The sequence below is a fragment of the Solea solea genome, chromosome 17, assembly GCF_958295425.1.
Source record: "Solea solea chromosome 17, fSolSol10.1, whole genome shotgun sequence".
Taxonomy (NCBI): domain Eukaryota; kingdom Metazoa; phylum Chordata; class Actinopteri; order Pleuronectiformes; family Soleidae; genus Solea; species Solea solea.
In genome coordinates, this window is record NC_081150.1 from 9706548 (window position 1) to 9827949 (window position 121402).

General features: G+C 41.2%; 6 protein-coding genes and 1 long non-coding RNA gene across 17 annotated transcripts; 4 read left to right on the forward strand and 3 right to left on the reverse strand.

Moving 5' to 3' along the window:
* Positions 1–2219: 2219 nt before the first annotated feature.
* ppp1r14c (protein phosphatase 1, regulatory (inhibitor) subunit 14C) lies at positions 2220–18137 on the forward strand. The gene is made up of 4 exons (XM_058612571.1): positions 2220–2560; positions 14273–14356; positions 15261–15293; positions 16756–18137. The coding sequence occupies exons 1-4, from the start codon at positions 2324–2326 to the stop codon at positions 16828–16830; spliced, it is 429 nt and encodes a 142-aa protein (XP_058468554.1). The 5' UTR covers positions 2220–2323; the 3' UTR covers positions 16831–18137.
* A 7223-nt stretch (positions 18138–25360) lies between these two features.
* On the forward strand, positions 25361–47777 carry map7b (microtubule-associated protein 7b). Of its 8 annotated transcripts, none has more exons than XM_058613384.1 (20): positions 25361–25474; positions 36056–36220; positions 36347–36424; positions 37361–37524; positions 37965–38082; positions 38463–38564; positions 38994–39104; positions 39703–39798; positions 41180–41299; positions 42376–42551; positions 43453–43586; positions 43778–44016; positions 44100–44250; positions 44348–44507; positions 44606–44710; positions 44820–44870; positions 44964–44997; positions 45117–45240; positions 45354–45535; positions 46252–47777. In XM_058613384.1, the coding sequence occupies exons 1-20, from the start codon at positions 25429–25431 to the stop codon at positions 46260–46262; spliced, it is 2367 nt and encodes a 788-aa protein (XP_058469367.1). In that variant the 5' UTR covers positions 25361–25428; the 3' UTR covers positions 46263–47777. The 8 variants fall into 8 exon arrangements, with proteins under 8 accessions (XP_058469367.1, XP_058469362.1, XP_058469364.1 ...); XM_058613379.1 differs by lacking the exon at positions 25361–25474 and adding an exon at positions 30152–30749; XM_058613380.1 differs by lacking the exon at positions 25361–25474 and adding an exon at positions 30156–30749 and having other exon boundaries at positions 42400–42551.
* Positions 47778–47880: 103 nt separating this feature from the next.
* Positions 47881–50821, reverse strand: armc1l (armadillo repeat containing 1, like). Its single transcript, XM_058613390.1, has 7 exons — positions 50690–50821; positions 50248–50402; positions 49668–49759; positions 49332–49515; positions 49112–49228; positions 48606–48680; positions 47881–48373 (listed from the first exon to the last, which is right to left on the reverse strand). The coding sequence occupies exons 2-7, from the start codon at positions 50398–50400 to the stop codon at positions 48179–48181; spliced, it is 816 nt and encodes a 271-aa protein (XP_058469373.1). The 5' UTR covers positions 50401–50402; positions 50690–50821; the 3' UTR covers positions 47881–48178.
* A 53-nt stretch (positions 50822–50874) lies between these two features.
* Positions 50875–55722, forward strand: mtfr2 (mitochondrial fission regulator 2). Of its 2 annotated transcripts, none has more exons than XM_058613389.1 (8): positions 50875–51029; positions 52053–52235; positions 52682–52786; positions 52868–52992; positions 53075–53283; positions 53392–53719; positions 54158–54341; positions 54980–55722. In XM_058613389.1, the coding sequence occupies exons 2-8, from the start codon at positions 52164–52166 to the stop codon at positions 55031–55033; spliced, it is 1077 nt and encodes a 358-aa protein (XP_058469372.1). In that variant the 5' UTR covers positions 50875–51029; positions 52053–52163; the 3' UTR covers positions 55034–55722. The 2 variants fall into 2 exon arrangements, with proteins under 2 accessions (XP_058469372.1, XP_058469371.1); XM_058613388.1 differs by having other exon boundaries at positions 50876–51029; positions 53383–53719.
* Positions 55723–55927: 205 nt separating this feature from the next.
* LOC131443613 (uncharacterized) lies at positions 55928–58037 on the reverse strand. Its single transcript, XR_009233656.1, has 5 exons — positions 57774–58037; positions 56992–57093; positions 56824–56858; positions 56649–56744; positions 55928–56435 (listed from the first exon to the last, which is right to left on the reverse strand). It is a non-coding gene; the product is annotated as an uncharacterized LOC131443613 (long non-coding RNA).
* A 1739-nt stretch (positions 58038–59776) lies between these two features.
* LOC131443880 (cAMP-specific 3',5'-cyclic phosphodiesterase 7B-like) lies at positions 59777–81363 on the forward strand. Of its 2 annotated transcripts, XM_058613938.1 has the most exons (13): positions 59777–60142; positions 64029–64089; positions 74223–74315; positions 75298–75461; positions 75560–75623; positions 75750–75845; positions 76949–77049; positions 77443–77574; positions 77665–77756; positions 77873–78017; positions 78448–78544; positions 79434–79514; positions 79621–81363. In XM_058613938.1, the coding sequence occupies exons 1-13, from the start codon at positions 60122–60124 to the stop codon at positions 79803–79805; spliced, it is 1332 nt and encodes a 443-aa protein (XP_058469921.1). In that variant the 5' UTR covers positions 59777–60121; the 3' UTR covers positions 79806–81363. The 2 variants fall into 2 exon arrangements, with proteins under 2 accessions (XP_058469921.1, XP_058469920.1); XM_058613937.1 differs by lacking the exons at positions 59777–60142; positions 64029–64089 and adding an exon at positions 67934–68851.
* A 29409-nt stretch (positions 81364–110772) lies between these two features.
* Positions 110773–118779, reverse strand: myb (v-myb avian myeloblastosis viral oncogene homolog). 2 transcript variants are annotated; one of them, XM_058614342.1, is made up of 15 exons: positions 118622–118779; positions 116675–116792; positions 116450–116521; positions 116159–116251; positions 115129–115349; positions 114797–115025; positions 114624–114692; positions 114397–114501; positions 113734–114006; positions 113076–113188; positions 112857–112971; positions 112663–112758; positions 112452–112550; positions 112263–112346; positions 110773–112130 (listed from the first exon to the last, which is right to left on the reverse strand). In XM_058614342.1, the coding sequence occupies exons 1-15, from the start codon at positions 118642–118644 to the stop codon at positions 112017–112019; spliced, it is 1824 nt and encodes a 607-aa protein (XP_058470325.1). In that variant the 5' UTR covers positions 118645–118779; the 3' UTR covers positions 110773–112016. The 2 variants fall into 2 exon arrangements, with proteins under 2 accessions (XP_058470325.1, XP_058470324.1); XM_058614341.1 differs by having other exon boundaries at positions 110773–112127; positions 118622–118659.
* Between the last annotated feature and the right edge of the window lie 2623 nt (positions 118780–121402).

Genomic DNA, 121402 nt, shown 5'->3' on the forward strand with positions numbered 1-121402 from the left:
TATTTTCCCAAAAGTCTTGAACACTGACCTTAACTGAGGCAAGTGAGGCCTGCAGTTCTTTAGATGTTGTTCTCGGTTCTTTTGTGATCTCTTAGAAGAGTCGTTGCTAGTGGGGTAATTCTGGTCGGCTGGCCACTCATGCGAAGGTTGCCCACTGTTCCATGTGCATTGCAACAACGATAACAACAACAACAATAAGGTAAAGCATCTACCCTCATCAATTGTTGACAACTAGCCCACATTATGGAAACATCAGGTTTCTTTTTCTGTAGCCTCTTCACTTGGGCTACAGGACAATTCTATTGCACAGTAAAAAAAACATTTCTCTCGGTGCTGCGCCTGCCAGCTGACCCGTATTATATCTACGAGTAGCCCTACGCTCACTTCCACTATTTCTCTACTTTTCATGTCCAGATAGGCAGCAGGCAGCCTGTGGAGATGATCTCCCCAGATACCCCAGTGTACTGTATGAGTGAGTGACAAATAAACACTCTCAAATCTAAAATCCTTTCTCCAGTATCCTTCTTAAGAGCAAGTACAGTAAGCAACACACTGTATTTATCATTTATTTATTCAAGGCTCCAGAATATAAAGGGATATTGCTCAGTATAGTGGTGTTATTAAGAGCTTGCATGTTTGTATGTACATCAACGAGTTGGCACAGTATCTATGCGCGGATTATAGTGGGCCAGTCTGATTGTCCTGAACAGAATATAGCTTCCATAAAGGCACAACAGCTCAACTACAGAGAAAAGTACATTAACACTAGAGAGGATGGGGGGGAAAAAACTATGCATCTTTAAGGACCTTCGGATCGCTCAGAGGTGGCCACTACCGTATTTTCACTACTATAGCAGCAGCAGCAGCAGAAATCCAACTTGCCTGCACTTTACCACGTGCAGGCGAATAACGGCTCACTTGAGCATTTAAGTGCTGGATATGCTTGCAGGAGAAAGTGTGTTGTCATAACACCAGGGTCAAAACCATGACACAGCATTAGATAAGAGCGTTTGTCTAACAAAACATTGTACTATGTCATTAAAAAAAACAAAAAACAGAGCTTATTACAAGTGGAATACTCCCTATAACCAACAGGGGGCGCGAGGGTGCTGGTTTCATATTAAAAACATGACCAGGTGAGCAGATCCATCAATTTAATATCAGCCTGTACTCATAGACACAAGATTTATGGACACAAACAGACTGGAATTTGGAAATAATAAAATTATTATTCAGGGCTGCATCTATTAATCGATTACGAAATCAATAGTCAACTATTTTGATTATCGATTCAGGTTTCTTATCATTTATAATTAAGCTTCTTAAATGTGAATATTTTCTGGTTTCTTTGCTTCACATAACAAAGAAATTGTGGACAAAACAAGATATTTGAGAGCATCATCATCAACGATCAACATATTTCATATTTTATGGACTAAACAATTAATAGATGAATCGAGGAAAGAGTCTACACATTAATTGATTATGAACATAATCAATAGTTGCAGCCCTTTTATTATTATAAACTATTAGAAATAGTTATGTACACTACATTATTATTGCATTATTAGAAACAGATTCCGATTTATGAGTATATCCTCCTAAAACACTGGGCCTAATCTTAATCTGATTAGAAAGTTGTGAGTTGGGGCAGCCAATGATTTAGTGGAAAGGGAACTTGCCTTGTACCTCTGAGCAAGGTATCCAATCCCCACTGTTCCACCATTGATTGGGTTAAATGTTCACTCTAAAGCAGAGGTGTCAAACTCGTGGTCCATGGGTCACATGCGACCCTCCAATTGATTTCAAGCAGCCTGCTACTTAATATCAGTGTTATTTCTGTATGGTTTTCTATTAATATTAATTTTGCATCATAAATGCATAGTTCTGGATCAGCAAAAGTGTTTTTATTTTGAAACGTTGCTTTTTCCCATCATTTCATTTGACTGGTCTCCTAAAGTCCAGACTAGATGCTCAGTGGCCCTCAGGCAATTTGAGTGTGAGACCCCTGCTCTAAAGCCACGATGGGGCCTCATCCGTGTACTTTAAATGGGAGGATTGCGCCAGGAAGAACATCTATATGCGGATCACTGAAATATATTCATTTTTGGGGAAACATTGACTGTAATTTGTCTGTTGGAGGCGCTGATGCCCATTTCTTGCAGCGTTAACTCCGCCTTCTGTCTCCGGCGCTGCGCTTTAAATAGCAGCTGTTTAAAAGCAGCTCTCCACTCTCTTGTCTGCAGCCGTACAGAGCGCACCATCTCTGAACGCTGCAGTCCACGCTCATTCATCTACACGTAACAAGAAATCACGTCCCGCAATGTCGGCCGCCAGCACCGAGACTAGTGCCCCTCTGTCCACAGCCGGCAGCCGCGTCTTCTTCCAAGGTGCGCCCGGGGTGGGCTGCGTGGGCTCCGGCCCCATCACCACCGCGGACGACCCGGTCCAGAAGAGGCAGGGCAAGGTGACGGTCAAGTATGACAGGAAAGAGCTGCGGAAAAGACTCGTCCTGGAGGAGTGGATCATCGAGCAGCTCAGCGAGTTGTACGACTGCGAGGTGAGTGGAACTGTCACAGACACATTTAAGACCTTGGAGACAGGTGGGGGAAAAAAACTGGTGCTGATTCCTTTGTTTTCTGCCAGTACCTGAATCAGGACTGCAGCGTGGCTTTAATGGACCACAGCCTCCTCCGCTGCAATAACATGTGTTCTTTGGTTTATTGGCGTGTCTTTGTCCTGCATGTGCAGCACCGACTGTCTGTTTGCTGCTTTGCTGAATGTAGCAGAGGAGTCTGAAGCGACACAAAGCAGTCTGGTCGCTCTTTGGACTCAGATGCACTGTGTCCTCTCCTGCCTTGAAGGCAGAGAGAGACAGAGAGAGACACAGAGAGAGAGACACACAGAGAGAGAGAGAGAGAGAGAGATGGTGAAGATGAATGGCTGGTTCAATGAGGTCGAGAGAAACCGCATGTTTGCGCGCTTTTACGCACCAACCTTTTACGTAAAATACAAGACTGAGCTCGGGAGAAACCGCATGTCTGCGCGCTTTTACGCACCAACACTACGAAACATACAGGACTGAGGCCGAGAGAAACCGCGTGTCTGCGCGCTTTTACGCGTTTTTACGCACCGACATTGTACGAAAAATACGGGATGTGAAAACATTTAACCTTATTAATTTAAATACTGCGTCATTGTCCTCGCCACTAAAAGGTTTATTAAACCTTTAGCGCATGACAGTATTGGAATTGGCTAATCGTTTCTTTGGCGGATTTATGACCTTATTAAAGGAGGATCTGTCGCCAGACAATATTGACAGCCTAATTATTTTTACGCTCTCACGTTCACAGATCGTATTCTTTAACATTTACAGAAGGGGAGAAAGAGGTAGTGTGTGTGTGTGTGTGTGTGTGTGTGTGTGTGCATAGGCAGCATGCATAGGCAATATGCTGCCAGAGCCAAGTGGGGGGAGGTGTTGGACTGGAGGACAGAGAGGAAAGAAGGGCAGTGGGTTAAGGATGTGCTGATGCTGTGTGACTCTCTGCACCAGCCAATCATCTCCTCTGGCTCTGACCCGCTTCCTTGCAGCAGAGGGTCTGCACAAACACTCACATATGTGCACTTACACACACACATACATTACTACAGTGTATGTATGCATCCACATGTGCATAAACCCATCAGACTATGCTGAGTTGACGGTTATGCTTGCAGGGATATTCATGTGAATGTACACTGGAGAGAGTCTCAGCCTCAACATACACACTAGTGTTCATGTGGTTATTTATTTATGTGAGATACTGCATTTCTAAACCACTGCAGTGAGCGTGTGTGTATGCAGAGGGGAATCACCTGCACAAATCACAGCAGGACACTGCATGTCAACATTGATTGGAGGGCACATTAGTGTCTCAGTAGTTTGTCTCTTTAAAGCTTTAAACGCACATTTCCATAAACACACTTTTCAAACCAAGCCTACTGGAACACCATCACCAGGCGTTTAACCCTCAGCTGTTGTTTTTGCATCGTCCTTTCTTTCTCCCTCCTCCTTACTTTATGGTCCTGCGGCTGTGGCTCTCACTCAAGTTGAAAAGAGCTGTATAGCCTGTCTGAGAGTATGAGAGTGGACTGGTTTACATTTCAAAGCTGACTGGGCTCTTGGCCGTATATTGGTCTGTTGTCAGCAGGTGTGCTTGATCTACAAGTCGACCCCCCCCCACACACACACACGGTTTGGACTGTTCTGTTTGATGTTTCAAAGAGAGCTCTGGAGTGCACCAGCCCAATGTTGATTTCAGACGGTCACATCCCCAACCGTGCAACATTAGCTTTTCTCTCTCAGTGGATGAATGGTTTGATACAGCCGGAGGTGATTTTACCGAATTAAATTAACATTGATATTTAATAACTAAAATCACAAGATTCTTACCGCGCGGTGGTTTCAAGATTCACAAAAATCAATCTCTTGATGTCACTTTAGTAACATTTCTGATCGGCGGACTCCCCTGTAGTGATGGGAATTCTGGCGTACATACTTCGGTATTGATATTCCCAGCAGCCAGATGCCTCCTCATGTCGTGTCTTTTACACGACATATTGGATAATATTACATGTAAAAACCCTTTCCTCTGTGGTGTTGTTATCAGTCTCAGGGATGATCTGATATCCTGCTGGATGCTGAAAGTGGCACAGCGCTGTTTGACAGTAGGAAGACAGGATGGTAATGAAACAAGTACATTGTTAGTTTGAAACCTCGCTGCTGTGGTGGATTGTTGAAGATTTTCTTTTATCTGTGCAATGCCTCCATCATGATGTTTGGTCACGTGATGCGGAAATCACAGCCACTTCATGTCCACTAACACCTCTATGTTTAGACTGTGTCATATCTGCCAAACAGCAGCTGAATATCATCAACCCGAAAAAGCAAGCATGGCCTTAAACACACATCCATTCACATCCATAGACACATACATGAACACACACACACACACACACTATAGGCCTGAGGGCAGTGCACGCTGTCTCAGTGAGTGGGGCTCCATCAAAGCGGAGGCATCGGAAAGTAGGGCATACCGTGTCTCTCTCCCCTTATTCTGCATTTCCACCCCAACAGCACACAGAAAGCCGTGGAGTTAGTGAGGCGACATCAGATTTACCACTCCATCCATCGCTGCCACTCTAGTTCTCTCTCTGATACACACACACACACACACCCACAGCAGCCTACATCGATTGCGTTGTGCTGCGCTCTCAGACAGACAGACTTATCAACGCGCTGACACATTCTGCCTTTTAATCAGCTGGACTTGACCTCAGCTTTAAAAGCAGTCGTTTACAGTCTGATCCAGACTCTCACACTGGGAGAGGGAGAGTGGTTTTTAGTCGCTTTTCAGTCCCAGAACTCCCACAAAGCAGTGAGAAGTGAGGGACGTGCTTCAGCTAAGTGACAGACTAAAGGTACATTTACATGCCAATATTCCCACGCTAGCTTTTAGAAGTAAAGTGAAAAATGGAGGAGATAAAGTAAAGCCAAGAAGAAGAGACAATAAGATCAGATTTTTCCTATTCTTTACTTGTCTAAGAGCTGTGCTGGGAGCACTTGGGTGCTTGGTAATCACTCTTCTTCCCCCTTTATCTCGCTCTCTCTTTCTCTTCCTGAGCCGAATCCCTCTCGCTGTGTTCTTAAAAGCAAAATGAACAAGAGACATTTCCCAGGAGAGCAGAGGGGCATCCATCTCTGACACACCTCACCTTCTGCTATCCTATAGCTGAGAGAGAGACAGAGAGGTTGCTCCGAGTTTCTGAGTTAGAAATCCAAGTTCCGTCTACAAATGAAACGCACCATCAATCTCATTTGCCCCTCCCACTTAGCCCTACCTCTCATATGTGTGCTTAGGCTGTCCCAGTACGTGTGGAAGTAAAGACGTAGGATGAAGTGTAAGTGGCCCTTTAAAGACACATTTAACGGAGGGCTAAGAAGATATTTCCCAGAATGAAACAAATTCATGGAAACTAATGTTACATAACTGAAAGAAGCAGAAGGAAAATGGACTGAGGGCGATCTGGTCCTGCTACTGTTGGACTAGTAAAGTTAAATGTTTGCTCTGTGTCAGGCCGTGTTATTGAAGCATCTCGTAATGTTCTCTGGTATCAGGTTTTCTCATGAAACAGATACAGAGACTGGCTTCAAAGACAGGCAAGCACAACACAGTCAGCGTGCGTAGCTGGAGCAAACGGAAGTGGTGATCATCACGACCATCTTCTCGTGCATAATCCTCCTTGAGTTGATCACATGTTATGATATTAATCCGAGTTTGCGGATTGGTAGACCTCGGCATGCTACCAACTACACACTTGGTTCAATAAATCGATCCCCCCCCCACAAGTGCATGTACACAGGGACAAGAGCAGTGGTTCAAGTGGACGCCACAATCCTGCTACAACCATAGTTCAAGATAGTGAGTGTGTGTGTTGTGGACAAAGGGTGCTGAATTCTCCTAAGTAGGAAACAAAAATGGGCATCTTCATCTCTTTTTTCTTTCCTATATCTCCCCCACCCCCCATTCTCACTCTCTCTCTCTCTCTCTCTCTCTCTAGCTCTCCTGCGCCCTTGTCAATAACCTCTCCCCTTGCTCGCCTTTCATGTTTCTTCTTGCTGGGAAAGACAATGGAGATGTATCATGTGAACCTCATTGGGTAGCAGAGGACGAGCAAACAGTGCAATTCAAGCCAAGTCATTAGCAAACGTTCAATAGGTTTAGAAATAGCATGCACAGTGACACGCACAAGGCAGATGCCTAATGTTACCATTGAGGTTACTGGATATACTGTACAGTTATGTGCATATACTGCAGACACACAGGTGAAAGCAGCCGATGCTTAATGATGTGCTAATGTTGCAGGTAAATGGGAGTTGTCATGTGCATCTATCACCGCTGACAGTTGATGGATGTGATCAGTCGAACAAATCTCACATTGATTGATGCCAGGAAGTAGGGTAAGCTTGATTACGCCATCCATTTTAAGATGCACTCTGAAATAGATAAATAAAAAAAAGGATTCAGAATGACGACCATTATCTAGGCATTGGAATATTTCAACCCTGCTGTGTTTACGGAGCTGGTGGCGACGGAGGTCATTGCAGTTTGTTGCGTGTGCTTTGGAAGGCATTTTATCTAACCCGCCATTTAAATTGCGGCGACAGAAATAGTGACTTGCTTCGACGTCCGGGCACGTGTTGACACATTTCATGTCGCACCTGCAGACACATGCGCGTGCTGCTAAACAAATCCGAGGTGTTGACAAGACAGCCTCTTAGTGAGCGGATACCCAGCAGCTGCTGAAACAGACATCTATAAAGAAACAAACAGTGGAAAGGTGTCGCATGTCTCTCTTTTAAATAAACAAAACCAAGGACACAAAGTTGCAATGTTGTTCATTCCCCCTGTTTGTCGTCTCCTTCAGTATTGCCGTCATTCGCTGCTCTTTTCCTCCTCTCCCTTGTCTCAGCTTCAGCCTCTTCAAGACACCCACTCTCCTGCTCCTTATCCTCCGCCGCCGCTCTCATTGTAATTTCCCCTCCAGCATCAGACGTCGTTTGTCTGTTGTTGACGGTGCTAATCAAACGTGACGAGTGGCTATTTGGGCTGTGAGACATTAACCAAACGTGTCCATCAGTCAATATCAATTATTATCATAAGGGTCAAACGGTTCACTGTGCTTGTTATTATGTCGATATATACACATTGAATTCCTGCTATTTTTGCTAAGGAGGAAAAGTATTTTGTGGTGATTTTTTGTTATGGTTTTATCAACTACTGAAAAAAAATGACATATTATAAAAATGCCATATATTTCCCGGTCCATCCAAAAACACGATAGTACCGGAGTAACCAGGAGTGAGGTGAATCATAACTGTAAAAGACCATAATCGCAAGACCACATTTGGACAATCCACATTCTCCATTGCCAACCAAAATCAAATTAATATCAGACATAAAACTGTTTACAACGAAGGTTAAGTGCTGGCTAAAAGAAAAACAGACCTATAAGTGTAGATATTAGCAAGTTGTATCATACTTTATTGTAGTGATTTATGTTTATTTAAGTGTTATTGTGTGTACTGTAGTTTAGCTTGTTGTTATGTGTATGCATTTATATTTTAATGTGTTATGTAATTTTAGCCTGTAACTCTGTGTTTGAGTGTAGTTTTAACGTGTTTGATCATGTATATGTTATTATACTGCTCATGTAAAAGCCCAACTAGGGACAAGAGTTGCATTATTTGTAATGGAACTATGTTAACTGTATTGTCTCTGTTCTATTCTATTCTGTTCTATTCTATTCTATCATATTATATCATATTCTATTCTATATCAGTCAGCCCTAATTCTAATATATCCATTACATTTCTACATGGATAATGTGACAGACAATTGATCAACATTTTCTGAAATGAAATGAACACTTTCCGCTTTTATCTCTCGCTTCTTGACTCTTCCTGTCTTCTCTTAGACCTTTGTGGTTTCCCACTCTATTAACCCTGCATGCTGTGTTTATGGGCTTAGCTGGACTGGTGTAATGCTTGTCATAGTGGTTGTAGATATTACTGCCAACCCTGGGGAGGCTTATGGGTCTGCCTGCTGCCAATTGGATAAAGCAAAAGCAAAAAAAAAACATGATATAATGGTATTATGTACTGTAGTTCCCTTTTTGTACTTTATTTCATGTGGAATGTCAGCTACAAAGTTCAAAGATTGATAGAAAGAAAACAGTCCAAGAACCAGCTGCACAGTGTGTAACCACAGCTGCAGAAGCCACCGAGCCTGTGAAAGAGGAGATGTTGACGTTTCACACTCGCACACTGATTTTCTTGTCTTCCTATGACATCTCTCCCCATCCTGAGAGGAACCAGTTAATCACTGGTTTCACTGTCACAGTCCATAAACTGGCTGTGCACAAAACACTGACTCACTCTCTGTGGCTGGTCACTGTGAAAAGATGTAAAAACACAGTCTGCATTCACACGTGTCTGAGAGAAAGAGAGAGAGAGAGAGAGAGAGGAGATGAGAGAAAGACGGACAGAGAGAGAGAGAGAGAGAGAGGTAAAATGATTGTTTTGACTTTCAAAGAGAGGGGTGTGTTCAGGTCAGGGTGTGTTGTTTAATAGTGAGCAACCTCTTTGCTTGCGTTGAGTGACTCTGCACATTGTGGAATTGATCTATTAATGTCTTGAACCAGTTGTCATGTTTGCCGAGTGACTGAGAGACCAGATTGGCTCGAGCTGTGGCTTGGCAGAGGGCGAAGGTCAACATGGTCGCCAGCTATCAATACATCAGCCTGAGGCGGACACTGTCTGGTAAATAAACAGTGAGAATCTGTTTATCCAAAGACGAATGAGACAATTTCAACTTATCTGTATAGTGGCATCCATATTCTTGTATTCCACTGTACAATATACAATATACCACGATACAATAAACCGCAGTGCAACCACACTGCGTAGCTCCAGGTTTCAGGTCAGTGCCACAAAGCAGAAACATAAGATGCAAAGATTTGCCATTTTTATATTATGAACTGGGTCGTGATGGTTTGATAGCATTTTTAAAACTGCTCTAGAATGCAGCTGAATCAGCGTGGGAACGACCTTGCTGCCGCAGCTAACTGTAGAGAAGCCACTGCATCAGTGTTGTATGGTTTCAGCAAACTGCATTGCTGGAGGGCCAATGGGGAGGAGCTGGGAGATGAAGGAGGTCGGGGTAAAGAGCTCATGAAACACATTTATTTAAAGAAAAAAAAAACATTCTTTGCCCTCTTGGTCGTTGTAATCCTTTGAGCCTCCCATCGTTTGGGTTGTCTTGTCCCATCCCCATCATTATTTGTCATGTGTCACTTTCACACCCTCACCCGACTCCTAAGAGGAATTCATCCAACCTTGAGCTCCTCTGTGCTTTGATGGGACACAGCATTGGTGGTGCAGAGAGAGAGAGAGGTAGAAAGTTGAGCTGTGAGGATGTGCTGCTTTTGCACAATCCTCCTCTTCCTTCCTCTCTGCCTCATCATCACAGTGACACACGTACCAGTGCGCTCCCCATCTCCCTTTATCTCTATGTTCTCCTCTTACGTCGTCCAATTGCGGCTCTCTTTGTTTCTTTTCACTCCCACTTCCTCTTACCTTCCCCATTTATCTCATATCTCCTTTGATATCCCATTCTTTGACTGAGTAAATCTTTCCCACTTTTTGTTTACAGTAGCTTCCTTTCTTTCAAAATTCCCCCCTCACATTATCTCTGTTATGGGTGGGATCCGTCAATGTCAGCTACATTTCTGTCCGTACGCTGAGATACAGTCCGCTCGACTCAACGTTCCTGCTCGCGTGAATTAAACGCGTGCATGCGCAGAATGACCGGAGAGAAAATGACATCTGACTGACAGCAGTATCATTGGCTACACCTTGACACTTGACGGCTGCCATGATCCTCCTGACAAAACCATTTATCTACAGTAGCTCACACACACACACACAGCTACAGAATCAGGGGGGTGGCGCATGGCCTAGTGGAAAGGGAACTTGGCTTTTAACTGGAGGGTTGCAGTTCGAATCCCGACAGGTTAAGGGCTAGTACAATTGTGGCTGTTTGTCCGAATAGACTGCGGGCGTTGAAGAAACACTGGTTGCAAGGCAGTGATGCTTTTCTGTCTCCTAATCAGCTGACTATCATGGGTCAAGCTCCACCCATACCGGTACCGTACCATTACTCTGGTACCCTAAGGGAAGGTTGAGGCCGGTTATCTTGGTACTATTCCTAATGGAAATGCTTATACAGTAACAAACCTTTCTACTTGGGTGGAAACATGCCATAAGATACCTCCGAGCAAGGAACCCAATCCCCATTGCTCCCCAATGATTGAATGTACGCCAGCATACTCCAGTATACTTCAGTATAAATGTGAAGGTTGCATGAGGAAGAGCATGTGGCATAAAAATCTCCTCCAAATCATGTATGTGGATGGATTGCTGAAAAAGCAGGTGATTTGCTGTGGCGCCCTCTAGAGAAGAAGAACAAAACGGTAGAATCACACTGAAATAATAGTATAATTTCTTACAGTATAACCAGTGTAATTCCAAGTTCCAAGTGGTTCCAAGTGGTGGACATGTAGAACTTTATGCTACAAAAGAAAGCGGTTGCTGATCTAAGAGTCTTGTTATAACTGGTATTTCTGGTCATATAGAGTATAAATAGTAATAATAAATCACCGAGCCAAGTGAAACCGTTGCCTGTCACGAGGGGATTGCCTCTTTGTTTCAGTTGAGTGTTTGAGTACAGTTTGTGGTGAGTCACAGGGTCAGGGCTGTTTTTACATTCGCTTTCATTCACCTCGTCCGATGAACCAGACTGAAAACGCTGCCGGCTCCTCAACTGTCGGTGAAAACAAGTCTAACACACACACACACACACACACACTTTCTCTGCACACAACAGACACACTGGATGACTCTCTTTTTGCTTGTAGACATGGTCTAAAAACAAAGTCACTTTCATTGCAACAAACACACAGCTCCTTGTTATCTCTCGTGCACACATTATCCTCTACACATAACACACACACACACACACACACTATCTCTTTTCCTGTTTTCATCACTATGTCTTTCTTCTGCGTATAAACACACACACACACACATTTGCCTTTCAACTGCAGCTTCTAGGCTTCAAACACACAAACACTCATTGCTTCCCACTCTCACACTACATCCACGTAAACTAAACACTAATTTTGATAGATTTCAACTTCCATTAGCATACAAATACAACAATATTTTATTATTTTATACTTTCTGCATTTGAGTAGCGTCTTTATTTCACCGTAGACTAATGTGCCACTACATCCGCCTTGAAAAAAGTATTGTTTATCCTAAAGGTACCATTTTTAAGAAAATATAATGTTATTGCACTATAAATTCACCAAAACACAGGTGACATTTAAAAGTAGTTAGCAGTTTCTTTATATCTGTCTGGATTACACAGTTTTTTTCTGTATGCTGCCTCTGTAACGTTAAAACAACTATGTTTTTAGGATGTGGTATGTGTATGATTTGTATCTGTAACTGTCTAAAGAGACCGGTTTCAGGGTAAGGTAGTTAAAATGTGATAAATATGACATTTAAGAGGGGTAAATATTGATAAACATGTGTGTTAGTGTTAAGTTAAGATGGATTGCATTATGTTTGGTTTTGTTTTTTCTCAACATACACATTTAATGTTTCAACCAATGTCAAAAAAGTTAAATAGCATGTAAAATTCATTGTGTGTTATACTCATCATTTCCTTCCCTTAACCCTTTTTTTTTCTCATTTCTCTTTTCATCTCTTCACCCATTTATCCCTCTTTTCTTTGGTTTCCCCTGTGATGTTTCTCATTTGCATATATGCAAATGTCAGTCCTCAGGACGCACACACACACACACACTACTAATACTAATAGTTGACAGGCTCTGATTTGTCCTGTCACGTTCCCCCTCTTCTCTCAACCTTTTGGTTTGTGATTCCTTAATGCGCTGTGATTTCAGAGCAGAGACCCCTTCACTAAGACACAGAACAAGTGGTGGAAGGGGACGCTAGACTTGTCTGCAGAGACACCGAGACGCTTTAAATGCCAGTCGTGTAAATGCCACTTAAAAAGGCTCAGGAATGTGATGTGTGCGTGTGTGTGAGTGATTAAATGCAGAAGAGATGATGCAGGTTTCACTGATGTCAAAGTTGAAAAAGGTTTGGTCTCATGATTGGACTTTTTACGCTTTATTTTTATTCTCATTGTTAATGATTTGCATGAGAAACTTTATTTACACTCGGTATAGTTCTGTAGTCTCTTCACTAAACGTGTAATACAGCATCTTTTTTGGGGTTGGTATAGCCCATATGGGTAATGACCATTTAATGTTCCAGTATTAGATACCATACAGTTTAAATGTATATGAAATAATTGCAAAAGCACATGAACAGCTTTTGCTGTTTAGCTGAATTCATGTGTTTCTTTCTCAACACTGTTGAGTAATTCTAAAGTCGATTGGTCGTCACTCTCACTGATGCTCGTGTTTGTGTGTCTACGCAAACCATACTGGGCACAATTCGATTCTTATCTTCTCTTTTAAAAAATGGGGAAAAACAGAAGTCGTGATCTTTTTTCCTTGGATATCTTGAGATTTATTGTAAGTTTCAAATGAATTTGGGAAAGGCAGCTTTACAGTCTAATCTTAGACGAGGAGAGGAATGAGTTTCAAACTTTGGCGTGTTCGTCATGTGCAAGTTTTAATGTTATTAATTGTTAGAATTTTACTTGATCTTAGTGGGACTAAACTGGTTAAATAAAGGCTTATAAATAAATGAATGAATAATTAAATAAATAAACATTTCACACATTCTCTCAATGCTGTGATCAGTGAGTTTGTTCTTTGGCAAATAGAAACATTTTTGGGAGGGAAAAATCACTATAAAGTTGTAGAAAATTGCTTGCAAATGAACACTGGCTGCAGTACTCCTGTTAATAAAACAACAGACGTCAATTACAGGCCTGAAGCAATCTGTGGTTTGCTGCATTAAAGTGTGATACAGGGATACCACCCACTTCCCCCGACTTTCACACCATATGTTGGCGTTGGACTTAAATTTTGACGCACACTATCATCCAACGTGCAGGTTTGCGAGTTGAACTTGAGCAGTATGGTGTAGTTAAGCTGTTGGTCACCACTCGTTCACAGAAGCTGCACTTGCACGGGAATGCTATGGCTTCACTTCCTAGAAAAGAAGAGTATGGAAGATCCGCAGTAGCTGGGAGGGAAGGCTTGATCCTCCCTGCATGCCTCTTCTGCACACGCCTGTGGTGGAATAGAAGGAACCAAGGAAGCACAGGACCTTTGAAGTGGTTTTGAGCTGAAAACAGCCTCGAACCACTGAGCCACTAAGTGGCCCTGCCCTGGCGCAATGACATTTCCATATGATGCCTGCATCTAATAGGCAAATATATGTTTGGGCACTTTGGGAGCTTTGAGTGCAGCGATTTGAGAACGGCGTTTTTAATACAGACTTGTGCTGAGATGTGTAATTGGATTTGGAAGGGGGTTGGTGTCACATTAAAGAAAAAAAAAAAAGGATTATTATAATATGTGCCAATGTTTAATAAACCTATTGTCACCAAAAGAAAGTGCTCTTGCCGTCTTTGTGTGCCTCTGTTTTAGCAACTCACTAACCAAGAGCATCTTTATGTTCCAGGAGGAGGAGATGCCAGAGGTGGAGATAGACATAGACGACCTGTTGGAGGTCACCAGTGATGACGAGAGAGCCAGCAAATTACAGGTACTGTACACCCCTGTGACTGTGTCTGTCTTCATACCTCATACTTCATGTCTTTTATTTGGAGGAGCCACTACAATATAGAAGTGTTAATGTATTTATTGGTGAGAGGAAGGAGTTATAGTTTAATTCACCAAGCCGTAATGTTTGCTGTTCATAGACTGTATGTGAAAATGGACGGACCACAAACTCCTGCTCCTGAAATTTGCAATTTCTGTATCGGTTTTTGACGTTCACAGGTGACTATGTCCATTTGTATCTACAGTCTATCGTGCCACTAAGAAGAGGACGATATGATTGAGTGAAGCCTCCCCTGTAGTTTTACATTTATTTCCAGAATATTAACTTCCAGCAAACAGTTGTTACAATAAAAGGTTACAATAAACGGTTATAAAAGTGTGCTCAGACAAAACATGAAGCAGTACATTTTGTGTTTATTGGCACCAACATCTAACGACTAAAAACTGCACAGATGTCAATCAACTCCTGTCTTCTAATCGACTTTGCACATGCGGTATCTGGATTGTGCTTCTTGTTTTGCCTCAACACACCTTAAGAGCAGCAGGTTTTCCAGACATGCATGGTGAGTCAGTGAAAGAACTGGTAGCACTGGTATCAAATTCTGTAACGCTTGTTGTTTTGATTCCATTACCAAAGTCTGGCACAAATCAGGAGTCAGACAAGTTAAACATTGACTTTCCTTGTGCTGTACTGGACAATAACGTGGAACATTTATTTGCCATTCAAAGTGGCTTTCCAATTGTAATTGAAAGCTGTTGGTAAAAATGTAAAAATGGCGATTTTTACATAAACTACTAACAAAAAAGAAAGTCCTGCTGCTGCAGTGACAAGCGTGAACATGTCTAATCCCCTCAACAACAACTTTCTGTTTCTCCTCTTTGCACAGGAATCGTTAATAGACTGCTACAAACCAACAGAGGTTAGTATGTTTCATGTCTGTCATCCATACTTTCAGTATCAATGACCTAAACATTATTGATGGACTGCATGTTGATCCACCGTGACCCAGATGACACACACTCTGATCACAATGTGTAAGACTGAAACCTAAACACACAGTCATGATTGACGTATGGTGTAAACACACCGTCTGTTTTCCCGTTAAAGGACTTGAGTATTGTTCATTGTGAGTGTGTGAACGGGTGTGTTTTGCATGTGTGTGTGTGTGTGTGTGTAAAAGTGTTAAGTGTTTGTATTGTGTTGAGGTGAGGTGATTAAAGGTGACACACACACAAATCACATTACCTCCACATACGGCAATGTTGTCCAGCCTGGACTCCCCCCATCTGTCCTCTGCGTGCGTGCGTGTGTGGCATTAGGTCAACCTGTTACATTACCATTACAAGGTCATTCAAAGTGTCCAGCCAGGTTGACAACCGCTGATAGCTGTCACAACTACACAACTACACACACACACACACACACACGTACTGTGATCCCCTGATTATGGAGCAACGCAGACTCCATGTTGAGCTTTTGTCCACAAAGTCGGCATCAGCTGGGGGATAAACAGTGAAAGACAGACACCACGGAGAGAAAAGATGAAGGTGGCGAAAGACGAGGCATAACGAGAGCCATGAATGAAAACTGTACACTTCAATGGGTGCTGATGGGAGTTATGTTGGATATAGAAGCCATTACAGAGAGATGGGAGAGAGGGATTCATATATATATATTTATATATAAAAGGACTAGAACTAGATGGAGAATGACAGACCATAGTAACGGAGGCTGTCTATCAGTAATTGGGTCATGATGAGCAGTGTCCCTGCAGTGTAATGAGTGGGATATTTTCCAGCACATTCTCCACCACACAGTCACTAGACTCATTTGTCCTCATTCGTACCGTCATGTTATTTGCTTGTTGCTGTATGTGTTTATTTTCCTGCTCTTCCAGCGTCACTTTTGGCTGTTTTTGTACATGCACGCAGCACAAAGTGGATGTTTCTGAGTAAAGACTGCCCCCTCCCATAATTCCCTGCAGTAGCAGCAATGCCAAAACATCTCTCTTTTTTTTGGCCGGATGAAGAATGAATTAGGAGCTGTTTTGTAATGGGTTATTTTTGGACTTGTCTGGCTTTAGAAGTTTCCCTTTCAAAGGAATAGTTAAACACTTTAGGAATCATCTGATTTCTTCCTGAGAATAGAACGACATGAGGTCTGCCAACTGTACAAAAGAGTGTTTCCTAAAATATAAAATCTTAATGATCTCTACATTAATGGCCGCACTAAATCAAAACTAAACAGAAACTAAGTCAGGACTGCCATCTAAAGACTTGGCGCAGTATTTAATAATCAGTTTTGATAGCTTAGTTGTATGTCATTAACTAGTAGTGAATTTTTTCTCTCCGTCTAACTGTTTATGTCTTTCCTCCCTGCAGGTCTTTGTCCGTGAGTTGCTGGGCAGGATAAGGGGAATGAGAAAACTCAGCGCACCAACCAAGAAGGGCCTATAATGGCTGTCGCGCCAGCTGTCAATCAAACATAAACGACATCATCCCGGCTCCACCTGCTTAACCCACTCAACATGGACTGTCGTCACATTAAACAGCATTAATAACTACTCTGCAAACCACAGTCATGCGCCATTAAATCCATGCACATAGCCCCACAAGGTTCATTATAATATTAGACTGTTGAAAGGTACAGAGTAACAGCAAAGAGAGTCACAAGAAAAGGTCAAACCCAGCGAGTTAGAGCTGCAACTGTGCTTTACCGCCTAATCCCACATTTCAGAGCCATTTTTAAGTCTTTTCAAGCTGATGCTATAATCTCGACAGCCATACAAACATAGACACCAATAAATCACATAAAGGGAGGTGGTTTTAAAAAATATTTGTACTGAAGTAGGTGTGAAAATTAGCTCTAGCACTATGTAACCAGTGCTTCATGATTTTGTCTTTTTTTTTTTTTACGGATGTGTTTTGCTGTTACTTCTTTTCTTTTAAAAAGGGTACATGTGGTAGTTGTTTGTTGTTGTTTTTTTTACTTACTTTTGCATTTTAGTCTTGCAAATGTGAGGGACTAGTTTCATTTTCAGCACAACAACTTTGTCCTTTTGTGATGTACAGTATATACATTTCCGGGAAGAGTGGTGACCATTTTAGCAAACGGGGGCAAAATAGTGCGTGATGTGTTTTGCTTTTTACCCACTGCTCAACTTCACCTCAACCTTTTCACCACAACAAGGCATGATGGGCGTTGCAGTTCTCTGTATGACGCCTGTATGATTGGCAGCCTTTCACGTCTCACGTTATTGCGGTTCATTGTCCCTCAGAATACATATCAGTTGATTTAAGCACAAAGCCCAAATATTGTTGGTTGTTTTTCCTCACACAGGGTTTCACTCTGCAAACTGGCCTCTTTATTATATTGGTTGATGTTGCCTTTAAGGACATTCAGGATCAGTTCCCCTTTTACTCAGCACTGAACCTTAACTACTGACAACCAAAAGGCAAAAAAACATATATACGGTTAAGTCAGAACCTGAAGACAACTTGAAACACACACCTGTCACATCCTGTAAGTAAAGGTGTGCCAAAACCGGTAAGTGGAGTATGACATCTTACATGTTACATGTAACAGGGGCGTTAATGTGTGACGCAGGGATTGCGCGATTAAACTACCTTTTGAGTGGGTGCAGACAGAGTTTTAGGCTGTTTGAAATGTCCTACAGAGTTGCAGAAAAGACGTTGTTATAGTATATTCCCATGTTTACGAGCTGTATTTAGTTAGTTATTGTTATAAAATACCTATACAAACACACACACACCGACACACAAACCTTTACACTCTGGTACAGTCATGACTCTGTTACAGGGTTGGGCCCAGTGAAGCAACTGGAATGGGGCAGAGATAAATCTCAACTTATATATATATATGTATACATGTGTGTATACATATATATATATATATATATATATATATATATATATATATATATATATATATATGAATATATATATATAAAGCCTCAGCTGCCAAAGACAGAAACAGGCCAATGTTTGGTATTAACACTTGCAAACCACCCGCCTCGCATGCTGTCAACAGATAAGATAAAACACTGATGAAGAGTACATATATATTATGATGTTATTAGCTTATAATCAAGCAAAAAAAAATACTTTTTTGACTTAGCTACCATATATGACTTTGTAGAACCTTTTATGTTGAAACAACGACGTGATGGTCACGTTGCAGAGAATCCAGGAAATAAAAAAAATTAAAATAATAATAATAAAAAACGGTGCTGTTTTTGATGTTCTTCCCAGGGTTTTGGTCGTATATAAAAAGGTGTTTACACTGTCGATTGACTCCGGATGAAATGTGTCTGTCTTTACTGATGGAGTGCATTCAGTGTAAAGTGGCAGCCTCTTAGCATTTCCTGGCCTGGTGGATTTATTTGGAAATGTCACGCATTTTCTGGATCACTGAATAGGGAGGAGAAGTTAAAGAGGAAGCCATTACAGCCAGCTGAGATGCATCCAGCATTCATGTTGAGGTACTCGCAGAAGTGGTTCAGTTCAAAAGGCTGAAATTTTATAATTTATGGGGTTTCGTGTGTTTCTGGAAGTGTCCATACTAGAAAGCTTTACATTTGCATGCGTTTTTAAAGTAGCATGTCGAAGGGAACATTTTGTTTGCCCAAAGGTTTTTATTTACAAAGTAAAACATTTTTCCTTTTTATACCTTTTATTATTACTGTTATTACCAGTAGAATTATTATTATTGTTATTCAAACTAAAATATTTGGTTTTTTGTTCATTTTGGGGTTTTTTCTGTACATCCACGATAAGTGTACTTGTTTTTAAAATGTAATGTGATGTGTGGTTTGTTTTTGCTGATAATAAAAATGCAGAACGACTCTGTACTGTTTGAACACATGTCTGCTTTTCATTTTCATTAGTTTTTGTGGATAAAGGATAAGTTCCCTAAAATAAACTGCAGATATTTGTGGCAAGAGTTAGACAAGGAGAGCCAGGTAAATGAACCCGTACATTAGAGCAGCCTGGTTATTGTAACCCAGTGACGATACAGGGGAAACATTTAAAGGAATACTTCACAAATTTGCATTTAGCTTTGTATTACTAGAATAGGGGTAGTATTTTTGAAAAATTGTGCTTACCAACCTCACCAAATGGCCAACTATTCCTTCAAATAAAGCAGGAAGATTTACAGATTTATTTGTGTGCCATCATTCAGATGTGTTGACATTTGTGTGCATGTGCCCTGTACGAAGGCCATACTGAAGCATGATGGTTGCCAGTGTGCTCCCTCTCAGTGCCACAGTGTGGCAGTGGCTTAGTGGGACACTCTGTTAAGAGCTCACCAGAGCATGACATGATCGTTTCATGTATGCATGAGTATTTTCTCTGCAGCATGTCTACTCTCATATGGAACCTAACCTACTGTACGTCGTTGCTAGGTAGAATGTGTTCATTGATCCATTGCGTGGGCCTTTGAGAGAGACAATCATAATGACAGTTAATGCTACATGATCGCTGATCTGTGAGGGAACAAGCGAACCTCAAAGCAAAGCAAAGCTTATGTGTTTGTTTTTATTTCTGAAGGCAAGTCATGTGGAAGAATATAGGCCAGTTTATAGAGGAGACAGACAGACAGAAAGAGAGACACTCGGAGAATGCACCCCTGGTTTCATTCCCACACAGAATATGATAATGAGTGGCTGTTCATTTACTGACACACTCCCAACCAGCCTTGTGGCTTTCACTGCCGGAGACAAAATTGCACACACGCTTCTGCTGCTACCATGTTTCGGAAGGAAAGGAAAGCCAAAACGGCGGCAGTGTGACTGTGGAGCATGACAAGGCTGTGTGTGCCTTTAAATTCCATGACCCACTTTTCACAGCTGGAGCTGGCGGGCAGTGAGCGCTCGTGCACGCTGCCTTGAATAATTGGAACTGCAAGGTGAATGTGAGGAGAATGGCTGAGGATGGGAGCTGCCTCGCCGTCAGCCATCAGTGTGCCTGGTTCAGTCAGCTGGCTGCAAACCGGCGAATCTCACACCAGTGCAGTCCTCGAGCTGCTGCTGGTCATGGTTTTTCCCAGAATATTAAAACTGATGTGAATGGAGGCAGCTGTTTGAAAGAACGTGAATGGATGTATGAAATCCAATCAGACTGGCAGGAGTGAGGAGAGATGAAGCCACTGGAAAATTCTTAATAAAGCAGACATCATATTTCTCTATGTGGAATCGCCCGGCAGATACTACTGTAATTTTAATGTGTTCCCATCCCCCTCTTCATTTTGCCATTCCATCTCTTGATCATGTATGTTCCTCTCCACCCCCATACTCTCCTCATACTTCTCTCTTCCCCCCCCCCCCTCCCGTGTGGATGAAGTGATCCATCACTCCAGTGCTTCAGAAGCAGCAAGAGTGGGGGAGCATCTTGAGAATGTAAAATGACAGACAGATACTGTATATGACCAGGGTGGTAAAGACAGAGACATGAGAGTTCCTTCAGCTGGAAGAGAGATCCCATCTCGTCTCCACTGCTGTGGAACCCAAATGCAGCATCAGATAAATGCTGGGGCGACGTGTCACGCTCCTGTAGCCTGATCGTTCATTCACATGACAGGCAATTCAGCCATACAGCATCACTTATTAGAGAATAAAAGAAGGGAGGAGATGTTGTCGTCTGTCACCTGCCTGACACTGGGGCCGTGTTTAAGCTGCTCACTAGACCTGCTTGCTTTGAGGACATGGCCCACACAGTACTGTCTCCCTACTATCTCCAACATAACATGAAGCGGAACAAACAAACAGAAAAATTATTCATTTTCAGCTTTGGATACTTCCTGAATATTATGCTAAATATCTTAGACTGTATATTGCACATTTGTCACATTTATTGGCTTTTTTTTTTTTTTTTACATTAATCTTGCACACATAATGAATTTATCATGTACAGGATCAGCCTGAATGATAAGGAGGATGCTCCGCTGCCTGGTGGATTCAGAAATCAACTCAGAGAATATAACAAGGGTGAGGAAAGTAGGACGTTTTAAGATGTTGGGTAATATAATTAACTTGTTATTAATGAAACAATGTATGCTTCTTAGTAGGAATGTTATACACAATATACATCAATAGTAACAGACTCAAAAAGTACAAACAAACTTTTATGAATTATTAGTGGTTATTGGTATTGCTCTACACCAGACAGAGTGTATATTAGCAGGCAGTTATACTGAGCCTAGTTGTTTACAGTTTATCTGGCTCCTAAACCTTACAACACAATAAATACATGGATATCAGACAGTAAACCCTGTTATTATAATCCCTGTGCATCACTATATCCACTAGCAGGATTAATAGAAGGGGTTTAGCATTGAGTATAATAGCACTAGGTACTTGGGTCACAGAAACATATGTCTGCTGGTCTGTTTGTGCATCAGTGTGTGAGGTTTGTATTTACTCCGTTGTTAGTGGTGCACACCCAGAGGGTTAGGTTGGTCAGAAGTAAAGGGTATCATAGCTACAGCACGCACAGGCGTGTGTGTTTGTGTGTGTGTGTGTGGGTTTGTGTGTGTGTGTGTGTCCATTTAGACAACATTAAGAGGATCTGTCTTTTTCTGCAGGGTGCACGTTCAGATTCTCCATTTGCCATCTGTTTTACTACTACATTATGAGATAATTAAGAGGCTATTATCAATAACCCAAAGCAACAAAGCCTACACGAGAAGTGCCTCACATGTGTACAAACAAAACCAGAGGTGTGTAACGGGAGACATGTTGCAAACTCAGCGGAAATAAATAGGTAACGTTAAAGTAACTGACCTCAGCTGTTTTCTCAGCAGCCTGCTTCTGCTCCTGCTCCTACACACAGAAAGAGATAAAAAAAAACATTAAACATATTCTCAAACTCGGACGCATTAAATACAAGAAAAAAAAGTGATGGGAGTTGTGTGAAAATTCACAGTTAAGCTTTGAGTATCCACTGACATCTGTTCTGTAGGTGATGTCAGTACAACAACTTCTCTCCACAAGCTGGTTTGAAATGCATTTTCAGCCTATGTAGTGTTAAGAGAGAGACCACATCCCTCCTGCAGTATGTAGTTCTCCCTCCACTCGCTTCCTATTGGTTTTAGGATTAATTTTAAAATGTTACTGTTGGTTTTTAAAGCTCTTAATGGTTTGGCACCATTTTACGTCTCTGAACTTCTTTTTTTCTTCACACCCCACCCTGAGCTCTGCTTTAACATGTGCCAAAATTGAACCACTGAAGAAGAATATTCAGCCCAGATACTTCTATCTACATTTGACGTTTTTACTATTTTTCTGTTTTAGTTTCATGTTTTTAATTGATTATAAGTTGTATACCTTTTATGTTGCTGTGCCTTTAATCCTGTAAAACACTTTGGTCAACCTTGGTTGTTTTAAAATGTGCTCTAGAAATACATTTCTAAACCTCATTACCTCCTGAAACCTGTGTGTTTATATTTGCTCAGCATCACATTATTAGTTATTAGCTGCTAAGATGCCTGCAGATGGAGGAAATGTTGCAATTACATGTACATGGGATGACAATAACAGTAAGCACAAAAGGAAACCAAAGATATATTCTGCTTCAATGTTTTATGACGCTTTAATGCAAGATCTGTCGCATATTGCTGCTGATTGAATCAGCCTGCTTGATTGTGAAACTCATCTGATCTCCACCATGGTGTCTGCTAGCCTGTGCCTTGGATCTAAATTAAACAAAATGAACCAGCGAGGAGCAAAGAGGCCGCTTGTCCTCAGAATCAATCCGTTCCTCCATCTGCTTATTCGCCAGCAGCCCACCCCCACTCTCACTTGATTATCATCTTTCACGAAGGGCCTCCAGCGTTAATCAACAGAGGATCAACATCCCAGTGTGCATACGTGTGACATTCATTCACCTTCACTCTTGTGTACGTTTAGATCAAGCAAAGAGACCAAAAAAATCATCTAGATTCCTCCATCACTTACTCTGTGTATAAAGTGAATAACTATTGATGAGCAATCAAGGCTCTTCTTCAGTGCAGGGAGAAGCCCGACGTCTAATTCCCCTGGGATCCAATTACATACAGTTGGAGAAGGGTTTCATCATGCACATATGAACACACTTAAACACACATGACCCTGAACCTCAGCCTCCACCCCCCGGCTTAACCACCACCCACTGATTTAACCCCGCACCAACCTCCATGAATGACCTTCAACGCTTCTGACACAAACAAAACAGCAAAAACAGTCATGAACACAAACAAAAAGAACACACAATGAGAAGATAAAGCAGGGGGTGGATTTGTCTGGGGTTTTTTGTTATTTCTAATTGAAAAACATTGATGTCCAGAGGAGTGTGTGTGTATCTCTGACTTTCTGCTTGTCAGTATTTGAGAATTACCTGCAGGCTAGTATCTCCTCAGTGGAATTACCAAACTGCTGGTTGCCATGGTTGCAGGTTCCTGAGCACCAGTCATTTGGTGCGTTACTGGGGGTCTGGGAGTGAGGGGTAAAACCTGCACAGTCTGGTAAACAGAAACGATTGGAGCAGAGATTAGCAGACATTTAGTCACAAACAGTAAATCCAGGCTCAGATATAAGTGGGGTGTGAGTTGAAAAAACAACGATGTGTTTAATTATTGAGTCACGTGTTATTTGGTATAATCGAAATTCTGTCACTAATGTTTATATTTGGGAAGAGACGCTGTTCATATTTTTATTCACCCTGTTATTTTAGCTAAAAATACAGACTTTGTACCACATAGTAATTTGGGGTAATGCATGTTCTAGTTATAAAAATAATACTCTAATAGTTTTTAAGATTTCTGAAATGAGTTGAATCTTGTTATTAATGTATGACGATAATGTACATTAATGATGTCTCCTGAAAATGGATCTGGACCACAATACTGGAATGTAGTTTTAATGAGTCAAATATTTTGAATGTGTGAAGATAGCTCCATCTGCTGGTAGAATGTAATAATATAGCCAAAATGAATGGAGAGTTTAAAGACAACTTTAGTTTGCAGTGAAAATGTGTGTTCTTTAGTTTTTCCATATGCCTGTTCGTTACAGGCTTTTTTTATGTTGTATGTTTGCACTTCTGTGTGTTTGAAATAGAGCCTATTTGTATTAGTGGCCAATAAAACATATTACATATTACATATTAGTATCAGCATTTCCTGTATATTTACCAATATGCAGATATGAAAAACTTTATTTTGGGAAACTTTGTCATTATTTCTTATTTATTCTATGTTTAAAATGGGTATCAGTACAACATTTACAAAGGTGTTTACTTTGCAGAAAAGATGTACATTTATGTTTACACTTTTTTAAATTCAAGTTCAGCATGTATTATATTTTAAACGGCAAATACAGTATTCCCTAATAATATTTCAGCCAACAAAAATCGATATTGATCTATCACGTGTGTTACGGTACTGTCTTCTCTTAATACCTAAAAATTAAGTAACAAAACTAAGTCATAATTTGAAATAGTATATCACAATGATGAGATTTTAAGTCATTATAATGAGATACTAATTCATCATTTGATATAGTATCTCATAATTGTGAGATTCTATCTAACTCTATCTTCTATCTAGAAAACACACACACATTGTTATTGATCTTGCTCAGATACCAAATTAATAGTCAGCTGACTTCACATTACTGTTGTAGTCTAACTGCCAGTAGATGTCAGCACAATACCTTTAAATGGACCTGAGACCCAAACTAGTCTTTAAAGGTCATTAGAATTGAGCTCTTGTACAGGAAATTGTGGTCAGTTTTAATAAATATTTTTTAAGTTTTTATTTTGTATTCATTATCTCATTTATTTACCTTTTAGTTAACAATAATTTGCTTCGTTTATAAAAAGTTTTTTTTAAATAGTTTTTCACTTAACTGTGCACAGTATTGTAGCTTTTTTTTATCGTCGTCCTCCCACCTGACCGTGGAGGGAGGGCCGGTGTCCGGCCTGCGGTCAGGATCAGTCCCGCTGCTGCCTGCTGCAGGTTCCTGCCTCTGATCCCTCTCAGGTGACGTCACGTCAGGAGACATGGCGGACCAGGATGGCAGCGACTCATCTCCTCCCGGGTCCCAAGGTGAGTTCTTGACACACTCGGGGAACTTTACTCGGACAAACTTTTGTTTGAAAATAGACGAAGACGGAACGACGCGGTAACTTGTCAGTAAGTGAACTTCCTGTCATGTTTGTTGGTGGTTTGAACGCTGAAATACAGAGAGAGAGAAACTCTAGTCCTCGGAGCCGGTTGGTCACGGGAGCGGGATTAACGATCAACCGACTCACTCACCCGGTGGTTTCGCGTTTGTATTACCTCGACACGGACTTTAAATCATGTGAATACAGTTTTAGTTATATCTTTGTTCACGTTGTTTATGGTCATTTCGAGCTCATCTCGTGCTTGCCCTGACACCTGTTGCTGACATTTTGTCGAAACGCTCCTTTACTTGATGTGACAGGTGAATTCATGTGACTGAGCAGAGGCTAAAAGGAGCTGTAACTTCCTAATCTGGCTTTTACAAAAAGTATTATTCCCCCTCTATTTTTTATTCGTGTAATTGTTGACTTTTTGCCTGGTTTGCTATTTTCCTTAACTTTTCCATAACGTAGTGTAACCGGACACCTGTCTGAACTCCTAATGGTGTCGACTGTAAATGACAGCTCATGTAGCTTTAAAACATTGTGTTGTATTCAAAAGTCTTGTTAGGCCTTGTGTACACATTTTTCATATTCTTATAAAATAGTACATAGTGAATTGCGTCCACAGTACAAAACAACTTTGACTTTGTGACTAAATATAATAAAATAAAACAAAAACTGTTATTGTAATTCAGTACGGCATTTTAACTGGCCTAGTTTACATTTCTTAAGGGGTTTAAAATTACAGGTGTATTTGAACGTTTCACCTCTGGCCACACCTCCAGTCAGTGATGACACCACAGGTGTTTTCCATCAGCTGTTAATGATATTCACCACTAAGTGCTTTTTCAGACTTTCAGGATAACATTTTGTCTTTGAAAGCATGAATAGAATAACTAATTTTAATGCTTTATTGTGTTTTAAACCCCATTTGGAGGGGCTTTCATCTGGTATGTCTGGACCTAAAAATGTGATTTAATGACTTGCAATTGATGGCTATTAACATTTAACCTATCCTAATCATCAGTGCAGTGCAGCAGACAGTTAATGTCCAAAATAATGTGGCATTATTACTTTAGATATTTTCAAAGCTGAACTTTATCACTCTGATTAAATGTGGTCAGTATTGAGGATGTCCACTTTACAACACATTTGTCGAACCTAATTACCTCAGTAGCGATAGATCGAAAGGTATTTTGAATATGCATGAAAAAAACAGGTAAACAACACCTCTTCTCCTTTCCATTTGAATAAGCAGTTGAAATCGGTGACTGTTCAGATTCAGAAATATGAGCTCAATGGTTGAGTTCATGAATTCAACTTAATTAAGTAGCTTGTTCTCTCTCTTGTGCAGGAAATGCAAATGTTGTTTTCTCTTGGCATGTTTTATTAGGCTAATAAGGGTCACAGAGGTAGAAGAAATGGTTAAAGAACATGTCAGGCAGTTTTTCTTTCCTTCTTTCTAGAAACATCCCAGTTTAGAAATAGCTCCACCTTTTCTCAGATTACCACTGGCTTACAAGTGACGTGTTTTACTCATTAGTTTAAAAATTTTGAATAGTTATAACCGCAGGGGAATCCAGCTGATGACGAGGTGTCACTTAGAACGTCCACTAAAATATAAGCCAGCTCTTTTACCTTCGGGGCAGTTGTCGTTCAGGAGAAACTTGGACTGGTTGGCAATGTTAGCAATTAAAACTAGATTGAAAATGTTTACATTGTTTTTTAATAGATAGCCCTGAGGGATTCAACGTGGCTTAAAGTGACAAAGGCGATTCAAATTGAAGCGTTGTGAGGGGACAAAAGTGGAGCACTGCTGTGCACAGCCTCCATGAAATTCTATAATTCCTCACTAAACGCTCTTGGTAAAATCTGCATTGTTGGCTGCCAGTTTACAGGAAATAGTTGGGCTGTTTTATTGAAAACCATGAAGAGACTGTGCATATAGTCAATTGGGTCGGCTTCAAACTCAGATCCGTTTTTATCAGCAAGTGTAGTTTAAAAGGAATTATACTCTCGGAAATGCATACACTTTTTACACTTGTATTTGTACCCTGGTCATTAGTCTTGTTCCTCATATCTATCCCCACAATTATCGTTTACCTTTGGGTTTTCCCATTATTGCTTGTTTCACTTTAAATTCTACTAAATCTAATCTGTAACACTCACTCCACGACCACTTTTGGTTGTAACATTTTGCGTTTAAGCTTTACAAGCCTGCTGCTAGTATCACTTATTTTCATATGCATTATTAATGTTTCTATGCTGTTTTGAGCTCTAAAACATGCACAAGCCAACTGACTCTGGTGTTGTACTTGAATCTGGCATGCTAATCAGTGACTTTCCTTATCTTATAAAAACACCCACTCAAAATTGCCGCTTGTGTCTTCTGTCACTCTGATGCAAAGCTAGTTTTAGTATCTCATTTCCTAATCAGCCAAATGAAACTCTAACAGTTTATCCACTGCCAGCATGTTGCCAGGTTAACTGTTTTGCACTTTGCCTCTTATTTGCTGCTTCTAATAAGGATGTTTATCTCTTATTCTTTCATTTTATCCGACATCTGTTGTTTCATCCTGCCGATATATTTGGCATAAAGCCAGTTTCTTTTTCGTCAGCTCATTGGTCTTGAGGTGTGATCTGTATTGATCCCTCAGTCTCTGTATGTCTTCACAGTAGTATGGTACTCTTGTGTTCTATTAGTGAGAAGCACTGCCTTTACACCTGCTGTAGCACCATGATATTGTTGACTCACCTGGAAGGCTGAGATGTTTGGTCCTCACAATTGGGTCATCTTGTGCACATACCCCTAACCGTGACGTGTGCTGAAAACCGGTTTTAAACTAATCCCAGGGATGTTATTATTAACATAATTATACAAACACGACTGGATAATTAAAAGTTGCCATTAATCAGCTGATACATTCCTAAATCTGAAAAGGTCAGAATGTTTGAGCTTCTGCTTTGAAAATAATTCAGTTTCAAGTAACTCACAGCAGTCACAGATCTAGTTATTTAGGGGCTGCAGCCAAAGGACGATGTGTAAAAAGTGTCTAGTAGGTTTTTTTTGAAAATAGCAGTTTATTGGTAAATTTAGACGTAATAACGCACTGTATATATACTTTATAATTTCTAACTGTAGTCAAACGGGTTCATTTGTTCCCATTTCTGTGTCTCGCACACATTGAATAGGTGTGAGAAGGGTGTGTTGCCAAGCCTATCTGGTTAAAGTCTGAGTGTAGGATTACTCTATCCTGCAGGGACAAAGATCAGATTGCTCTTGGATGAATATGTGTGTTTGAACAACATGTGCTCCCTGGGGAGATGAGGCAGTAAGGGTTTTCCTGTAGTCCTCTATATATTAAATATCTCTTTATTGTTATATGTACTGTAAATAGTATGTTGTTCTATTATTTTGCACATGTAAGGCCAACTACATGTAATGCATTTGAGAAAAGGAGACAGTTGGATGCTTTGTCTCGAATACTTTAGTCTCCCTGATGTTACGAGCCATAGCTTTTATGTGGCTTTATGATTTCCAGCTGTCATGCTGGTTGTTTAATCTCTGTGTGTATTTGCTCTGGTGGATGTGAGATAAGTGTACGCAAGCTCACACCACGAGTAAAGGTTGTTCAGGCCAGTGTTTGTGTTGTTAATGAACAGACCTCCAATAGCTGAGATCATTTCCCTCCCGTTCTATGGCACCTTTCTTCTAATGCGTCATTTTTCCCACTCCTGAATAACCAGCCATATTTGCATATAATTCAAATGAGATTAATGTTTATTTGATCAATGAAATAATTGTAAAAGCGACATATGTGTTTTAGAACATTTCCAATGTTATAAATCACATAGAAGTAGCAAAAGCTCATGCTGGTGAAGAAATGCTGGTCGGTGTTTTGTGTTTAATTGAACAATTTCACCACTAATGTAGTGTTCTCCCGATTTACTGTAAACATGTGTCCTATATTTGTGTCACCCTTTCCCTTTAAGGACATGTTGGGTATAAACCAGTGGATTTCCATATTTACTGTACAACTGTGGTGGCACTTTAAGAGAGGAATAAGGCGGAGACATATACCATGTGCTTTGTGGACACACCCCCTCTACGGATACTGCTGTAGTGTGTGTGTGTGTGTGTGTGTGTGTGTGTGTGTGTGTGTGTGTGTGTGTGTGTGTGCGTGTGTGCATGCTCTCTGGCTTCCACTCTCCCACTGCGTCATTGGTCCATGTGCTACTGTTGTTAAGGAAACCCTTTTCTGGTACCAGCTCATGTTCCACCGCTGGATTCCCACTGAATATTTTAACAATTGTGCCGCCATAGTTAAATGTGTGCCTGAGTGATGAAATTCTGTGATGACAGTTTGTATCTATAGAATAGGCCGTAACCACAGAGCATTGAGGATGGAGAGTGGCACTGCAGCAACAGTAGTGTGAGCAGCAGCAGCAGCATCTTATAAGGAGTGAGGGAGTCAGGAGAAGTGCAATCCTCCCAGCTCTCCACCGCGCCAGTCTTGTGGATTAAGTCTTCTTTTCTAAGCCCAGAGTAAAAGAGCTCATCCTCACTCTTGCTGTCTTTCTTCCTCTTTCCCTCTCTATGCCAGGCAGGCACTACCATCACAACCAGTATGGACGTGGCACAGTGAGCTTCTCTGTTTGTCTCATTCATTCTCTCCTTGAGCATCACACTGTACCCAATTATTTGTCCATCATCTTTACCTTTAAACCTTTTACTCTGCCACATTTCGCTTCTTCCATCTCTCCAACTGTGTTTGTTCTGTCCTTCCCATTCCCTCATCCTGTCTGCCGTCAGATACAGAGCTACAATGTGTGGTCGGAAGAAATAAGCTTTTAGTGTCAGCTATTAGCCGATTGCTCTCTCCATCCTCTCAGAGAGCAAGGCTCTTAGTAAGGTGACCTCGTCATCCACCATCATCTCTGGTCCATCACTGACCTGCTTCCCGTCACTGCTCACGTCAGGAGGTTGGGATGGGCAGGAGGGTGGGTGAGTTAGCCAGGAGCTCAAGGGTTAGCAACAGTGTAGGTGATGCCAGAGAGTAAAGGAAGAGGAAAAGGAGGATGTACAGGCGGATGCTCGCAGGGCAAGTGGAAGCTGAAGAAGGGAGGCAGCCGCTCAGCCATCCCGGCACTCTTCACCATCACTGAGGAAGACGAGGGACGGAAGCGGAGAGGTGCTTGCAAAAGGAAGAAAAAAGGTATGGGGTATAAAGGCGAAACTGACAGTGGAGAACACGGGGGATGCATATGTTTTGGTACCTTGGGCTGTTTGTATGTGTTTGCGTGCTTTTTTGGACATTAATATCTGAAGCAGAGGGTTGTTTCCTAAATCTCTGAAGAGTCACGGTAGTGGATAACTTGCGTGTGTGTGTATTAGGGTCGGGCAATATGGCCAGAAACAGTATCCCAATAAAAGATTTTCAAATCAGTTTATATCAATAAATATCACAATAAATGTCTGATAATTAAAGATAGATTTTGCACCTGAATCAAAGAAACCAGTTTTTTTGGAGAGAAAACAACAAATATCTAAAGTAATGATATGGGTATTTGGGTCATGCATAAACATTATAACATTACATACATACATTGTGATGTACATGGTTATTGAATTATTGTCCAGGCTTAGGATGTTAATCAAAGAGAATAAGTATTGGATAGTAAGAAAAGTATTATAAATTGCTAGGTTCCTTGGCTGTGTGTTGCTTGTCTGCTTGCTATTTGTGTATATGCAGATACTCAGATTTCCAGGGACAGGTGTCTGTCAGGTCTGATGAGAAAGCACAGCAATGATGTGTGGGTTTGTTTGTTTGTTTGTATTAGGAAAGCAGCTGACAAGGCACGATTAGGTCAACACAAGGACAACAGATGAGTGAATGTGCAGTTCACCACTTCACACGTGTATGGGGCTTTAATGCATCAGTAAGCAGATCAGTCAGTCTGCTGGACAGCGAGTCACAGCTGGTATAAATAAGCAATACATTCACTTTCTATTTCCTTTACCATGTCTTCCAGAACAACGTATAGAAAAAGAGAGGGGTGGACTCAGGATCCTGTTTCTGTTTGAATAGCCTCCTGGTATTAAGGCTGAGTACAGAACAGAGTGGGAGAAAAAGCCTGTGAGCAATGGTTTATGGTTGGTATTACAGAATAACCAGAAGTTTTAGGCATTCGTGGATGAACAACTGAATGAACAAAGAAAATTAAATGAGCTTTTCTTGTTCCTTCTAACTGGATATGATTCCACTGCTCAGCTGAAAAGTGATATGCTCAGAGGCTCTTGAAGTTTAATACTGTTCTTTATTATGAGGAGTTACTGGGTTTTATGCATGGAACAAGTTTAATTCATGGTGTGTAGAAAAGTTACATTGCTCATTTTGATTCCTCAATAATTGTCATCTTCACTTAATCAGTGAACTTGCTTTGTGCTTCTAGAGGTGATAACAAAGTTTGGGTGTATAAATCATCTTTGCAGTACATTTGGATGGACACAAGGTCGAGTTGTGACTGACAATTGTCCAAAAAAAGGTGCCTATCCTCTGTCATGCCCTTGTCCGTTATTTTAAATCAACTTTGTGTACAGATTAACTATTATCAATGCCAGGTTGTTAAGTCTTTATTTTAATAAATATTACACCCTCTCAAAATATCATCAAAAACCAGGACAACATTTCAATAGTTGATGGCACCAGTTTCTATTATTAGTGGCATCCAATGCTGTAGTGAATGATGACACTCACTTTAGCTTTTTAGCATAATTAAAACCTGAAAGTACTGTCTGCCATGAATGCAGCCTCATGTGTCATTAGCAGCCACCACTTTTGCACCTGTTAGCCAGTCCTGAAAGGCCTGTGCTGGCTGGATCTTAGCGTTTAGCTTAGCATTAGCAGAGGCTAATCCTCTCATGCAGGCTGCAGTGAAGGCAGGAGACACACAGCTTGCTTGCCTCCTACCCACTGGCCCCAGACAGCACAGCATTAATCACTAACTCTGACCATGTAATCTGTATGTAGATAGATTGGGGGTGGGGAGCAGGCATGTGCGCCAACATGAAGGGAGGGAGGGCCAGATTAAATAGTCACACTCTCCTCCTGTGTCACTCTTTTATAAACACACGCATATACACACAGTGACAAAAGGATGGGGGGGTGGGGACACCACAACCTGTCTCACACAGTCGGTTCTCAACATCAGTGACACTGACAACTGACCTCTACCTCTTTCTCGCTTCCTGCCTTTACTCTGGTAACTCTTAAATTTGGGGTGGTCCCTTTTTTTTTTTGTCTCATATGGATTTTCATCCTTTGCTCTTTCTCCCTCGCCACTGACCCCTCAGTGCACCATGGACTGTGATCTTATCTTGCATCTTACTCTCCTGGAATCATGAACCAAAACCCAGGTAATGGCTTGTGCAGGTGTCATTTCTGAATCAACATTAATTGAACGGGTGCAGGGCGGCAGTAAAGTAGAGTGCAATTTGTAAGTATCTTTTACTTTATACACCAGCACACTTGAAATGACGATTACTGAGGGATCAAAGTGCAGACTTTGAGCCCTATTGTTAACCCAGTACAGAGATTTAAACATCCCTAAATGCCTTTGAAGGACTGCTTTTCATAATGTATATGTTTGGCCAGATTAGAGCCAAACATATAAATTATCTTCAGTCTAAAATTTTGAAAATATTAGGGTAGAGCTTACAAAAACATGGCAACAGGTGGGCTGGGTCTTTGAAGGTTTATTTATTATTTATTCGATTGAATACATTAAAATGGCTACTGTGAAAAGGGCTTATTAGTATAACGGGGGCATCTTGCCCTTATTTACACTGTAAAATATTATTGTGAATATGGACAATAAGACATCTACTCTGATTTACACATAATACACACGCCTTCATTGCTGCTTTATTTCTTGACTCGTCATCATTCCTGCACCCTGCTGCACGGAGCCAAGTTTCTCGTAACAGCCAGTCAATATGGAACTAGGTGTAAAAATGAACAAATCTTTAATAATTTGAGGGCTTTCTGGCTTAATGCTTGGACGCTGTACTGATACTTTATAAATAATTGTGAATCATCTTTTATTGTAAATGCAATAGGACATTTTTTTTTTTTTTTCTACTCATATTTTTCACCCTCTTGTTTTCTTCCAGGCTTTTCACAGGAAAGAAATAATTCCCTTTTTGTGTGACTGAGAGTTATCCAAGCTCTTTTCACTGGGTTGCTCCAGTTTAAGCTGTCAAATGAAATGAAGTAGTGCAGTACTTTCCCTGTCACCACATGACTGAAGTTACGTACTGTCACAGTGTCTACTACATCATTCTCCCAGAAGTTATCTAGCATTTAACAAGCTCCCTACTTTGTCCTTTTTAATGGCCATGTGACCTCTCATCCAGAGTTCATCTCGCTTATGTTATTGGAGCCTATTCACCAATTCCTATTTCAATATTTGTCTGCATGACATAATCCTCATCTCTTACAGTCTCTCATTGAGCAAATCCTTTGTTTGCATAAAATGATTTTAGGGGAAGGAGCAGACCGACTTCACATTATTGTAACCTGGCCCAGCCAAACCTTTCCTGTTTATAACAATAGCCATTATGAAACCAGTTCCAAAAGTGGTGCACCTGAGGCAGGGAAGGCTTGTTAATACTGATTGCACTCCTCTATACCTGCCTCACAAACTGTGGCAGGAAATACCTCTGCAGCTGTAACCTCATGTCTTTGTTCAGCATGCCCTTTGTGAATTAGTATTAGACATATGAATATGATGAATATAATAGGGTGGAAACGGCACCAATAGTTTGCATTTGTATACTTTTCTGGAGCATCACAAACCACGAGTGTAGAAGTAGGTGAAAAGGATAATGCATTTCCCACAAAATCCCCATGACTGAGCAAAATCTGTTCACAGATGAAAGCCAGGACTGAGCTAGCAAATTGTCCTTGAGTTAACATGAGTAACAACTTGTTTTTTATTTTGTCAGGAAGAGCAACACAAATGCGGTTACTCCCTCATAGACCTTTATCTATCTCTTCATTTCTTTGCTCTGGATAACAAAGAAATTCGTAAAAGTTAATCATTTTGGTTTGTGGACAAAACAAGACATTTGAGAACATCATCATTTCCAGGTTTGACGAACACTGACCGACATTTTTTAAGGTTTTCTAATATTTTATGGACCAAACGATTAATCGAGAAAATAATCGACAGATTAATTGATTATGAAAATAATCGTTAGTTGCAGCTCTAATCCAGACTGATATCTTGGATTCAACATATTTTGCTCAAACCGTACCTATCCACACACTTGACCTTGCATCTAACATATTGGAGATAAAGAAAAACAGACAGAATAGACTGTGTGCCTTGTGCTATTTCAGGTAGAGTCAATCTGTCTTAATTTGTCAGTGTAGTCTAGGTCAGAGTGGCTGATTTAAATTGGTCTTCTGCTTTCTGGGACAGATTTGTCTCTGTGGAGACTCCACGTCACTGCATGCAATGAGGAGCAGTATTGTATGGTGTATAAAACAATTATATAACTGTGTACAGTGTATCGGTTACTATGGACTGTTTGTTGCTCCATGTGGGAGTCATCGTATAGTCATGTCAGAAAGTTTTCCTAATATTTGATGGTTTGTCCTTGACTAATTACGTTTGTCTTCTTCACAGCACAAAGGTGTGTGCATGTTTTGATTTTGGCAGGTTTGCGACAGGTCCATCTGTTTCTGCACAAAGCCCATGTTAAGCTCTCTGTCTGTGTGTCCAGGAGGCTGACCTGAAATTGCTGAGTCACCCTGAGCCTTGCAGTGCCATCAATCAATAGCCTAGTATGAGCTGAGTTGAAAATGGGGCAACAAACTGGGAACGTTTAAGAATACAGGAGATGCAGTTTATGTTTTTTCACCCCATTCTGTTTGCTTGGAAATATAGAAACTGATCTGTCTATTTTTTACCATAGTTTGTCTTGTGCAGCTTCTCTTTTCATTGTTTTTATGCCTCCACACTGGTGAAAGTCCTGGCCTGAAGCATCAGTTTTCAGGATGTCCGTTTGTTTGTCCTTGCATTCTTGTAAACGTGATATCTCAGGAACATTTTTGCATGAATCTCTTTAAATTCCACACAGAACTTGGATGGAAGAATCTCAAGGATTAACTGATTTTGGTGGTCAAAGACCAGAGTCACTGTCACTTCATGTTGTGAGCAGAGGGAATCATCTGACACATACTTTAACTTGAACTCGGGGCTTAACTAATTTGCTTTTTGTGATCAAATTTCAAGGTCAGTGTAAAGCTTTGAAAAATTTCTAGAAAATGTGCCACAAACATTGACTTGGACATGGAAATTATTCGTATTTGATGGTCTATGGTGAAGGTCACAGTGATATCACAATATATTCACAAAGATAAGTGACAAGACACACATCTTGTCAGATGTGTGTGATGATACCTTTTGTTCTGGTTCAGGAAATTTCAACAATGCCACTTTGTTTTCCTTTCAGTTTCTTACTCCCAGTATAAATCAGAGGATGGCACGGTGTCATCAGCTGCCCGTCCGGGTTCCTCGGGCTCTGGACAGATCTACACTCCCAGCCCGACCTCAATCCCTGCTTCAATCCATAGCCACACCACCACCAGCCCCAGTAACAATGCTGCTACCAAACTGGGTAAGTCGCTCTGGTTTATAGGTTTAACAGAGGTAAACTAAGACATAAAATAAAATAGGATTTTGTCTGTATTCACCAGTTTTAAACACAGTTTGTCCTGCTCTTTAATTGTTGTTTGTGCTGCAGACTCATTGCTCTTCAACAAGATTGACGAGAGACAGAGGCTGGCCCGTGAGCGTCGTGAGGAGCGTGAGAAACAGAACGGTGTGTTTAAATGTGTGTGTGGTAGTGGAGGTGGTCGTGGTGTGTGTGTGTGTGTGTAGACTCTACATCAGTGTGTAATCAGTCTATAAATGGGGGTATTTAGATGCACCACTCACTTGCTGTTTTTTTGTTTTTTTTCCCCACAGCATATATCACTACTGAACTTGGTTTGTAGCTGTAGTGAAGGGTTTGTTTCTCTGGTTGTTACATAAAGTCCTGGCCGAAGCCGGGTCACCCGGTAACCATGGCGCCCATGTTACGTAACGTTTTGGGCCATGGGACAGATTTTAGGAGTGTATTGAGAGTGAATGATGTACCACAGGTGGGGTTTAGAGAGTTGTAGCCTGTTCCTAGTTGTATGTTGTCACTCGGTACGTTTCCATACACATTTAAGTTGAGCCGCAGTTGTAGCTCGACGACACTGTTCAGTTGGACTATTGCCCTTGTCCCAGCTTGTTAGTTTTAGGTTTTCAGTTTAGCATGCAGCTGGTCATTGAAAATATCCAGTTCTTCAAGAAGACAGAGCATAAAATCTGTGTCCAAAAAAGTCAAAACTGAAATATACATTCAGTAGTAGCTCAACTCACATTGGCTGGGTGAGTTAGTCCAACTTTGAGAAATGTGATTTAGTGCAGTTTCAGTCATGTTTACATGTATTTTAGGAGTCTGCTTTTAGTTGACTAACACGATCATTTTTGTTTTGTCCCAATATAAACTGTGTTAGTGTTGTACAGTGGTGTACTTCTGGCCCCAGCTGAAAGACTGAGGGATTTGCTTTGTGTTGAGAGCTAAAGCTTGGTCACATGGTCTTCAGCTGACCCTTTACTCTGCTGCTATAAGCCTGTGTGTGTGCGCATGTGATTGTGCATACTGGGCTCAGGTGAATGTGCATCAAATCTTTATCAACTATATGCCCATGTCCCCATTATGCCTCAGCTATCAAGGAGGTCCAGTGGCAGGCACGTGAGGAGCGAGCCAGGCAGCACTATGAGAAACACCTGGAGGAAAGAAGGAGGAGGCTGGAGGAGCAGAGGTTAAAGGAGGAGAAGAGACGGATCGCCGTGGACGAGAAACGGCGGCAGAAACTGGAGGAGGACAGGGTACAGAGCGACACGTCGTGTTCACAAATCTGTGCAGGCAGATCTATTTATGCCTCATATTAACACACAGACACAATCAAGCATGCAAACTGTTTCAAAAACCAACAACAGAATTCTGATGTCTTCACAAGGTCAGATCCTGAAAACCTTACAAGAGTTATTTACTGTTCATTTTTGGAGTATTTTAAAAATGTTGAAACTGCGAAGAATTGGGGCTTTGCAGCAGCCCTGAGAATGTCTTACTTTCCTGGATGCTACACACTTTCAAGTAAATGTAAGATGCAGAGCGTGGTTTTGCTTTCATCGTTTGTGTTATCTTAAGTGTCATCTGATAAGGTAAAACTGGGACACAACAAACAACTCAGGGCATTAGTCGTAACATGCATCACTCTTTTATGTGATGATGCTGTTATTGTTGTTTTTCTTTTTTTTGACCAAAGGTTCGTCATGAAGCAGTGATTCGTCGGACATTGGAGAGAAGCCAGAAAACCAGTCAGAAGCCCAATCGCTGGTCATGGGGAGGGGCTCTGTACCCAAACACTCCCAACACACCAGCCGGTACTTAAACGCATCACACATCTTAACAACAGACTACCACTGTGTGTGTCAAACACAGGTGGAGTTAGAATTAGAAAGAAGTGCTTTCCGCTCTCTGATGCATGACTGTCGTGTAAATATGTGCGCCTGCATCTGCGTGTCACTTTTGTTCAGCTGTTTTTATATTTGAACGTTTCAGATCCTCTGCCCTTTATTGTTACTGCTGACTCACACCCTGCTCTACCTTTCTGCCTCTCCCTCCCTTTCTTTCTTCCTCCGTTTCCCCTATTCTCAAATTCAACCTCTCCCTGTCTCTCTCTCTCTTCCTCTTCCTCGCTCTCGGATCTCCCTCCTCTCTGCTCTTTGTTTCTCTGCCATTGTCCTTCCACCTCCTGGTCCAGGTTTTGTCGAGTCGGCTTTCCTCTATCCACTCGACCTTGCTGGACTGGAGCACATGCAGAGTGCTTCCAGTCTCTACCGCAGATATGGATTGACCTCCCAATGTGAATATTATAGCAGTGTGCCAGTTAGCTGGCTAGTGTTAGACTGCTCACTGTAGCACTGCAGCTGTGCAGCACCTTTGTTTTAGCACAGTGGCATTAGTATAAATGTAGACCAGTGTGAATAGCACCATTAGAATGTAGTAATCCTCTTTGTGACTAGAAGTTATATTGTAAGGCTTTTTTTTTGTTAAACATTAAATAGAAATATGACCCATTTAGCACAAATGTGTTTTAATATTATATTTGATATCATTTCTAACAACATATGTGTAGTTTTTCATGTTTAATGTCATTTAATTAGACTTGATTAACCCTTCTGTGAGTGAATCCCGTCTCCAGCTGCCTTTCTCCCCGTCTGTCTGTCTTGAAGTCCCTGACTTAAATGGTATGCCATTCATTTAATTTTATCATGTTGCTCCTTGTTGTTAGATGGTGACAGACGGTCAGTGTCCACAGTGAATTTATCCAAACACGCAGACCCCATCATTACCAAGCGCCTCTCCTATTCCTCTGCCACACTCCTGCACTCACCAGACAGAGGTAATGACACTGAATGTTACACACAAATAACAAACACTATTCATTACATTATTCACATGTGGTGGTCTGTGTTTGGTTCCATTTGTGGAAATGAAGTATGTCTTTAATCCTGTAACCACTTTTGTTTTCTTTTAAGTTCAGGGGAAAGAAAGCACTTTTGCTAGCATGGCTAAATAGTAAACATGAAGAAGAAGCCAACTAGCTTAGCTCAAATAAAGAAACTGGGGTAACAATTTACCACTATCCACTGTCCCAGAATGACCTACCAGCACCTCGACAGCTAATTAAATGATGCGTTATATCTGAGGTTTAACTCCAAAAACCACTTTGTATTTGTAAACAAATAAAATATAATGTGTCAGTCAGTCGTGAACTTTCGAGGTACTGTTAGGTTGGATTTGTTACCACTGGACAGCCAAGCAAACTGTTACCCTCTCATCTATTAAGAAAATAAAAACTATTCTCAAAATATCAGCCAATTCCTTAGTAAATGTATATATAGACATATAAATGTGTGTATATATATATATATATATATATATATACACATATGTCTTTTTATTGAACACCTAGTCATGTATTCTCATGTTGCTGACAGGCTTACAGATGAGAACAGCCTCCTCTCCTGTCATTAACAAAGCTCAGTCCAAACTCCGCCTGCACCAGGGAAAGACCCCCCCGCAGAAAGGCACAGGTGTTTCCTGGGAATTTTTTTTGTCAATTGGTCGCTCATTTTTGTATATGCTATAAACTTGGTTGCACAGCAAACAGATCACGGGCTGGAACCTGTTTATATAATAATAATAGATGTGAACATTGCCAGCCATCAACCAGCCATTTAATAGAAAACATTTTAGCTGCCCAACCTTTGATGTTAACGCCTTGATCTATTCGTTGATGTGATCTCAGATTATTTTAAATGTCCACACTCTGCTAACAGAACATACTGTAGTACAGTACAGTAATGTGTTTGCTCTTGTGTGTTTCATCAGAGGGATCAAGACCTCTAGCGTGACCCTCTTTCTCTAATCCTCTGTGGGATAATCTTTTTGTTTTTGTGGGAACAATATTTTTTATCCCAGCTGAAAATTTGGCACCCACATTTCCACTGACGTGTAAATAAAATGACTCTGAGAACGACACTGACCGTATTTCCTGTATTCTGCTTTAGTACAGAGCAGTGTATGTTAGAGATTCAGTTTCCAGCCCAGTTGTATCTCTGCTCACTGCGATCCCTGCAGCCTCTTTGTACTCTGCATGATTAGCAGAGCAAGCAACGCTGCATGTTTTGCCTTAGAAACTCTCCTTTGTTTTTTAAGTGGCAAATCAGGATATCATAAGGATTATTTAATCATTGCATGATTCCTACCCAGGTGCTAGGGACTCTGCATGGACCAATACTGGTAACACCTTACAATGCAAGACAGTAACCATATGGTAATAATTTTGTAATTGGGACGTAATATGATGGTAATAACCATGTAATCAAGTGTGTGTGGGAGATAAAGGAGGATTATAATATGGTAATAAATCAATTTTGATTCACAAACGCTTTCATGTAAAGATATTACACTGATGGTCGTTATTACCATTGTTATTACCAAGCTGGGAATAACTTCCGCAGATGTTATTACCATTATATCAAATCTGAATTGCAATATTATTACCGTATCATTTTCCATTCTGCTATGTAAAGTGTGTATCCACAATATTTTAAGTTACTTGCTTTAAAAACTTTAAATGCTTTATGAATAATTTGCTGGATTCATTTAAAAGTTTAAATTACAAATGCAATAATCCTCTGTGCTTGTCTTCGGTCTGGGCTTCACTTCATGCTGTGGTGGTGCATGCAGGTGTAGGTGTAACAAAACAGGCTGTGCATGTTTTAAGACGTCTCTTAAGCCGTCGCCTACACAGTTGTCCAATGCGAGGGAAGCAACTGGAAACAGCTACAGTAAAAAAAAATTATTACAATAAAGCATTGATTATCATCTGCTTTGGCTGATTTTTAAGAATAATAAGTGGGAAAGAAGCTTTAGCTGTTGTTGAACCTCAAATGTGTCATGTGCGTCCAGGCCCGCGTCGCCTCCCACTGACGCCGTGGGAAAGCAACGTGGTGAATCGCCTGCAGCAGCCGACACACTCCTACCTGGCCCGCAGTCGCAGTGCCATGAGTCTGTCTGGAGAGCAAGCAGGTAACATCCCTCACTAGGGACCCATCGTTATAATGTGTGCGAGTGACTCACCAAAACACTCTGAACTATAAGTCACTGCTCATAGTGCTCTAACGTATTTTAATCAGATTTGGTCAGGCTTAAAGCATTATACTGTCTGAAACTTTCCTCACCACCCTGTGACAGGCACACACACACACACACACACACACACACACACACACACACACACACACACACACACACACACACACACACACACACACACACACACACACACACACACACAGACACACACAGACACAGACACACAGACAGAGTAAGCTATTAAGAAAGCATTCTCATACGGATGCCATTCTTTGTTTCCCTGGAGTTCAGATTTAGCTGAGTTGTGGGGTCAAGCATTACGTCGTGATTTTGAGCATATTGTTGTTTCCCAGAAACTCAGAAAAGCCTGTTTCTGTCTTTTGTGTTTATTCTGTGTGTTTTTGAATTATCGTACTCTCCTCATCAACTTTACTCACACTAACATGCAACACAATTACAGCTGTTACTTCACTCTTTTCTGCACTTATGTGTAAATGCACCTGTTTCGTATTAAGTTCAGTTGCCGTGTGTGGTGTTGAGTCTGGTAATTGTACTTTTGCATGAATGACTAAGTAGAAATGCTCCCTGCACTGGGGTTGCTTACAGCAGGTATAAGACAAGCACAAAATAGAAGTTATAACTTGTATATCTTCTTTTAATATTGTATATGTTGTTAGTTTTTCTTTTTCTCCATTTCTGATCATCCATACCAAAAAAACACATTCATCCTTCATTGATTGTCGAAGAGTGTTTGCAGCTGTTCTTCCAATCAGTAAGACTAATATCTTCTTTCTTCTCTGTTTTCACCAACACCGTACCTTCGCTGGTTTCCCCAAACCCCTCGGCTTCTCTTTTATTAATTCCTTTGACATCCTTCTCCTTCCTGTCTCTCTTGCTTCTGATTATCACACCCTTACCCCCTCCTTTGTGTCATAAATCCCCACGTTGTCTTGATCCATTACCTCCGCAAATCCGTGCCCAAAAACCTCCCACCTCATGCATCACCATAGCCATGCCTGTGTGTCCTCGCTCAGTGTCTTGCCACCCGATGGGCTCCGTGTCCTTCAAGGTTCTGCAGACTCAGCCGCTGCCTCACTGCCGCAGCCATGACAGGAACCTCAGCAGGGAGACGGCCTCGTCCTCCTCCACCACCACCCCACGCAGGAGGACGACCGAAACCACACAGGTAACTCATGACACTAACTGGCACATGTGTGTTTGGCTGGTTATCTAGGACAGTGTGGTCTCCAGTCACCTGGTGGGCTATGAAGGTATTGCAGGTGTGTTTTAAGAGGTCAATAAAAAAGTTTATTCTCTTTTATTGCAGCTACTGAGCTTCAAATTACCATAAAATGTATGACGAATGCAAATTGTTTGCATTTATTTGGTTTATTATAGGCAATTTAATGATCTATGTCTGAAATCTGATACATTTATTGATATTTAATCACAGTTTAGCCACATAATTTCTAGGTTTGTGAATCACTGATCTGGGGAATAGTGTTACAGCAGCTTTAATAGTAATATTTATACTAAAAGGTATATTATAAAAATGTCCAAGGAGTGATACTATCAATGTGTTTGAATCATAAAAAAGGTGCTTTGTATTCATTGCTATTTTTCAACGATGAACAAACATTTTCTTGATGTATTTGCTATTATTGATAGATTCATATCCTGTTTTCCATTCATACCAAGTACAATGCAGTCATTTGTGTGATGTAACATGTGTTATATTATCTTTTATTTCAGTGTTTATGTCTGCAGTGTTCATTTCACTTTTCCTCTTTAATTGAAAGTAACGGATATTAAGATGAGAGGGTTTCTTGTTAAACTCGGCTAGTCAGAGATTACATGTTGTCAAAGCAAGTTTGTGTTTGAGTCTAATCCTTTTACTCATCGTCATCTGCTGCTGCTGCTGTCGCCAGGTAGGGCACCTGGACCTCGACAATGTCTCAACCACCTGATTACTATGTATTGCTATGGACAATGCTACCTCAGTGATGTTATGTCAGTTGCTCACTTGCCTCCTGGTTAAGTGACACAGAATCATCATTATTAATCAGTGGTTTCTCCTCCACCAACAGCGAAAGGACCGCGACAACGTCAGGAAGTCATGGAGCAACCTTTCACTGCCACTGGCCCCCATTATGATGGTTCCTCCCAACAAACACTCCTCATCTCTAGGCAAAAAGAAAGTGACAGCACCCTCTCCTGGCAGGTAGGAGAAGTTTTTGACAACTGCTCAGGACATAAGCAGATTTGTGACATTGTAACTATGGTTTATTCAGAACAAGAACTGGGTTTAACTCTTTGATCAGTTTTTGTGCTTTTTAACTGTGACAAATGCCCATAAGTAAGACATTTGTATCAACGCTTGTAGCAAATTGCAGCCTTTCTTCTTGCACACAGGCCTCCACAGAAGACACCAGCGCGTCCTCCAACTCCCAAGCTGCTTAAGTCCCCCGGGGCAGAAGACACGGGTAACCTTCGTCCTGTAAGAATCACACCCGACAGTCCCCGCCCCCCGACTCCCACCAGAGCCCAAGAGAAGGAGCAAGAAAGGGTCCTCAGCCCTCCTGAGCCTCGACCTCAGCCACTGGGTCAGAACAGGACATCAAATGAGCAGACAACAGCAGCAGCATCCAGCGGTCAGTCGCCACTCTGATTAAGCATAATCACGCAGCACAGTCATTTCATTCATTTTTCATAAATTTGACTTAATCCCCGCCAGAGAACATAAGCAGTCCTCCAGCACAAAAGCCTTCAGCAGGCACCACAGATCCAGAGGAGGCGAGTCGTATCCTCGCTGAGAATCGGCGACTGGCCCGTGAGCAGAGGGAACGCGAGGAAGAAGAGCGCAGGCTACAAGAGGAGCAAGCAAGGTAAGAGTATCTGCAGGATCTTTACAGAGCAGGCGGGTGATGTTGAAGGTGTGTTTATGTGCAGCGTTGTCTTTGCACCACGCGTGTGTCCGCACAGGTTGGCGAGAGAGGAGATCGCTCGCCGAAAGGCCGAGGAGCGAGCGAAGAGAGAGGAGGAGGCTCAGCGGCAGGAGGAGGAGAAAAAAAGGAGGGAGGAGGAGGAGAGGAAGGTGGAGGAAGAGAGACTTCAAAAAGAGAGAGAGGAGGCAGAGAAACAGGTTAGAGGGACTATACAGGGGAAGAAACTTCTAATTCACCGGAGTATTCTGTTGATCTGACAATATATAATGAGTGCGTCTGAATGTCTGTTGGTTAGAAAGAGGAAGAAGAGTCTCGACAGAGAGAGGAGGCAGAGCGGCTGCGGCAGCAGAGAGAGAAACACTTCCAGAAAGAGGAGGCTGAACGACTGGAGAGAAAGAAGGTGAAACGCGTTCAATTTCTCACACGCATCATTATCATTAATTCTTAATAATTAATAATTCTCCTCATGTGCAGTGCATGTAAAACGCTTTTTGTTTTCTAATCGCCAGCGTCTGGAGGAGATCATGAAGAGGACAAGACGTTCAGACACAGCAGAGAAGGTAAAGACGAGGAGAAATGTGGCTTCTCACTAAGTCTGGAGAATCTGTTGTTTTTCAGTGTTCAGTCTCTTTTCCTTGTTTCCCCAATTCTAGAAAGTTATTCCAAGCAGGAATGGAGACAACACAGGTAATTAAGCTTCATCCCTGTGTGCAGTCTTTTATGATTAAAAAGATCAGGAGTAGCTTCTGTACTTGTGTCCATGATGGCTGTATCTGACAACTGTGTTGGTCTCTTGTCATCATTAGCTGCTCCTGCTCCATCTGCAGTGACAGGGTCACCTTTACACAGCAGCAACAGCAACAGCAACAGTCGGCAACCTGAGCCCAACACAAACCCCAGCACTGCAGCACTGAGCCCTCCTGGGCAGAGGTACAGCTGTAGGCCTGCATCACGAATGTCACATTATGGTTTATTGTGGCTTAAAAGAACGTTTTAGAAACTTCTGTTTCATAACTGTTTTGTTTTTTTTTCTTTTTTTCCAGGGAGAATGGGGAGTTTGAGGAGGTGATTGTCCTGCCTTCACATTCCAGGTTGTCTCCTCCCGAGGGAGAGGAGGAGCAGCACATTCAGCAGGAGGAGAGAGTTCCTGTCATAGCCTTCAGGGAGAACGGTCTCCTCAAACCTTTGAGTGGAATAGAGGATATATCAGCTCAGCAGGGTCCAGGTCAATGAGCTTCTCCTCTGCTTCTCCTCTGCTTCTTTGTCCTCCCCTATGGTCGACTGCTGTGATCATCAAACATAATAAATGTGATAGAGTTGGTACTTCTTATCACTTAGGACAGTTACTGAGCTCCTAAACAGTTGTAGTTGTCCGTGTCAAGGATGGACCATAGCTTTTTATCTGACCGGTGTCATGTCAGTTTTTGAAACTGGAAGTTCAAAGACGCCAGTTCTAGTCGTCACACTTGCGTCCACTTATTTGTGCCGTGCTTTAATATCTATTTTTCTCTAAATTGGTACATAAATGACAAAATGGACATCATGTTCTTGTTGAATAGCTGAAACTAGCTACAGACTCCACCACCTTTTAAATGTTTCCTGACTATATTAAATGAAGTAGGCTTGTTTCTGTTGACTCCATATAAATTGACTGCCTTTTGCAACCAGCAGTATTGCCCCCTGGTGGCTATACAATGAATTGTTACTCCTTGGTGAGAACAACCTTGCAAACATCCACTTTTTTATATGGTCCATGGGTTTTTACCAGGTTTAAAATCCATGTTTTGGTTAAAACATGGCATCACTGATATGCTACAGTGTAAGTGCAGATCTGACAGTTTGAAAAAAACGCAATTTTAACGAGGTAGGTTTCTAGATCCCTTTTCTACCCCAGTTTTCACTGCAACTGATGTTATTTGTTTGTCCGCCTTCTGTGTTTAGATGTCGCCTGAGTCATCGTGTGACCCAAGATGATTCTACACCTAGTGAGACAGGAAGAAAGGTGGAGAAACACGGAGCAGCTGCACTGAATCAAAGGCGGGACCTGCAGCAATCGGAGGTTTATTATCTTGCCCGCCCAAAAACAGCAGAGCACCACAGCCACGTCCCAAAGATGGCGTCTCCAAAGATGAAACTCAATCCTCTCCAGTGAGAGCAGAAGTTACTTTTCTCTTCAACACACTCTCTGTGGAACAGGTAAACTTTCAGTCTCTGACCACGTTTACAATTCTTACACCCGATTCTGAAGTCAGCAGTGGACAACAGACATTTCTTTTGACCGTGTGCATGTGTTTGTATAAGTGTGTGAGAAGGACTAATGGTAATAAAAAAGAGATTAGTCATAATACTTGAAGTGTGTGTGAATCAGTACCACAGGTTCACATACATTAGATTTCATTAATGTGTGTTTTCCCTTTGACTGGAATGTTTTAACATCTCTATTGAAATGACATAGAAGAGATGGGATGAAGGATTGATGTCGTTGTATAAAGACTACAGTACAGGAAAGGTTCACGTCGTGTAAAATATACGTCACTGTGTCATCAGTGTTTGAAACTAGAGGTTATTCTTTGGATGAGACGGCAGCAGCAGTATCATGGAGTTTAAGTTAAATAATGACCTAATGAAAAATACTTTTTTCTCAAACAACTGAGAATTAGGGTGTAAACTACGGTTTGTTTGTTGTTTTAATTGCTTTGAAATGTGTTTTTGTCTTGTCCTCATCTTCCTGTCTTCACTTTCTGTTGAGAATGAGATAAAAAAAAAAAGCATCCTTAACTACTAAGTCACACCCCCTTTTTTCATTAATTAATAAACGCTGCTAATTCTGAAGTTCCTTTGCCTTACCACATTGTGGGAAGAACTTATCTGTACTTAGTTTCACTTTAAATTAAAATATGCATTCCCTGTATGAGCTTTGATAGTCTGGCCACACACTGAAGCTCTGTGTGAGCTCCCTTTTTCTTCATCTCTGTCAGTCGTGAGCTGTAATGTTTCATAACTGAATCTGTACTACAGCTTTCCACTGTGACAGGGATTAAAGTGAAACACTGGAGCCCAACACATTCACGCTGGCATGAGCCTCACTTTTCACACAATTCTCAGCAAACTTGGCGTTTAGTTCTCAAAGATTTGCAACAGCACAAGTGAAATGTAACTTCAAATGAAACGTGTTGGTTGTGAAGTGCTGGTATGGCATGCTGTTAACAACACGGCAACTTGGCGTAGCTTGCGAATCACTGCTGTAACGCGGGCAAAAACCTTGCGTTTAGAATATTACACATAGCTATGTAATTGATGTATAAATGTTTATATTTTACTAAGACTGACCATGAGGACTTGAGAAGTAACAAGCCCTTTACTTCAGAGGACAAGATCTTTGAACCGCTGTAAATCTGAAATCTTTGTACAACAGTTCAGCTGTGCTGTTTGAAAAGAAAAAATAAACTTTTTGAATTGATTACCTACTCACTGATGTGGCTGTACATTTTTTTTTTTTATTACTACTTTTTTTAGAACAATAATGAAGTACTTAACATGATCATACAGGGAAAATACATGTCCATCTATTACAATTAGCAAAGACTTAAAACATTTTTACACACAGAAAGAGAAAATAAGAGGGAAGACAAATATTTACACTTGAGAAAAGTAAACGCCACAGATTAACATTTGTCTCATTCAGTTCAAAGTAGAATAGACTATAGTCAATAAAAATCTCAAGTGCTTTTGAGAATATTGATATTTTAAGTTATTCACAGGAACTGATGTCAAGTCTATGAAGTTTTGACTATGCACACAAAGTCAGGATGTGTTCCTGTGGCGTGCTCACTCAAACAGCAGCAGAGAGCAGTCTTTAGCTCAAGTTTCACCAGTAGAAGGTTTTCGTGAGGAAACTGGCAGCAGTGTTGAGCCAGCTCCCGCTTGCATCTTCCTTAGCCGACGTACGGGAAATTGCTCGGTCGACCCCCTTCTCTGGGCTCTCCTCTTCCTCGGGGAGGTAGTCTGGCAACGCCGAGTTCTGCTGTACCTTCACCCCAGATGTGCTCAGAGGGATCAAAACCTAAATTAAGCAATCAATAGGAGAGGAGAGATCATTTAAAATGTTATGATATCATAAGCATTTTATCCAAACACACTGGTGCCCTTAGAAAGTCTCCTGCTAAGTTTGAAGCCTGACGAACAACTTGTTGGGAAAGCTATGCAAGGAACTGCCAGATGAAGGGAATATCCGTTAATGCTGCGTGTGTGTGTTCCTTAATTTTATACATGGATGAGTGCTCAGTGTTCACTACCTCTTCTCCTGTTTCATTCTTCACCACCTGCTGGGCCGACAACACCTTAGTGGCAGCGATGGCTGAAGCCAGACTCTGCAAATGAAAAAAAGATTGTGGAAGCTTGTTTCAGTATACAAGCACTGGCAGAGAATCAATTTATTGAATGAAGTGTTTGACCACACCAAGTATATGCCGAAGTTTCAGCTTGTTAATATTAGGAGTTTTCTGTTTGACCTTTCACAACACACATTAAACAATTTAATGTACGTTTTTAATGTAAAGCTCCATTCGTAGCATCCAAAATAATTAATTATTTAAGCTGGCTGGTGTGTTGAGTAATTCAATTTATTAAATTGTCAGTCTGACCAACAGGTATGTATGCAAATCTGATTTAAGTCTGACTAAACAATCATTTTATTGGGGTTATTGGACATTAATCAGAAAAGACACACCATTTCCTTGAGCCTGAAAACTGCACCTAATAATCAAATGCATATATTTTAAAAATAGAAGTTGTCTGTTACCTCAGTAGAAAGATCAGAGCGGATTCGGACAGTGCATCTCTTTGAAGCCATCTGGAATGTGAAGCTGATCACTCCCCTGACCTTCAGAAGAGCCTCTTCACACAAACCTCGCTGGTCCTTGGTAACAGAGCGAGATTTGTTCAGTTAGTGTTGGGCTGGAAACAACAGCAATATCTACACTCATGCACACGAGTGCGTGATTATCAATCAGCCTACTCACTGTGCTATCCAGTCCTTGAATGTGCAGAGTGACCGACTTTGCCTTCTTATTGGAGGAGTTGATAAAAAACTGCGGTTTCTTTCTCCGCTCCCGCTCAGGTGTGCGAGCTACTGGTTTAGCTGGTGTACACAGAATGTCATACACCTCCTGAGCCAAGGCTGTGATGTCAACAGACAGGCTGTCTCTGAAAAGAGAAACGTATATGATGATGCCGGGGTCTGAAAGCATACTTTTTCTCCTACACAACATGAAACATCTAAAGTGTTATTGGAAATGATATAATATGATACCACATATGATATGTGCATGGTAGAGTAAAAACAAAAATCATCTCACCTTCCCATAAGATTCTCCAGGCTCACCATCATTCCCAGTTCATTATTCATGGTGGGGATGTTGGGAGGCAACTCAGCCAAGTAACGCAGGGTCTGAGGACACACAAAGGAAGAACAGGGATGACTCATATACACAAGTTTGTTTTGTCCAGACATTTTCCAGATTGTCTGCAGGCACTGTATATGTGAATGCAAATGACACACAGCAGGAGAAACTCCAGCCAAGTTACAGCAAGTGAATGGAGAAGTGTCCTGACTGAGACTGTAATGTTTTTATCCAATTTGGTAGACATTGTGTCACATCACATGTCTGGATACCTTTTCATAAAGCCTTTATTTAATGGCCATTTTCAATAAATAATAATAACAGGAAACATACATAGTGTATTTTGATGTATTTAATGATTCTTTACACTAGAATCCATCTTAAATTAGTTGAGTTATGAACAGCTTAGCATTCAATTGAATAAGTAAACAAAGACTGAATATCGAATATTGTTATTCCATTTTCTACCGCTTTATCCTCCACAGGACCAGTATGTCCTGGCATGTAAGGCATACACGCTAACTCTTGCACTCACCTGAAGAGTTGCGAACAGAACCTCGCTGTTCTGGTGGTCGAGGAAGAGAACCAGTCCGGGCAGACAGCCTTGATCCTGGACTATCGCCGCACGATTCTGCGGTTCCGACGCCAGATCCCGCAGCTGACTCACCACTGACAGCGCGTCCACCATCTCTGCAAAGTGAACCAGACATTTGCAGCCACGTCAGTCGCGGTGCTCTGGATATATACAGCGACAGAGCTGCACCTTTAACAAGTTAGCATGTTTGCTAATGCTAACATCGTTGCTAGCCAAAGAGGCTAACTACTTTGTGTACGTTAACGAAAAGCGGAACAACTGAAAGCGAGGATGAGTTTATTCGTTTTTGTGCAACATTTGGACTCACAACAACTACGACATTATAAATGCGTGTATGAAACAAAGCATGTATCATAAAAGTTATTTAATTCGGTCTACTTACTCAAGAGGAGAACCAGCTCGTGGACAAAAATACAAATATCGGTGCTCCGTTTTCGCGACACCTGATTGGCCGCTCAGCCGTTGCTCACCCATTTCTACCAGTCTCGCCTATTGGCTCCTCACATTCAGTTGCTGTCAGCTGCCAATCAGAGAAGATCTTACTACTCCGGCTTTATTTGACTTCACAGAGTTCCTGTGTGAGCGAGCGCGTGAGCAGAGAAGTGTTTATAGTAGTCAGTTTGTTTCTGTAATTATAGTTGGCCTTTATTGTTTTATGAGGGCGTTCGTGGTTGATATAATACAGCGACCGATGCCCGTTTTGACAAGGAAACGAGTGCAAGGTAAGTACACCTGTGTTTCCCGCTTATGTCGCATGTTCCTTTCCACTGCGGTGCTTGTGCGGTAGTCACGTCCCCTGCACTGCCCTGCACTGCTGTAAACGGAAGGTTTTGCTCGTTTTGTGGAAAAACTAAATCACATAAACTGTGAACCATTAACTCCAGGCTGATGCAGCAGCAGAGTCAGCATCCAGAGGCACGGACGGCTGTCTGTTCTTTCTGAGCATCAGTGTGTGTGTGTGATACCACCACTTTCGTGGCCACGTAGAGTTTATTTTAAATATCACGTTCATATTTATGTATTTTTTAAATAAACTTACCACGCTCTGAAACTGTCAATAGAGTTCTGTGTTTGCAGCTGTGTATCAACCTTCAAGGACAGTTCAATTCAGCATAAACAGGAAATCTTAGGTTTGTGCATAAAAATAAGGGATTAGTTGACAAAATATTCAATTGTCATTATACTCATGTGTAATGAAAGTTCAGTGGCTTCCCTCAATAATGCATAAATAAACACAAAAAAGCATCAGCAATGTTAAGACAATAAATTAAATTGCAATAACAAAATGTCTGTCATTAGTTGTGGAGATTATCACCAGGGATGGACAATATACATTTATCTCGAGTGCTTGAAATTAACATAACATTTTGCCTCCTCATGTCACAGCAGATGTAGATAAAATGTTCTCCATTGAGCAAAATAAGTAAACATTAAAAAAAATAGTTGCATAGAAGTGAAGGAGGTAGCAGTACTATTTAGCCTACTGATTTCTGATAATACATTTTAAAACCAATATCTGCCGATAATATCACGCATCCCTAATTATCATCTATTTGTGGAGGACGAGGTGTGATGGAAGGACGAAGAAGCTGTTTTTCAGTCCTTTGGTGCTGGATCTGATCCACCCAAACCTGGAAACTGGAAATGATTTCCATAGCAACATTTATGTTTTTAGATTAAAGATGAGTGCTAACGTCATTTGTTCTCTTTCGTAGTTGAGTCCTGTGTCTTTTGTTTCATTTCAGGCGCCCAGTATGTGACTCAGTGACAACCTTCCTGTTTTGGCCTCATACCAAGTCCATCAGCAGAAACTGGAGCTTTGCAGTTGTGAGCTGGTGCAGGACAAAGTCTTCCTAATGTCTTTAGTGGAGGATATTCTGCATGTGTTACACATGGTCATGGAGTACTTTGGAGTTCCTCCAGACATGGTGAGATACATTTCTGTTAGTGACTGTGCATCTGGTATTCATGTATGATATATGTTAAATATGTAGTGTATGAAACTGCAATCGAAAGAACATGGTTGCTAAAGAGAATTGACAACAGGGAGTTGCACTTTTGTTAGGTGTCACATTGTGTTTGATTGGTTTTAACAAACTTCAAACCTATTTGGTTCATTTTCACTGGTCAGCAAGAGGTGGAGATATAAAGTTAAAGTGTGTCTGCTCCAAGCAGCAGCAGAGAATTATCACATAATGACAGTAGAGATAAGTGACAGTAATGGCATCTAGCCATCTAGATATCTCCACCGTAGACCACCTTTTTTCTTCTGCTCTGGTGTAGACATTTTTGAGAGAGGTAGTGAGGCTGTAACATGTGGCATTTGAATCTCAGGCTTGGAACCTAAAGCCACGTTTGTTTTTTGTGTCTGTAGCTGGTTCCAGTGTGGGACAGTCAGTTGTGCGGTCAATATCGCAGCGTTGTGCGGATGATTGGGACAAATCTCCCACTGACACCAATTCCACGTATCCACTTTCAGGTGCAGTACAACTTTTTTAACAAGCTGAAAATGATCTAAATCTAAATTTAAACGGTGTTAAATGTTCACGTTTTGCCATAGATCCCTTTGCTCACCTATAAGCCCAATGGCTGTGCTGATGTCACTGTGGAAACGCCTAACATCCCCTCATTTGCTGACGTACTGTGGGTCTTAGAGGATGAAGGGGACCACTTTGCAAAGACAAGGTAAGCATGTTAACATGTATTACATTTTTGCTCCTTTATACTCCCTCTGACTGTCCTGAAATGGTGAAATGTCCATTGGCAGGAACCATTTACTTCCAAAGCAGCAGTGTGCTGTAAATCGAGATGTGGTGAAATCCTCGGGACCAACCAGGAATCAAATCCAGGGAGGAGGCAGACCAGTGAAACAGATGGTTGACACAGATGCCATGAAGAAGATCACAGCACTGGAGGATGAGCTGCACAAACTACGAGCTCAGATAGCTATGATTGTAACCACTGTTCCGGCCTCAGGTACACAATATTTGTACCTTTCTACCTGAACAATAAAGTTAATATTTTCAGTGTGTCACGCAGATACGAGTATCATTTTTGTCTTTTAACGTGTTTTAGGTCTGACAGAAATTCCAAATACCCCAAGGCCGCCTCTGATGTCTCCACTACCTCACCCAGCTCTCACCTCCACACCACGCGCTAGTGCTCCACCACCACCACCACCACCACCACCCCCTCCACCTCCTCCACTTCCTCCTCCCTGCCCTGGCTCCTCCACTGAGACGTTATCTGTAATAGAGCTGATCCACAAACGCAGGAACAAGGATACAGACGGTGGTAAGGGTCATCTCAAGTCCCAGGGCTCAAACCGCAGGAGTTTGGAAGTTAAAGGGGTCCCCTCCATGATGGATGTTCTCAAGGACTTGACTCAAGTGAAATTGCGCTCTGTGGAGAGGTAGGGCATCAACACTGAGAGAATATAAGTGTGTCAGCATGCATGATTGAGTTGTACTAATATTAACGTCTGAGTCTATGATGATGTATGTCTTAATGTTCCAGAACTGTCTCCTCAGTATGCCACTACCTTCTTTTATTTTCTCATATTTTCATACCGATTCATTTAAGTATGTTTTACCTCTTTAGACAGATACTTTTGTTGTTTTTCACTGAGTAAAACAATCTGTTGCCATGGTAATACCTGCAGAGTGAAAAAAAGACATACTGTCAAAAATGACAAAATTTAAAAGTCACTGTTCAGGCCTGCTGCATAGAGACAGAGAGGAATCAAGAAAGCCACCACCATCACCATTCTGGTGGTAATTTAAGGATGTAATGAGTTGTGGTATGAATTACTGTTCTGTAAATTTCCCTAAAATATGTCTTATTCTTCCAGATCACCCGGGGGCACACCAGTCGGTAGGAGACGCAGTAAGGGACAAGCAGCGCTGCTCAGTGACCCAGCGGCTCTCATTGCAGAAGCACTAAAGAGGAAGTTTGCCCAGCATCGCCACAATAACTCCTCTGACAAAGAAAATTCTCTTGAACTCTCACCTTTCGGCAGCCCGGAAACACCCAAGGTTTGTTTGTTTTGTTCTGTTTTTTTACACACACAGCCCCATTTTCACCAGTCGGTATAGTTTTTCATCGGTTTGGTACATCATGCACTGAGAAGGGTACAAAAAATAACCGATATGTACCATCCCAGTTTTTGGCACCCTTCTGCTGAGGGTACAGGGTGAAAGCTGTATCCACACACCCAATGATTCACCCAAGAAAAACTGGAGTTTTTCCATGTACACCCGGCCTTCTCTAAACCTAAGCAGGTTTTTCTTCTTTATATTATTCTTAATTTTATTGATATTTATGGCCGAGCTCCACTATGTCATTTACTTATCTAACCCACACACCCGGTGTTGGAAATGCAATTCCAAACTGCACCTGGGTGACTTGAACTGCACTGTATCGCTTGGTGGGAATGAGGCCATACTTAAATGAACACACCTTTTGTCTATTTTAGTGTGCTCGTGTATTCCTTTAATTTTCCCAGTAACTTTGTTTGTGAGCCAAAAATATAGTGTACCTTTTTCTTTTTCCTGCAAAGTGCAATGTAAATGTTGTCCACCTCTGCATCTTGTGGTAAAAAAAACCCCAAAAACCCAGGTTTGTTGTTTGATAATCTGCATGATCGTTAACCTGCTGAACCTTCATGTTCCAGGTCCCTCACCTCACCAGACGCAGTAAGGGTCGCCGCAGCCTGTTGGCCCATTAAATGAGAACTGACCCGACCTGAAAGGTTGAATGAAAGAGCGCCTGTCGGCCATTACAGCACCCTCGGACCCAAACTTCTTTCTTTATATGCAAGTTATTGTCTCACAATGAATATGGTGCCTGATATTGTTACGTTTTTCTACGTCGGGATGTTTAAATGTATGTTTTTGTAAAAGCTAATGCGTGAACGGTATTATTGTTTTGTTTGTGTAAATCAGAGTTTTATGATTTCTTTGTCAATGTTAATGTGTGTCTTTGTGGGTGAAGCTCCTTTCAAAGGAGACGATGTATTTAAGCAGGTCTGTATTGTAGCTTTTCGCTGCATGTTAAAGTCACTTTGTGAGGCCTTGATTCTCTTACCTCTACCAAAGTGAAACGGCGAGTTTTGAGATAGTCCTATTCTATGCAACTGCTGTTTCAGGTTCAAGTGCACTGTACGTTTTCCTTTTCTCCTCGTGCTTCCTGATACTTCAGTTTGTGTCCAAATCCGGTTGATGTTACTGTTTTTTTTACATTTGAACTGATGTTCAAACTGAGTGAGTTTACAGTATTGTGTGCATATTTCGTTTCAAATTGTTGCATTCAGGACCTTTTTTTTTTTAAAAAAACAAATAGGTGAGCTAAGCAGTGGTCTGGCACAATAAAGCAGAGGAAGAAATCTTTTAACATTAATCCCAGATGTTACTTCTACACTGTGTGTTTGTCATTGCTGTCCAGTGTATATTACTGATGTGGATTTAAAAACATCAACTTTACTCTCCATTAAACGCCTGATACTGAGAGAAGTCTACAGACATGAGACATTGCTCAGACATATGGATAACCAGATTACAGCCACACACATTTTATTTTTTTTTATTTAACCAGGAATATCACATTTTACTTTCAAGGGTGTCCTGGTCAAGATAGGCAGCAGCAAATGTGAAACACAGTTACAAAAGTTACACATTTAAAGCACAAATGGCAAACAAATAAAATAATCTAGATTAAATTAACAAACCCTTTATGGAAAACAAGAATTTTCAATTTGGATTTGAAAACTGAATTAACTCAGTTAGTGTCCAGTCTTTCTGCAACATATTCCAGGCAGAAGGAGCAGAATGACAAAAAGCCTCTTTCCCGAGTTGCTAGAATGATGTGGCTGAGCAGTTTATATCTGTGTTATAACCACACATCTCATGCACAAGTCATTATTGATGCAACTCACTGGTCAAGTTAAGGCAGGACTGGACATCATCTATATATCTGTAATTGACCTTTTCCTTGGTTCCAAGGAGAGAGTCATGAACTGACATACACTGGATATCTACCTCAACATTAAGACAATATTATGAAGCCACATCAAGAGTGTTAGTGAGTTAAAGCAAATTAAATAGCGTCATTCATCTTCAACCTCCTGCACACTGTGGAAAATACAAGAGAGTGATTTAGTGACTTATTATCGGTAATCCTAATTATATACATATTTATGATATCTAGTACAGAATGTATGGAAACGTGATTAATAATTTAATGTAAAAGAAATACATACTCTTATGTGAATGATTTCCTTTTAGAGTAAAATAAAATGTTGGTCTTATTTGGCCTCCTTTTACTGAACAACTTGTGTGGTTTACCTGGGGTTTGGATCCCCGTCAGTCGCTGGTGGACCTCGGGACATTGTAACATCCCCATCATTCGCATAACAGGGAAACTGGAACACTGTCACAGAACTGCAGTAAAGCAGAAACTTCAAATCACTAAGTTCATATGTTGAATTTAAAAAGATGTAGTTCACAGTAAAACCAGTACCTGCGAAGGCCTTGTCCATCGTTGTTGGCCGTCTCCTGTGAGGGCCAAGCAACAAGAAACAAAAAAACAACTCAAAACAATGTACTTAAATATACAACATTGCATAAAAAACAAATGTTAAATTCAAATTTGAATGCGAATTTTTCAAATAGCTGGTCGTAAGCTCACCGGGTGGGAAGAAATATAAAATGTCGCGTTGTCGTCATCATATACGACGATTCCAGAACATACATCTGCATCGTCCACACACTCGACAGACAACTTCAGAACCTGGAAAAGTGTTTCATAAAAATGGATCTTACGATCTTTCACAAAAACAGTCCCGTTGCAAAGCGTGCCACTTTAAAATGGACCGGCGTCTACTTGCTACTTGCTAACAATGCTAATGAATTAAAAAAAGAAATAGAAAAAAGCGAATCAACTGTTTCAAATAATAAAAACTCCAAGTCAACAGAACTCCTTTACTAAACTTACCAACATACTGTACTATGGTCATTTTATTTAAGCTTTAAAATGATCAAACTTACTTCCGAGTCAGCCATTCTGAGATTTGTATGTTTTGTCTCCATGTCCTTACGTCCCAGTGTTGTCATCACCACTGAGCATGCGCACTGTATGCAATATGAATGCCACACTATGTTCCAATGTCGACTAATTCTTAGGCATTTCATATTTAAATTATAACATAAAACCTGTTTTCTTTGCTCAGTCTAATTCATTTCTGATGGGATTTTTTTATCTTCATTTTTTTTGTTTATTTTACAAAGGGAACAATTTACCAAACTTCCCTCATGTTAAAATAAAAAATAATAACTTATGTAATATTTTTTAATGAAGAAGAGCTGTATAAAAACATAGGCATCACATCTATGCTGATGATATATGAATCTACATGTATTAATCAGGACATACGATCAACGATTTTCCCACAGAACCATTAAAAATCCTACCTTTTTTTCTTCTTCAGATCCTTGTACAGAAAGTAAAGTATCTTCTTTTCATGTTGAATCATATTGGTCCACCGTTTGTAACCAGGAGTTCACAAGATAAATAGGATCCATCCTTGTTGGTTGGAGAGAAATGCCTGTATATGTCCTTTGGAACGAAGCCTGACGTACAATCTAAGATTACTTCAGCGTTCAAGGAAAGGCAAACGTGTTCTAAGAGATGAAGAAGAACAATGACATATGGCTGTTACTTTCGTTCACCTCATAGAGGTTTGAAACCTGCGCAGTAAGTGAATAACAACCACCCACAGGATGTTCTGTCTGACTTTGCATCAACTGTGTAGACATGTCAATGGTTCACCCACTTCTAGTGACATTTTAGCTCTGTTGATCCACACAATCATGAATAGAAGATAATTGTATGTGCTTTTTATTTTTAAGTGATGACCTTTAAGAGGTCACTTTTTGTTATAAAGTAAACGGCACCACCTATCTCCAGACTTTTGAACGGCACAGTTGTCAAGTTGACCACGTTTTCAAGAAGCACAGCGCACGTAACATTTCAATTTATCACACTCATTCACCACTCCTATTTGTGACAAATGAATAATCTTCATGGCTGAATGCATGTGCTTGCATATGCAAGTATCTAAACACGCAGCATAAGCTCTCTGCCTTTCTGTGTACATAACAGGATATGTAACATACAAGGTAGGTGTAGCTTGAAGCCTAGTACCCACATCCTGTTAGAATTAAAATAAATATGTAAAATTATATTTACAGCCGAAAATATGGCGAATATAAGTGTACATCCTCCAAATGTTTTTGTTTGTTTTGTTAAGGATCATGTTAAATATTAAATATAACAACTCTAAATGTACTTTTAAGTGGAAACAGTGGAGCTGTGAGTGAAACAAAAGCATATTTAAATGTATTTTATTTTTGTGGCATACACATCATCGTCCCTTTATCTTCTTTCTTTATGAAAACAAATGATAACAAGAAATAATAAGAAACTCCACTAGTCCTTGACTAGGGAAATCAATTCAAATCCACATCTATGTGTCAGTAAACAATCATATTTTACATTGTTTTTCAAACGTTTTATATCAAGAACCACCTGAGAAAATATTATAATACTGTATAAAAAATATAAGGAAAAATAAAACGTGTTCTCAGTGATGAAGAACACAAATGACATATGACTATTGGTCTTTTCCCCTTTTGTTCACCACAAAGAGATGCTGCTCTGTAAGTGAAGTGAACAACTGACAGCATTATCACCAAGGTTAGAATACAGTGGTGTGAATAGGCCGAACAAAGTCAGCTATACAGACTTTTTCTCTCTCATCATCCTCCTCTTCCTCACATATACTTCACGCACTGGTACAGTGAAATTAGATTAAGACGGAGTGAGACATAAGGTGACTGTAATTATTATTAATTTTAATTCATTATCATTATTTTGTCATTTGTTTCATTTTCAAGTACCACGAGAGGAAGCTTGACTGTTTGAGAAACAAGGATATAATACAAAGTGTAGTGAACTGCATACATACAGTAACACTGAAGATAAAGTGTTATAAAGTCCTTCTTCTACACCAGGTGTCAGCATTTCCTCTCCAAGACAAGATTTTCAATAGTCAACATTACAGATGAACGTTTTCATAAATTATGGCTTCAGCCAAGGGTCCATTTGTGCCTAATATTTTGTTTAATTTCATTCTAAAATGCTGACTGAAGTACTTAAATGAAGACTTAACTTAGACACTTAACACCAGTTAACACCACTTAAAGCAGTTCATCAAGACTAGAAAAGCTCTATATAAATACAGAACATCTTTCTCTCTATACATATATAAAATCAATTAATCAATTTAAACCAATTTAACTGAGGACATCCACTTGTACGGTGAGTGTATCCAGCGATGATTGGTTCATTCCTCTCCATGTCCCGCCCCCTGTGATGCTACAACCAGCCCCGCCCCTCCCCTCTCGCTGCGGCTCCTCGACGTACGCACTGAGTGCACGCGGACACAGGCGCGGTGGGGGAAACGAACGCGGCAACTTCACCTTGTCTCTTTAACAAGCAGACGTTTGTGAGGTCAGACACTCGTGCGGGAGGAGGACGGAGCGGTTTTCCTGCTTCTCTTTTTGTAAACAGTAACAATGATGGTAAAAACAGGTGTCAGACAGGACACGGTCACCTTTCATCCCGCGGTGTGAGGTACAGTCCTGTCCAGTGCTGCCTGCCTGTCTGTCTGTGCTTCTTCACCGTGACATGAAAACACTCAGCACGCGCCTGGATCCGTCGCATTCACTTGCTGGCCACGAGGAGCCACGATGGTTAAATGTCCTGTTTAATGGTCGAGGTATGTAGACTGAACGGCACCTGAGCCACACACACACACACACACACACACACACACTCAGAAACACTTGTTTTGAAACAGGCCTGGTACCACTTGTCGGTACACCTGCCCTATAAAGTCCTGTAATGATCATTTTTAAGACCTTTAAAATGTATTAAATGCTCACTACAGAGTCTGTGATAATGATGTATTGTAGTTACTGACAGTCTGAGGTTGAACATGTTAAGATTGCAGGTATGTGAGTATATAGTGACCTTGGGGTCTAATGGTACAAAGGAGAGTCCACAGTGTAGTCCTGAGTCCACAGTGTTCAAGACCAAAGTCGAAGAAAGAAAAGTCAGAGTTGAGTCCTTTTGTGTTCAAGTCCAGTTCCAAGATGTGCTGTAATAACTGTTATATAAAAATACTTTGCACATAATTAAATGTGGTTTTATATTACTATACTATACCTATCAATATTTAATTTCAAATCTTTTGGCGGTTAAGAAAGTCCTTGTCCCCTAACTTCAGGGTCTGAAAGGAGTCAGTGCTCGAGTCAAAGTTAATATCATCAGTCCTAGTCCTGAATACCTGAAACTGGTATTATTTAGTATGCTACTGTGTTTGATTAGCTGCACTGCTGGCTACAACATTCAGCCTGCAGCCTGAACACTGCCAACCTTATGTATACATACAGTATATATAATACTTTTATACATATATTTTCATTTGGCTTGCGTGTGTGTGCAAATACTTTAAAGTTATGCGTACAGGAGATAAACTTGAGTATATTGTGCATTGTGTTAAAACATGGTTGATTGAATGGCAATTGGGCATGCAAGTTTTTTTATGTTTTAAAAGTCTAGATGTTCCAGCTTGGATCAACAGGGAAGTAACATGACACCTAGGTGGATTCATGTTTTGAAAAATGCCCACTTTCTACACTGTGACGTCCTACAGAGCACAAGAACATTATTAACACACCTGTCACCTGACGCTGTCTCCACACAGAATCAGAACTCTCCCTATACCCCATATAATCTCTTTTGTTCCTCAAATATTGCCGTAAACACAGCATTGTTTGAAGAAATGTCTTCCAAAATGACTTATTGCTGTAGTACATGTGTCAGGCCTGTACATGGCACTGTAACACTGCTACAGAAATACACAAATAAACAGAGAGGGGAAACAGTGGTCATGCACATAAAGCATGAAGCAAGTTCAAACTTCTTTTTCTAATTAAGTTGTATTTAAATAAGTATACATTTCAATGTATACAACCACAGAAACGGAGGCAGAATAAACCAACCAAGCCAGGGGGACAAAGGAAAGAAAATAAAAGTCATCATCAATGTGAATCCAAACCAAACATTCTCCAAACACAAGAGGAAGGCGATGACGACATTTGGAAAGGCAGAGGCGAAAATTAAAAGGAAAAGATGAATTCCTCACATTCTCTCCGGGACAGGGACATCCTTTACAGCACAGCTTCACTTTTTATCACAGAGATGGACATTTTCTATACAGCACTGAATGTCATTTCCTCTAAGGACACCCAAAGGACACTGTCATGTAGTGAACTTCATAACGCCACCCTTTTTCATTGGAAGGACACCCATAGGAAATTAAGTTGCAAGGGCATCTTATAGGGCACTGCATCACTTTCCTCCACTACGGAGGATCCTGCACATTTTAGAGGTTTCCTTGCTCCAACACACCTGATCTGAGTAAATGGGTCGTTATCAGGCTTCTGCAGTGCTTGCTGATGAGCTGACTATTTGAATCAGGCGTGTTGGAGCAGTGAAACATCTAAAAAATACGGGGTCCCCAGGACCAGGAATGAAAGAACCTGCTTTAGAGGCCACAAATGAATGGCAGTCAGTAGGGCACTTCCTCATGTTTTTACCACCCTAGAGGGTACTTTAGCGTGTGTCTTGTGACTTAAGAGGGCACTTGAGCGCATGCCATTTTTGCCCATTGTGATCCAAAAATAGCTTTTCAGTGCTCCCAAAATGCTGGTTCTGTGTGGATAAAAAGCCAATTCAATTAAAAAAAACAAGAACCTCAAGAGAGGCCGGAGTTGTGAGCCACTTAGCATTTGTTTTGGTCCTGTGTTAGGATGACATCTAGTGGCAGTGAATATTGTGTGTAACAGTTACACTATTGTATTATTCAATAGAAGCTGAAGTCTATAACTGTGTGTGTGTATATGTATATGTATGTATATGTATATATATATATATATATATATATATATATATATATATATTCAAATGTGTGATTGAAATGAATTTGCAATTGAGATAATAATGTTGTGCACCATCTGTGGTGAACATAAAGAGGAGATGTGAATAGTTTGACAGCTTGACAACAGTCAGTCGTAAATAAACAGAAACGGAGATGTGACTGCAGGGCTGTCCAGATCAGGTGAATAATGATGACGTGAACTTAGAGCTACAGATCGTGGAAAACAAAAAAAAACCGACCAGGGTATAAACAAGCAAGAACCATGTGGGCTGGATGAGTGAGCAGCCATTCCCACTGGTTTGACTCCATCTACCCATTTCCTTTCTGCCAGTAAACACCAGTGGGCTAATTAAATGTTAATCCACCTACTCAAAATACTTGTTTATGACTCTTTTTTTCCTCTAGAGAAGTAATATGGAACATGATGTAACACCAGATAACAAACACATGTGTATTGTCCTTAAGGTCTGCTAGGGTACCTGCCCCGGTCTTCATCACCATGTCTATCTACACTTTGCACGTATTCATTGTTCCGTTATAATTATTATAGCATTAATACTAGCTATTATAAATAAATGACCTCAGTTGGAACATGTACCAGTTTGAATCTAGCTGAACTGTAGTGTAGTTAGGCTTCAAATCAGTGTAGCACATTGCCACACTGATAATGTAGTTTATCTATTTGAAATTGTTGGACAGAGATGGACAAAGTGTTATTGTTGCAGATTCAAAAGAAAGGCAGGGCTGTTGTTAGAAAATATTTGTCCATCACCACTTGTTTTATTATGCGGGGGGGGCTGGGGTTGTAGCGAGGCAGCAGACATCTTAATCACAAATAGAGGTTTGACATGACTAAAAGTTGACACAATATGTCAGTTGATCTATTAGCTGATCTTCAGTCAAGCCATTTTAAATGGTAAAACTGGTATTCTGTGACATTCCTCATTACTTACTATTGCTGTAACATTTAGTAGAATCAGTGTATTATGGACAAATAAATGTACTAAACTGTTCTGTGGCTAAGTCTGACCTATTTGCGAAAAGCAAAGCTATGATTTGAACATGACACAAACACACCTTTGATAGAAAATATCTGAGGAAGGAAAAAAAGACTTAAGTTTGCAGACCCTGGGGACCAACCATGCGGAAGCATGTGATTAATGTGTGATTTGTTGCCAGTTTATGCCACTTTGTTGCTTGACCCACTTTTTCCGTGTTGACGGTCTACACACACACACACACACACAAACAGCAAATGCCACTGTTGCTTAATGCACTTACTTTCTTACACTTTGATGCTCCCTGTAATCCTCTTTCAAATTCAGCATTCAGATTGAGATGTTAATATTAATTGCAGTGACTGAGTGTGTGTGAAAACTACAAATTACACTGATATCAGCATGTGTTTTTTTTTTTTGGGAATTTTAAGGTGAAAGATTGACTGGATCAATTAAATTGTGAAAATATACATTTATTATTGAATCAAAGTGATTTTTTTCAGGGCATGTGTGAATGAAAATGGTGCTGACTGGTTGGATGGCACACACACACCATGTCTTTTGGCACAGTTTTAAGCCAGATTCCCTGATGCTGTGTGTTTTTGGGTGTTCTAATATTAATCCCGGCTCTTTCTCTCTCTCTATCTTTTTCCCCACCACAGAGGTGTGGAGCTGTCACGTTTAAAAGGTCGGCGCAGAATGCCACACAAGTTCGCATGCTGGGTAAGAACTCTAATTGACCTCAACAACCTCAGTGATAACGGTTGTTAATGTGTAGTCAGCTGGTGTTTCCAAATATTTGGGAACTGTGCTCCAGGTTTACACTAACCTTTCACCCCTCATGTAATCTCTGTGTTAAACAGAAATGTTATGCTATGTTTGCTTTCTCCCCACATCCCCCCCTTGTTCAGTTGAATGTTTAGTACATTAAAATTAACTTTAAAAGTTGAGAACGCTGTAAGGCTTTTTTTTTTCTTTCTCAGTCCTGTTTTTTTTTGTTTGGACTGGAGACACTCAAATGTGGTCTTGTTAATCATAACTACAGTCTCAGACCTTGATGATTCAGACTTTGAGATGTAGCCAAAGCAAAGTTTTTTCCACTTGATTAAAATTGTGAAGGAAACGTTTGACTAATACGGTTTTTTAGTTTTTACCATGAAAGGAAAAAAAACCAGACCATTTCATTCAGCGACTGACCCACTTATCTACAGCAAGCTGCCAGAAAATGTAGCCATGATGGTGGGAATCAGAAATAAGATCAGTCACACACAGACACACACACACATACACACAACAGAGTGCAGAGAGCAGGTAACGGGACAGCTCCACTATTTAGAGACAGTATTGCTAGAGGTGGTGAAGTAAGAGTGAGAAATTTAAATATTGTTACATCACTGCTTCACCACTGACGAGACGATGAACACATTGTGTGTGTGCGCGTCTTAATTTGTAGCTTGTCAAGATTCTGTAGCCTCATTCCGTCCATCTTCTACCGCTTTATCCTCCACGCGACCTGCTGTGCCAATCTCAGCTGACATACGGCGAGGGTACACGCTGGACGGTTCGCCAGTCCATCGCAGGGCCACAGTGAGACAACCATTCACTCTCACACTCACACCTACGGTCAATTTAGAGTGTCAAATTTCTCAATCTTTGCTTTTTTTGTTTGCTGCTGCTGTTTTTCTCCCTGCAGCTCAATTCCTCATCTGTTAAAATCGCATAAGAGTCGGTCCCGAGGGAACACAATAACCATCCCGACCAATGAGGTCACTGCTGGTTAATTGATTATGGAGATCGTAAGAGTTTGCTTTGTTTCTCCTGATGTCACTACATCCCACAGGAAAAAAAATTATGTTTTACACTACATAACTGCCCGTCACCATGACAACAAAACAACTGTGTACTTAGCACATAGCCACGATGTATTTTACCCAGCTCAACATCTCCTGCTTTGCAGAGTTTCCCACAGACTACGTCTTTTATCTTAACACGCTTTGTCTCGAGATTTCCCGCAATCGTCTCTTTTTTTGCGTCTGATATGCGACAGTCAAGGCTATGTGCCGTCTGTGCCGCTGCGTGTTTGTCAGCCTGCGACTGTTTCTCAAGGGAACCTTCCAGGGGAAAATGTAGCAGTTGCATCCTTTCATGATTACATGTCGATCTACTCGCACTCACTGGATTGTAGTTTACTAAGTGACTTCTGGTTTTCAGCGGCCGGAAAAGCCCATTCAGTCCCATGTAATGTTTAGTCCTGACCTAGGCCATTTGCAGATAAAATATCATATCTTTACTTGTTAGTCTTACCTTTACTGGACTGTCTCTGCAGAGTTAAAAGCCTTTACCTCCTTTTGTTGTAAAAATCTTTTACAATTCACAGTTAACAGTCCATCAAGCAATGTAAGATGGCAAAATCCAGTTGCATTTGAAAGACGACATCTAAAATATCACATTTTTGTCTAATGAAGTGACAGCTATTTTAAATGGAAATTAATAAAACCATTGGTTTCTGCCTCTTTTGCTCTTCATATGGACCATTTACTTTCAGGCCGAACTGGGCAATAAATAAATGCCAATATATAGTGCTATATAGTTTTCTTTAATAGCAATATGTCATGTTTGGTATATATCGATATCATGTTTATGCGGTGCACACTTTCAAGGACAGCACATATTATGACTTATGACCACAAATGACAGGTTTCTTCAACTTTCACTTAGAAGCAATACTCAAATCATTAATTACGGGACATTTATTCTGATCATTATCTTCCCTACTTTCAGGTAACCAAATCCTGCTTAATCCCGATTGTTCAGACTCCCAGGCCCAAAAATGTTTTCCCTTACCGACAGACATATTCATGTACAGAATCCATTTTTAAAGAGATTACATCTGCAGTCTGAGTCTCTTTGTACTGTTCAGCATGATTCTTGCACATGTAGTAGAAGAGGTCAGTGGTGATTTGACAATACAAATGTCATACCTCTCATACCCGAACCCTGTCCATGTGACAGGTGGTTTGGAATTGCCGTGTTCTTTCTGTGTTACATTCATTCTGCTTTTATTGGTTGGAGTTTCCTTCATGTGAAATCCCTGCCTGCATAATTGGATGTTTTACTTAATAGAACTAGGGATGGGATGATACCACTTTTTTGTGTCTGATATCGATATCAAAAACGTGAGTATCTACCGATATACCAAGGGAATCAATACCGATTCCCTTGCCTAAATGGAATCTACATATCATTCATTGAAACACACTGAATGACACAAAATCCTCAGCTGGATCGAACATGACATACTTACTCACCTCTTTCCATTTTTCCACTCTGAATATGCGTCAGCTGGTGATAACAGTTAATGTTTTCGGAACCTTGTGAAATGCAGATAAAGTGAAGTTACTCTAACCCGAGTCAAATTTTTTAGATTGTTCCTTTTAAAGTGGTTGAGTAGTTTGGACTTCTTGTGTCCAGAAGTGCTGGCTATTGTCCAGAGTTTACAGTGTGTACTTTGAGAAGTATCTGACTGCGTAACTAAACCGCCTCCACGCTGCTGATGCTGAAGTGTTTTCAGCCTTTTGTACGACATTCATGAAAGAGGGAATCCTTCTGTGTGCGAGTGGATCTCTAGGATTTGCTCGATCATAATGATCGAATGGTTCTTGCAGCGATCTAGAATTCCTCTATTCTAACACCATCTAATAATGTACGAGTGGAACAATTCCCGTGTTGTTTCTTTCTTTCAGTTGTGTGTTTAAGCCCAAGGCTGCTTAGTCACCTGAAATGGAGAAATTGGAGCAAATAAATGAAAACAAACCCACCCAAGTGTTTTTATCACAGCACAGCCTTAATGGAGAGTGACTCACAGTACGCCATGTACCTAATTTTACCTTCGAGCAGAACAAGTCCATCAGTTTGTTCTCACTGTGTGCTTGTGTTATTAATATATGCACGCTAACAAAACAAGTAGACATCAGCCAATTGATGTGTTGATCAATAAATTATTTATACGATATAGTCTTACTACGCTCTGCTCTCAAATGTTGGATTTTTCTTAATTGGCTCCTTGTAATTTAAAGGTATAATATGTAACACTTGAATCCGTCTGTAAATGACGTTATGCGCTTTACCGCCTCTGCTGTAACTGCTGCAGCAAACCTGAGAGCTACCTCCATATGGTGCAAATGCATAGCTGTACCAAACAAGGCAAAAAAAAACCAATCCCATAACCCCACACTGCTCCATGACATCATCACACTAGGTCTTTTGTTACTGTTTTGACTGAGCGAGCCTTTATAGCTGATATGATACACTGTGCTTTTGGACTTTTGGTTGGCTGAATAAAACAATATAAAGCCCTCACGTTGGGCTCTATTACATTTTTATTGACATTGTTCTCTATTTCAATTGTTTTGGTCACATGGAGCAATCCATTGCTGGGTAAAGGGTGGACCACAGCTTTCGAACCATAATTTCTTGTTCGGGTTCGAGGTAAGGTTTTGTTTTCGGCTGCAGTCACTGCAGCGTGCAAACAACCTCAGTTGTGCAAACCGGTGAGTGTCTGTGTGTCAGTGTTCACCTCGTATAGCCCTCTTTCCACTGACCTGACCGTTAGACAGAGGACGTGTCTGTGAACTCAAAGGCCCCCTTCCACATATTGGTCTGTCGCTCGGGGAGCAGAGCGCAGGCATGGTTAGAGAGTGCTGTTAGAGCTGAGCGCAGAGTGGGGATGGAGGGAGGAGGGGCTTTTACTCTCCACAACAACGCAAGCGAAGGAGAGACTGTGGAGGGGAGAGAGAGAATGCGGCAGAAGGAGGGAGCAGACTGTCAGTGGCCAACTCTGGAAGACAGCAATACAGACGGATTCTCTTTCCTTTGTTCTGGCTTTTGTCTGCTTTGTATTTTTGGCTTTATTTCTTTCATCAGTGCACTCTCAGTCTTTCTATCTCTGAATATTCTTTCTCTCCTTGCATTTTTTTTATTCCTCTGTCCGACATCCAGACTTCCCACCATCTATCTCACTACCACTACCTGAGGGTGACTCTTTCTCCTCTGGACTTCTTGTCCCACCGTTCCTATTTGTCCTCCTCTTTCTCACTTTCTCCGCTCTCTTGGCTTTAATCTTGCATCCATTCGCCTTTGTATGGTGTGAGGATGCCAGTGTTAGAAGGTCTCTGGGGCCCAGACGTTAGAATGCGGGATTCAGGTCTTGGTGTCGGGGTTGACGTCGGGGTCTGTCCAGATGAAGCTGCCCACTCACCAGTGTGGGGTCCACTCAGGACTCCTCCTGTCACCTGTGGGGGCCTGTCACTTGCCCTGGAACTCCCTGCTCTCATACGGCAGCTGCGGGCAGCCTGGAGGGCACGCAGGGGAGGCCCTCGAGGGTCAGAGAGAAGTGAAGCGAGCACATGGGTGAAAGCGGAGGAGGAGGAGGATGAGGTAGAGGAGTTGAAGCAGGACAAGGAGAACAGAAGCCCCCACCTGGAAGGTAACGTGCATGTACAGTAAAGCGTCAGCTCTCTTATAAACGTCAGTCGTGCCATGTTTGTTTATTCTGTCTCTTGGAGCGAGCAGCTCTCCTCTTCATGCGTGAACATGCATTTAAGGGAGACGAACTCTGCGTGACGGGTTCCTTTGGGCACATTTTCGTCTTTAAACGTAATGATTTGTGGAGAATTAGGTTTTCGTTTGTTGTACTTAAATGACCTTGTTTGGTAACGCTTAACATTAATAATGGAAGAGTGTGTGTGTTTGTGTGTGTGTGTGTGGGACATCAGATTCAAGATTCAAGAATTTTTTATTGTCATTATGAGGACACAATGAAATTTTGCACTGACTCCCAGCTTAAGGCACACAATAAAATAGCAAAAATAACAAAAGACTTAACACTTAAATAAGACACAAAAAAAAAGGAAGGATGAATTTCAACATTATAATATGATAATCACCAATGCTGATTCTCATTATGAAGCTTTTACCTGGACAATTCTGGACATTGTTATTACCAAGCTTATTGACAAATAAGTTGGTATTACTATAATACTAGCACTATATTAAACCACACTATTACCACGTTGTTACTATATTCCTCTGCATCCATTGTTGTCTGTCAATGTGCGAGTGTATGACGGCGTATCTTTATAAAGCCCGCCTCCCGCAGCATGTTTACGCGCACGTTGGTCAGCAAGTGCCACGGCTAGAGAAGTTCATCTGGGTGGAAGGAGGGGATTTAGAGCTGTAAAGCCAGAGTGTGTCCATTTAAAATAAAGCGGAGTAACCATCTGCTGAGCCACAGCTGCACTGATGACATCGATGTGACACCATCAATCCAGCCCTTGTCTGTCTGTCTGTTGGTGGCATAACACGGATTATGCCAAGTAACACTGGTGACAGTTTGGCATGAGTTACTTTATGGAGGAGGGATGATTTGACAGTGATATGGTTGATCTTCTATTTAACAATGATGGTGATAAAAAAAAAAGAAGCAACAAGCGACTGTGGGAACATTTTCACCATTTGCATTGAGGGATTTTTCTTTGTCTTGTTTTTTTTCTTCATATCATTAATAATGTAAATATCAAGATGACACAAGGACTGACTGATCTAATCATAACAAGCTGATCCAACAAGCTGATAAAAAACCGGTTCATTATTGGTAGATTTGAATGAGCTTTTAAAGACTTAAGATGAGAAGGTGATTCACACTTTGGGGAATTACCCGTGCGCAAGTAGTGACTCATAAGGTAGAAAAGTAGATTTAAAAAAAAGTGTGCTTGCTGCTGCCTGTGACCTTCCTTTTGAATCACGGTGGCCTCATCCATACAGAGGGTAAAGAATCTGTCTGCACAATATTTAATGTCAAGCTAAACAACGTGTGGAGAATAGACGCAGTGAGACACGTTGTGTGCGGGGACAGTGAGTCATTCTGACATTTGCTGTTGCAGGGATGAGCTAAAAAGGTCTGAAAGTAGGGTTTACATGGTGAAAGTGACTCAGGTTTTCAAGATGTATCTGGGGTTTTTTTCACCATCATATTTATTTTTTTCACATATGACATGGACTAGGGTGGCTCTCTGAATTTCTTTTGTTATGAATTAATAAAACAAATGTCCAAATGTGCTTGGTTCTGGCTCCGGGTATAAAATAAATTAGAAAACGAATGGCTCAAGATGAATTGATAATGAAAACACGCATACCTTACCCATGACAACAATATGAAAGTACTAGTGTTTTTTGTGGCTAGTTGTATGGAAAAGCATCAAATAAACCAATAAAATAATTTATATAGAGTTTAAAATTTATTTTAGAAAGTCTGGGTGCACAGCATGTAAGACCAAAGTGCCATGCACATTGGCTGATGTTTTTAAACCGTACCTACCTTGTGATTTAACTGAGATTCCACGGCGCTCGATGTCTTTCGACACAACGCGTCCATGTGTACAAATTAAAAGCAGTAAACATCTGCTGCTGTGTTTGTATATATTGACATATTGGCAGCGACGTGTCTTTCTGAGAAGGAGAACTGCACAAATCACAATTTGTGCCTTCAAACCTCCACGGATTCAGTGAATATGTGCGTGTAATTATGTGTGGGGGCCGTGTGTGTGTGTGTGTGTGTGTGTGTGTGTGTGTGTGTGTGAGAGAGCATGCATGCATATGCATGGTGAGGTTACATGTGCACTGTTGAATCATCAAACCTCTTTTCCATCCGATTCATGTTTTCATCCTAAATGACCCAGTTCTTGCTCAACATGGAGACGATGACCTATTTATCACTTAAAAGAGACTTATAAGAAGAGGAAGACAACGAGGAGACGGAGAGGTGGGGGCGCAGTGAACGAGAGGACAGATCAGATGAAGATGGGGGGGACAGTGTTGATGTTGAACAGGAGGAATCAAGGATGGAGTGGAGAGTTATATATGGAGAGAAAGAGGAGATGTGGATGCAGGATCCAGTGGGTAGGAATGAAGGATGGAGAGATGGCTTGAGCAAAGGAGGAGAGCCAGAGGGGTGATGTGTGCGTGTGACACACAGAGAGAAGGAGGTGACTGTTACTGCTGTGTTTTGTTTGTTTTTTTTCCACATGATGCATTTCCTCGTCTCCTTCACCGGCAGCTTGCGGTATAAAAAAGCAAAGGTTTTCCCCTGTTTCCCCTTTTCTTTGCTCATACAAGGCCAGCAGGACTCTTCTGCCTCACTTCTTTGACAGACTGAGTCACTTGCCCCAAGTGGTTTGAATTTGTTTGTCAGACTATAAAATGCATAAATAGCAGTACCATGCCTGCTTTTTTCCACTGGATGTTTTATGCATAGCCACCTGGCCTCCAAAGTACACACACATACACATACACTCACACACTAGGGCTGAACGACGTGGGTGAATTATCAAATTGTGATTCGCGTAATTGCATTTTGATTTGCAGCATTTGCTGTGTAATAGATTTAAAGAGAGCAAGGGGCTGTTTCACCCATTTTCTTCGCTTGGTCAAGTAAAGAAGAAACTTAAAATCATTATGATGCTGCCGTGTTTGTTTAATTCACATTCTATAACACAGTTGGATTACATTTGACCATGTGTTTAATTTTTTTAGATCTTTTACTTATAAAACTTGTGTAGGGCTTTTATTTTCTTTGAAGAAAGTGATTTCGACGTCGACTTTTTGTTAATTTTATTAAATCCCAACTTCCTCTGTTGTTGTGGGAATGAGATATGTATCTTCGATCCACTGTCTGCTTGATCAAATAACACATTGATCTCTAGAAATTAGTATAATACTGTTTATTCTTTCGGTGAAGTCACCCTTTAAGCCAAAAGCAAAACGGCTTAAGCACTTTGTCACCTGCTTTTATTGCGTAACAGCACCTGACATGTTTACATTTTGATTCACTGGATCCAGGGATCTGGATCTGTGTAGAACTGTACCTGCTTGTAGTTGTTACCACCTTTACTTAAGCCTGACAAAAGTCAGTCTGATCTGTTTAGATGTCACTTGAGATATCTGCATCTGGGACTTTCCAATGTTGAATTTAAATTGCCACCCAGTACATTAAGTGGATCAAACCTGGATGAAACTTGGATTGTAGAGTGTTTTCCCCAAGACTAGTTTCTCAGAATTTCAGTTTTGCTTCATTGGGACCAGGTTTTGTTCTCCACGAGGACCCCAATACCTGACTGCATGCCCTAACCCATGTTAACTTTAACCCTATCTACAGATAGATAGCTCTTGACATAAAAATGGTGGGGGGGGGGGGGGACGTCTGCATCACAATGTGCTCCAGTTCCTCACGTCTGATATGTAAATTATTCAGTGTTCCCATAGTTTTTAGTTTATTCAAGTGTAAATTTCATGCCTGTGCATGTGTGCTCGGAGTCAGAGCGTACTTTTGTTGTGTACCTTGTCACCCGGCCCTCTGGGTGTGTGGATTGTGCATTTAAAAAAAAAAAACGAACTCCTGCTATTCATCATTCAGTGAGCCATTGTGCTGTTGTGTTCCCTCTTCATCTGATAAGTGCTGCCAACACAGCCAAGGATTAAAACTTAAACGTTTATCTCAAGGACTCCAGACATCTCCAGCAGTAGACAAAAAAAAAAAGCTTATTATCTATTTTCAGAGAAAACATGCTGTCAACGTGTCAATCAGTGGAGAAATACACATTTGTTTGTAGTTTGAATAATGGATTTCATGTTGTCAGAGTCTTCCAACAGAAAAGCCCTTGTTTGGCAGTAGTGGGAAAAACAAACCTAAATATGACACACACACACTGGTCACCTTTGTTGAAAATGAACCGCATCAAACGATCACGCTGCAGTATGTGACGCTACACTAACAACAAGGATAGTTATACTGGGAACAGAGTGTACGCATTGTAAGCATCACCAATTTGTTAAATAATAAAATGTTCAGACGCGCACCGCCGTAACAGCTGCACCGAGGCATGAAATCCCGTCTCCTCGGGCGGACTCATACCAGGAGCATGATGTCCTGGTGATTCTGTGAACGTCAAAGATCGTCTTGTTTTAGAAGCGACTCTCAGTCCGCTTTCATGCGGCTGATGTTGTCGAGTTTAAGTGAACACTGAGCTCTGTTGTGCTGCTATCGCCCCGCACGGCTGCACGACTTACCCTTCAGCCATCAACCCGTCTGTCGCCTTGGTTTTTGCGATACATCCTCTGTGCTGCTCCGGTTTTACACGCAAATGGAGAATGCTGGATCCATTTTCATTTGTCTGGACAGGCAGAAACAGAAACCTTTGTAAATAATAATAATAATAATAATGCAGTAGAACTGAAAGCTTTTGGTAACACATCTAACTTTTAGATTTTTCTCTTCGCTTCACAGCAATATTGTGTTATGGAATTTAATACAAGAATTGGCACAGGAGAAAGTCTATATTCTCAGAATATTAAATGATTATAATGCAAACAATGTAATGCAATGATGAGAACTTAAAGATATGAAGTGTTTCAAACGTTGCATTTTAAAGTGGAATACAAAATGGAACCATTAAAAATAGAAGTTTCACCTCACAATCAGTGTCGAGACAAAAACCTTCACTTTTAATTTTCACCATTAGCTGCACTTTCTGAAACAAGGGAAACATCTGCAGATAAGAGGATCGGCTTCCTGTTTGCAACCAGCACACGCATGTACAGAGAGTGAAATGAAATGAAATGGAAATGTGGTGGTTGAGTGGATGTAGCCTTAGTCTCTTCACTCTGAGTTTGGTTAATAAATGATGGGATTGTCCCTGCCAAAAATGTTCAATTCAATGCGTCCGTAAAACAATAAAATATTTATTATTTCTTGCCTGTCTTTTTCTCCCCCGTCCTTACCCTCTTGTCTTTCTTTCATGTAGCTGATGATGGCAGACCGAGCACTGGTCATGCTGGTGTGTTGCTGGCTGAGAGACGAGGTTCATACCCGCTGATTGACCTCCGCGTCTTGAAAAGTAAGTCTCCTCATCCACTGACATGGACATGTCAACCACATAACTCTCATCTATACATTCCTTTAGAAATCAAAATAGTTGTTAAGAAAAGAAAAACACATTTGCATCCAACATTTCTAAAGTTTATATACTTAGTTTGGTGAGTTTATACAGTGAGACAAAAAGCATCATAGTTGTCATTGGTTGTCTGTGTTATTATGAATGTGCTACCTCCATTGAACTACTTCAGCTGTGTGACCAGTCTGTTTTTAATTGTGCTTTTAACTAATTTAAAAAAAATGTAATTTATGGCACATTTAATCATTTTTATGGATGTGGTCAGTTAGAACTTCTGGTCTTCTAGTTTTTTTTGTTTGTTAATCATTACCAGTGATGCATTATGGGATACAGTAAAGTCAAGTCAGGTACATTTTTCAATTTATATAATACAAACAAACAACCACATTTGACCAAAATGCTGAGTACAACAATAAAGGAGTATAAAACATAAAAATACCCCACAATAATGCAGAATAATAAATAGATTCAACATGTTAAATGCAAAATGATTGCACTGGCTGTTTTGAAGCCCCTGTGACCGTGTGTAACCCTGCAGTTAACTTATAGCCACACATGTCGCTGTCGAGAATTAACATTGGAACTTCAGTTGTTGATCCCAAACTACTCTCTCAACTACGCTGTCCAAGAAGCAAACCAGTCTAGCTCATGGACAGAATCTGCACTGTTGTGATTTATATGTGAATTAAGCCTAACTGTGTTTTTCAAAAGCAGGTCACACACTTCTTTTTTGGTTTACTTGATGCAGCAGGGGCTTTCACGCAAAAATCTGGATATGAAAATGCATACATTCCAGGGAAATGCTAAAACTCCATCATGCATCCAGCACCACTGCACCATTTACATCTCATTATGTTCAACACATGTAAGGTATTGTGGGGTTTTTTTGTCTGTTCAAATGTCTCTTGTGTCTGTGCAATTTCAGCCAGCGCCCAGCAGGGGGAGGTCGAGTCCAGCACCAGAAAAAAGCTGAAGCGCCTGCTGAGCTTTCAGCGATACTGCCATGCCTCCAGACTGCTGAGAGGCCTGATGCCTCACACCCCCGGGACCCTGCACCTGCTGGACGACGACTACCTAGGACAAGCTGCGGTGAGGACCTGCACTTGCCTGCGTGAGCACAGCACATGTACACCACATGTGAATCACACAAAAAAACAACTGTTTTGCCTTCTTTTTTTTTGTTACAGCACATGTTGTCAAAAGTAGGGACTTGGAACTTTGATATTTTCCTCTTCGATCGTCTTACAAATGGTAAGATCACAGATCGACCTGATTTCCTTCTGCACACGCTCAACCACTAAGTTCAATAAAATGTCATCTCTGGGACATTAGATGTGTCTGTTCACGTATGAATATTTGTGTTTGTGTGTGTCGTAGGAAACAGCCTGGTTACTCTGATGTGCCATCTCTTAAATGTCTGCGGGCTCATTCATCACTTCCAGCTGGATATGGTCAAGCTGCACAGGTTCCTGGGTAAGAAACCTAATTCTATATACATATATATATATATATATATATATATATATATATATATATATATATATATATATATATATATATATATATATATTCTATATAATATCTAATTTATTTAGTTAGAACACACTCTCTTATAACATGTTAATGGTGATGATTCCTCCCGCACTCAAACATGAAAACGGTCCCAGTTGTCACCTCTGAAATCACCTGCTGTTCAACAGTTTCACCCGCGGTTGTTTTGCCGCGGCAGAATAATCTTGAAAGCCGAGCAGGGTTTAACGTTACAGAAAATCCCAGGCTGACGTCGACTGTCTCTCCTCTGCAATCAGTCATCACAAAGAGGGCACCGGCTTTCTTGTCCCCTACAGTAACAAACAAATATGGATGAAATAACAGTGGGGGCATTGTTGAAGGGAAGGAATATGAATCCACAGCTTGCTAAATGGCGGTGTCACGTACAGCAGGACAATAATCGCGTGTGTGACGTCGTGGAAACGAAGCGTCACCATTCTTTGTCACTCCACTCATCATTAGTAAATGAAAAGTGAGAACTTGTATGGTGATAAGGTTCAAAATATGAACTTTATTATCATTTGATTATAAATGTTTAGTTTCTCCCTGTGTCAAACATGTCTAACCACTCTCAGCTTTTTCTGTTTTCTCCGTGTGAAGGTATTGGTTTACTGAGTTGCTGTAGCTCTTGGTAAAAATAAGTAGTGTATGAGGTACTGACTAGGGCTGCAACTAACTTTTTTTTATTAATCTGTTGATTATTTTTTCGGTTAATCGAGTTCTTTGGTCTGTAAATTGTTGAAAAATGTTGATCAGTGTTTCCCAAACCTGTCCACGAACCAAAATGATTCAGTTTTAATGATTTTATTTGTTATATGGAGCAAAGAAACCAGATAATATTCACATTTAAGAAGCTGAAAAATCAGAGAACTTGTTATAATTATTGAACAAACACTTAAACTGATAAATCGTTGTCAGTTAAGTCTGTGATATCTTATCCTCAACGTTAGGCCTTCATTGAATGCTCGCCTTAATTGCATTAATATCAAATACTTTTTTGACCTCATGTTGTTCTATCTCACCAGGTATGGTGCAGGAGGACTACCACTCTCAGAATCCCTATCACAATGCTCTTCATGCAGCAGATGTCACTCAAGCCATGTACTGCTACCTGAAGGAGCCCAAGGTAATAAAATCTACTGTAGTCTTTCTCTCTCTCTCTCACACAGCTACTCGGGCTGGGTATCACTGCTGATTCTGGATCATAAGGTACTGATTTGATTTGATATCGATTAATTTCAAATACATTTTAAACAAAACAGTTACATCAATGCATCTTTCATTTAATATGACAACACAGTGATGATTTAAACACTAACACTGTACCAACTGTAAACTATACCCATCCTACAATTGCCATTGGACGTTTCAAAATAATTAAGTTGTCCAGCAGAGGGTGCTGTGAGTGCAGCTTGGCCTGCATCCAGAGTTTCTGGTTTTTATATAAGGTCTCTGTGATAAACACTATAGATTCAGTGTTTTCCTTAGTGTGGAAAGGTTGACCGTCCCTGTGTTGTAGTTGGCAGAGCAGCTGAGCCTTCTGGACGTGTTCCTGGGTCTGATGGCGGCAGCGGCTCACGATGTGGACCATCCTGGAGTCAACCAGCCATTCCTCATCAAGACCAGACACCACCTGGCTTCACTCTACCAGGTACACAACACTGTGTCTGTGTTTGAAAGGTGTTGGTCTCAAAGAGCGAACCAGAGTCTGTTTTTTGAACAATATTCTTTTTAAACTCAGAACACATCTGTGCTGGAGAGTCACCACTGGAGGTCAACCGTGGGCATGCTGCGAGAGTCAGGGCTGCTGTCTCACCTGCCTGCTGACATGTCGTAAGAACACACTCGCTCAGTGTAATCCAGTTTATTAATTAGCTTGTGTCATATGGTGAAAAGTATGATTTTAGTATTTTAGTGCGAGGAGGGTTTATCATTGTTCTACACCGCAGGCAGGACATAGAGCAGCAGCTGGGATCTCTCATTCTGGCCACAGACATCAGCCGACAGAACGAGTTCCTGTCGACCTTCCGAGAACATCTGGACAACGAGGATCTGGATCTTCAGCTGGCTTCACACAGGCATTTTATGCTGCAGGTACCGTATACTGCACACTCACCTCAAACACATTTTGAACATAACGTCGCCTATTATGGATTTTTATATGAATATTTTACTGTGGGAAATTATTGACAACATTATTGAACATTGAGCTGATTTTTCCTTTACTTTTTTCAATTGAAAAAAAAAAAATCACCAAATAGTGATATGAATATATGAAACTTAGGCATGTACTTTAATGAATATAATGATATCTCAATAATATTTTGTAAAGGGATATATGTTCCACACTGTGGTTTGCTTCTTGGACAGTATTGTAAATTGCCATTTTGAGCATCTTTATTAGAGTGAGAAAGAATTTGTGAGAGAAAATAGGAAGAAATGTGCCATTTTGATTTTTAATTGCAATGAAACAATGTGTATTTAAATAGTAAAGCTGCGTGTGAATCCGTGTCTGTATCGTTAGATTGCTCTGAAGTGTGCAGACGTCTGCAACCCATGTCGGGTTTGGGAGATGAGCAAACAGTGGAGTGAGAGGGTGTGTGAGGAATTCTACAGGCAGGGTGAGTACACGGAAACATACATTTATCTACACAATCTTTTTTTTGTCTTTTTTTTTTTTTCTAGAAGCACTGCATTGTTTAAAGAAATGTCTTTATCCACACGAAACACCCAAAATGGCTCTAAACGCCGTAGTACATATGCCGAGCCTGTGAGTGGCACTCTAGTGCTGCCACAGAAATACACCAAAAAGAGAGGAAACATAAAACAAACTTTTTTTTTTTTTTAAATAAAGCTTTTTTGGAATAAGTGTATGTACGTCGTGGAAACGGAGACGGAACGATCCAAGCCATTTGGACTAAGAAAAGAAAATAAAAGTTATCATAACGCGAATAAACCAAGCAATCTCCAAACACAAGAAGAAGAAGAAGAAGAAGACGACGACTAAAGACGACGACAGCAAATGTAAGCGCAAGAGAGAGGTGGGATTATGGCATCACTGTTTTCCCAAAGTAGTGATTTGGATTTAAACACGAAAACACAAGGGTGGCATTTGGAGATTTTGGAGATTAGTGTTTCAGTGCTCACAAAATGGTGGTTGTATGTGGATAAAAAGCTGATATGATAAACAAAAACCTCAGCAGGTTCTCCTGAGCTCGTTTTTATGTGACACTTTTTCTCTCTTCACTGTTAAATTCACTGTGATACATTTTGAGGGACCTTTTAAACACAATTACAAATGAGAAACTGTAGTTTTGTGTGTTGTGGGAAACTATTTGTCATTCAGTTAGCTTTCTCACAGTATCTTATCAATGAATATGTTTCTATTTGACTAGAAGAGGGACAGAGTAGAGTGTGACATCAGAGAACAATTGTTGCCATGTAAATATTGTCATTTTTTCTGGGTTTTTAAAAAAAAATGTTTTGACAACTATCGTATGGATATTACAGGTGACCTGGAGAGAAAGTTTGACTTGGAGATCAGTCCTCTGTGCAACCAGCAGGCTGACTCTGTCCCAGCCATCCAGACAGGTGAGTTCACTCAAAACACCAAGAACATCCATTAACCTCAGCTCAGTGAGGTAGATAAACCCCCACCAACCCTTGAGTTTCAAGCTGCCTTTGCTCTGTGTTCCAGGTTTCATCTCCTACATTGTGGAGCCTCTGTTTGAGGAGTGGCAGCGCTTTACAGAGCCCAGCCCGCTCAGTCAGACCATGATGGCTCACCTGCACAAGAACAAGGCCCAATGGAGCCGCCAGACGCACTCTCACACTGAGCCGGAGGCTGAAGGAGGAGCTGGAGAGGAAGAGAACATCCCTTAATCTTCCTCATGTGTTGTGGGATGTTAAATCTTCCTTTCTTAATGGAGAAAAGGAGTGTTTATCTATCTCCTTATTTGTCCTCCAGTGTATTTCCTCCCCCCCCACAGGGTGTTCACAGTCTCCTGAAAGTGGGAGCACATGGTCAGGAGTGTGGCCTGGATTAGTAGGAAATGGCGTCCTCTTGTGGAGCAGAGGCGTGTTTGCACTGCAGGGGGGAAATCCATGGCAGAGCAGGTGGATTGATAATCTTAGTAAATAAATGCACAGTTGAGCTTTTGCTCTTTAACCCTGTGAAATCAGCTTCATGGAGATGAGCCAGGAGACGCTAGAAGACGGATCAGCCAAGACAACGATTAATGTGTTTGCACATTGCCGCTAGAACAATAAAGAAAAGCCAAAATTATATATATACATATATATATATATATACACTTCTAAAATGTCAGCTGGACTGTGCTATAAAACATGCCATTAAACGATAATATAAAAAAACCCAAGAGGAATTATATGAATATATATATATATATAAAGTTTTAAACTTTTACACTATACACATTCAGCTCTTTTCACTTTTTTCTCTTTTTTTTTTGTACAGCACTGCTCTTGGACGCTCCTTACTATTCATACGAGTGTGTCCACTTGTCTACTTTTACACTGAAGTGCGTTTTAACTCGACTTGTCAAGCTGTCGAGTTCTTGTAAACTGTAACACGTCGCCTGTCGATGGTGTAACCTGGTAGACTGACACAAAGTGGCTCCAGCTGCTGCTGATTCCGAGCCACATGACTTTAAGCGTCAGCTGGATGTTTTTGGACCTGTGCGCACACGACGACGTGGATTTCACATTTCACAAGCAAGAGCCATTTAAACAACAAAAAAAAGAAAAAAAAAGTGATAAACAGTACAATCTGTACATACTGTGACGACCTCAGCAATTCACATGCCAAAATCTCAGCAATGTATGGACCTTTGTACTGGTTTGTAACCACTACTGTCTCTCACACACTGATGTTACCTTTGTAACAACTCGACGGGTGCATTTATTTATCTGAAAACCTCACTTTTCAAGCCTTAACAGCGATTTTGATCTTTCTGGACAAGACATTTTAAAATAGTGTTTTAACGCATTTCTTACACGCTCACATTGTTGTTGTTGCCTGTTTTTTCTGTTTCTTCTACCAGCATACCGATACACTCCTGTAGCCATTTGTTTCACATTTGATCTTTTAGCCACTATTTGGGTCAGATTGGGACGTTTCACTCACATTGCCAAAGTGCCAGTGTTATGTTCTCATACGTCTACCCACTACTTCACTGCATGACCTCTCCAAATTTCTTTTTTTTCACACTTAACTGCAGACCTGGGCCAATTAATAACTACACAAACCTTTTCATTTTTAATTTGGTCAAATTGTTACAGAATCCTATACTCATTCAAACTTTGTACAGTAATCTTTCGAAATGGCAAACGCATATATGCATCATCTCAGTGGTGAAACTGTTTCACGTGTAGCCAATTTGAACGTACAGCAAAGCATATAAAGTATTTGTAAATATGACTCGGTCCACATGTGAACTGTTTCGATGTGTAAAAAGTATTATTTTTTGCCCACTCTGCTGGGAAAAAATGTTTAGATGGAGATGGGCACGGCCAACGTTGTGCACACGGTGCTAACAGAGGCCAAGGCCCCCACGTCTTCCCTGAGATGAGTAATAACCAGAGCGTAATGTTTCTGACAACAAGTTGAAAAGTGGAAAACCAGTGATATATGAACACATTTCTATAAGGTTTTTAAAACGTGTGACAGTCACCTCGTCGTGTGAGGTGCAGTGCAATATTTGAGTCTCCGGCCAAGTGTGCAGTGCTGTGCAAGAGTCACCATTTGTTGTTTTGGCAGTGCTGTAATCACCATAGGGTGTAAATACTTCTCAAATTACATTTTTTCCGAATACAAAAAACAGCTTCTAGAAGTTAAAGTGTCAAGTACTTAGTTACTTAGATACTTCACCGATTTGCGTTTAGCTTTGTATTGCAAGAATAGGGGTAGTATTTTTGAAAATGTGTGCTTCCCAACCTCAGTTTCCCCTGAGTCGAGGAAATGTCTTCATTCTTTTTTTTGTGCCCACCAGTGACACTTGGTCCGAGGCTTGAAACTGCAACGCTAACTCCGCCCTTCTTAGACCCACTTTAGACCTCATTCCCAGAATGTAAACAGTGTCCGCCATCTTTGCTAACAGTTGCGCTAACAGGACCGAGTGTCACTGGTGAAGAATGAAGATATTTCTCCACTTCTCCACACAAAATGCACATCGGCGAAGTATTCCTTTAAGCAATAGCACAGCCCTGGCACAAAGCCGTGCTTGTCCTAATATTACACATCGACATGTTAAACTAGTTTGTTAATAAATAACAAAAAGTCCAACTTTTACTCACGTCATTCTGACCCAAAGGCTAATGATTCCAGAATTGGAGCGACATAAAAACAACAAATCTGATGGTTGCCCTGAGACCTTTGCACAGTACTGTTATTTGTTATTTCTGCACTCGCTGAAACTCCTGTTGTACTGTATGTAGGTTGCATACTTGTCTCATGTGCACACATAGTGTTTTTGATATCTCTACAGTTCTGTGCAGTTGCAGACTCTCTCTGAAGCCTGACACTCTTACCCGATGTACACACACACACACACACACACGTTTCCTCTCTACTGACTGATGGAGTGTTTTTCCTTCTTACAAATACAGTTTTTTTTTTTTTTTTTTTTAATAATGTAATTCAAGTATAAACACAATGTGAAACAACACTTAATGCTACCTAAAACTGCAGTATATTACTCTTTGTACTGCCGCCATGTCGTGTAGAGCTAGTCCAGATAGCAGGCCTCGGGCTGCCTTGTATTTGAATACCTCTCACATTCAGTAATGATACAGGGTGTCTAAGCCATACTGGTTTTACAACAAGTACAACATATGTGCAGTACTGTATGTCTTTAGTAAAGGTTTTTTTTTATATATATATATATACAATCAAGGGATTATTAATACCAGATTACAATCTTCATAAGAAATTTGTCTCGTAAAAAGTGACTGTGACTGTCAGAAGAGATTAAATCATGACCAACTGGTGTTCTAGTTAATGTACAGTGCCATTATCATTTCATAAACGGAGGATTTTAGCAGATGATTTCAACCTGTCTGTATGCTATGAACATTGAGGGAAGCGATGTTTTCCTCACATTATGGTACAGAAACAATATGGTAATAATTCTGTGACGGAGAAAGTAGTATCATGATAATGCCATCATCATAACAATGGGAAATGTGTGTGGGGATATAATGGAGGGTAAATTTTAACTTAATAAAATGGGAATTAAAGTCATTTTTCCTTACTAAGCTATTACCTGGATGTTGCTCAAACATAACTTAACATGGTGTTTCTATAATGTTATCTTATACCATTGTTATTCACAAGCTGGAAAGTGCATGACATCACCTCCCTATTACATCATTACCACCCTATTACCATGTTGTTACTGCACTGCAATGTCATTTTTAATAAGCGTCGTGTGGTGCAGTTGGAGTTTCACTCCCGTCGTCCAGTGAGAGATTTTAATCTTTCAAATGTCGTGTAATCTGTTGCCCGGTCTTCTTTTTTTTTTAAACGTTGTCGCAGTAAATATTGAGAAGGAAGTGGATATGACACTGTGAGGACAAAGACAGTAGTGGCTCTGGTGTTTTTTGAGTTGTCCTGGGATTGTAGACGTTCAAATGTCCATGTCCATTTTTGCTGGCTGAAGTTCAGAGATCTTTAAGCCTTTGTCTATTTAGATGCTGTTTTTTTTATTATTTATCTCAATAAATGCTACCTTAAGGACTTAAACTATCGGATGAGTAGTGATAATAGATGAATTGTTTTGAACGAAACCTTTCATCTGATGTCTTGACTGTACTTCTGTTCTGGCAACCAACCTCTGAGCACTGTGAACAAAGAAAAATAAACGTTTTTTCAGTCGACATCAGAAAACCTATTGCTCTGTTTGACTGTTTATTTTAAAATGTCTCCAATTTGACTTTTCACGTATGTATGTGTGTGTGTGTGTGTGTGTGTGAGATTGACCACTAGATGTCAACACCTCCATTGTAGTGGCTCTGTGCAGAGGAGACGAGCCACATGGGGGCACAGCCTCACTGCTCATTGTGTGTGGAGATACCTGCTGCTTTGTTTACAGTATAAATACAACAGATGGCCTGCAGATCAACATGGCATTTTCTGTGATGTCAGCAAAGCCCCGGAGGTGGGAATTTAAAAAGAAAGAAGTAGTAAGAAAGACGGGGACTGAGGTGTGAAAGTTTAGCTCAGTTGTGGTTTGCAGGATGAACAATAGAATGACTCTGAGAGACTGTAGTATAAAGTAAAATGAAAATATTAGTGAACACCAATATGCTGTAACCTACACTGCTGACAGGGAGCAGAGAAGTGGTAGATTCTGTCCGTGTTGCCCTCATTTGCATGCGTCTGATTTGCAATGTAAATGAGGCTTTTGGAGTGAGACAGTGGCTGAGTGCACATGTTGATTGGTCACCTATTAGATCACATTACACTGAAGCCGCTGACTTTTGACACAATCTTGTCGGAGGCTCTTTCAAATGCCACAGCTCAGTTGTGTTGTTTTTGTTTCTATCGTACCCCGGGACATGGTGGGCAGTGCTCTTTAGTTGTACAACACTGGGACTCTGCTGTTGGATAGATAAGAAAACACACACACACACACACACACACACACACACACTAATTCTTAGCACTCTGCATTGACTTAAACATTAATCCACAATTCAAATCTTTAGCTCTAAACTTAACCACCACTCACGAAATGAGGATCCGCCACACTAGGACTAGGTTTCTTCATGGTCTCCATGAGGTCCTGACAAGGTCAGTCTTTATGTCAGAAAAGCATGTATGCACACACACACACACAGGGTCCCTGAGTAAGTTGTGTTTTTAAAACTTGCATCTGTTCATCAGAGCATGACATGTGACATCCATTTTACTGATAATCCTGTCTTTCTTTCTCTCTCTCTCTCTCTTTCACACACACACACACACACACACACACCCCAGTCAGTGAGTATTCATCCAGCATGTGTCACTGTAAATATTGATACTGCAAACAAAAGCCCCCTGTTTTGCCCCTTAAATGACAGCCGACCAATCCAACCACTCCCTCTGTAACAACGTTCACTCCATCAGCCCTTTGTGCTGATAACATCTACCTCCAAATGCAAACCTGTAAAAAGGCGCTGTTTGGCTTCTTTTTATTTATTTTTTTTCCATCGCGGGCCCTGTGAGAGTACACTTCACAGGGATCAATTGTCGCAGTACAGGGACTGCACCTTTATTTGTGTATTTGTTTACTTCATTTGCCAGAGTAAACGAAGTGTTTGAGCTGATGATGTCGGGTGAATTCTGACACCTCCTCGGTCTCACTGCTGCGAGACGAAGAGTAATGACTTGGGTGTTTGGAAAGTGAAAAATGAAACTTAATGGTCTGTGGTTGTCTGTGCTCAGCACTGAAAGGGTTAACTGTCAGCATTCGTGAACTCGCCACTGACTCAGTCTCTTTATTATCTTTTTTATTTTAGCGGTATGTTAAAAGTAAAAGTATGTTTTTCCATCAAAAACAAAGCAAATCCATCCATAATTATAAAATAGTTCTTGCTGTCAAGGAAGCGGTGTCACATGAGTATTTGTGTGACACACGGGAACGTGCGTTCTTTTTCTCTTATGCTACACACATACTTTACATACAGTACATATTACACGACTGCGAATGTGGTGCACTTACTGTAGGAGCATGTGAGGACAAATATGCTGGTGCAGCATGTACTGTACATACCAATACAACAACAAAATAAAAACACACAAGTGAGCTTTTGGCTACTGTTAATAGTGTCACATTAAAGGAAATTTCCAGTTTCAGAAAATGAGGAACACAAACCTGCCCCCCCCCCCCCCCATAAAGTCTAATCCGAGACTGTTGAAATACCAACAAAATTGATGTCCTCGTGTGCTCACCTCTGACCTCAGGTGAAGCAATGAGAGCACTTCACATACATGTAACTCTAATCCCGTCTGTGTTTTACAGTTGGTCATGTATGACCTGGCAACTCATGATCACAGTGCTTTCAAAGACGCCGCAGTTCACTCGAGCAGTTAAATCCCGTCTATCTCAATGTTTTGCCGCTTATCACTAATGGTACGTTTTGTTCCCATCACTGCTCGCTGCATGACAGACACTCATGGACGTCTGTGCCGACAACAGGTGCTCGTGTATGAAGCGCAGTGCGATAACGACTTCGGTGTTTTTGCACTTAATGCGCCCGCACACTTGTATTCTTCAAATGCTGCGCGTTATTTGTGTTGCTCGTGTTTTCACCAGTGTTGTATCTGTGTTTTACTTTGTTGTTTATATTTCTCGCAACTTGTACTTTTACTCCACTACATTTCCTCTCACTGTCTTTGTTACTCGTTACTACCAAATAAAATCAGAAGAAGAAGAGTTGGAATTATGGTCTGTATTTATATAGAGCTTTTCTAGTATCGATGAGTTGCTTTACACAATGCAAGAGGTTAAGTGTTTTGCTCAAGGACACATATAGACTAGCCAGGAATTTAACCCACAACCTTCCAGTTGAAAGACAACTCGCCCTACCACTGAGCCACCATGGCTCAATCTTAACTCCTCACCTTTTTTAATACTTGACTTTTGATACTTAAGTTCAGTAAATGTCATATACTTTAAGACTTTTACTTCAGTAATATTATAAAAAAGTGACTTCAACTTCTGGTAAGATATGTGTACTTTTAGGTACTTTCCTGTTCTGAGGAACAAACAAAAACTGAAGAATGAAGTGCCAAACAATCCGCTGAGATTCAGCGAAAGCATTGACGCAAAAAATGCACAATCGCTGAGACGAAAAGATGCACATCTACATTGGACACGCAACATTTAAGATCTCGTTTCATCGCGTTACATGGTTTTCTTGTGTTGGATTTTCATGGGTTCACACTCCACTACATTCCTGCATCTGTGCGTCTCTGAGCAGCAGGTGGTTTCCAAGCAGCACTCGGTGTCATGGAATGACTAAAGTGCAGACGGCGGTGTGGGGGGGGGGGGGGGGGGGAATAAAGGGTTAATGTCTCATGCACCGTTTGTAACTTTTAACACCCACACATTCACAAACACTCTGCAAACAAATATGTACACGGTCAATACCCAAGAGCAGAAAACTCTCACTCTGTGTGTGTGTGTGTGTTAAATGTTAAGATCTCTTATCTCAACCCCTATCCATCTTCCGTCTGACCTGAAGATACACAACCCCCACCACACCTGTCAAATTTCACCTGCTCAGTTTGTGTGTGTGTGTGTGTGTGTTGCCTCATTAGGATCATTTTTCTGGTTCAAACACTTTTTCTAGACTAGAAGAACTCATGGGGACCAATGCCTGGCAGAACCTCATTTCTGAAGCCAGAATTAAGGTCAGATTAGTTTTTTTCTTTTCTTTTGAGGTTACATAATTGTTGGCTGCTTTTGTCAATTTGCATTCTGCAAACTTGTAAGAATGCGTGGGCAGATGAGACGAGCGTGTTTTTATCAGCTGAAAACGACATGATTTATACGCAGTATTGTGTCTTTTGTTCCCCTCCATGTTCTCTTCAGATCGGTACGTGATCGGCTGCAGGCAGCTTCAGGGCCTTACTGCTCCTTATCACACGCACACACACTCAAAAGTGTTTTCCCCACATATACAGTATCAGTAGCATCCTACATGGTTTCCTGTCTTCTTAACACACGTTGACCTTTGAGCTTTACACACAGCGTTTGCGCTTGAACCCCCCCGTGAGGTCAAGCTGTTTAAAAAACATCTGCACAGTTTTCATTTTCGTAGCGTGTTAAAGGAGCAATCCAGCAAATGTATTATTCCCCTTCTATAAACTCGAGATACTCCAAAAAAAAAACCAGTTAGATTTTACAACTCCCTCGATGTAAATGAATACAGAATGACACGACCAATATAACTCAATTGGATTTTATTTGTACAGCCTCCGAATCACAACAAACATTCTCTCAAGGCACTGTACATAGACAACATCATCGAGAGCAGAGAAACCCAACAGTTCACACAATGAGCAAGCACTATAGGCATCAGTGGAGAGAGGGGAAAAAGTCCCTTTTAACAGGAAGGAGTCTCTGACAGAACCCGACTCAAAGATGTGCGGCCATCTGCCTCGACAGGTGGGGGTGAAAGGCAAAATGGGGGGACAGAGGAGAGGAGGAGTATTATTAGTTTAGACAAGACAGTCCTGAGACGGTGACGACTGCTTGAGCTGCCTGTGATGATAGAAATGGACAGAGTGAACACTGAAGGGAGTAGTTGTGACTGTTCTAATATAAGATACTTTGTAGAAATGTAAAACACTAATGCCAAAATATTCTATATGTAATGGGGGGGGACCTTTTTAGTGTTTCATACACAATGCAGATGCACTTCCTCTTCAGGCCTGCTGAGGGAATACTGCACAAGCGGCTTCCCTTCGCTCACTCACGTCTCCTCGTGTTATTACAGGTCAAGTCCAACCTGCTCAGCCTGTTCCTCTGGCCCTGTATCATTAGTCACATCATATTGCCATCAGAGTCATAATTATTCAAGCTCAGAGATATTGTTGCAGCTATAAACATCGTATTTGGTCTTTTGATTCATCCGTGCGTGGCTTTATTTGTTTTGTTTGGATTTGCGGGATTTGTGGAGGATAAGTAATGTTTGTGGTTTCTCATGGCCGGCTTTTATTTGTGGTCGGGTTGGGTTAGTCGTTTTACATTCCAAACACACAGTCTTACTAGAGAAGTACCCGTGCACTATTTTTTAAATGATCGAAAATGAAACAGCGGTGGAAACAATGCAAAAGTCATGTTTCCTTTAAAGAAATGGGATTATCTTTCACATGAAAGCACAGGATGGGACACTGACACTGGCCTGGAACCTGTAGAAGATCCATTAGAATCGTCCTCACCCAAAATACAGTAGAGCACAATTATCTTTATTAATTATACTGCTAAATCTGCAGACTTTGCATTGCTCAAACAAAATGACTCAAGGTTTTCTGCCGTGATTATTAAATGTCATTGTCAGGTTATTATACATACACTAGTTTATTTGATTTATTTTACTGGCGGCCACGGCATGGCACTGGTGCAGTGATTTACAACCTACGTACATGTACATATTGGTATTAGGGTGAAAAATAAACAAGCAGATAGGATTGTAAATAAGTACTCATCAGCTAAAACTCATCAGCTACGGGGAAAACATGTAAAAACATAATAGTTAATAGTTAATATTTTTTTTTTTTTTACAAAAAACAAACATACAATGAGGATCACAGTCAAACTGTATCATGCTTCATTGGATGTGAAATCCAAGCCAGTGAAGGTCAACACACTCTTGACCTCACAAGCTTCAAGTGGCAGACAACAAAGACGACATTTCCATCTCTATCAGCAGCAAGCAAAGCAAAAACAAATGTGGCAACACTTTTATTTCAACAGTCTGGCCCGGGGTGATAAGTGCGAGTATATCTATGTATATGAAGGAGTGATTCTGCATGGATTTCAAAGTTTTGCTTCCATGGATGCAAAAAATGTCCCGCCTGACCACTTCCATCCTTTCCCAGGTTTATTTAAAGCAAATAAATGGTGGAAAATTGCCTCCAAACAGGGATCGACAGTGAGCAGCCATGCACACAGTGTCTGTCTGCCAAGTTTCTGTATGAGATGATTCAGTTTGTAAATGTAGCATCACAACAGGTTTTGAAGGATGCGGCGACACTGTGGTTGACACGATGCCCAATCACCCGGTTAGGGTTAGGGTTATCACCCGATGGAGAAGTGGTTAGGGTTCATGTGGGTGACACGCTGCGGGCAGTTGGTCAGTGGTCATTTTCAATTGAGAATACAAGTTGAGCAAATAAAGGATCGTGTTTCAAGATCGCACGAGTGAAACCTCACTCCAGCTTTGTAGTGATGAAAACAGCAGTTTGCTTAGTGCTGTTTAATTCTTTTGTTTTATCTTCTTCTTCTTCTCTAATTGTAATGTAGTTATTTGACAAGTGATCAGAGGTGGAAAATAATATTCTACTTAAGTAAAAGTACTACTATTTTGATAACATTTTGCTAAAGTACAAGTCTGAAAATGTACTCAAGTTAAAGTTTTTTAACTCTAAAGTTTTTAAAGTTAAAAAAGAAAGTAGCTTGTTTAAAATGTAGTAAAAGTTACTTTTTTAACAAGGTTCTTTCTTGTGTCAAATCTCACAATTATTTCTAATTAAAGGCAAACCTTTAACAAATGAAAGTGCTGACAAAATAAAACATGTAAACACATATTGTAGCAGTCAAAAGGGGTCAAAGGTCACAAACGTCACTCACTCAGGGACCCGACCTTGACGTCAATTCACCTGTCCTCATCATTCACTGCCAAAGTTTCCAGTGTGTGAGTTTAGTTATTTATATATTATAAATAATTTTTTTACTCAGTAATGGGTGTGATTTACAACGTAGCAGAGTACAGCGCTTCCAAAAAAAAAACCCTTACTAGTAATATCTGTAGACAAAACACCTACTCATTTACAGTAACGTGAGTAAATGTAATATACTTTCCACCTCTGTTTATGCTATAAACTCTACATACAGCACATTACTTGCATTCTTTGTATTGGAACTATTGTCCCTATTTAAATAAAACTTTATGGGTGACTCGGGTACAGCAGAGGATGGAAATGCACTTTTACAAAATCTTTGAAAATTCAGTTCAATTTGGAGCCCATGCCCCATGAATCACAGTAGAGAGCCAAAAAAAAGGTTAATGTATGTAGAATAAAGTCTTTTTTGGGGGAGAGTCTCTTTTGCCTGGGGTCCCTAAAGTCCCTTGCAATGCCCCCCAGGTGTCATGTTTACACCACTGCTAATTAGGACTCAAACGCCAGTGTCTCACACATTCAGAGTCACGTCACCTGGGAATGAATGCTGATTGTAACCCTTTCACACTGAGGATGTAAGCCAGCCAGATGTTGGTGTTGTTGGTTAAGATGAGGGGAATTCTGGGGGAGTCGGTTCTCCAAAGCGACACTCCCTCTTCCCCTGCGCATCTCATTTGACTTGCAAATTCCTATGCAAATCTGCCTTGCCAGTGAGGTGGACGCAGGGAGTAGACGGGTGACCTGGGTGCACGCGGCGGGGTGGGTCAGCTCAGGCGTGTGTGTGTGTGTGTGTGTGGGGAAGAGAAAGAGGGATTCTTGCCTGCGTGCTCCATCATGCCCTCCCAGATTCCTCGTTGTCCCAGGGCTAACAAGGGTGTTTTTGTAATGAAAATGTTACCCAGGGGATCCATAATATTTTGCATACAAGATTGGATAAGAGACCGAGGATTATACGAGGCCCGCAGTGTGAGAGTGTGCGTCCATTGAATTGTCCGTGTTGCTTCACAAAAGAATGAGTGACACATGCACCTTCCTCTTTCTAGTTGCAAAACTGCTCTCCTCTAGTTCTCTCTCTCTCTCTCCCTCTCTCCCTTAATGTGTGTGTGTGTGTGTCTCTTTCTTCATTCATATTCAGCCTCTGGTAGTGAAAACTGTGGGGAAGTTGTCACAAAGAGGGGAAGTGTGTAGTAAAAAGTATGTCAAGATATGTAAGTATTGTTCGCCTCATTGAAAGAGAATTTCCTCTTTTCTCTTTTGTGCATGTGCCGCAGGGCGGGTGCACTTGCGCGTGTATTGTTATTTCGTGTCTGTGCGTATTGCATTAAGACGGATACACCCAGTGTTCCACCACTATGTCAGACATATATATATATATATATATATATATATGTATATATATATATATATATATATGTCAAATAAATAAAAGACTGGATATTGCTGTTGTTGTTGTTGTTCCTCTGTTAAACTTCCTCTAACGGAAGGTTCTCCACAAGGCGATCATAGAATACATTAAAGGATGCTTCCCCCTTTTTGAACAAACACAGTCTTTATAAAAAATATGTTGCTTTTACGGACTCCCGTGCTGTGAACATAACCCTCGACGGTGAGGCGAGACCGCGGCCCCAGGTTACATCACACGTGCAGATGAGCGGAACGAATTTACATGTGAAGTTACAGCGGCGAAAGCGAACACTTCAGTTTGATGTGCAACTGTGGTTGTGTCACCACGGTGTCATCATCATCATCGCCGTCGTCGTCCGTGTCAGTCCATGAGAAAGCATGTCTATGCACACACGCGTGTTTTGTTCCCAGGAAGTGCTGCTGCTGCGTCTTTTCCCAGCTGACTTCCTGTCATCTCTTCGTGTCCACTCTCTCTGTGTGTGTGTGTGTGTGTGTGTCCATTCGTTCTGACTCCAGTGCACGGAATCATTGAGCAGAAGGACTTTGGCAGCTGTGTCGTCTCAATGTAGGTCTGTGTCGCGCTCGCTTTGCTCAGTCCACACCTCCTTGTCCTCACTTCACGTCAGTCTTCTTGTCTTTCCTTCTTGTTTTGAGTGTCCACGTCCCATGCTCGCCTGCGTGTCTTCTCTGTCTGGCTGTCCTCGTGCTATCAGGCTGAATTTGTCACAAAACCAAAAGCATATCTGTTTCTTGGTTTAGCGTACTGGGATGTGGAACAGCTCGGCATCTTTCATTTGAAATGCAACACGCGTACGTTGTATTGTAATTTGGACTGGAAGCAAGTCAAAGTGACACATGGCTCGATGCTGGGGAACTAGTTTAAACTTTCACAATGTGAGGCTCCTGTTGTCGAGGTTGATTGTGTTCAATATAAAATGCACACAGACACACAGAGAAACGTGTTCACACGCAAAGGTTCCTCCTTGGCTAATCGTGTTTCGTTTTCACTTTCTGGGAAACAGGGAGAGGAGAAGAGGAATAAGGAAGTTATGGGGAAGACTTTATCTGCTTTTTTTTTTCTTTTCTTTTTTTAAACAGAAACTTTTCAAATTGCCAACCTAAAACAGTTTATTTCAGCCTCAAGTGCAGAGTTTAGTGTCACCTGAAATGTTTGTGTTGACCAGTTTTACCATTAATTGTCAATAGTGAGTGTTTACTTGCATGTATTATTTTTTTAATTTTTGCTTTATTGACTTGAAATGACATTTTAGCCGGTGCATTATGTCTCCTGTTCATGTAAAATCGTACAATAAAGTTGTTTGTCTTCTGTGCTGATGAAATCATTAACTGCACGTCATGTGACTTCTCGAAAATGTCCTTTGTTTGACTGGAGTGGGGAGTTCTGTGAAGTCATTCTGGCAGCAGAGGTGATGCAGATATGATCGATACCTTTTTCTGTATGAAAATATTCATTTGATTTACCATTGGTAAAAATAATGATACAATATTCCTTTTTGGTAACTTGGGATAAACAGACAAATATGTCATTAGAGCTGACATTCTGCTGTGTGTGTGTATATATATATAAAAATGAGAGGACGACGCTGAAAGAATTATACAGAATGATTCAAAAACACAAAGTGATGTATATTAAAGAGCCAAAGACAAACACAGTCTGCCAGAAATAGTGCATAGGTCACCGTGTGCAACCAAAACCCAAGGATCCGGCTGAGCGAGAACTTCACTGCGAGTCCTGACATGATGCTGGTTGTGACACCGAGCCTGGGATGGGATTGTGGAACAGGGAGTGAGTCTAAACCCAGAAAAACGGGATTCCACTCTCACTCCCTGCTCACGGAGCAACATACTTGTACGACATTTTCCCACGAGAAAAACCTCCGGCGTTTTTCGGTGTAGGAGAAGCAAGACGGGGCACACATGGGGGAGCCAGGGAGATATAGATATGCATGGAAACAACCATATTTATATGTCTGACAGGTAGGAATGCTGATTGAGACTGAGTCATAGGGAGAGGGAGTGAGATTCATGAGGAAAAAAATGATCAATAGGCATCAGCCGACCAACTTTGGGCCCAATATTTCATAACTTACTCCTGAGCTTTGTTCAGTCTGGAGACGGAGACAGGCCGCCGGTGCCAAGACTACACCTGACTCAACAGAACTGGTCTAATGCACCTTTACAGTCACATTCGCACAAAATACCAGGGCGTGGTTCACCTGCCGCATCTCATGTGACCCACTCATTTGCCTGGAATTGTCATCGACGTGAATGAATTTCACTTCTCCCCATCTTCCTCCCCACGCCTTCATCCCTCGCTCGCTGGGAGGATACAGTTTTAGCCGTCAAACCTGTTTTTTGTCTCAGTTTATCAGCTGGATCTAAAGGGATGTCTTTTCTTTTACCATCTCTTCCTGTTCTGTTGAGGAAAAGCCCACTGTAGTTACTCAGTAAGAACCTACTTGTTTTCTGCTCTGAAGGTTTTGGCCCAAGAAAATATTGTTTGTTTGTTTGTTTTCTAAATGGGGGGGGGGGAGTGGCACTTGGCGGAGTTTCACACTCTCTCTCTTTGATCCCTTTTATGTTCTTTGTATAACGCATACGTAATCCATGCGCATGCTACGAGGGATGAGTTCAAACAAGCACCTGCTCAGACAAGATGCCCTCCAGCGAGGATCCTAACTGTGGCTGAACCCGACCTTTGACCTCACAGTTGAGGAAATAACTGAAACATAAGCCATGAATACTGTTAAAAAAAAAACACAGTTGGGCTTTTACATACAAGATGATCTCAGTTGATTACGTTTTCATAACAGAAAAAAGGAAAGTAATCCATTAATGAACTGTTTTTATTTCAATATTAACTATCAGTTAAGTATTATCAGGGGTCATGGCTCTGTGTTATAGTTGATCATTTTCATGTATGAAAAAAATGTTCATTATCATTATCAATCATTATTTACCACTGACATGTAGTGGACTAGAGTTTGTAGAGGAAAGTAAAATAACTTAAAAAGTACATGAAAAAAACAACTACTTAGTTACTTTCATGCCTGCATGATGGTGTGACCATGGTGGAAACATTAGGACAGGGGTTGTATTTAATTGCTCACTATTGTGAAAAGGTGTGTCTCAGCCAGAGAGAAATTTTCCATCATAGTAGTGACTCACTCTTTGCATCTTATTTGCATAGATTTGCATGCTGCTTCATTGCTTGCCAACTTACCCACTCTGTTTTATATCTATAAGACATATAACATTTTTTGCATGTCCCTGACGCTCTGTTTTAAGATTAAGTAAATCTCCTAACCTGAGATTTTTATCTCTTTGGTCCTCTTTGCTTCCTCCAGTTGAAAGGTTGGCAGGTTTTTGTGGGTAAATTCCCCTCCATGGGTACACTGTGGACCCAAGGCTTACACTAAAGGATCTGCTTTTCTGCAACTTCATCTCTTGTGCAAACACAAGAGAGAGAGAGAGAGAGAGAGAGAGAGAGAGAAAAAAAAAAGCTGGGTTGTTTGCACAACTACATCCTTCTCCAGAGAACCCCCCCCACACATAATCGCCCGACCACAGAATGCACTATTAGTTTTCCCATGATGGCAAAGCCAAAGCCGTACCTTTACATATCGTGTTCCTCTTGAGTGACAATGGCGAGGTAAATATTGATCACCTTACTCACAACTTTTTTTTTATCCTGTTGTGGTTTGATTGTTGTTTTGGGCATCAAGAAACCAGTTGTGTTTCAATATTTGCGTTTTTATTATTGCTCTTTGGTCGTGAAGCAACAGTCGGCGCTATTTGTGTCTCAGGTGGAAACATAAACACCACGGAACTATTGTTTCTTCAAACTCTTAATCCTCTTCTCCCATTTGCTAACCTGTGTTTCCCCAATCCAGTCCAATCCAGCTTAATTTATACGGCACTTTAAAAACACATCGGGGATAAATAAAACTAATGAAATATAGAAACACAAGACCTAAGACGCCTTTAAAACATACAATAAAACAAAAAAATGCAATACTGTAGAAAATATATAATATATGGTACAAAAACAGAAGCACAAACATCCATATTTAATAAACAGTGGGTGCAAACAATATGACCAACATTTCTGCACACCAGTTGTGAAAATGTACCTGTTACGTGCACGTGCACCAAATCACCATATATGTGACTGACCCAATTGTATAAAATAAATGTGAATAAACAAATATTGTGAATATTAAATCTACTGAAAAGTCTATAGTGTACAACCCAGAAAGATGAAAAAAAATACTAATAGAGCAATTAACAAACTCATACAATTACATTCACATTTAATGTATTGCAGGAAACTTCAAGTTCAATTTAAAAGGGACGTAATAGTGACAAATATGTGACAGAAAAACACATCATAAACAGTGAAAATCAATCTTTCTGTCACTAAATACAATCCTGCATCATCATCTAACATGCTGAAATGTCATTTCACTCATTTTAAAGCCGTGATGACACAATGTCTTATGAATTAATAATGATTAAGTTATGGGGGGGGGGGGAATTACAGTAAGATTTACCTTACAGAATCAGAGGCACGTGCCGTGATGATCGGTGATTAAGCTAAAAAAAAGAAAAAAAAAGGAACCATAGAGACCATCACGCCAGCTGCTTGTCTATCAACATGTCTATGTCCCAACCCATGAGTGCTCAGCAGTCATTACTGCATCATTATTATTGTTATTATTATTGTTATAATATCATAAGCCAGTGCAGACCACACCCATCATAGAAATCTTCATTCTGATCTCAAATGATCTCGTGACTCCGTGTCTTTGTATGACAAAAAATTAAATCTGTCTAAAGACATAAACACCTGTCGTGTACTAAAAACCCTTCACATTTTGCCACACACACACACACACAGACACAGTGACAGGGTGAAGACAGTACCGGGCTTCATGTAACAGCTGTAAAACATTCATTACAGATGCAGCGTGTGAGAGAAAACAAAACGTCACTTCTTTAATTACACTATAGGTGCATTATGTGTCTCGTCTTGCTTAAGTCAGAGCACACTTTTATGTGAAATAAAGTTACAAAACGTCGCTACGTCAACGGCAATGTTTTGTCTCCCTTGTCTGGAAAGGCGATTTTTCTTGACTGCCCGGCAGCTGCAGCAGATTTTTGTGAATCCAGGTTCTTGGGTCTCAAGATTAGAGACCACTGACAGAATATAACAAAGACACACAAAAAGAAAAGAAAGAAAAGATTTGGATGTATAATAAACATTTTTTTCCCCAAATAATATGACAAATGATAAAAAAAAAATGTGCGTATAGTGGTAGCCACAAAGCGCTTATAGATTTGCGCTCTTTTGTCACAATTCCAGCAGCTTCGACAGTAACTCCCTCATGACACGACCATATCATATTTCAGATGAAGTGTTACACTTCGTCTAAGTGCTGCCTGACCGGTTCAGCATCTGTGTGTACTGTGTCATCACTGGCTGATGTGTGCGTGTCCAAACTTGCCCGGGATTCAAAGAGAAGACAACAATGTGTCAAATGTGTGCGTGTGTTAATGTGTGTTACACAACACAAACAGAGAAGATGAAGAGGAGGAGGAGAGGCTCATCCATCATGTTACTTTCGTTTATGATGTTCAACTTCACCCCACCCCCCCCCCCCTTTTTTTTTTTGTTGTTGTTCCCTTCTGGTACCAGTTTGTCCTGCAGGACGGCTGAGGACCAGTTCACTAGCAGTGCTATCAATCACACTTTGTAATCATATTGGCACGTAGCAAGGGCGCTAATGCACCTTCATCCTCGCGACAAACATGCATGCACACATCCTGTACTTACTGAAGGGTGCAGATCTTCGGGGGGCCCATGTTGCTCATACGCACACACAGTCGCCATCCAAGATGTAGCATCTCCACACACACTTATGTCAGTGCAAGTGTCTCTAGCATGCTGTGAGGACACCTTTTTGAGGACATGTTGGCTGGTCCCCACAATTTGAAAGGGTTGATTTGGTTTTACGGTTAGAATAAGGTTCGGGTTAGGGGCTACAGGGAATGCAGTATGTCTATGAGTGTGTGTGTGTGTGTGTGTGTGTGTGTGTACTATCAAGGCCCTGTGTTTCCTGTTTTGCAATCCTCACCATGTCCTTCCACAAAACGTCTCTGGCTGTTTCAGGAACAGCGTGCAGAGGCCGACATTCACCACTGAGCTACATTAGATGTGCATCTCTTGACAAAGCGTTCGTCTTTACTCTTAGGCTAAAAAACTAATGAATTCAACACGAAAGAGGAGCACAAAGACCAACAGCTTTCAGTCGGTTAACTTAAAACTGATGCAGTGCAATAAAATCGTTGTTACTGACGTTTGTAACAACTCACTCTCCTTGGTGAGTTTCTGTAATTGAGGTAAATCTGAATAAAGGATTTAACTCATTCGTCATCTACGGCTTTATCCTCCATGTGAAGGTCATGGGGGTCACTGGTGTCAATTCCATCACAGGGACACACAAACAACTCTCCCTCTCTCAATTTAGAGTGTCCAATTTTGCCGAATCCCCAAAACTCCATGCTGAAAGGCCCTTGTTCCACTACACCAGCCGTGTTTCCAAATACCAAAATCACTCATTGTTGAAGGCAACAGTGGATCAGAAACTGTTAAACACGATGTAAAAATCCCTGATTTTTGTCTATATAGACTTTGGTGTGTGGTGATTAGTTTAGAAAGTGAAACAAACTTTGGTCTCCAGCTAGAAAACTACTGTCCAAAGGGAAAATCAGGGGTCTTATTCCTAAGATACCATAGTATTATGCTTGTGTAGATTTTTATGAAGTGGCTTAACCTGTTTTTCCGTGTGTCCCTGCTGGCACAGTCATGTTTTCATCAAGCGTGAGCATCCCTGTCTCAGGCAGTGGCAGCATGCTGGAGCATGGACGAGTCAAGACCTCTTACAGTCACACTTTCAAATCACTATCCCTTGAACAGTCAAGCACACACTTTTCTGTCTTTTTTTTTCTTCATTCAAATAAATAAAGTGTGTAGAATCTTGTTATCCTGAGGTAAAAACACAGCCAGCATAAAGTGTTTGTTGTTGGTTTGAAGGTGAGAAACGATCACGTCATCCTCCCACGACACGTTTGCCAGGCACCATGTTATCTACCCTGGAAGCACCTTTATGAGTGCGTGTGTGTTTGCATATGAAAAACCTCACCTTGCCTCCGAGATATCTGTCCAGAAGGCTCTGTGCACCTGTACTTTACAACAACTCACCTGACTAGCGTGCCAAGCAATAACACTGATGACAAGTGAGTCAGGCCAAATACCTCCACGTGGTGCCTGCAAGATCTAACAGTGGGGGGTTTCCTGGCTGTATTTTTTACGGCCGCCATTTTATTTTGTTATCAGGAATAATCAATTTATTCAAGGCTGTGCATGCTGAGGTGGTTTCCCCTAAAGGCAATTCGATGCCTCTTTGCATATGTGTAAATTGGTGAATGAAGTAATACACAACTTTCCCCTTATCAATACCCACGCACTAAACACTCACTAGAGACACGTTTGCGCAGCATTCAAAGTGAAGTCCCTCATAGACACGATGCATTCCCTAGCCCCTTACCCTAACCTTAAAGGTAGGGTTGGAGATCCTGGGTAAAAAAAACAAATACATTTTGAATTTCAAAAGTCCAGGAGCACAGGAACACGCGACGAATGCGGATTAACGAGCACTGTGCAAAGACATAAAGGTAACCTACCTGTCCGGTAGAAACGAAGCCACCATGGCATCACTTTGCAGCCCTTTCTGGGCTTTCAGTTGTCGCCACCGTTCAAACGCAGCACCGACGTCCCCTCTGGTCTTGGATCGCTCTGCGTCAGCCTTTTTCTTGGCAGTAACTTTCCCAAAACCTGTTTTTGTTTGCGACCAACACCTGCTGTTGGCACCTTTTTCTACCACTGTAGAGGGGGGGGGGCAGTTTTTGATTGATGCATCACGATCCACTCACTTCAATAGTTCAATATTTACAGGCCTGTTCGTTCCACAGGTGTCGTTTTTCTGACAATGCATTAATGAATTGGTTTTAAAGCAACACAGTAAGAAAAATGCTCCAGAAAATGATCTCCCACCCTACCTTTAACCATAACAAATAGATGCCTTACCCTAACCCTAACCCTAACTCAAACCAAATTCTAATCCAAACCCTAAAACCAGGTCTTAACCCTGAAAAAGACCTTTAAAGATGAGAGGACCAACCAAAATGTCCTCATTTTCCATACAGGAAGACACAGAGCTCCTACCTTCTGACAGTCACTGATTTTTCTCTCCACTGTGCTTCGGCAAGTTTTTATTTTGCATGACTTCTAATGTAGCGTTACTCATGCAGACTGTATCTTTGTTGTGTTTAGCACATGCAGGCACTTGTTTAGGGAGTCATTTATTTTCTTTGCGTTCTGTTGGCGGAGCATGCATTTTCAATATTGGACAATCGTGTTCGTGGGATTGTGAAGCCTGTGCTGGTTGTCCAGGTTCACGTGTAGCAGTAGAATCCACTGCTAAACCTTTTTCATGGGCTGCTGCTGCTTGAAGCTGTCTCGCTTTACTTCAGCACTTCTTCTTGTGTGAACTCGCTAGACAATGGCTTGAATGTTTCAGACATTTGTTTAATATTCAAAGGTTACAAACTCTCCCTCTACATTGGCATGCCCCCTCTGTCTTACACAACAGCAGGGCTGGTCCAGCGCGAGGCCTCTAGGTGTGGCCATGGCTTCTGCTGGGGGCAGGACTAGTTGTACTCAAATGTGGTCAAGAGTGTGTAGGGTTAAGTGTTACTATGACATTGTGACAAAATCAAGTTACAAATTCAGACGGCGGTGTGTGTGATCAGCCTGTGGGTGTATTGTCTCACAGTTTCTCCAAAGGCTGAATGTTTCCACTCCACAGCAGAGATGTGATTATACAGAGAAGCTGCACCACGAGAGGAGACGGTAGAAGTCTGCATCTAGTGATGATGGAGACTTTGAATGTTTAGGAGACTCAAATGTAACCACTTCACTGCTTTAGGACGACATTTAAGATGTTCTTCAGCTGTGTTTGAAGATTCAACGTGCAAGCCCAAGCTCTGCACATTTGCCCAATTGACTATTTTTAATGTCAAACCATCAAGAGCACGCGTGCTGATTGGTTGAATGTGTACCAGTCGGAAACAAAACTTTGAAAAAACCACTTAATCAGAGGACGTTGTCCCCTGACGTTTGGGACCCGCCACGTGTGTGCATTAGAGCACGCATGATGAGGGTCGCTGTGTTGGGTTTTTGTTGTTATGGTGCAGAGGTGATCCCTCACGTCTGTCTCGGTGAGCAGCTGTCACTCTCTGCACCTCTGCTGTTGTTGTTGTCTTGATGAGGTACTTTCCCTCCCTCGCACTTCCTCCCACAGGACCCTTTGTTTATGACAGTGTGTGTGTGTGTGTGTGTGTGTCTAATACATTTGGCACCTCAATGGCTCATTTCTCCTCACAAAATACCTGCGATTCCTGTACACACCAACTGTATCAGCACATTTCTTTTGTAGTGTTCAAACCATTTACGAAGCAAAGCTCTTTTCTTGATGAAAAAAGCACCGCCATCATCGTCTCTATTACCGTTCCATGCTAATTGTGTGACAAAGTCGTGCCGTGTGATAGTTTTTGCATAACTCCTGCTTCTCTTTTCCTCTCACATGCTCTGGTCTTGTTTCCCGCGGTGTCCAAATAGCCCCACTGTCCACTGTCCACTGTCCGCAGTGGTGGGAATGTCCTTCTGGGATAAATAAAGCATTTCTTCTGGAAGACAGGAAATGACAGGTACTCTCTGTGTATGCGTATGTGTGCTGAGGGGTGTGAGTTTAGACAGAAAGCTGTCAGCCAAAAGACAGAATCTTGCTTACCTCAGCTGAGCCATGCTGCAGAGTTGTTGGTCCGCTCGGTGAGAAAGAGAAAGTGTGAAAGAAATGCAACAGCTTTTGCTGCTTTGTTTCACACGTTTCGTGTCTTACAGTCAGATTTGTCCTCATGTGCGTACGTTAACACGGTGTGCGCAGGTATGGTGCTGCATGTCATGTCCTTGTGGCCACGGTGTGAACACGCATGCGCGACCTGGTCTACAATCCTCACCACTTATTTGGATATCAGTGTCATGTGGAGCAGCATTCGCTCCCTGGCTCAACTCTGACACTGTCGCTCCTTCTCTAGGAGTAGTATGATTATTCAGCACCATTCTGTCACCATCCAACTTTTCTCTGCATGTACTGCACGTGTTCCATGCTTAAATCACAGGCAGTAGGACTCGAGGCAGGGATCGGGAACCCCCTGCAAACGGCTCTTTTGATAAAAGAAAGGTAGAGGGCTGCACCCAGCAGATGGTACATGGTGAGTGGATAAAGTCTGAACATGACAGATGCACATTATTAACTCATGTTCTGCAGAATAAAAGAGGCTTTGCACTGAATTGTATTGTATTATATACAGTAAATCAGATTACTGTACTGTGTGTCTCGCTGTATTTTTCTGTAAAAAAAAAATGTTAAAAAAAAATGTTTTAGTTATGTTGAGCAAAAACAACGTTTTTATTCCGTTTATGAAAGCAATATTTTGATCATAGATGTTTTTGTTTTACGTGTAACTATTGCCTGTTACTGAGAAGTGTTCACTTCACACACACACACACACTGACTTTTTTACATCCATCTGTTGTTGGGTTTTTTTTCTCCCTCTTGACTTACAATCCCACAACTTCTTATCTCTGTTCACGGCTGTGCTCCTACCAGCCCGAATCCTGCCCCCCTCTCACACTCTCTCACACTCTCCACATCCTCACACACACACACACCTAAAACCTCTCTTATTCTGCTGTGATGAGCTAAGGCGCCTCTCTGTTTGGTCAAATTACCCCAATGTTGTAGCCAGATAACTATACTGTGGTTTGTGTGTGCGTGTGTTTGGGTGTGTGTGTGTGTGTGTGTGTGTGTGTGTGTGTGTGTGTGCATGTGTGTGTCTGTGGGGAAGAGAGAGAGAGAGAGGGAGTAGTATTTTCTAAGTATTTTGCTGATGTTGTTAGTTTGAGACTTGAATAAATGGATTTACACCTAAAGATTTGTTGTGTGTGTTTTTTTTAACAAAATGTATTTATTACATAAACATTCACTCAAGAAAACAGTGTGTAACCATATTCGCGATAGACATCCTACTTTAATATGACACTTTATTTCATATTAAGTCAAATCATCCCTAATTATTTGTTTTTTATATTATAATTATTTTATGTCCATCTTAATGTAAAAACAAATATGTCAAATGTAAAAAAATAACTTGTGAATTATAGGTAATGTAAAACAGCTACCCAATAATAAACCTTGTCTGTTAAAGTCACAGTGGTTGAAATGTATATATAAAGGAAGAGGATCATTAAGAATGAAGACCAACAATATCACAATCAATTAGGAGGGTTACTAATATATTAATCATTAATAAGAATTGGGCCAACAACCGGTGTGCTGCAGTATGTTTCCTCTGTATTCACAAATAGCTGGCTCATTAGTTTTAACGCAGACGGTGTATATCTGTGCAAAAGCTGTGACGCGGCACGTTCATCGTATTGTGGAGCAGCGCCTTCCTACTTATCGATTTCTGCATAAATACACACAGCTCTCACTTATTACTACGTAAATATAGATTAGTTTGTTTATCAGTGTAGTTACTTCAACTTGTACTATAATGTGTAACTCATCTGTTACTACGGTAGGTCATATTTTCAGTAGCTAGCTAGCTAACTAGATAGATAGATAGATAGATAGATAGATAGATAGATAGATAGATAGATAGATAGATAGATAGATAGATAGATAGATAGATAGATAGATAGATAGATAGATAGAGATTCTCCTGTATTGCATAATTTTTTTTTTTTTTATTGCAGTGTGTGTAACATGTGTACCAGCGGTAACTATCATTGCGTTGGTGGACATAAAACCCGCGGAACACACCTTTTACCCCTCTCTGATGTCGGCCGCTCTTATCTTTAAAGGGACAGGTGCCTCGAAAAACCTGCCGTCTTCATCCCTCTGTACATTTGTCACTCCCACATGCTCGTATACAGAAATGTTTGCTCAGAATGTCCCGCCATTGATAACATGACTTCTCTGCAGGGGGCGTATGCAGATAGTCCGCACAGGGAACAAAGTGCATGTATGAATGTATGTAAGTAAGTAAGTGATGGGGTCATTTTAATATTTACCGTCGTTCTCGTTCTCAGTTCCTTTCATTTGCACTCTGAACTTGTAACAACAGCTGAAATATCGAAAATATTTCCTCAGTTTTTTTGAGTACATGTGGCATTTGGACAATAAAGAGTTTGACAAAAAAGACTTAACCTCTCCTCTAGGCCTTTTTTAATAATTTTACGCCAACGTCACTGGTCACTGTTTATGTTATGGTCAGCGTTTTCGACTCTTCCTGTCAGTTTCCAAAGAAATTCAGCCACGTCCTCATTTGTGAGGAAATTTAAATCTGAAATTTGTGTGTGTGCGGAATTGGTGCAGAATCGAGGGCAAAGGGACTAAATCAAAGCTATGCCTCAGCAATAGCCTTTGTACCAGTCCACATGTCTCCACCAATGACCCAATAACAGAAGTGGTACTTGGGTGCACATGACTTTAGTTTACAGTTTCTACAGCCAGGGAACTTACCGATGTGAAAGCATTGTGAGTTACTATTCTATGCTTTCCACCTAGCACACGTTTTGTTTAGTTTTTTTTTACCATTTTTCACCATTTTTGTCCAGTTCTGATGTTTGATTTGACCATGAATTGAAGCTCCTTAGACTTCACTCAGGGGTCACGGGGGTTCCAATCCCAGCTGATATAGCGTGAAAGGTGGGGTACACCCTGGACAGGTCAGCAGTCCATCGCAGGGCCACATATAGAGACAAACAACCATCCACTCTCGCACCTACGGTCAATTTAGAGTGTCCAATTTTGCCCAATCCCCAAATATGCATCTATTAGGACACCAAGAAAACCCACGCACTCCTGACACCTATGAAACTGAATTTTTTTTGTTATCAGTACTGAACCCCAGAGAGACCAAGTGAATACAGAAGTCCTGGCTTTCAGTCCAAGTAACCAAGTATCTTGGTTATTTGCCTTTAATGTATCAGCCCTCGAGAACCAGTCAGGTCTTCTGGTAGTCACCTTTTAATCATCTATGACAGGCATATGGTCAGGCATCACTTACATCTGTAAAATAAAGATTGAGTTCATCCCCTCAGTTTGAATCATTACACACCATCGTCTCCTGCGGAGCCCCTATTCAATTGTGCATGAATGTTGTTGTATGGGTTTTCGCTTTGTGTTACTGTGTGTGCATCCATAATGCTCATTACACAGACTGTAAAGGGGCAAAGATGCATTTCCCTGCCAGCTGTGCTGTGTTTTTGTTTTGCTTTGTTTACCTCGCTGTGTACTTTCCATCCCATATGTCGACTCCAACGAGGAGAAAAAAAGGGGGAAATGTTCCCGTGCAGAGGAACATTTGCTCGCCTCAGCTGTCTGACTCGGAGCAACGATGATGTCAGAACGTGACAGTCATTGCTCTATCCACCCGTTTATTTCATAACAGGTGTCATACACACAAAGAGCAAGTGTGTGTGCGCGCCTATCTCTCTCTCTCTCCCTCTGTGTGTGTGTGTGTGTGTGTGTGTGTTTGTTTTCTCAGCCTGTCTGTGTTTCGGACTGCAGACCACAAACAAGCCTGCAGTCTGCGTATTGTTATCTCATTGGTGCAGCTCTACCCACTTATACACACACACATGCACACACACAACTTTCACCCCATTACCTCCAACCACACCCACCCTCTCAAATGAGTTCAAGGGCAACAAGGGGTGTGTTTCGGAAAAGTGTGTGTGAGTGTGTTGTAGAAGGATGGGAGGGGGGAGGGGGGGGGAGGGGGGGGGTGGAGGGCAGATTTATTGATGGCTAGAGGAGGCCGGTGACAAGTGGTCTAAATCGGAGCGCTCTGGCGTGATCATGGCCTGTGAATTGACTTGTCAGGATCACTTAGTGAAAACAATGGAGAGGATGAGTAAGATGAATAAGGGGAGAGCGAGAGGAGAGGAGAGGAGAGGAGAGGAGAAAAGAGGAGAGGAGAAAAGAGGAGTAGAAACTAATAAGCGTTTTTTTGTGTGATTGATTCAGAAAGAACTTAAATGTTTGCATCCGTGTGCAGTTGCAATGTGGGTGCAGAAGGGCTATGGTTGTGTGTGTGTGTGTGTACTGTGTGTGTGTGTGTGTGTGTGCGCGCGCGTGTGTATGAGTGTGTGTGTGTGTGTTGTGAGAGGCCTTTCCTTCTGCTCTATTTACCCAGGTGAATAGGGAAGCTGCACCAAGCCTGAGCGGGAAAACATGTCATTTTGTACTGTGTAAATGCGTGTGTGTGTGTGTGTGTGAATGATGCATTTATGGGTTTTTCTGGGAAAAGACCTACTGAGTCAGGAAACAGAGTAACAAACCTGACCACAAATTCAGCATCAGAGGGGTGTGGCGATGCGTGTGTGTGTGTGTGTGTTAATTTCTGTAAATGTGTTTATGGTGATTCACATTTGCTCCTGTTTAACTCGTGACACGTGCTTCAATGGATTTGATTCACTTGCTGAATCGATTGATCTTTCCGTTCGTTTGCGCGTCATATGTTCCTTGGACATGAAAGTGATATATACGTATACATATTTCCTTTTCATACATATTTTTCTCCAGTCCATATTATAATAGTTATAAGAATAACAATTTATTATCTGACCAGGACTGAAACAAATCAGACAGAGGCCACACGGTGGGTGTAGGGATTAGCACGACCCGACCCGACCTGACTCGGGTTCGCGACACAGTTGGAACAAGGGCCTTTCAGCCTAGACCAACTGGTGAAATGACCGCGAAGAGGAAGAATATGTGGATTAAAGGATAATAACATAAATCATCCGTTTTGCTGATGCTGATGTTTGCAGTGCATAACTCCCAGACTTGCTGATTTTGACTAAATGTCCATAAAGCTGTGTCTGCAACAGGACTTATTTTCATTAGTCATCACCGACATCATCATAGACACATGACTATAGTTGTACATGGTGAGTGTTATCTTTTCATATGTTTTTGTTATTGCTCATTATCCTCTTGGCTTGACTCAAATCAAATGGCCTAAACAACTTTCCCCCCACCACCCCTGCTCTTTGACACTGCTGGCACTACTTTTCCTGCCGTGACCTACTTTTTGAAATGTTTACAGTTATTGTTTTGGCCTATCTGCAGCAGGCACATTGCTCTATACATTCTTTTTTGTTGTGTGTGTGTGTGTGTGTCATGAAAAACAACAACACAAACGGCCAACCGAATGGCAGCCAAATCTGAGAGGACTGTAACTGTTAGAGACGAGTCTAATCACCTCAGCAGCAGCTCCAACAGTCCTCCCTCTCTCTGTGTGTCTCTCTGTGTCTCTCTGCCTCTCTCTCCCAGTGTGTTCGCCACTCTTACACTCTTACACTCTTATCTCCCCACCCTCAGTTTTCTGAGGTCACATATTCTGAGTGTTCTGGTTGTGTGTGCACGAGCATGTGAAATGTATGTGCATTGTGTGATTGTGAGTCAGCGAGTGCATGCGGGTCATATAACATACTGTCCCCTGGGTTGTGGTCCTCACGTGGCCGCAGACAAACTCTGGGCCGGGGTCCTGCACCTGCATAGATAGACAGATAGACAGATAGATAGATAGATAGATAGATAGATAGATAGATAGATAGATAGATAGATAGATATTTCTGAATTTGTGAAATTTGCCGTTCACAAATCCCAAGTTTGAGAAGTGAATTATCCTGCTTTAAAAAACTCCCACATCTGCATTTCAACAGGATAAATGCTTCTTCTGCCTGTATACACAAACTTTTAGGCATCAAGGTCAGCTGTCTCAAACTCGTGGCTCGCAGACCACATGCGGCTCCTCAGTTGATGTCCTGCGGCCCTACACTTATTAATTAATAATAAATGATAAAACCTGGCCAACAGTGATCAATATTTTTATAACAATAATACATTTGGTTATGTTCATCACATTATTAAATTCAACATTGGGTTTTTTTTTGTGGTGAACTATATATTAAAACAATACTTTGAGATATAATTTAAATTTCTACCAGACTAGAAGTTCACTGGCACCCAGCTCATTTTGAGTTTGAGGCCAGTGCTCAAGAAGGTTCTGCACCTGCTTGTTGTTCATGAGAAGTAATTACCGTATTTAAATGTTAATGTGCAACAATAAAACTTACATACTGTGCTAATGTGCAACATGAAAAAAATAGACTCAACCTGCAGAGTTTTACTCATGTGACTCATGTTCATCACGACCCATTATCTCTATATTAAGCTACACTTAATGGGATTAAATTAGTCCATATTAAAAATTTGATAAAACACTTTAAAACAAGATGAAATACCTCATTAATTATGTTTTCCCTCTCCTTTCCCCTGGGATTGAACTGTGCGGTTCATTGTGTTATCCCTGTGTTGTGTGTGACAACGCAAACACTATGAAACACTATAAAAACCCCTAAACACAGTCAATAAATCTACTTTTACACAGCTTCCACCACTTTTTTTTGTTGGTGCAGGATAATAGACCCACTCATCTTGTTCTTTGCCCCCAGCTGGTCTCCTCATGGATGGGTAGGGTAGTTATCAGGCCCGGACAGCCTAGCCCTGCCCTCTTACCTGACCGCTGCCAGCAGGGAGCGGCTGCTCTTGCCTGAGTATCTGTGACCACAACAGCACCCAGGGAATGAGGAAATCAGGCTCGAGTAATCTATGCGGGCCCAGAGCACGCTGGCCAGCATGTGAGTGCATGGAGGTTGAGTGTTATGTGAGTATGCACGCGCGTGTTCGGGAGCCCGCCACTTCTTCTGCAACATCCGGCTATAAATCTATTGTGACACGTCAAACTGAATTTATGAGCCAATCTGCTTGCGACAGACATGTTTGATTCGAAAAGGGAAAGGAGGATGGAATAACATTTACAAAAAAAAACCCAAAAAAACAACAACAGTGTTTAAGTGACATTTGGAGTCTGTTGTGACTGTTATCATACGGCAACAAATCACTTTCTAAAAGATCATTACGCTTTGAAATTGTTGTTGTCAGAGTGTTGCACGGGTCAAATAAAGTCTGAAATCCTACACACTTCATCTTTGACTTATCTCACGACACTGCAGAGTCTTTACATCCTTGTTGCCATGGCGCCCTTGACCAGCTGAACCAGAGTCCATGTAGGGAACAGGAAACACCATCACATCATCTCTCAGGGAAACATACAGTACATGTTAACCCGTCGCACTACTAATAAAAATACAAATAACAGCAATTTCTGGCCAACTTTACTTTGTGTTTAATGTGAAATAGGCTTGGCACTCAGCAGTACACATGATAACACATCACATTCCTCCACTATTGTGCTTAATGTGACACTTAATAAAATGTTTATTGTTTTACTCTCAGACTGTGAGGTTGTGTTTTCTACAGTCGCACGCTGAATGGTCCGCAAAGCTCTCTTTACAATAGAAATCTAATGCTTTGCAGTGTCTTTAAATATTCATCTGGTTCCATATTGTTTTTGCCAATAAACGATCACACACACACTCTCTCTCTCTCTCTCTCACACACAAATACACGTACACACACACACACAAATACACGTACAAACACACACACAGGCAGCTGCCTTCTTACCCAGTGGAAGCAGGTGTCTGTGAATCTCGTGGGGTTTGGGGGTTTTCTTTTTTTTTCTTCTCGGTGCAGTAGAAGATGGTGAAATTCCCAATGTGAAAGTCTGCTTCTTGCTCTGGGCCTCTGTCCACAACACACACACACACACACACACACACACACACACACACACACAACCCACACAACCCACACATCCTACAACTACAGACAGTGTCTGAATTGAAGAATCCCTCATCGAACCTTCGCTATCATCTCTTTGCAGCTTGTTCGCATCATTCATCGCACAATATTGTATTTATTCTATGTGAATGTAGTTGTGTACAGAGTGCCCGGTGAAATAAGCAAAAAAATGCATCCCATAGGAGACTATTTTTGTTTGCCCCCACCCCCCGCCTCACATGTCACAGTTCCTGAAAGCTGTGTCTATAATGATGAACATCATTTCTGTTTATGTGTCCCTCTGAGACCCCTACTTGAGACGAGAATCCATGTTTGAGGGCACTGTGGTGGGTATATGAGCGGTGGGGGGGGTGCAGTTTGCTGGAGAGACCGTGGGGGGCCGGGGGTTGGGGGGGGGAGGCGGGGGGGTTGTAAATATAACTCTCGAGTCTGGGCCCCTTGGCTTTCATGGTCTCACAGGAAAACAAGTCTCCTCCGGGGACTGAGTGCGTATAGCTCATACATGTGTGAGCACAACAATGGGGATTTTAATACAGTAACTGTGCACAACTATTTTTTTCTCAGATTGTATTTCTGTCACATGCACATGAAAATGACCCCCCCCCCCCCCCCTCTTCTTATCCAGAACAAAGAAATAAAAAAAAGGGACATTACCTTATTTAGAAACAATCGTGGTAATTGGCAAGTTTTTTGAATCTGCAGCTATGTGGGAATGTGGTGTGGAGGCATGCGTGTGAGGGTGATAAAAATTTGAATACTACAGATTAAACTACTTTTCTGCTAGCGAGAGCAAACACTTCATTCACTGCAAACAGAGCACACATTAGTGTGTCTTCACAGCGCTGTTTGCTCAAATATCTTTCACCACTGCAGGTTATTTGTACAAGTTTTGATGAATAAAAGCATACAGCTTAAATGTGTGGATTTGCATTTTACTGTAGATGGCCCATTGTGTGCCTTGCTGCGTTTTCTCAATTCCCACCACAACTTCTCTCAACTGTTTTTGTCCCTTTTTTGAAAACAGAACGACGCCGAGCACAGAAGCTGTAATAAAACAACACACTTTATTTACTAGGCAGTTTAGAAAAGTATAAAAAGACATAAAAAAAAAAAAAAAAAAAAAAATAACTTGGCATGTATAAATGCTTTCATAAAATTACTTTTGCTCAAAAGCTAGTATAAAAACAAGGCATCAAAAATACGGTAAAACAAGTCGTCTGCTAAGTGTGTCACACGGGCTACTGCAGTCTCGGTATAAAAACAAAATGCTGATTGAATATGCGTTACAAAAAAACTTAAAAAAATACACAAAACAATTAGAAAAAAACAAAAACCATACAAAAGTTTCGACTGGGCTTTTGTTTGTAGCATAATATAAAATATCAGTGTTTCGTACTCTTGCTTTTTTTTTTAATGGAGAATATAAAACTCAAGTGCAGGTTGGTCCTTACTTTTACTGGGTAAAAGCTCATGGTTTCAAACATGAAAGAATGTAACATCATAGTCATGCGTCGTACATGAAACGAATTATATTACTGATAGCAAATTGATTGTCATAATTTAATAATTAATATGTATAAATAAAGGTGCCCCAGTGGCAATTAGGTAATACTAATAAGGCCTCTCCTGCTGTAAAAAGACGTGGTGATTTGTAGTTGAATAACGATGTGAAGGAGAGACGAGGTGGCACGAACGTTTGAAATTTTCAGTAGACCCATTCAATCCATTTGAACAACAAACAAAGCAACAGAAAAGTTTCAGAGGTCAGTTTTGAAATCATTAATATGCCATTAGATATATGATAATGCTAAGAGGGCTTAAATACTTAACTTAAAAACACTGCTCCATTGGCCAATTGTAAAAGAAAACATCAATAAAGTCATAAAAAAAACCCAAAAGAAATAAATTAATCAACTTGTTCTTTATATTAATATCAAAAATTCAGAATTAATAATACAGCCCAAATTATATAGCCACCATATCCCATTTATAATACAACATTGAGAATAATACAATGATAGGACCAAAATTGAGAGGACAAACATTATAAAAAAAATTAAAAAAAAAAACCCAAAGCAAATTCTATGTAAAAGATATATATAAAATAAAAAAAAGGTATAGTCTTTGGTTGGTTGAAATCCAACAAGTGTGAGTGTAAAAACACCAGTGGCATAGAGCCTCTCCCAACTGTTGTACCACAACAAATATGAAACCCGCCACGCTGCGTCCAGCGCACTGAGTGTTGATGTTTCCAGTTCAACGTGTGTGTGTGTGTGTGTGTGTCTCCGTCTACATGACCAGTGTCCTTGTGGGGTAAGTGTTGATGTATTTGTGGCTCTGCTCCGAAGCCAACACGTGCTCCTCCGTTTTCCCGCAGGTTGTCTGCTCCCAGGTGCTGAGCTGCTGGTGACCGATGACGAGACGGAGGAAGAGGAAGAAGAAGAAGAAGAAGAAGAAGAAGAAGATGATGAGTTTTATAAATGTCTAACTATAACTACGTGCCGTATAAATGTAGAGAGGTGTACAGCCACATACCTGTAGTGGGCTGCCCATGCCTCTGTGGGTGAGGTGGTACGTTTTGTGTCCGTCTTCACTGAGCAATGAGCTTGTGAGAAGGTCCTTCACGAGAATACAAAAGAATTCATGTTACTAACACAAGTACACGACAGTAATAGCAGAATAACATTATTAAATGTGATTTGAGGAAATTAAAGGAGAGCTTACAGGCACTTCTTGTGCAGGGCCGTTGGGGGAGAAGAGCTGTGTGTGAAGGTCCTGTGCTTCCCACTGCATACACGGGCTCCTCTCACATGGGGATTCCACCTAACACCCAGAAACACATCATGGTCAATTACACGCCCGTGATAAGGGTAAACTGAAAGTAAATGACATTTTTCCACTTTCTTTTCTTTCACTTTCTGAATGGAGGACATACCTCCTGTTTTATTTTCTTCAGAGGAGGCTGCTCGATGGCGCACTCAATCGGTTCCTGTTTGATGGAGTGGACCATCTGCTGCTCCAAAGGGATGTTCTGCAAAAGAGAGAGACACAAACCCCCAGAGTGAGTCTCAGGCAAAATATTGAAACAACGGCAATGTTTAACCGACTCATTTGTAAAGTTTCTCTTACCTGTAGTTTGAGTGGTCCGTACTTGGCTTCCTGCAGGGCCAGAACTGATCTGAAAGGCGTTGGCGTCTGAGGCGATGACTCCAGGATGGAACGGCAAATGTTTGGAGTTCTGAACCTGAGAGGAACAACAGACGGAGAGATGTTAAAAAAAAAAAGAAAAATACTAACAACAAATCTTCATTATGCTGTAAAATCAGTAAAGGACAGTGAGCGACTTACATTTCATTCTCTTTCTGCGGCTTGACATCGATCAGAGGCTTGGTGTCCACGGGGGAGTTCATTGGTAAACTGTCGTTGTCGGAGTGTTCTGGGCTCATGGACTGGCTGAGAAACTGTGAGACAAACAAAACAGAGCGATTAATGACAGAGGTTTGACAGGTTGAAAATTGTAGATGGATTGCAGTTGGCAGATCATGTGAGATGGAGAGAAAAGGAGTGAGTCTTCAAAGTTATAGATGGGATGATCGCAAACTACTAATACTGAATGATTTGCTGTTGATTCCATCAGATGGCAAGTTTTTGAAGGGGTGATTGAATGGATTCTTATCACACAGCAGCTACTTTAACTACCTGTGAGGGTGAAAAGGGGAGATTTGTGACTGGTGAAGGCTTGGGTGTTGAGCAGATGAAAGCAGCCCACGCTCCGTGAGCAGCTCTCTGACTGGGCGAGACCCTGTCTGTTCTGTGAGCGCTCCTACCCAAGAGCCCACTGGTAGTGGCTTCACCCACTGAGGAGAGGCTCTGAGGAAAGGGCGGGAAAATGGGGATCAGGGCCCACTACTGGGAGAGACCCATTTCGCTAATTGCTACGCTGATGTCTTTGTCACGTGGACAGTTGAAACAAAAATAAATACATGGGGATCAGTGTAATACTCACTGAATCAATGACTTCCATGGATTCCATGAACTCTGGAATATTATTTGAGAACGTCGAGCCACTGTGATGACGGTTGCTGTTGTTGTTGTTGTTGCTGCTGCTGCTGTTGTTGCCGTGCGCACGTGTCGCAGAGGCGCTCTCTTCTGGTAGGCAGCTCTGGTCCAGGGGCAGGGTGGGGGCCGCTTCCTGGTGAGGAGGGAACAACATGGCCACACCCTCGGAGCTGCTGGTCAAAGGGCTTTGGCTGACCCAGGTCGGATATGGCAAATTCATCTGGAGGAGAAAAGGATGTGAAGATTTGAGAGGGTTGAAAATAACAATATGTGCCGTGCGCGCACACAACACACACACACACACACACGAGCAGAGTGAGTTTAAAAAGTGTCCAAAAAATAAAAAAAAAAACAAGAAAAGGGAACTTTAATGTAAAGGGTGACAAAAGTGTTGAGTGGAAGGTTGCACAAGGGGTCGTGCACATGCACAAAAGTGGTGATAAGGTCCTGTTTCATCACTTTTGCAGAAACAGACCCCCCAGATGTTTCCTCCTCCTCCTCCTTGTTCACACCAACACATGTCTAACCACTGTCCTCACAACCAGGGTCAAATGCACATAAACTAGGTTGTCATACTTTGCACAGACACACACACACGTAGAGGACTAACTGGTAGTGATGGCTGTCCTCTTAGTTCATTTTCTGTTGACATGAGCAACAGTTCGATCTCCTTCACCCTCTGTTCCTTCTCGGGGTCTTCCTCACTATAGTGTCTCTGAAAGAACGAGAGCGGGACGCAGGTTTTAGTGAAATGATCCATGTTCTCGTGTCTTACGTTACCCAGTCAATCTCCCGCAGGGAACCATTTGATTTGAGACGACTCGCTTTTGCTTTTACCTGTATAGCAGCAGTCCCACGCTGGGGAATGTTCAAGATGTTCAAATGCAACGCCATGGGGAAGGACACCTGTTATAACCCAATCACAAACAAGTCCACGTCAAATCAGGGAATCTCCTGCAGCCGCACAGTCGGTATCGAGTCATGTTTTCCGTCAGCATCTTCACACTTACCCTGTGTGTGTTGGAGATGTAGCTGTAGTTGTGCGGCGACAGGGGAGGCAGCTGCGCTTGACTAGTCGAGTGACTGGGGAAACCCATAATGTGACTGTTGGTCTTGACGTAGCCGTGGTTGATGGAGAGCGAGGAGTTGCCGTTCTTCGACGCACTTTGAAGGTAGCCCTCCTGCTCCACCTTCCGCCTCATGGTGGAGTTCCAGTGGTTCTTTATAGCATTGTCAGTCCTGCGCGTCGTGAAGGACACAGAGTTAATACATTGTGCCGCCACCAAACAGGGGCTCAGTGAGTTCCACCTTTCTTTCTTTTTTATTTCAATCTCCGCCTCACCTGCCAGGGAGCAGCTTTGCAATTTCAGCCCAGCGATTGCCCAGCTTCTCGTGTGCCTGATAGATGATCCTGTCCTCCTCCTCAGTCCACGAGGTCTTCTTCACCTCCGGGTTCAGGTGGTTGTGCCAGCGCTCGCGGCACTGCTTGCCAATTCGTCCCTTCAGGTGTTTGGCGATCACCGACCAGCGCTTGGCTCCGTATTTATGGACCAACTCGATCACCTGGAGTGGTTTATGTGTGTGTGTGTGAGAGGGGGGAGCGAAAGAGGAAAAGCAAGAGAGGAGGAAGAGCGTTGAAAGGGAAGAGAAGTTAATAATGGTGGAGGGGCATGAGGAAAGAGGAAGGAAGGAGCAATAACAGGGAGGACAGGGAGAAGTAGAGAAGTACAGACAAAGAAGAGTTACAAGGTAAATGGGAGGTAGAGTAGAGAATAAGAGAGAAAATAAAAACTTGTTAGTTCTCCACAAAAAATCTCAGACACTCATATCTTGTATTCTGAACACTTCCCCTCTCCTGTCCTCCCTCCTTCCTTCTTTCTTTATCTCTCAGCTTTGAGGAGGTGATTGAGAACACCTGCTGGTGAGCACTGAGGGAGTTTCCAGTGGAACGTTAGCCACTCCGCTAATCATTACAGTGGCGTCTGGGTGGGAATATAACTCCTTAGGACGGGCTCAATAAATACTGCCCAGGTCGTATCAGACTAGACGTGTTTCTAGTTGAGTAACATCACACTTCTTTTTTTTTTTTTGGAAATAAAATGTGCAACAGGAGCAAAGCAGTTGCTTCAGAATAGTTGCTTTAATCACACAGGAACATAAAGAAATAGTTTCTTTTCTTTCTTTTTTTTTTAACCCTGAATGACTTGATTGCCTGCTTCCTGTGAGTGGTCAAGTTACTCAAAATGAGTGTAAAGGTCACCCTAATGGCTCTCAGGAGGGAGGCATCTCCATGTAAATATAATATTGATTCTTTAATTCCTGCTACAGTACCATGCAAAAAAAACCTAAACTCTAAAAGATGCTTTTCTTACCCTCTGGTCCTCCTCTTTAGTCCATGGTCCTTTGATGAGTTCTGGGTTCAGCACTTTCTGCCATCGGTGCTGACACTGCACATCTGTACGATTCTGATAGGTCAGACAGCAGGGGATTAATTTATCGTCCTCGCGTAGAGCGAGATCACGCGCAAAAAAACTAAACTGTGAATCAGCGTAAACCAAAAAAAAACATCTCGTCGCCACTCTGTCACAAGCCTGTGTTTTCTGATGTCTATGTGCATGCCCTTGCGTGTGTGTTTTTGTTTTGTTTGTGCGCACTTGACTTACAGTTAATAGGCTTGCGATTCGTTTCCAGTCGTCTGATCCATGAAGCTCGACAAGTTTTTTCAAATTCTCATCCTGAAAAAAAGAAAGAAATGATGTGTTACAATTTGTATTTTACACATGAACATCTTTCACAGCAGAATGGTCTGGATGAGTCACTGAGTAGGTCTTTTGGAAATGATTCTTTTCTACTAAGAGTGTGAAGTGAGAACCTATTATATTACATACCTCTTCTCGTGTCCAGCGTGTTTTCCCAAGGTGGCGTTTCCCCGTCTTGACTAGTGATCCATCATAGTCGTGTTCATACATCTCGTTCTCCTCCTCATCCTCTTCACTACTGTAAACACTGCACGCAGAGAAAGAGGGAGAGCGCATTTTAAAAAAAAGAGGTGGTGACTGTGTGAAAAAGAACAGTGTTCTTTGGACAAATAATAGCACATTAAGTACACGTCTATTTCCAAACTACTCCCTAATCATCTCTTTACAGAGTGCAAGAAGAACTCAGCCCACTCTTTAACTCATCAGGTGTCAACACAGAGAGAACCAGTCATACTTGAAGGTTTGGGTGCAGGGCTTTTAGCCAAGACACCCACAAGGGGAGAGAGTGAGAGAGAAAAAAGAGAGAGAGAGAATGAGAGGAGGGAGGGGGGGGTATGGATGAACAGGTTCCAGTGTTTTTAGTTTCCACAGATACTGGGAATGGCACATGCAATCATAATTTCATGACCCTAACGTGTTCAGACCTGCACTGGCATTGTACAGCACAGCCTTGCCCCGCACACGTGCACACACACGCACACACACACACACACAGAGGTGTTTTTTAACCAATCAGAATGTGGAGCATAAACAAAGTGGAAGCTAGGTAGGGTAACAGTGCAACAGGTGAACAGGAACCCCACTGAGGTGTGTTTGTGTATACTGTGTGTGTGTGTGCTTGTTTATTAATACGGACCATCTTCCTCTATTTTTCACTCTTCAATCAAGTATGTTAACCAGAGCAAGACCATATGGAGAAAACATACTGCACATTTTTTAAAGCAAATATAAGTTTGTTTTTTAATCAATTCATGTATATATTTAAGACCAAAATAATAAAAATAATAACACATATGCCTCCACACATAAAGTAGAAGCAAACACAGGATGATGAATATATCATACTGAAAATGATAATCATTTAAAACTGCATCTTAAAGCATCAGCGCGGTTTTGTGTTCAGAGGACTCTTCCTCGGGTTATTTACGTCAAAGCTTGGGGATGAACTAATAACCAATATTAACAATCAAAGGGGGGGAACCAAAAACTTGAAGCACAAGCTTGATGCAAACAACCAGAGGCTTTTCAGAGAAGGATGGATCAATTCAATGGATTCCCTTTAAGGCAGACAGTGAGGGTTCACTTTGTGTGCAAAAAAAACCCCCAGCCTCCACTTGAGGACAAGTGCACACACGCACGCGCACGCACATACACAACACTGAGCGCGCTTCACTTCTTCAGATGCTGCGGCAACATTCAGGTTCACCAAGGTCAGATAATTACGATCTATGTGTCGGTTTGGTAAGTTAAATACACCAAAAAACAACAACAACAAACAAAAAAATATAACGTGAATATTTCCAAAAACTTCACAAACTAAATGTAAAATTGTATGGGAGCTCGCGTGGACGGTCATTGTGTTTATAGAGGCTCATATTAGAGCAAGTGTCCACGCGCCGTACAGCGACCAGCGTGGCACGCGCCTGTCCGGCCGTCAATAGTAATACAAAAGTTATTGATGCGCGCGCGTGTGTATGCGCGTGAATGCTGCCCGTGAGACTCCCGTCTCTCTTTCTCTCCCCGCACTGACAGCAGCAGCGCGAGGAGCGCACATGCCAGATGACCACCTGTCATGAGCGCGCGAGCGAGCGAGACACCCACACCGAAAAACACTCAGTGTTAACGGCTTACACAAAAGCACAAAAGGAGCACAAAACACGAGCAAAATAGCACAAGAAAAAAAATAACACTGCATGTCAACAATAATCATAATCAAATAAAAACGTAGCCCCCATTTAACCTCACGCCGCCGTCCAATAGTAACGAGGGGGAACAGGAGGAAAAAGTGTAACGGAGAATAAGACGCACATGGATGGATGAAATGATTAAGTTGGAGTCAAAGCTGCGTGGACTCACCTGTTTCTCGGCCGCCGTGCCATGTTAGAGGGTATGTGCAGCAGCTCGCAGGTACTTTCGCTCTGTGCTCTGAGTTAGTTCTCCCGGCGAGCAGTCAGGTTGACATTAATTTAAACTACAGCAGCCCCTGCGCCAGCTCCTCCCTCCTCCCCTCGCATCCCGGTAAATTTGGCGCTCCTGAACTGCGCATGCTCAAACTTTTGAGTACTTCAAGGCCCATCTAAGGTGTTTGAAATCACTCTACGGTTTGCACTGAAACACGAAAAACACTTGTAAAGTCAGCATTCTTTTTCATATATGAGGAAAAAAAACATTATTATAGAATAATAACAAAAAATACATCACGTAAAAATTATCTTTTATTTTGGAATTACGTTGTATCACGCAAACCTATATCTGTTTTCATTTCCTTGCAACAGCTACACCATAACACCACAAATGGCACATCTGTAATAGCTGCATAAAATGTTGCAAATATTTTTGTATTATTAATTAAATGCTGGTTGGATGGTAGGGGTTGCTTTTATTACACCGCTGAGCGACAACAAGTAGTTGTTTCGAACAATATCCGAGGCGTCCCTGAAGGCACCATAGTACAACATCGTAGATTACATTCAGAGAAGGCGCGTTTTGCCTGTAGGTCCGCGCTAAAGCGCTTTTCAACAGATTTCATGAGTTACTTCTCCTCTGGTGAAAAGGAGAAGGAAACGTGTGTATCTGGACAATGTAAACAATTGCGGAATGAGGGGTTTGACAACTGAGGGAAGCAGAGTTGCTGCAAAATGCGCTGTATGTGTGTGATACCTGTCAGTCGTGTGTGTGTGCGTGTGTGTGTGTGGAGTGGCTGCTGGTGCTGGTGCTAGAGATAGCAGGCTGCAGATGTTTTGCCGTGATAAAAACACAACAACAAGGCCTTGTCTTATCCATTCTTATCGTTAGAATTAGCCTTTGTGCTCGTGTGGGCAAAGTCAGTTAAAGAAATGCAGGAAAACATAAAGTTAAGCACTGAATCCCACTTGCCTAGTTAGGCTCCTTTTTGAGTTTTAGCTTGCAGATAATGCGTTTATATTTATTCTGAATTAAGAAATAAGTCAAGTTCAGCTGCTATCTTGTAAAAACTTTTCTTACAGTAATAGTAGCTATAGTGTATTATTAGCATACACTTACGCTGCCACCATATGCATTTTCAATAAGTTCACATGTTAATATCTATCTATCTATCTATCTATCTATCTATCTATCTGTATTAGGAGAAGTGTCCACTGTGTCAGCCTAGTGATTATTTTTGTTTTGGTTGAGTTCTCCATCCTCCTAGTGCCTAGACTGTAGTCACTGAACCATTCATTGCATTGTGGAGGAGGGGGATTAGTACTTTATTTGTATAAATGTGTCTTCTTATTGTATTAGTTCCTCCATACGCGACCGTATTGTTCTGGTCACTTGTAATTACCATCGCCCCAGACCGGCCTATTGTCCCAGGGCAGTCATAATAGTGGCCTGATAAAAGGACACACACATCCATCCCAATCATACACACACACACACACACACACATGGCCGTGGACCGCACATTTCACTACTTGATGCAACAGAGTGTGATCACTGAGGTGAAAAATGAAGATGTTTTCACTGAAATATCCTATACACACCTGTGTACACAAGCAGTGTTCCAGTCTTCTTCTTTTTTTTCTTTTTTCGCCTAAATTAGCACGGCATTTCTGATCTTTTCAAATCAAACAAATATATTAAAGCTATCACGCAAGACTGCACTCCAAAAATGTAGATCAATGAGAAACAGGGGATACAGCACAGTGAAGCAAAAATATTATTGAAAAGCTGTACAAAAAAATAAATGAAACTTCATGAATGAAGTATTCCTGTGTGTGCCTTTAGTTGCACTCCCCCACAAGCTGTAAATGTGTCTTTTCCTCGAGGATAACATTAAAAACGAGGTTATCTCAAACCAAATTAAAGGAAGGGAGTCAGGGTATGCAAATACCCCTGTACTAGGTTCAGCAGGAAGCCTGAGACCCATTGACTATAGCTGAGGACATTTGCATGGGCGCGATTGGACAGGTTAAGGGCAGGTATTGGGATGGCTGCCCCCTTTGTAAAGCTTTGTGTGCACAGGTTGGTTCATTTGAATGATTTTTAATGATGGCCCCTGGGTTTAAGATATCCCACCATGCTTTCAAACCCAGTGCTGGGAAGACCTTGTGTGTATGTGCAGGTCTGTGTTAAAAAAAGGGATCCCCTGAAGGCAAACAGGAAAGGGATCCTGAATGTGCATATGATGACTGACTGCAAATATCTGGCAAGACATGTAAACATGTACATTGCTTTACAGAAAGCAGCCTATGTATATGAAAACTGATGCATGTCTTCAAACATTTTTTTTTGTTTCAGAATAAGGTTCACTTGTGAGTTATTATTGAGTTGTTCAGACCACCTGCCAGAGACTACCGAGGTTGTACATTTTTGCATTTTCCCTGGAGGTGAGTTCCTCTTGTCATGATGCCTACATTATGTAAAGCATTACCTCATACCCACTGCCAACTTTTCGGTGGACGTCACCCCTTTACCCCTTTGTACGAAGGCTTTGTCTTCTACAATTACCCCAGGATTAATCTATTGTCAGATTTATATGCTTTTGTTGACAGATTTACCATCATTTGCTTTCACTTGATTAAATAGATGGTGTGTCATGAACAACACATTTCTGATAACTATTTAGCAACATCGCCTAGAAGTAAGTACAACTCAACTACAAAGAAAATATGA

Coding starts and splice junctions, on each gene's coding strand:
- armc1l (XM_058613390.1), bottom strand. CDS start 50,400: ATGGTGGACGCGCTGTCAGTGGTGAGTCAGCTGCGGGATCTGGCGTCG. Junction 49,516..49,667: donor CTGGAGAATCTTATGGGAAG/GTGAGATGATTT, acceptor TTCTCTTTTCAG/AGACAGCCTGTCTGTTGACA. Junction 48,374..48,605: donor AGAATGAAACAGGAGAAGAG/GTAGTGAACACT, acceptor TGCTTAATTTAG/GTTTTGATCCCTCTGAGCAC.
- map7b (XM_058613379.1), top strand. CDS start 30,581: ATGCCAGAGAGTAAAGGAAGAGGAAAAGGAGGATGTACAGGCGGATGC. Junction 39,799..41,179: donor CCCCCCGCAGAAAGGCACAG/GTGTTTCCTGGG, acceptor ATGTGCGTCCAG/GCCCGCGTCGCCTCCCACTG. Junction 44,017..44,099: donor AACAGCAGCAGCATCCAGCG/GTCAGTCGCCAC, acceptor AATCCCCGCCAG/AGAACATAAGCAGTCCTCCA.
- LOC131443880 (XM_058613937.1), top strand. CDS start 68,518: ATGCCAGTGTTAGAAGGTCTCTGGGGCCCAGACGTTAGAATGCGGGAT. Junction 75,462..75,559: donor ACTACCTAGGACAAGCTGCG/GTGAGGACCTGC, acceptor TTTTTGTTACAG/CACATGTTGTCAAAAGTAGG. Junction 75,624..75,749: donor CTTCGATCGTCTTACAAATG/GTAAGATCACAG, acceptor TGTGTGTCGTAG/GAAACAGCCTGGTTACTCTG.
- ppp1r14c (XM_058612571.1), top strand. CDS start 2,324: ATGTCGGCCGCCAGCACCGAGACTAGTGCCCCTCTGTCCACAGCCGGC. Junction 2,561..14,272: donor GCGAGTTGTACGACTGCGAG/GTGAGTGGAACT, acceptor TTTATGTTCCAG/GAGGAGGAGATGCCAGAGGT. Junction 15,294..16,755: donor ACTGCTACAAACCAACAGAG/GTTAGTATGTTT, acceptor TCCTCCCTGCAG/GTCTTTGTCCGTGAGTTGCT.
- myb (XM_058614342.1), bottom strand. CDS start 118,644: ATGGCACGGCGGCCGAGAAACAG. Junction 116,522..116,674: donor CACGCTGGACACGAGAAGAG/GTATGTAATATA, acceptor TCTTTTTTTCAG/GATGAGAATTTGAAAAAACT. Junction 112,347..112,451: donor GCCCTGCACAAGAAGTGCCT/GTAAGCTCTCCT, acceptor ATTCTCGTGAAG/GACCTTCTCACAAGCTCATT.
- mtfr2 (XM_058613388.1), top strand. CDS start 52,164: ATGTCTTTAGTGGAGGATATTCTGCATGTGTTACACATGGTCATGGAG. Junction 52,993..53,074: donor GACCACTTTGCAAAGACAAG/GTAAGCATGTTA, acceptor GTCCATTGGCAG/GAACCATTTACTTCCAAAGC. Junction 53,720..54,157: donor AAATTGCGCTCTGTGGAGAG/GTAGGGCATCAA, acceptor TTATTCTTCCAG/ATCACCCGGGGGCACACCAG.